Source organism: Eumetopias jubatus, unplaced genomic scaffold (genome assembly GCF_037043125.1).
Source record: "Eumetopias jubatus isolate StellerSeaLion01/CBP00866 unplaced genomic scaffold, mEumJub1_p1.0 scaffold_4, whole genome shotgun sequence".
NCBI lineage: Eukaryota > Metazoa > Chordata > Mammalia > Carnivora > Otariidae > Eumetopias > Eumetopias jubatus.
The window spans coordinates 124442399-124586577 of NW_028274810.1; the positions used below are offsets into that span (position 1 = coordinate 124442399).

The 144179-nt window shown below is 44.4% G+C and overlaps 2 protein-coding genes and 1 pseudogene across 2 annotated transcripts; all 3 read left to right on the forward strand.

The window, feature by feature from the left end:
* The first annotated feature begins 2410 nt into the window (after nt 1-2410).
* On the forward strand, nt 2411-3162 carry LOC114211136 (tetraspanin-3 pseudogene; annotated as a pseudogene).
* A 13126-nt stretch (nt 3163-16288) lies between these two features.
* On the forward strand, nt 16289-72327 carry ANXA13 (annexin A13). Its single transcript, XM_028105696.2, has 12 exons — nt 16289-16303; nt 17377-17499; nt 44626-44701; nt 53671-53765; nt 56971-57141; nt 59509-59542; nt 59894-59973; nt 60555-60623; nt 61048-61149; nt 65867-65942; nt 69094-69206; nt 72208-72327. Exons 1-12 carry the CDS (start codon nt 16289-16291, stop codon nt 72325-72327), a joined length of 1074 nt encoding a protein of 357 aa, XP_027961497.1.
* Nucleotides 72328-95076: 22749 nt separating this feature from the next.
* KLHL38 (kelch like family member 38) lies at nt 95077-101538 on the forward strand. The gene is made up of 3 exons (XM_028105532.2): nt 95077-96501; nt 100251-100356; nt 101249-101538. The coding sequence occupies exons 1-3, from the start codon at nt 95113-95115 to the stop codon at nt 101536-101538; spliced, it is 1785 nt and encodes a 594-aa protein (XP_027961333.1). The 5' UTR covers nt 95077-95112.
* Nucleotides 101539-144179: the final 42641 nt, after the last annotated feature.

Below are 144179 nucleotides of genomic sequence, written 5' to 3' on the forward strand. Positions count from 1 at the left end.
CTTATTTATTTGACAGAGAGAGAGAAAGACAGCACAAGCTGGGGGTGGGGGCAGGCAGAGGGAGAGGGAGAAGCAGCCTTGAGCAGGGACCCCGATGTGAGGCTCAATCCTAGGACCCCCGGGATCATGACCTGAGAGCTGAAGGCAGATGCTTCACCGCCTGAGCCACCCAGGTGCCCCTAAATAAATGTATTTTTGTATTATTATTATTAATACTTGGCACAAAGAGAAATTTAAAATTTGTGTTTACCTAGACCAATTTCCAAAAGTTTGGTCATTTAAATAATAACCTTATTATTTCCAAGTATCATCAAAACTACTACTTTCTTGAGATTTTTTTTCTAAATTGTCATGCTTCACATAATAAACTTTTTCTGTCATTCACAGGTTTCGTGTCTTCATCGTATTGTCCTAATACACATAAAATAATGCAAGGCTATCAAAGCAAAGTTTTGTGTGTGTGTTCCACATAAGATCATCTGGGGTGCTCCGCTGGTAGACATACCCACAATTAGAGGGCCGCCCCCTTTCTAGTAGATTGTCCCATTCATTTGGCTCCTGAATGTCTAAACATCTATGGATCTTACTAAGAGGCAGGGCTCTCCTCCCTTCAGCGAAACTATACATGCCAAATATTCTCCTTCTCAGCTGCCTTTGCAGTTAAGGCCGGAGCATGTGCCTTCAGCTTTAATAATCAGACTTGCTCGTGCCTGGGTCTGGATCAACAGCTGGTGACCAAAAGAAGCAGGCACAGTGTGTCCATGTTCTCAGTCTCAACAAGATGCGCTCGCACGGCTATGGGCGCATCCGGCCCTAGGAGGCTAAGGTGGCAAAAATGGTCTCACTGGTTCAAGATGACCCAGTATCCCGGGAATGCCCAGAATTGCAAACTCAGATGCTAGAGAAACTACACAAGTAATGTTGACGAGACACAGGAACCCAGTCAGGGGGTGGTGGGGACTGTGCCAGCCTGAACACCCATGCCTCACCTAACATGGGCACCTGCTGCTCAGATCCATGGCGGGATGTGAGCCCGGTGCTACCTGGTCTGATTTTTCAAGAGAAATGGGAATTCAAAATTTTGTGTGAATCTGATGGGCAACCCATTCAGAGTACATGAAAACCCATGGTAGGGGGGCAACACTGAGGGGCACATGCCTGTGAGTCAGCTTCAATTGTCAGGCCGCCATCTGCCAAGTCCAGGGTCTTCCTAAACACTCTCACCTCTTACTGGCTCCTCAGTGGAAGGTTTATTGGGGGGGAAGTGAAAGTAGCTTCTCTCTACCCCTGCAATATTAGTAAGACTTCAAGTAGCTAATAAGATTAAATAATAATATCATTCTTATTAGTATTATTACTTAATAATTAAGTATTAATAATAGTATTATTAGGTATTACATATTACTTAATAACATTATTACTTAAAATGATTACTTTTAAACATTATTAAGTAGTAGTAATAATAATAAGTAACCAATATTAGGAAGACTTCAAAACTTCTAGATTTTCTACCAGCCTTCCAAGGAGAAAAATCCAGTCCCTGAATATAACATAATTCCATTTCTCTATACTTTTTTTTTAATTTTATTTATTTATTCATGAGAGAGAGAGAGAGAGAATGGCAGAGGGAGAAGCAGGCTCCCAAGGAGCAGGGAGCCCGACGCGGGACTCGATCCCAGGACCCTGGGATCATGACCTGAGCCGAAGGCAGACGCTTAACCATCTGAGCCACCCAGGCGCCCTCCATTTCTCTATACTTTTGCTTGTGTTGTTTTATCTTCCTTTATGAACCCCACTTTGCCTGATGAGCCCCTACTTTTCCTTCTAAGCTTTGTTCAAGGGTCACCTCCTTCTGGAAGCCTTTCCTGATTCCCTCTCCCTTTCCTTCTTCCCTTACTCATTCACCTTAGATTAGGTCCCCCAGAGCAACAAGAGGTAATATTCCAGAACTTTCAAAGACAGTGTCTTCGCCCCGATTCTCTAGCAAACAAATGGATAAAGCACATGCTAGCACTCTACTGGGGGTATAATCCCAGGACACTAAGAGTGAAGGGGAAACAACATAAGGCAGGAAAGGCCCAAAAGCAAATACAAAGTACTGTGGTCCTGAATGGCCTACAGCTTCTCAAGAAAACAGTGAGTTGCTTAGTCCTGTGTGATGCCTCTCAAGAGGCAGTATGAACCGACTGCACCTCCAAACAGGTACTGGGGGGCAAAGGGGTGAAGCATCTGTTGGCTCCTGCCTGTCTTCAGCCTCCCATTGGCCAAAATCAGAGCTATGAGACAGTGACTCCCCCAAATGAGGAGTGTTGGTGCTCGCCAGGGCTGAGGCTGCCCGAGGGCACGGGGGAGGGGTGCCTGCAGTGAGTGCCCCGCAGGCTGTTGCAGTTCCCAGCAGGCTGCGGGCACCATGGGCCTGTGTGCCATCACCTCCTCCAGGTCCGTGCTGGTGTTCCCCCACCTCATCTTCTGGGGGTCAGCCGGCATCTTATGCCACGTGGGAGGCCACACCTTTATCATTTATGATGAAGATGCATACACTTTCATCCCCACTGTCCTGATCACCCTGTAGGAGCCCTGCTTTTCCTTATTGGGCTAATGGGTAGCTGTGCCACAATCCCAGAAAGTCGCTGCAGACTTGCCACATTTGTCATCATGCTGCTCTTGGTTTTTGTCACAGAAGTTGTTGTCGTGGGTTGGGGATACGTTTACAGAGCAAAGGTGGAACATGAGGGTGATGGCGGCATTCAGACAGTATGGGAGACCTGCCATGGGACGGACACAGATGCTGCTAGCCGGGCGGGGAATTAGGTACAGAGACAGCGGCACTGTTGTGGAGCTCACAGCTACTCCAAACACCAGAGTGTCCCTCTTTAGCTGTGCAGAGGGACCGTCAGCAGCTGTCCTGGCAGTCTGGCCCAGCCCCCTGACCTCTCTGCCGAGGGATACGAGGCTCTAGTTGTAAAGAAGCTACAGGAATTCCTGGTGCATCTTGTCTGAGCGGCGCTGGCATTGGCAGCTATCCAGCTGCTGGGTGTGCTGTGTGCACGCATCCGATTATGCCGGAGGAGTCGAGATCCCCCTTAGGAGCTCCTCATCAACCAGTGGAACCTCTGCATAGTCGAAAACGCAAGCCTGAGCTTTTTAGTCTTGTTGTTCTGATTTGAAAGGTGAATTGAGCAGGCCCACTGCTGTTGGTGGCCTCCTGAGTTCATTCAGTTAAAGCACACATACCCAGGTGTTGGACAGAGCAGGTGGCTCTTCATGTGCCCACCTACTTCCCCGCCCACCTATGACTTTCTTTTCCCCTATTCTAGCTGACTCTCCATGTCCCCTAAGATTTTAAGTATGGCAGTCTATGTTCTGGTTTTGGAACCACTTACAGGTAGCATAGTGTGGGAGAATCAAAGGAGGGCTGGAGCCTGCTTCTGTTACCTCCGTGGTGCTGGAGTATCACTGGGTCCTTTCAGTCTTTATGATGGAGAACTCTTGGCCAAAGTTTTCCGGGGGGAGAAGGAGGAAACTAGGTATGGTTAAAGTTAACACCAGATGGTGCCCCTCATCAGTGTCCTTTTAAAAAACATACACTATAGTCCAGTAAGATAACAACTGTACAAAAGCTAAAATAGATTTTAGAATCATACGGTGTGTATCTTGGTTCACCTTCAAAAATCAGGCCAGTCTTTGAAAGTAGTGGTTTTTAATCAAAGTTGGCTTTAGAGTAAGAATATAATGCATGCACTACTGTTTTAAGAAACTTAGTGGGAGTGTGTATATGTTTCTGTGTGATTGAGCCCCTTTAGGTTTAGACTTTTAGGTTTAAGGTAGCCACGAAGACTAGCAAAATAGTATGTAGATGTGATCTCTGTTGTAAAGAGAAAAATCGAAATCCATAAACTCTGTATCACCCTGCAAAAAGAAAAAGATTGAGTGTCCAGGTACACATAAACCTCACAGCAGGACAGCCTCCACATAGCACTTTCCTCACTGTATAAAATGATGCTTACATGTCTCTTCCACAATTGTGCACTCAGTGACACCAGTAACATCTTCATCACCTTCATCTTTAGCATTTGCACAGTGCTCAGCACCTAGTAGGGAGGGAGGCAAGTTTGCTTTGGTTCAGCAGACATTTATAAAACATCTAGTGCTGTCCAGTGGAATGAAACATAGGGGTGGCTGATGATACCTTTAAATACCAAAACCATGATTCAACTCAGTTACTGTAGCTTTAACAAAAACTTTACATCTTAGTCAGAGTTCTCCAGGAAAACAGAGCTCATAGAAGATATACAGATCACTGACTATTTAATAGAGTTATTGATTGATTGATTGAGTGTATTAATTGGCTCACACAGGTGGCCAAGATGTCCCACAATCTTCCCTCTACAAGCTGGAGACTCAAGAAAGCCAGTGGTATAATTCAGTCCAAATCCAAAGGCCTGAGAAGTGGGAGCACCCCTGTTCAAGGGCAGGAGAAGACGGACATCCCAGCTCAGGAAGAGAGAGCAGAAATTGCCCTTCCTTTGCCCTTCCTATTCTGCGCTCGACAGATTGGATGATGCCCCCTCACATCAACGAGGGCAGATCTTTCCTCAAGTCTAATGAATCAAACGCTCATCTCTTCTGGAAACACCCTCCCAGACACACCCAGAAATAATGTTTTGCTAGCCATCCGGGCATCCCTTAGCCCAGTCCAGCTGACATGTCAAATTAATCAGAACTTTCCAACCCAAGGTGTGCTGACTTCCGGTCTTCCTCTCCATTGCAGTCCCTGCGGGCCTCTCAAGCACCTAGATTCTCTTCAGGTAGTACGGTACAATCTCACCTTGGTTGCTTGCTTGTAGACAAAATTCTACCAGAAAAAAATCTGCAGCGTGTACAATATCTAGAATTAGGCACCTGGGGTTTCACTGTTGTCAACGCTGAGTGATGTCCACATGCCTACACAATGCAGTTGACTTTTCTACAAGAAGGTTTTTGTGTATGTTTTCAGAAAAATAAAAATCTTTTTAATAGTCTTTATTGTAGTAATTAGTTTTAAATCCTTGCCTCAGGAGGGCTCCCTCCAACCCCCAGAATTTCCCAGATGACACTGAATTAAGGACAAAAGAATATTATTATATAGAAAAAGATTAGAAAAAAAACCCATATGGGATTTTTATATTTGCTAGCCGGGGGAAAAAGTGTCTTTTTCAATTCTTACCACTGTTCATTTTGTGCATCTACTTAGCACATAATTATTTTGTCTGTGCGTTTGTTTTCTCAGCTAGCTATTAAACATCTCTCGGGTATATGACACCCAGCTAGATATCTTCACTCACTGGTCACTTAAAAGATTTCATGTTTTCTAAACACTTAACACATACCCCAGAAGTGAAATGCAAAATTCCAACTTGCTCTTTTCAGGGGGCTGATAAATATGAGTAGAATGAAAAGGAATGTTGAAAACTAAATTATGGTAAATAAAATAAGTCTCTGTGCCTAGTTACTAATTAAATTCCTCGTAATGCTTGACTCCCTTGTTACCTTGAGAATTCTATCTCTAAAAGTAGTCTTGACTCTGAGGAAGGGTTAGGAAGCCTTAGTTATCCATTAAAAAGTGATGTATAACCTTTATCACTTCACCGTTTGGCAATGACGTTTTCTATGGCCTATTGGTCAGCAGGTGAGTTATTAGCTTCCTGTTCTATTAATTATTTATCCATTATTGTTATGCATGGCTTACATCGCAATTTTCTACAGCCTTTATTTAAAGATAGTTCAGGAATATTCAGGAGATCTGAAATACAGGCTAAAAAAACGATTTTTTATGGAACTGAAGTAGTCTGCCTTTTGCCATGTGTATATCATCAAGGAAAGCTTATAAAGCTCCTGAGGGGAGCCCACATATGTTGTGGTCCTTGAGAGAGTAAAGGGCCTCAGAACAAATAACTATCAATATGTACCTTCTTTCTAAAAAGTTCAGGTCTTGAAGTCAGCCAGCAAAATAGAGCCAAAATGGGGGCGAGGGGTGAGGTGTAGAAGGCAAAGAATGCTTATCTAAGGTCTCTTAGTCATTGCGTACCCTTATAAAGTAAAATTTGATTTCTAACATGGAACAGGCTTTAAGATGCCATAAAAGTAATAGGAGTCTGAAAATGCGGATCTTGCATCTTGCTACTGACACGGCTTTGCTCAGAATCATGAAATGAAAAGTCAGAAATAAGAATACTCTTTTGCACATTAACACTGGCAATGCTAACAAATTAGCAAATTTTTGGAACAGCAACAAAACAGTTTTTACTGAGGTTCATTCATTTTATGTCAGAAAGGACTAAATAAATGGTCCTACCTGAAATCTCAGAATCAAAGTAGTCTTAAGATGGAGGGGACTTTACAAGGTCCTGGTCTAACCCCCTCGCTTTACAGCTATAAAAATTTGGAAGCCCAGGAAGACAAAAGGACTTTCCAGTCGTCAGTGTTATTACAGAGAAGCCGGAGAGCGCCCAGTGCCTTGTGGATAAGGTAGCCAAGGAGACCTCGGTGTCCCTGGAGTGACCCTGTGAGCGACTACCTGCTCTACCTCAACCCAACCAGGCCGACTCTGATTGGAATCAAATCTCTTTACACAAATCAAATTAAATTTACTAATCTTTAAACATTTAATTAAATACGAATGTATTATTTATTTTTTCAAGAATTTACTTATTATTAATTCGTCATTAAAAAATAAAACTCTCTGAGAAAAGATTGCTTCTGTTCATGTGATATGTATATTCCTGAAAACCTGTAAGGTTAATTTGTACAAATAAAGTATATTTTAGAGACTTTGTTTGCTTCATATTTCTCAGGTGCAGTCAGCATAGTTAACTACTTTCCTTCTCGAAATACCCTCTTGCCTTTCTAGACATCACGTTCTTCTGACTTTGCTCTGCTCTCACTCCCTGCTCCTTCTGTCTCCTTCGCTGTCTCCCCTCCCTTCCTCCGCCCAGAAGGTAAGCGTCGGCACACCTCGGACTCGGTCTTGGGCCTTCTCCCCTCTTCTCCTTCCTTCTCTGCACTTCCCTTCTTTATCCTCACGCTCTCTCTCAGGAATCTCCACCTGGCTCACCACTTACATGTGTGCTCGTGACTCCAAAGGCGTCTCTAACCCAGGCATCATGCATACATTCCGTACTGCTGGTCTGATATCTCCATGTGGGTGGCTAACAAACATCTCACACTAAAAAGATCCAAGCCAAAAGTCCTGCTCCCCTGGCCCCAGACCTCTTCCCACTACTTCCGTCGATTGGCACCACCTCCACCCAAGAGCTGGAGCCTCAAATCTGAAAGAGGCACCCCTGGTTCTCCTTTGCACTCCATCCACAAGTCAACCCACCGACAAGTCCTCTTGGCCCTACTTCCAAATCTCTCAACCCCACACCTGCGTCCAAGCCACCTGCCCCTCTCACCTGCTCCACTGTGAAAGACCCTCAACCTGTTTCTTTTCTTCCACTCTGTCCGCTCAAGTCCACCCCAGGCCACACGGGGAGAGTGATCTTGGAAACGTTAACTCAGATCCTGCCATGCCGTCATCTAAAACTCCTTAGTGACTTTACAGTTCTCTACAAATGTCCTGTGAACCCGCTGCCCCCCCCCCCCGAGAGCCTACAAGGCTTAGCTGGGTCTGCTGAGATCCAGCCTCCCCCCCACCAGCATCCCACGCTCCCCCACTCTCCAGCCACCATCTTTTCTGCCATTCAAATGTACTAAAGGCTTTCCACCTGGGGGCCTCCTTTCTCTCCCTAAACTGCCTCCCCTAGTTCTTCAAATGCTTCGTCCAGGTCCCCTCCCCACGCAGACTGCCCCTTCCTGCCCCACCGCCACTGGCCTCCCCACTTGCTCACCTTCCTATCACCCCGCTTATTGCCGTCACAGCATCACACTCCTGGCAACCTGTCACCCTGTGGTTTGTGTCTTTGTGGACTTGTTTATGTTTCTCCAGGAGAAGGTAAGTTCCACCAGGGCCCAAACTCGTCCGGTCACCACCAAACCCCAGTGTCCAGCAGAGCACCTGGCACATTAAATACGCAATATATAAGCAAGTCATGGGCCAAAAGGTGCTAATGAATCTCCCTTAAAAGAATGGTAATGGGAAACAATTTAAGAATTGCAGCATCAGTCCCATGCACATCCTTGTTCATCTTTGGATGTGAATCTCGGTTTTCCTGCCCCAAATTGACTGAAAATGAGAAAAACCTGTGTACATACACATAGACACACACACACACACGCACACACACACACACACACACACACTTTCCAGCCAGATTATTTATTTATGGAAAAGTCACATGAACTAAATTCCTCCTCAAGCAATTTTTATATCCCTTGGAGATGGTCACCACAAAACGTGCTCTATGACAGGCAGCTTTCTAAAGAATTCATTGCTCTTGGCCACTCACTCAACAAAGACACGTTGTAAGTCAGCTGCCATGATTCCCATGGGACCAGTGCCACACAAGACTCAGAGGGACAGAGGTGAAGAGGAGGAGGAAGTCGCTGTCCATAGGAGGTCCTGTCCTGGGGTGAGAAGGTGTAAGCAGAGAAACAGGGTGAGGGCTGACCTGGGGGAGGCAACCTGTATCCAGCGATGCTGCACGCTCCTTTGTTGTAACTCGTGTGTGTTTTATCACTTTCTCTAACGAACCTTTTGACTTCTTTGATGGTCTTTTTCTGCTCTCTTTTCCTGCACACATCTCAAGACTCTACCTTCCCTCTGTGTGGATGGATCCCCAGACGCCTCCATCCCTGACTTCTCAGTGAAGCCCAGCGGCTCTTTCTCCTCCTGCCCCTTAAACTCTTCCCTTTGCAGGCGGTCTGGCACCTCAGCATCCATATTTCCTCCTAGAGTAGCTCCTTCCTAGACTGCCCCATAGCTGAAGATGCCAGCACCGAATGCTAGCCACTCCCACTTGAAACCCTGGGTTCTCTTCCATGGCTTTGCAGCTATTCAAGAGCAGGCATTCCCATCCCATCTAGGTTAACTTTCCAAGTCTCCTCAGCTCGCTCTCACTCCTCAACACAGCATATTCTCCCCTGCTCTTTCCCTAAAGGCATTCACCATTTCCAATGCCAACCCCTCCATGCCCTTCCCCTAACCACCCTTCCAATTCTTGCCAGAGTAAGGCACAGGCCCTCATGAAGCCTTCCTCATTCTTTTGGGCCACCATTTCTTCTTCCCCAACTTCTGTAACATTCTAATTACAGAATAGCCTATCATAGTCTGTATTCGTCTGTAATAGTCCATAATATAGTTTACAGTAGCCATTTCATACACCAGTTATATCCTGGCTGACAACTGTTCTTTTTAATATCTTATTCCCTACAAAGAAACATTATGCTCTTGGAGGGCAAGCACCCTATTTTTGACCTTCCTTCCTTTTGCCCCATGGTGCTCAGCACTGAGTTATAACACTCCAATTATAGCAAATGATACATGTGTTAATGAATGAAGGCAGGGATCTGTAGTGTAGGCCAAAAGTGGTGGTTCATCTTCACAAGGGAAGGACAGTGGAGCCCTGTCCACCAACCGGCACCGAAGCAAAGCTCCCGGGACAAAGCCCACAGGAAGGAGCCTTTGGAAAGGGGCCACTGCACGGAAATCCAGTCCTCACTATGTCCCCTGAGCTATGGTGGCCGCTTCAGACAAAATATGAGTCCCAATTGCCACCAGAGATTCAGATCAGGATGTATATTTGGATTTGGAGGAAAGGAAAACTCTCATTTTCTTTTCACTAGTTTTGGAATTGTGAGGATGAAAATGTGGAATCACCAGCAGACATCTTGCCCTTGAGAAGGGGGATCCCTTTGAGAAGGGAGAAAGCAGAACTAAGAAGTAGAGAGGGAACATGGATTCTGGTGATATATTTAGAGTAGCTAGATCCTGCTATGCCCAAAGCTAACTATCTTTTCCAATTATGTGAGCCAATAAATTCCTTGTTTGCTTAAGTGATTATGAGTCAGGTTGTTAGAGTCCCAATATGTCTTCCTAAATCCAAATTATTCATGATATTTTAGGTCTGGAAGTAAATATAGAGATGAAGTTAACTCTTACGTTTTTATAATAGAAACCCAAGAACTAGAGAGAATGTGACTCTAATATGAGCATACTCCTAAGTTGTAGCAGAGACCAGCCTAAAACCCAGGTCTTTGCTCTCCCAGTGCTATGGTTTTTCTGCCACAAAATGTTATATTAAATCAAAGTGTTTTTTCTTATATGGATGTTTTATTTCCCCAACTGGAGCATTAAAAACCTAACAGAGCAGGGGTAGGAGCTATGTCCTAAATTTTTCATATGGCCTGAGCCTAGCATGGTATCTTGCATGTGGCAAACATACAAGTACTAGTTAACCAATCACTGAGTTAAGAAAGCTTTTTGTACCATGAGATTTTTGTTTTTGTTTGCATGATGATGTGTTACTTTCAGGATTTTTACTATTGGAAAAGTATAGGAGTATAGAAATATAGTTGTTGTTAGCAACTGTAATCATTTCCTATAGATGTCAGTCTTTTTGTCTTAGTGAAGTAACAATTTTTATTAAGTAGCCGTTATATGGAGACACTGTGGGGATGTGTCAAGCAATAGGCCTGTTTCTGCCCTTGAAAAGTTATTAACCTCCATCATCACGTGGCCTTCTCCCTATGAGCCTATGTCTTCACATGCTGTTTTCCTCTTCTTAGAAGGACACCAGTTATAATGGGTTTGGGCTCATCCTAATGACCTCAACTTAACTTGGTTACATCAGCTGAGACTCTATTTCCAAATGAAGTTACAGGTACTAAGGATTAGGACCTCACCATGTCCTTTGGAGGATACAATTTAACCCATAAGGATGTATAAATGACATTTTTAAGAAGTTAGAAACTTAATCTTGATGGGTGGCATAGAAGGAAAAGACATCTCTCTGGCAAGATCAATTTATGACTTGCTATTGAGACTCCTAAGGTTAGAAGGAGATTAGAACTCTGGCTGGCATCACCACTTTGAGAACCACCAAGTCCAAGAGATGTAAAAAAAACAGGCCCAGTCTAGTAGAGAAAAATATGAGGGCTATAATAAGTTAGAATCACTAAATATTTTAAGATGATAACAAAACCCCTCCCCTCCTCACTGTTCTGTGCCCTCCCTCCCCTAAAATGTCTGCTTACTCTTCTTTCCTCTCCTCCTCCCCCAACCATGATAGCCTCCCAGAGATGACCTAGAGTCACAGGAATTCCCCTTTCTTCCTCCTACTGCTATTGCTTGGAATTATTGTAGCCACCTTCTTATGGATCCATCCGGCTGGGGAAGCAGAAAAGAGGAGGTGACACTCGAAACAGCTCTGTTCCAGTCAGATCCAAACTTGACCACGTGCAAAGTGAAATGACCAAGAGGTGGTTACAGTGGCGGTGATCTAGAAAAATAAAAAGGTGTGTCCACTTCTCACGTGGCTTCTAAGCTCTCTATCTCACCTCCCTGGAGCCACAAATTACATCTCTTTTGTAGGCATTTCCTGTGAGCCTTTGAACAGAACTTATCTCTACTTTTATCACCACACCTCAAATTGCCCTGCTCCTCCTGAACTTTGAGCTTCAACAACCTGGGGTGGGAGAGGAAGAGAGGGAGGAAAACCTCCCTGATCAAGCCTTCTAGGAAGGTTTGGGGACACAAAGGGTGGTTCCAAACCAGCACAGATGTGGGGTAGGAGAACTTGGCCCTGAGAAGTCTGGGGCTGGGAAAAGGTGGCAGAGACCTAGAGAGCCCAAAGGTCAAAGGTCATTTGCATGAATGACTACTACTACTGTCTTGTTCACCTCCTGCACCCGTCCTCCCACCTGGCTCACGGTGTATTCTGGTCTCTTTGATCATCTTTCTTTTCCTTCAGTTAGCAAAGTCATTTCCAACTTCTGAGCCTCAGCACAAACTAAGAGCACTGGATTTGGAACACTTTATTTTTTCAAATGATGGGCTCCTTCTCATCCTTCAGTCCACAGCTTAAATGTTATCTCCTTGAAGAGGTTTACCACTGCTTAAAGTAAATTCACACACACACACACACACACACACACACACACACGCATGCATGTACATGCACATTTGCCTCTATCATAGCATCCGGCTGGTTTTCTTCACAGGCTGTACAACAATTTGTAATGGTTTGTTTCTTGTACACTTGACTACATTCTAGGAAGAGAAAATTTGAATCTATCTTATTCATTGTTGTAGTCCTAGCAATGAGCACATCCAAGGCACTCAACAGATAAAGGTTAAAGAACAAAAGAATGATAGCTCTATTTTCAACTTTTTGAGGAACCTCCATGCTGTTTTCCAGAGTGGTTGCACCAGCTTGCATTCCCACCAACAGTGTAGGAGGGTTCCCCTTTCTCCGCATCCCCGCCAACATCTGTCATTTCCTGACTTGTTAATTTTAGCCATTCTGACTGGTGTGAGGTGGTATCTCACTGAGGTTTTGATTTGGATTTCCCTGATGACGAGCGAAGTTGAGCACTTTTTCATGTGTCTGTTGGCCATTTGGATGTCTTCTTTGGAAAAATGTCTGTTCATGTCTTCTGCCTGTTTCTTGATTGGATTATTTGTTCTTCGGGTGTTGAGTTTAAGAAGTTCTTTATAGATTTTGGAGACTAGCCCTTTATCTGATATGTCATTTGCAAATATCTTCTCCCATTCTGTCAGTTGTCTTTTGGTTTTGTGGACTGTTTCTTTGGCTGTGCAAAAGCTTTTTATCTTGATGAAATCCCAATAGTTCATTTTTGCCCTTGCTTCCCTTGCCTTTGGCGATGTGTCTAGGAAGAAGTTGCTGCAGCTGAGGTCAAAGAAGTTGCTGCCTGTGTTCTCCTCTAGGATTTTGATGGACTCCTATCTCACATTTAGGTCTTTCAACCATTTTGAGTCTACTTTTGTGTGTGGTGTAAGGAAATGGTCCAGTTTCATTCTTCTGCATGTGGCTGTCCAATTTTTCCAACACCATTTGTTGAAGAGACTGTCTTTTTTCCATTGGACATTCTTTCCCGCTTTGTCGAAGATGAGTTGACCATAGAGTTGAGGGTCCATTTCTGGGCTCTCTATTCTGTTCCATTGATCTATGTGTCTGTTTTTGTGCCAGTACCATACTGTCTTGATGATTACAGCTTTGTAATAGAGCTGGAAGTCTGGAATTGTGATGCCACCAGCTTTTTCTTTTTCAGCAGCAATGGCCACAATAGCCAAACTATGGAAAGAGTCAAGATGTCCATCAACAGAGGAATGGATAAAGAAGATGTGGTGTATATATACAATGGAATATCATGCAGTCATCAAAAAAAAAAAACGAAATCTTGCCATTTGCAATGACATGGATGGAACTAGACGGTATCATGCTAAGCGAAATAAGTCAATCAGAGAAAGACATGTATCATATGATCTCACTGATATGAGGAATTCTTAATCTCGGGAAACAAACTGAGGGTTGCTGGAGTGGTGGGGGGTGGGAGGGATGGGGTGGCTGGGTGATAGACATTGGGGAGGGTATGTGCTATGGTGAGCACTGTGAATTGTGTAAGACTGATGAATCACAGACCTGTACCTCTGAAACAAATAATATGTTATATGTTTAAAAAGAAGAAGAAGAAGAAGAAGATAGCAGGAAGGGAAAAATGAAGGGGGGGATATCGGAGTGGAAGACGAACCATGAGAGACTGTGGACTCTGAGAAACAAACTGAGGGTTCTAGGGGGAGGGGGTGGGGGGATGGGTTAGCCTGGTGATGGGTATTACAGAGGGCACGTATTGAATGGAGCACTGGGTGTTATACGCAAACAATGAATCATGGAACACTACATCAAAAACTAATGATGTAATGCATGGTGATTAACATAACATAATAAGATAAAATTTAAAAAAGAACAAAAGAACTAATATATACAATCAGAATTTAATAAACCCACGAGAATTTTAATGCTACATTGCATGGGAATTGGGGTAAATAAAGATGGACTCTTGGACCAGATGAGGAAAGCTGAATTATTTACTAACTATCTAGGATCTATGGAATAAGCAAAATTAAAGCTGAAACCATTGCTTCCTTACCTACATCATACCAATTCCAAATGGATCAAAGAGGTATGCCTTTAAAAATGAAGCCATTATGGGGCACCTGGGTGGCTCAGTCAGTCAAGCATCCAACTCTTGTTCTCAGCTCAGGTCTAGATCTCAGGCTCGTGAGTTTAAGCCTTGAGTAGGGCTCCACACTGGGCATAGAGCACTTAAAAAATAATGAAAATAAAAAATATGTAAATAAAAAAGAAGCCATTAAAAAACTTGAAAAAATGTACAAGAAGTCTTAATCATCTTAATATAGAGATGTTTTTCTAGATAAGCCAATATATCCATAAAAACTAACACTTTCTGTACCCACACATACGTGCTCAGAACACATTCAAACAGAAACAAAAGACAAACAACAAATTGGGAGGAAATAATCATTACATTTGACAAAGGCCTAGATCTTATTATAAAGTGTTGTTACAAAGAAACAGGGAAGAAATTAATAACGCAAAATAAAAATAAAGGACATAAGCAGACCACAGAAAAATTCATGCAAATGACCTTTAAGAGATGTGATATATAATTTGAAGAATATCAAAAGAATGTAAATTAAACACGGAGGTAATCATTTTTCATCTTTGAAATTGGCAGAGATGAAAAACCCTCATAGTGTTTAGTGTGGCCACTATGTAGAAAAAAATGAGCCCTGGCATATTATTGTAGGGAGATATACGTCCCACCTTTTGAAAGTCAGGCTCAAAAATAAATCAATCAATAAATAAATAGGAAAAGAAAAACAGGCTCATGGGTCAGCTGGACTTCGACTAGTTCAGCATTTTGATGTCTGTGCAGAGGACACCTGGGCAAGATCTATCAGAATTTTTTTTAAGATTTTATTTATTTATTTGAGAGAGAGAGAGTGAGCACAAGGAGGGTGAGGGACAGAGGGAGAGGAAGAAGCAGGCTCCCTGGAGCCTGACCTGGGGGCTCAATCCCAGGGTTCTGGGACCATGACCTGAGCCAAAGCTTAACGGACTGAGCCACCCAGGTGGTGCCCCTCACAGAATTTTAAATGCATATACTCTTTTTCTTAATGTTTTTAATTTAAATTCAGTTAATTAACATATAATGTATTATTTGTTTCAGGGGTACAGGTCTGTGATTCATTAGTCTTATAGAATATCCAGTGCTCATTACAACACATACCATGTACTCTTTGATCAGCAATTACATGCTGAGATTTTATTCTACAAATAAACATGCACACACAGGCAAAGATGTATAAATGAAGATGGTTACACAAAAGACCAAAAAACAAAAAACAAAAACAAAACCCAAAATGACCTTGAACAGTGGACTGACGACATAAGGTTTGGTTCATATTCATAGATTACTATGTGGCCACTGGAAATAAAATGTGCCAGTGTCATATATCTCTTTAGTCTATGAGACATAAAAGCATAGAAAAGAATGTATTGCACAAACCCGTTTGTTGACAATAAAACAAAACAAAATACAAACAAAAACTGCAGGCCAGGGAAGGAAGAAAGGAAGGGAGGGAGGGAGGGAGAGAGGAAGGAAGGAAGGGAGGGAGGGAGGGAGGAAGAAAGAGAGATAAATAGACAGGCAGACATGGCTAAGTATGCAAACCATCAAGAAATCCCTGGGAAAAGGGCCTGGGAGGTGAGTGGGCTCACTTTTCACAGTACCCTTTCACACTATTAGGGAAAAAAATTACCATCTGCACATATTACTTTTTCAATTTAAAAACTAGCTAGATTATACAGATGATGTTGGCATCACCCTCAAAAGGATTCTGTGTAATAGTAATAGTGACGTTAGTAAAACAGTAAGATTTTTTCAGTCTTGTTTGGTTAATGCTTTTATTACAAGGTATAAAATTTTAAATAAATACCCCAAAGAAAAAAATAGCGACTCAATAATCCAGAAGTGAGACAGGTTTAGTTGAGAATAAGCTACTCAACCTAAAAAGCCTATACTTGATGTACTAATAAGTATTTTATTTTGGAAAGATGGCCTAGAAAGACAGCTTGGGAAGGTTAAGCTCATTTGTGGCTATCACCACTCCCTACCCATCCCCAACAATGTATTCAAATTCAATGCCAAAAGTTACTTATTAAACTCAAGAGATATTACGCCCTGGGAAAACTATTATAAACTTGGCCTGTAGGAGAGCAGGTCTCTTAATGAAATACAGAACAACTGTCTTAGAAAAACGAAAATGGGCAATCGTCATGTAAGTATTGCCTTTGGGAGTCAAACAAAGTTTTCGTTTTAGTTAGCATGTGGAGAAGTTTAAGCTAAACTATGAAATAATGATTGATACCTTTATGTTTGATCATTGTGATTACTCCTTATTGTTGGTTTTCACAACAGCATGCCAGGCTTTTAAAATGCACTTGCAATATACTTTTTCTCTATTACTCAGAAATCTCTTAGGAGGGGCTAAAGAGAAGTATTTAAAATGAGACAGTAAACAGTGCCCGGCACAGAGCAAGTGGTTAATACGGATTTGTGGAACATATGACTGAAGCTGTTAGTTGTGGCTAAGTCCCACAAAACCTCACAGATTATGCTCATTTGAGTTTTGTGGGGAACATAGGTTCGTGTTGCAAATACCCGTAGGCCAAGGTAAAAGTGTCCCTACAGGGCTGTATATACCTTGGGCTGAAGGTGAAAATATTCCGGTATTATTTCTAAGCAGCATCAAACATTCAGATATTTGCAGATATCCAGGGAATGGACTTAATGCTTGGGGTTTTTGTGGGGTTTTTTTCTGAAATGTCTAGGCCCATGTGAATACTGTGTCTATAAACTATGAATGACTAAAAACTGACTACAATACTCTACCATTTGGAACCAACTCTGCCCAAGGCAGGGCACAGTTAAATCTTGATTTTGTTTATATTGAAAAATATATAGCTAAAGCTGTTGCAATAAAGCATTTTAATAAGGTCTTACTGCAACTACTATAGCTCCCCACAGCAAGAATGACTGATTCTATGTCAACTAGGACCAAAGAGAATAAAACTCCAAAATGTTCTATAAACTGTAACTTTGTTTATAAGCTTTTCTCCTTTGTTACAAATTAAACTCGCACTCAGTGGTCGCAAGCCTACAAATAACTTCTTCAGAGAGGTTCATTTAAAATCTTTTGTAGATTACATTTTTTTTTTTTTTTTTTTTTTTTTTTTTGCTAGCCAAGAGCCTGCCATTCAGTATATCTTTCAGAGATACTACTTTTGATAGCTGCAGAGGGCCCCTGTGAGTGGTCTAGCATCTTTATGTATTTCTTTTTTGAATCCTCAGAGCCAGTGTTACTCCCTCTCAGAAGGCAGTCAACAGTTGCCCAAAGGGGACGTCCAACCCTCGGCAGCCGTGCAGCCTCTCAGCCACCCATCAGGGAGTGGACAGCCAGAGGCCCAACAGCCTGTAAGCATTTGGTTTTCCCTCCAAATCATAAGTATGAGTGGGCTCTGTCATGGGCCCAGTATTACTCACCAATGACTTGTCCAGTTGGACCCTCCACAATCCTCCAGCCTGCAAATGTCATCAGCAGGCATGACTTCCAAGCAGAGAAATCTTTCCCTGGAAAATGTCTGTTACAAGGTTTGCAGCTAATGTAAAAAGGTGATCTAGGAGCTCTGCTTCCCTTCCTTACAGTATCCCCTTAATCATGCCTTATAATGGACAGCATGATGCTACCATATGGCCACTATGATATTTTAGAAAATGCGAATGGAATTTAACGGCGCAAGGAACGAATGTGTTCTAAGACTGTGTTTCCAAGTAAGCAAAGGCAAAACCTTCTTTAAGGACAGAAAATCATCCTGGTAATGACTTCAACTATTTGTATTAGAAAGCACCGTGAATATGTACAAACTTCAAACTATAATGCTTCTGGTTCTGAAGCAACTGCACAACCAAAACAAATATATAAAACTAAATACTAGTAAAATCCAAGTTGAGACGGTGCAAGCAAATGCATGTTATTGATTTAGTGTAATAGATAATGTTATTTTGCTGGAATTAAATGGCCAGTCAATGTAAAAAAAAAAAATGGTCCTGATTACTGTAATGTGGTTTCTTTTGTGTTACAGCATGTCTAAAATATGATGTGGTGTGTAACTTTTTAGGTCTACTATAATGTTTCTCTAGTCCAAAACTGAGAAACTTTTGTTTGTATGACTCCCTATAAAACAGTCAGGACTTCTCTTGGCTAACATGCATGATTTTTGCATTAAACTTACCTCCCTCTGTTCTTTATTCTTTTATCATTGGCTTGCACCAATTAAAACATGGCTATCTGGCATATATACAGTCATAAATAGAAACACAAATGTAGGTGTTCAAACTGTGTGCCAGCCCTTGGTCATCCTGATGATTTAATATGCTTTACATTAGTTTTTAAGTTATTACCAGCAAGCGGTAAACACAGATTAGGAAAGTTACAAATTCCCAAGGATATGTCCACGGACCCGGATCCACAGACAACGGCTTGACAAACAATACTCCAAAGCCAGTAGGATATTGGCCAGGAATTTACATTTTCCAAGGAACTGTGATATAGAGGGCTTCCTAGCCAATTCTGAAAACTGAAAATTGCTTTTTTATTTTGTGCTTTCCCTCAGTTCTTTTGCTATCATTAATGATTTCTTTCACCTGAAGACATAGTGCTTGTGACTAACCTATTTGGAGCAGTCATAACCAAGATAAGGGGTTACTATCATTTGCTAAATGACACAATGTTCAGAGTTTGCTTAGCCTAGAGGACATGTCCTTATGCTCAATGTAGCTTTGTGCATCAACAGAAAAATAAGATCCACAGGAAAATCTGCTTCGGTTTAGCAAGATGACTTTTCTGTTCTCTTGTGTGGGTTGTTTTCAGGAGAATTGATTTCTGGAGGAAAACACAGAATTGAGATCAATAGTGAAATCCCTTTGCCATTAGAGTAGGGCTGCAGGGTATGGGCAGAGCAATAGGGAGGGAGCAAGATTTAGGGGAGCCGTGGCCAAATGTTGAAATAATCACAAACTCAAGAGGACTTATGATTTCTGGAAAATTCTTTGTAAGGCTGATGAACAGGCACTAGGAATGACTTGCCTTGCCCTTCAAAGTGTGGTCTCTGGGTCAGTAGCAGCATCTACATTACCTGGGTGTTTGTTAGAAATGCAGAATCCCAGGCCCATGGAGCCCTCTTGAATCAGATCTGCATTTTAGCAAGGTCCTGCAGTGATTCTTAGGCGCTTGACAGTCTGAGAAGCACTAGACTAGGGAACAAGTTCTCACACTTGGCTGCACATTGGAATCACCAGCAGTTTTAAAAACCACTGAAGCATGAGCCCCATGGCCAAAGAGTCTGAATTAACTGGTCTGGTGGTTGGCCTGGGCACTGGGACTTGCAAATGCTCACCAGGTGCTGCTAAATGTGCAGCTGAGTTTGGGAAACGCTGAACTGGAGCATAACACTATTCTTCCAAGAACAGATCAGCATACCACCAAAGAAAGCAGGTGTCGTTGTAAGTGCCCGTAAGTGAAAACCAACTTGTCAATGTTAGAACATCTGCTCGGCGATCTGCCACGGTGTTTGAGAATATGCCACATTTATGACTTGCTTGTGCCAATATTTAACCAACATAAATCTTGTCTAAAATGGAAAACAGTTTGGGACTTACAGGAGGGGAACAGGCAAGCTCAGATGCAGGTGGATTAGGAACACCCAGGAGCCAAACAACAGGTGGGAATCGGTCCAGACGCCTGAGAAAAGAAGGGAGGCTCTGGAGGCAAGTAAAAATGTGAACTGGGAATTTGGGATAAAGTAAGTATGGCTTTAACCGAGAGTGTGCCTTAAAGTGTGATCCCAAACCCCAAGGAATTAGTGAAAGAAACCAAGCAGAAACCAGCCTAGACCATGCAGTCCTACCTCTCCTACCAGGAAATCATTTATCCCAGAAAATTAGTCCTTCAGAACACCACCATGGCTATAGGAGGAAACAAAAAGTGCCTCCGATGTCAAAACATGACATGCACTAAAGCATTCCTTCTTCATTTAAAAACAAGCCTCCCACTCAAAGTTGGCTGTATTTTATTTTATTTTTTATTTAAATTCAATTAGCTAACATATAATACATCATTAATTTCAGATGTAGAGCTCAGGGATTCATCAGTTATATATCATACCCAGTGCTCATGACATCACGTGCCCTCCTTAATGCCCATCACCCAGTTACCCCATCCCTCCACCCACCTCCCCTCCAGCAACCCTCAGTTTGTTTCCTAGAGTTAAGAGTCTCTCATGGTTGGTCTCCCTCTCTGATGACTTCCCATTCAGTTTTCCCTTCCTTTCCCTATGATCCTCTGCACTGTTTCTTATATTCCACCTATGAGTGAAACCATATGATAATTGTCTCTCTCTGATTGACTTATTTCGCTCAGCATAATACCTTCCAGTTCCATCCATGTCAATATAAATGGTAAGATTTCATCCTTTTTGATGGCTGAGTAATATTCCATTATATATATATAAACCACATCTTCTTTATCTATTCATCTGTCAATGGACATCTCAGCTCTTTCCACAGTTTGGCTCTTGTGGACATTGCTGGGTGCATGTGCCCCTTCGGATCACTACATTTGTATCTTTGGGGTAAATACCCAGTAGTACAATTGCTGGGTCATAGGGTAGCTCTATCGTTAGCTTCTTGAGGAAACTCCATACTGTTTTCCAGAGCGGCTGCACCACCTTGCATTCCCACCAACAGTGTAAGAGGGTTCCCGTTTCTCTGCATCCTCACCAACATTTGCTGTTTCCTGACTTACTCGGTTTTTGCCATTCTGACTGGTGTGAGGTGGTATCTCATTGTGGTTTTGATTTGTATTTCCCTGTTGCCGAGTGATGCTGAGCATTTTTTCATGTGTCTGTTGGCCATTTGTAGGTCTTTGGAGAAATGTCTGTTCATGTCTTCTGCCCATTTCTTGACTGGATTATTTGTTTTTTGGGGTGTTGAGTTTGATCAATTCTTTATAGATCTTGGATACTAGCCCTTTATCTGGTATGTCATTTGCAAATACCTTCTTCCATTCCATAGGTTTCCTTTTAGTTTTGTTGACTGTTTCCTTTGCTGTGCAAAAGCTTTTTAATCTTGATGAAGTCCCAATGGTTCATTTTTGCTTTTGTTTCCCTTGCCTTTGGAGGTATGTCTAGCAAGAAGTTGCTGTGGCCGAGGTCAAAGAGTTTGTGTGTTCTCCTCTGGAATTTTGATGGATTCCTATCTCACATTTAGGTCTTCCATCCATTTTGAGTTTATCTTTGTGTACGGTGTAAGTAAATGGTCCAATTTCATTCTTCTACATGTGACTGTCCAATTTTCCCAACACCATTTGTTGAAGAGACTGTCTTTTTTCCATTGGATATTCCTTTTTTTTGGATTTCATTTATTTATTTGGCAGAGAGATAGTGAGAGAGAGAGAGAGCACAAGCAGGGGTGAGAAGTAGGGGGAAAGGGAGAAGCAGGCTCCCCACTGAGCAATAAGCCCAACGCGGGGCTCGATCCCAGGACCCTGCAATCATGACCTGAGCCAAAGGCAGATGCTTAACCGACTCAGGCACCCAGGCACCCCTCCATTGGATATTGTTTCCCGTTTTGTTGAAGATTGGTTGACCATAGAGTTGTGGGTCCATTTCTGGGTTCTCTATTCTGTTCCATTGATCTGTGTGTCTGTTTTTGTGCCAGTACTATACTGTCTTGATGATTACAGCTTTGTAATATAGCTTGAAGTCCAGAATTGTGATGTCACAAGCTTTGGTTTTCTTTTTCAATATTCCTCTGGCTATTTGGGGTCTTTTCTGGTTCCACACAAATGTTACGATTATTTGTTCCAGCACTGTGAAAAATGTCAATCGTATTTTGATAGGGATTGCATTGAATGCGTAGATTACTCTGGGTAGCATAGACGTTTTAACAATATTTGTCCTTCCAATCCATGAGCATAGAATATTTTTCCATTTCTTTGTGTCTTCCTCAATTTCTTCCAAAAGTGTTCTGTAGTTTTTAGAGTACAGATCCTTTACCTCTTTGGTTAGGTTTATTTCCACCAATAAAGTATCATGTCATCTGCGAAGAGCAAGAGTTTGACTTCTTCTTTGCTAATGTGAATGCCTTTTATTTCTGTTTGTTGTCCGATTGCTGAGGCTAGGACTTCTAGTACTATGTTGAATAGCAGTGGTGAGAGTGGACATCCCTGCCGTGTTCCTGACCTTAGGGGAAAAGCTCTCAGTTTTTCCCCATTGAGAATGATATTCACTGTGGGCTTTTTGTAGATGGCTTTTATGATATTGAGGTATGTTCCCTCTATGCCTACACTGTTGAGAGTTTTAATCAAGAAAGGATGCTGTATTTTGTCAAATGCTTTTTCTGCATCAATTGAGAGGATCATATGGTCCTTGTCCTTTCTTTTATTAATGTGTTTTATCATGTTGATTGATTTGTAGATGTTGAACCACCCTTGCAGCCCAGGAATAAATCCCACTTGGTCGTGGTGAATAATCCTTTTAATGTACTGTTGGATCCTATTGGCTAGTATGTTGGTGAGAATTTTGGCATCCATGTTCATCAGCAATATTGATCTGTCCTTCTCCTTTTTGGTGGGGTCTTTGTTCGGTTTTGGGATCAAGGTGATGCTGACCTCATAGAATGAGTTTGGAAGTTTTCCTTCCATTTCTGTTTTTTGAAACAGCTTCAGAAGAATAGGTATTACTTCTTCTTTAAATGTTTGGTAGAATTCCCCTGGGAAGCCATCCGGCCCAGGAGCCTGAAAGAATTAAGATCAACAAACCCCTAGCCACACTTCCCAAAAAGAAAAGAGAAAGGACCCAAATTAATAAAACATGAATGAAAGAGGAGAGATCACAACCAACAACAAGGAAATACAATTATAAGAACATATTATGAGCAACTATACTGGCTCATAGGCATTGACAAATTAAGCAATCTGGAAAAAATGGATACATTCCTAGAAACATATAAACTACCAAACCTGAAACAGGAAGAAATCGAAAACCTGAGCAGACCCATAATCAGCAAGGAAACTGAAGCAGTAATCAAAAATCTTCCCAAAAATAAGTTGGCTGTATTTTAAACACAACCACGCAGTCTTGGCTTTGGAGGGTTTCTCATCTATGGTAGACAAAAAGCAGTCATTTTAAAGAGGTGGGAAAAAAAGACTCTCAAAGGCAAATACACTGACAAAAGGAAGAACATACAAACCAAAAAACTGACACAAGAGCTTTAAAGCTGTAGGAGCCTGGGGCCTCTTGGTATAGGGGATGGAACCCAATGTATATCCACTCTGCTGCACAGCAGCAAGAACCAAGACTCCCAGTGATGGTGGACATAATTAGAGGTTTCAAAGTGGCCACTGATGACCACTGACATTTCTCAGGTGCTTGCTAGACCATGAGCTGCTCCAGGGGCACGGGCCGTGTGTGTGAAGTTTGAGTCCTTCACCCTACCAAGCACTCCATGTACGTGTGTCCTTCAGCCCTCACACAACTCTGTGAGGGAGGTAGTATTATTATTCCCGTTTGAGATCTGGGGAAAGTGAAGCAAGGAAGGATTAAATAATGTCTAGTGAGGGGTGAAGAACAGATTGGGATTTAGGTAGAAGTTCTTCACACAGTGCCTTGGGCTCACATTATACCAACCAGAAGCTAACCTACTAGTATTTCTACAACTCTTGGAACTGGATCATTATCTTCACTTTACCCCCAACCCTGAGCTTCCTTCCTCTCCCCTAACTCCCCAGCTGGATTCAATGCTCTTCCTTAGTGCTTTCATGCTACTCTGCGTATAATGCCGTCGCTCCCCTCCCATGTGATTTTAGAACTATCTGTTCACACATCTCCCCCACACTGGACTGATAACTCACTTGTTCATCTTTGTCTCCCCATTACAAAATCCCATTACATTGTCCCCATTACAATGACACAAAACCTGGCACATAGCGAATGCTCAATAAAAGTTTGATGAATTCATTACATTTTATAGATAAGCCTTACTCAAACCAATGTTTTGCTCAGTTGGAGTCCAAATCCCTATGACCAGGTACGCCCCCAGACCAGTGTGTGAGTAAGGTCCTTGTATCTGTATTTTTAGAAACTCCCCAAGTGATTCTAATGTACCCAAAGTTGAGAGCCATGGGTCTAATATCAGGTGTTCCTCTAGTGCAGGAATGTGCCTAAATGCGGCCCCCAGACCATCATCGCACTAACCATCAGAATAACCTAGGATCTTGTTAGGAATGCTTGTTAGGAATCATCAGGCCCCACTCCAGATCTACAGAATCAGAAATTCTGAGGCTAGGGCCCAGCAATGCAGCTGAACAAGCCCCTTCAGGTGATTCTGATGTTTGTGCAAGTGTGAGAATCAATGTTGAAGCAAAAGTATCTCCCGGGCCTAGTCTGGAGCTATGGTCCACCTTTCACTATGAACCATTCCTATCACTCAGCTTGCAGAGATGCCCGGATGACGGCCTTTAAAGCTGACTTAGCCCCACACCCTCCTCCAAGGCCTCGCACATAAAATGCAACCCAGGGACTGCCCCATTCTGCTGGTCCACCTGACCCCAGGCGGCACTCTCCCACCACTCACCTTAGCACTGCACAGAGGAAAGGCAGCTCAAGAGTCCCTCCACCAGCAGAGGAAGGAAGCCACTCTTCATCCTTCCCATTAGTTCAACATATTCTTTTAAAGAAACTCCTATGGGGGCGCCTGGGTGACTCAGTTGGTTAAACATCTGCCTTCAGCTCAGGTCATGATCCCAGGGTCCTAGGATCAAGCACCCATGTCAGGGTCTCTGTTCAGTGGGAAGTCTGTTTCTCCCTCTCCCACTGCTCATTCTCTCTCTCTCTTTCTCCCCCCCTCAAATAAATAAAATCTGAAAGAAAGAAAGAAAGAAAGAAAGAAAGAAAGAAAGAAAGAAAGAAAGAAAGAAAGAAAGAAAGAAAAGAAAGAAAGAAAAAGAAAGAAAGGAAGAAAGAAAAAGAAAGAAGCTCCTATGAGCCAGGTACTGTTTGAGGTTCTATAGATAAAAAGAGGAATAAAAGACCACAGTCTGTGCCCTTAAAAATAGCTCACAGTCTACCAAGGGAGGCAAATAAATAAATAATTATAACGATGTATGATGGATGCACAAATAGAAACATGTCCAAAACTTGGATGCAGGAGGAGCTGATGCTGTGTGGGAGGAAAGAGTAGAAGAGGCTTCCTGACGTGGAGAAGGGCATTCTTTACAGTGCTGGAGTACACACAGAAAGGTACAAGAAGGGTGGTGCTCTGGGAAGAGAAGCTGTAGCTCTTCACTTGCCAAAGCACTTAAGCCATCAAGCATCACCTGCCTGTGCAGCTGCTAGCCCCTCCCCCTCAGCGGGGAGCTTCTGCAGGGCAGACACTGCATCTTACTCAAGGCTCTATCTCTGGGGCTTGACACCTAACAGGTGTGCCATACATATTTTTAATAGAAAGATCAATGGACAAGGGGTGGTGACACAGATGCACAGGGGTGAGACCCAAAGGCCCTTGTTTGCTATGCAAAATTAGTACCCTAGGGCTAATATGCAAAGTATCCCAAACTGGGTGGCTTTTTTTTTTTTTAAGATTTTATTTATTTATCTGAGAGAGAGAGCATAAGCAGGAGGAGGGGCAGAGAGAGAGGGACAAGCAGACTCCCTGCTGAGTGGAGAGCCCGACGTGGGGCTCACTCCCAGGACCCTGGGATCATGACCTGAGCTGAAGGCAGACTCTTAACTGACTGAGCCACCCTGGCACCCCACAAATTGGATGGCTTAAAACAATGGAAATACATTCTCTCAAAGTTCTAGAGTCTAGGGATTTGAAATCAAGGTGTTAGCAGGGCCACTGTTCCCCCTGAAGGCTGTAGGGAAGAATTCTTTCTTGCCTCCTTCAGCCTCTGGTGGCCCCAGGCATTGCATTCCTTGGCTCAGGGCAGAAGAAACCCAGTCTCTGCCTCCCTGTTTACACGGCTTTCTCCTCTGTGTGTGTCTCTGTTTCTCTTCGTCTTAAAAGGACCCCTGCCACTGGATTTAGGACCCATTCTAAATCCAGGATGATCTCATCCATGATCCTTTACCAATTACTTAAGCAAAGACTCTATTTCCAAGTAAGGTCACATTCTGAGGTTCCAAGTAGACAAGAATCTGGGGGATACTATTCAACCTCCTACACCAAGGAAATTGGGTTTTTTTTGCTATAGGCCAGTAGTGGTTTCTAAACTCTGTACATCAGATTCCTTTGGAAGGCTTGTTTAAACAGAGAGCTGGGCCCTATCCCCAGAGTATCTGATTCAGTAGATACTCTAGAGTGGGACCCAAGAATTTGTATCTCTCACAAGTCACCTGATGATGCCGATGCTGCTGGTCCAGGGACCACACTTTAAGAACCAGTATCTTAGGCAACAGAGAAGCCCTAACTGATCTCAGATAAGGCAATGACAAGGTCAGAGCTGCACTTTGGATGGACCATGCTAGAAGCTGGTAGAAAAAGTTTTGGAGAGAAACATAACCAAAGGCAAGTAAAACACTTGGGAGGCAGTGGCCCTGGAGAAAGATGATGAACCCCTGCTCCCAGCTAAAACAGCAGCAATGGGATTGGAGAGAAGAGAACAGATTGGAAGGTCAAATAGCTGTAACTGGCTGACTAACTGGACAGGTAGGTGAGGGACAAGGAAGACTATAGAGTGACTCTCGGGTACCTGGCTTGTGTACCCAGGTGAATGGGGAGCATCCTGGGGACAGGGAAAAGTGGAGGTTTGCGCAATGCGAGGATGAGTTTGGTTTTGGGATCTGTTGAGTTTGAGGTATCCATGGGACACCTGGGCGTAATGCCTAGCAGGGTAGCTGGATCTGAAACTCGAGAGAAGTCTGGCCTTGGGGTAATTTGAGGAGTAGGAACTCATAGTTGTTCTGTTTGTTTTTTTCTTGCTTTCAAGTCAGTATGTGTTTGATCACAAGTAGCACACTACAGGATTAACAGTGGCTTAAATAACAGAGACATTTGATTATTAGCCCTCACATGAAGCTGAAAGGAGGGGACTCCAGTGTTGGTTCAGCAGTTCAGTCACATCATTAAGGACCCATGCCATGTCTGCCCTTCTATTCTGCCACCCTCAGTGTGCTGGCAGCAACTCCCCTCATGGGTACAAGATAATGGTCTGGGTTTAAGTTCATGATCTCACACGATAGGATCACAAGTAAGAAGGAAGGGGGTAGAGAAAAAAGTGCCTTTCTTCTTAGGTACCACTCCCCTATCACCGAGAAGAATCTTTTTGGAAAGCCCCAAGCAGGCATCCCCTTTCTGATCTCACTGGCCAGAGTTGGTCAAAAGCCCATCCCTAGACCAATCACTGGCCAAGGCGAAGAGGACAGCCATGAGTCATGATTCATTCCAGGGCTGGGGAAATCATCTTGTCAACTAGCACGCTTCTCTCTCAGTCTCGCTCTCTCGCTCTCTCTCCTTCTTTCCCCATAAGTTAGCCTCATTCCCTCCTACCGAAAATGAACATTTTCTATTTCCCAGTGGTGTGGGAAGCAAAAGTTTTTGGTGAGAGGGAGGCATGGCCACAGATAGCTCAGGCACCACAGAGAGGGCCATGGCCTCACGTAGCTCCAGATTAACAACATCGAGGAAAAGAGTTTCTTTTGCTAAGCATCTATAACGTGTCAGGGAAAAAATTCTGGTTGGCTTGGGTCATGTACCTACTCCTTGGACTGTCACTGCAGCAGAGGTTGGCCTTACCAATCCTTGGGGGCTTGGGGATATTGCTTTATCATTATTTCTTTCTTATAACTATTATTTTTATTAATATTACTATGGCTGCTGCTGCTATTGGGTGGACTGAAATAGAGAATGAAGACTCAAAGGTCAGGTAGAAAGGCAGCCAAATAATTCACCCTTCCTATAATGGGGGTTTGGATGGTTGTGGTGTGAATGAAAAAGAAGATAAAAATGTTAAAAAGAATTTTAAAGAAATAATTAATAGGCTTGGATCCAATGCATATTTAAACTCTTACCGGGGGAAAGAATAGCATCCATTGTTTTGATTCTGATGGAGAAAGAAATTTGCTCAAAGCAAATTTAGCTATTTCACCTTGTTTCCTTTTTAGCAAATCAAGACTTGTTCGCATACTGTTGGTTATGCCCTCTACACAGCACCATTCAGTGCTGTAATGGCCCAGCTCAGCCCCCAGCATTTGCTCTTTTCAATTCCATCTTCTACCCACTTACCACTGACTCTTGAGGATCCCAGAGTACACTTGCTTCTTTTTTCCCTGCCAGTAATGAATCCCAAGTTTATACTCTCATTGAATTGGCAAAAAAATAGCCTTTGGCAATAGAAGAAGGAAATGGATAATTATTTTCTAATGAGAAAAGTGCTTCATTTTTCATAACTCTCGAAGGCATGGTTCTTTTCACGGTTGAGGAATGGCCATCATCTCCCCACAACTCCCTTATCCTCCAAGTTCACTTTTGTTGATGCAATACAGCAGTAATTGGATATCTGGAGGTTTAACACTCTTCAGAGGTTTCTGACTCCCAAAACAATCTGTGGACAACCTCAAGGCACTTTCCCCAGGACACAATCTTGTTTCCAGACAATGCATATAATTCCACCCCTAGGAGAAACTCCGAGTTGTCTAGCCCAGCACAGTACTTAAGGGCCCCCAAGAATGAGTCAGCTGAGGCTGCCAGTTGAGGCTCCTGCCAGCTGAGGCCATGATGCCTACAATTGTGATGCAGACAAAGAAGCAGAGGGGGGTGACAGGCTTCTCACTATGGACGGACTTTAACTCAGATTTTTCCTCCTAGTTGCATTGTCCCAGTACTAATCTTTCAGATTGGTCATCTGGGTTTCTTTGAAATAAAACTAAGGGAAAAAAGACATCATGCTCCACTTCTAATCCTCCCTTTTATATAACTACAGCAATTCACTCTTCGCCACTGGAGACCATGCCTGAGTCATTTACTTATATGCCATTTGCACCAGCAGCCCAGCCTTCTCAACACCTTGTAAAGGAACATGTTTATAGAATTGTTACAACTGATAGGCCAGGGTGGTAGACCCTCATCATGTTAGCTCTTGGCATGAATGACATTGGAACCAGGTAATTCTTTGTTGTGAGGGGCTGTTCTGTGCCTTGTAGGATGTATAGCAGAATCCCTGATCTCTATGACCAGATTCTAGTAGCACCCCCCTATTTATGACAATGTCAATGTCCCAAATGTCCCCAGAGAGGCAAGGTTGCTCCTGGTTGGTTGAGAACCACTTCATGAGACACCGACCCTAGCAAAAGCAAGGTTATAGGGCAGGAGATGCCCCCATAATGTCTTTATCCGACCGAATTTCTATCAGTAAACCTGCATTCCTGTCTCTCTGGCCTAGATGTCCCTCACGCTGATCGCCTTTCTTATCACAGGGTGGAGCCAACTCTTCTTCAAGATTGACCCTAGTCCTCCTGGTGGTGACAACAGCAGCTGAGAGGCAGCGGTTTCCCCTGAAAGGCTGTTAGCCCATTAGTAACTTCTGATGGCCAGAGTGAGAAGGGCTTCCCTACAGAAATACTCAGTACTGAGGCTGCTCAGAGCTGCTGGTTTTCCTGCTTAGATGAGCAGAGCTCAGCTGGAAAGTCACCAATTGAAACAATCATCAGTCCATTTGCTCACCTCCCTGCTGTTTGGGTGTAGCCCCCAAAAGGACTGCCTCATTTAGTCTCCCTATACCAAAACTCAGTGCATAGCGGGTCAGTCACGTTGTTTGTATTTCTGATTATATTGTCAGTATCTTCAGAAATGATGGTGTCCGCCACCTTAGGGCACTAGATATTGGAGGGTCTTAAAGTCAGATATCCTTAAGGTCAGGTCCCAACCCTGTAGTCACCTTTGATAGGTAAATACCACACCAACTTAATGTGTAACCCAGAGGGTATAGCCTGAGAAAGTTTGTCTTTCTGGAAAATGACCTAATTGTATCAGTCTTCATTAAAAGGTATTCTCAAAATGCCAACATACAAATAATCCCAAATTTAGAAGAAAGGTCATTTTTTTTAATCTAAGAAGTTTCACTCATTTTTTAAGAACACATATGAAGATCTGATTCAAATGGATGTTTTTTCTCTTTTCAGCCTTTTTTGCCAAATGATGCAAATATTCCTACCCATTTAGAGTGATGGCCAAACACATATTTCATATATGTCACCTTAAAATTGCATCTCTGAAAGGATAGATAGATCAATAGCCAAACAGTTCTATGTGTTCTCAGCACCCTTCTAAGGTTAGCTAGAACTCAGGCATCCTGACACACTGCCTAGCTATCTGGTCGACGTCCTTGATTAACAGACTCTGGAAGGGTCCAAGTGGGAAGAAGATCTAAGAATGGAGCAATCAGCTTTGCTGTTAGTCAGTGTGACCATGGAGAATCCTGATGGAACAATAACTACATGGTGAAATACCAAATACTCTTATAACATTGAAACTGTGTTTAAATAGACCCAACAAGTACAATGCGATATATGTTTTTTTTCCAATTAGTAGTTTTACTTCTTGCTCTGACAAGCATCTAAGCAGATTTTGATTTAAAACCAAAAAAGCAAGACTTAAAAAAAAATGTGTTGTTCCAAGGAAACCATGCCCAAGAAAACAATCAACTTAATGAAATAATATGCCACTAATCACCCAAGATTCATGTTTAAAGATATGAGTGGCCACTCTGTAGTGTTTCATATTGTCCATCAATGTCTACTAAACACGTCTGTGGAAATGTTGCCAGGATATTTCTGGCCCTGAATTCATGAACTTTAATAGTACAATACTTTGCATTCACACTAACTGGTTTCAAAGTACAAATGAGTAACCACTTAGAGGTAAAAGAGCATTGTCCTCAGGGAGGGGTTCAGATTTTTCCAAAGCAAGTAAGTGACCCTGGGCAAATGACTTAATAACTAAAAAAAAAAAAAAAGACTTAATAACTAGGCCTCAGTTTACCTGTAAAATGAGGGGACTGAATACATTCAATGTTTCCCAAACTTCAGACTTAAGTATGACCTTCATGAATGTTGCCAAATACATGTGCCACCTGTTCTACTAATAGTTCTATTAATTATTTTCTTTAAACTCACTCATCTTTTTGACACACAAAATATTTATCTTAAAAAGAAAATTTATATCAGTACCATAAATGGAAAATCATTATCAGTTGAAATATAGATAATTAAATGAAAGCAAAAAAGACTATATTAAATTCTAACTAAATACCATTGCCAGCTGAAGGCTCAGATTCTGTCATCTGTTTTCTGATAAAAAGATCTATTTGCATAAAGTAGAGAAAAGGTTGGCAAAATAATTATTTCAGGCTTTGTGGGCCACACAACCTCTGTTACAACTATTCAACTCTGCCAGTGAAGTGTGAAAGCACCCACTGAATAAATGTCCAGTAAAACTTTATTTATGTGTTCCAATAAAACTTTATTTATAAAAACAGTGGACAGGCCAGATTTTGACCATAGTCTGTAGTTTGCCAATCACTGGATTGAAAGAGCGTGAAAGACATACCATCACCAGGCAAAGAATGACTCAATCAGAAGACTAGAGAGACAATTTAAAAATGAATTCCTTTTTTTAGTTGAAAGTCCAAAAGGCTTTAATATATTCAGTGTTCCATGTCACCCGTTTTGAAAACCCTAGGTTGAATTTCTACCCTAGGAATCTTCGATAAACCTCTTCCCTCTATCTTTTGCTCCTTGAATAAAGTCTGTGATTTCTTACTTGTGTCAAGCCTCAGCACATTTTTAAGTTGTCTTTCTGATTCATTAGGATGTAAATGGGAAAGTTTCTAATCTTTGTCAGACCAGCACCTGGCTGCACACTGGAATTATCTGGTAAGTTTTGAAAATCTATATCAGAGATTCTGATTTAATAGGACCAGGATGGGACTCAGTCATTTGTTTATTTTAAAACATCTCAAATGATTCTAATGTGCATCCAGGGTCAAAAAGCTATTCATCTATGTTTTGCTCAGAGCATCTTCCTCAGAGTCCACAATTTCCTCCATAGGTTTTAATTCTAAGAGCCCCCAAACTATGGTTTGCTCAAACTATTCCAGACTGAAAGTCTTATGTATTCACTTTCACTTGCATTTCCTGTTGAGCCTCCAGGTGGGGTCTGAATGAGCTCTCTAAGGTGTCCTGGTTAAGTTTATTATTCCTTTATTCATTCTCTCTGCTTCATTAGCCTAGAAGGCTTGACATCATTATCAGCTCAAGATGTCTAACTAGATAACTTTGCTCTTCCCTTCCTCTGTCCCCACTATTGCCCCTGACCCTTGATATTGATACAAAGTGGAGTAAGGCCAGGATGCAAAGGAAAAGAGATGTGGTATATTCTGTCACATACAAAGGAAGAAGATTCTTCCTCCTCTAGAAGGGAAGAGAAATGCCTCATGCCTACAGAGAATTCAAATGAGGTTCCATTAAGATGTAAACATTTACCAAGTGCCTATAATGTGCCAGGCATTGTGCTAGGTGCTGGAGATACAACAAGGAACAGGACATGATTCTTGGTCCCAAGAGGTTTATAGTCTAGGGAGGGAGATAAACTAGTGAATAAGTATAATAATGTATCTTAAGGAGATCTGGTAGAAATCTCTAGAGTGGAGTGTAAGCACAAAGGAGAAACTGGTGTGCTAGAACATGTCTCACAGCCAGCTCTTGGTGGGGGTAGGAGACAAAAACCCAATTTGTGCCAGAGGCCAATTTCCATAGCATAAATATGAAATCACAGCTGATTTCAAGTTACTAACATGACCTCCCTGAACACAGAGTTGGGAAGACAACAAGGGAAGTTGCACCCAATTGGCTCTTGAAAGCTTGCAAAGTGAGCTCCAGCTTGGGTGGCAATCAGCCTGGTTTACTCAAGATGTTTTAGCACTGAGTTGAGGGTCCATATCTGCACTCTCTATTCTGTTCCATTGGTCTGTATGTCTGTTTTTGTGCCAGTACCATGCTGTCTTGGTGATCACTGCTTTGTAATATAGCTTGAAATCGGGCAACATGATGCCCCCAGCTTTGTTTTTCTTTTTCAACATTTCCTTGATGATTCAGGGTCTTTTCTGATTCCATACAAATTTTAGGATTGTTTGTTCCAGCACTTTGAAAAATGTCATTGGAATTTTGATCGGGATGGCACTGAAGGTGTAGATTGCTCTGGGTAGCATAGACATTTTAACAATGTTTATTCTTCTGATCCATGAGCATGGAATGTTTTTCCATCTTTTTGTGTCTTCTTCAATTTCTTTCATGAGTGTTTTGTAGTTCCTAGAGTATAGATTCTTTACCTCTTTGGTTAGGTTTATTCCGAGGTATCTTATGGGTTTTGGTGTTACTGTAAATGGAATCGTTTCTCTAATTGCTCTTTCTACAGATGCATCGTTAGTGTATAAGAAAGCAACTGATTTCTGTGCATTGATTTTGTATCCTGCCACATTACTGAATTGCTGTATGAGTTCTAGTAATTTGGGGGTGGAGTCTTTTGGGTTTTCCACATAAAGTATCATGTCATCTGCGAAGAGAGAGTGTTTGACTTCTTCTTTGCCAATTTGAATACCTTTTATTTCTTTTTGTTGTCTGATTGCTGTTGCTAAGACTTCAAGTACTATGTTGAACAACAGTGGCGAGAGTGGGCATCCTTGACGTGTTCCTGATCTTAAGGGAAAGGGTCTCATCTTTTCCCCATTGAGGATGATATTCACTGTGGGTTTTTCATAGGTGGATTTTATGAACTTGAGGAATGTCCCCTCTATCCCTATACTCTGAAGAGTTTTGATCAGGAAAGGATGCTGTGTTTTGTCAAATGCTTTTTCTGTATCAATTGAGAGGACCATATGGTTCTTCTCTCTCCTCTTATTAATGTGTTCTATCACACTGATTGATTTGCGAATGGTGAACCACCCTTGCATCCCGGGGATAAATCCCACTTGGTCGTGGTGGATGATCCTTTTAATGTACTGTTGGATCCTATTAGCTAGGATTTTGTTGAGGATTTTGGAATCCATACGCATCAGGGATATCGGTCTGAAATTCTCCTTTTTGATGGGGTCTTTGCCTGGTTTGGGGATTAAGGTAATGCTGGCCTCACAGAATGAGTCTGAAAGCTTTCCTTCTGTTTCTATTTTTTTGGGAAACAGCTTCAGGAGAATAGATATTATTTCTTCTTTGAATGTTTGGTAGAATTCCCCAGGGAATCCCTCAGGCCCTGGACTCTTTTTGGGGGGAGGTTTTTGATCACTGCTTCAATCTCATTACTGGTTATTGGCCTGTTCAGGGTGTCAATTTCTTCCTGTTTCAGTCTTGGGAGTTTATAGGTTTCCAGGAAGACATCCATTTCATCCAGGTTGCTCAGCTTATTGGCATATAGTTGTTGATAATAATTTCTAATAATTGTTTCTATTTCCTTGGTGTTGTGATCTCTCCCCTTTCATTCATAATTTTATTAATTTGGGTCCTTTCTCTTTTCTTTTGGGTAAGTCTGGCCAGTGGTTTATCGATCTTATTAATTCTTTCAAAGAGCCAGCTTCTAGTTTCGTTGATCTGATCTGTGTTTCTGGTTTCTAATTCATTGATCTCTGCTCTAATCTTAATTATTTCTCTTCTAATGCATGGCTTAGACTAACATAACATAATAAAATTAAATTTAAAAAAGATGTTTTAGCACTGAAAATCTCACATCCTAGGAAACCCTCAGTCTTGGGCAATCAAACAGTTGGCCACCTTAGGTCCCACACTCAATTGGCAGAAAGTCCTCAGTCTTTCCCAAGAGGGTCAGGAATGGTTCCAGAGAGGAGATGAGGCTTCAGCAAATTCCCTTAAGTAGATAGATTCTCCACCATTTCCAGTGGACTCAATGGTGGGCAACCAGGTGTTTAAGAAATGGAGGAGCAAGAGGCCAGTGCTGTCAACCCCAAACCCCTTGGCCCTCTGAGGACTCGGGAAGTTACAGTGAGGGATTGGCTTGCAGTATCTCCCCTCTTTCCCCACTGAACACTGATGGACCCTTCCTAATAAGACAAATCAGCCTAGATCCTGGCAGGTAGGGAGGAAGGAGATTTTACCCATGAAAATGTTTGACAGTTTATCAGGCTGGAAAGCTGTCACCCAGAAGAATAAACATATTGGAAACCTTGGTCATCCTGCTGGCCTTCTGCTTTTCAGCTTTCAAACTGCCTCTGCAGTCCCTTAGCTAGGATCCCTCCACTACTCAGAGGGCAAGGTGTTTTAGTAAAGAGGGAACAGGAAGGTTTGGGGTGAGATGGGGAAAGAGGAGATGGAGGAAGTGCCCTGACAGCCTGTTGGAGAAAGGCAATAAAAAAAAAAAGCCAATTTCTCCCCTGCCAGCTCTGGATCATCACAATGAAATCTCTTTGCCCAGAACTCTCACATTATCTTTTTACATGGCTTTGTTGAGTTATATTTGACATATTACATTATGTAAGTATAAGGTGGACAATGTGTTGATGTGATACACTTGCATATTGCAAAGTGATTGCCACTATAACCTTAGCCAACACCTGCATTATGTATAATTACCATTTCTCTTTGTGGTAAGAACATTTAAGAGCTACTCTCTTAGGAACTTTCAAGTATATAATACAGTATTATTAACTATAATCATAGTAGATCCCCAGAACTTACTCATCTTATAACTAGAAGTTTATATCCTTTATCAACATCTCCCCTTTCTCCCCACCCTCATTCCAGTCTCTGTTACTATTAGGTTTGGCTTTTTTTAGATTCCACCTATAGGTGATATCATACAGTATTTGTATTTCTCTATCTGACTTATTTCACTTAGCATTAAGCCCTCAAAGTCCATCCATGTTCTTGGAAATGACAGGATTTCCTTCTTTTTTTTTTTTTTTTTTTGAGAGGGAGAGAGGAGGTGGAGGGGCAGAGGGAGAGAAAGAATCTTAAGCAGACTCCATGCTCAGCGTGGAGCCCCATGTGGGGCTCTGTCTTACGACCCTGAGATCATGACCTGAACTGAAATCAAGAGTCGGACGCTGAATTGACTGAACCACCCAGGCACCCTGACAGCATTTCCTTCTTTCTCGTGGCTAAGTAATATTTCGTGTGTGTGTGTGTGTGTGTGTGTGTGTGTGTGTGTGTGTGTGTGTACCACATCTTTTTTATCCATTCATCTGTTGATGGACACTTAGGTTGTTTCCCTATACTGGTTATTGTGAATCATGCTGTAATGAATCACATTGTCTTACTTCATCTTCCCAAGATTCTGCTATGTAGGGCGGGTATTAGTCCTAGTTCACAGATGAGAAGCAGAAAACATGATTCCATTTGACTCAAAAGGATACTGACAACAGAATTGACAACAATGCCTTTCCTGAACATATACTTTGCCCACAGGGAGAGGCTGTCCATTTTGCCTTGCAAATAGTGGTAGCTGGCCTTCATTTTCATTTCACTTCCTACTGGCTCATCGTCAAGAACATCTCTTGATCTCACACTATGCAAGGGAGCCTTGGCTTCCCTGGTCAGCAGACAAATCACAGGTCTCATCTGGTGTTTCTGTAAAATATTAGCATTCTAAGAGCTGGACTGAGAATATCTACCATCAAATTAAAAAATAATAATTCTTAAAGGGACAAAAATGTGGTTAATGGGAAGTCAATGGTAGAGATTCTGGATCCAGACTGTGTAGGTTTGAATTCCATCACTTAGTAGCTATGTGACTTCAGACAACTTATTGACCTTTCTGTTTCTTGGTTTTCTCAACTTATCTCATAAGGTTTTTGTGAGGATTAAATGAGTATTACTTGTAAATTATTTGGGCCAGTGCCTGGCACACAGTAAGTGCTTTGTGTTTTGCCATCATCCTCAATTTTAAGTGGTAATCCCTTAAATTTCTCTTCAACTCTTAGCCCGGCTTACTACTTATCTGTAAGTAAAAAATGGTTTCTGATTTAGGACAAAATTATGTAATCAGTTATTTTAAAGGTGCCACACAAAGCAACATGTCAGGGGCTCATTTGACACTCCATAGGAAGCAGGTCAAGATGGAAGGAAGTAATAAAAATAACACTGAGCACTCACCACGGGCCAAGCTTCCTGCCAAGCGTGTTTGATGCATATCCTTGTAACAACCCACAAGACATTGTTATCTTTCAGATGGAAAACAGAGACTTAGAAAGCACAAGGAGAGAAAAATAGGGTAGGTATCTTTGGGAGAATGGATACCTATGTGACCACAAAGAAGTCTCTTTCCCAAACTGGATCTCAGTTTCCCCAAGTCTATAATGACTTTAAAATCTATACAAAGCAAGGTTGGCCCAAATCGCCAGCATTGGCTCAAGGTACCATTAACTAGCAGTGGCAATGGCCATTGCTTACAATGGGGAGAATTCAGCCATGTCCGAGGCTCTCCCCAGCCCAACCCTTGCCTGCCTCTACCTTCCTCCCTGCTTAAAAAGCCAAGGCCACTACCTGATTCTAATCCTGGTCCTCATTTTTAATCTCTCCTCAGCCTGCTCCCGATTTCATGTTGGCTCAAAGAGCAGCCCCATTTCGATCCGTGTACAATGAGCCCTCTGCCTTCTGCTCTCCAGTACTTCCTCGGAGCCCTCCTGTCTCAGTGCCTGGACACCAGGCAACCACTTTCAAATATTTACCGAGGAAATTGCAGCAAGCCGGGCCTTCTGGGGAACTGCACTGGAAAGAGCAAACAATCAAAATGCCACTCCTATTACATTTTGATAAAGCTTCAGGGTTTACAAGTGACCCCTACATCCTTATGTCACTGAGCACCTCCTATGTGCCACCAACCAAGGGCTCACTGTGTAATCTGGCACTGCTTCCCACACACGACTGCATCCAAACCTCAAGCTACCCATGAGCAGGTGCACCTCCACTTTAAAACCGAGACAACAAAGGCTCAGAGAGATGGGTCAGCTTGCCCAGGGGGGTCGTACAACTGGCAAGGGTCAAAGCATAACTGAATACAGTAGGTCCTACTCCCATGTCCATGTGATGTCATGATGTCTTGGTTAAATCAGTCAGGTCTGTTCTGCAGTAGTTCAATGGCAGGTCATAGGTAAGCATACATGTACACAGACCCAGAAAGCATCATGCTGCAGTCTCTCCCCGCAGCGTCCTTCCCCCACCTTCATCCCTCCGTATGTATATATGTATGTCTGTATTTTGCCTGCCTAACTCCTAGTCATCTTTCAAGAACCAGAACAAATGTCAGCCTCTCCCTAAAAATTCCTTTTCCTCCTCCCAGCTGTTTGCACCCACAGTGTGCATCCTCTCATAAATGCACTTGTCATTGATCTGCATCCCTGTTAATTTCCCTGGGGGAAGGATGACACTTCTTCAATCAAGTCCCCCTCACCTGGGGCAGCTCTTGCCACATGGCAGATCTTCACTACGTGTCTGCTGACGGAAGGGGAGAGAGGAATAGGGGAGGATGGAAAAAAGAAGGGAGAGAAAAAAAAGGGAAGGAAGCAGGGAGAGAGGAGGAACCCTCCCGAGGAGAGTCTAATTTGCCTGCTGCGTATTGCTCTTTAATTAAATTCACATGTCTCTCATGAGAAGTATATACTTATCTGCCAGGTTTGATGCTCTCCCAAATAGATCAGGTCACCAGGACTGATGAATGGGAATCTCGTTAAATAGAAGTACACTTAAGGCTGGGTCCTGGAACATCCTGGTTACCATATAATACATAACAACTGTCTGCCAATCATATCCTTCAGCCAACTTCTTCACAAACTCTATCCCCAGAGTTTGCGGCAAGCTGGGGGAAGATTTTATCAAATGTTCTCTTCGATCCTAGGGGTCAAGCTTTCCTTGAACTGCGCTGGGGCAGAAACCTTTGGTCAGGTGTCTGTTTCTCCACTCGGACACTTCTGGCTGGTGGGGCTATGGGCAGGGGGTGGTATTGGAACTTGAGACAAGAGCCAACCTCTCTCCTGGGCAATCGATGTGCTGAAGCTGGCTGGTGTCTGAGTCATTGCAAAGAGTGGGTGTTTTCAGCATTCTTTCTGCCCAGGTGACAGTGCCTCTAGGCTCGTAGTATCTCAGTTTATTTTGTATGCCTACTTCTTCCAGAAAAATGGATCATTCATTTCCTTATTTAAGATGCAGGAACATGGGGATACCTGGGTGGCTCAGTCTGTTAAGTCTGCCTTCAGCTCAGGTCATGATCCTGGAGTCCCAGAATCACGTCCGGCATCGGGTTCCCTGCTCAGCAGGGAGTCTGCTTCTCCCTCTGCTCCTCACCCCACTTGTGCTCTCTCTCTCTCTCTCTCCCTCTCCAATAAATACATAAAATCTTTAAAAAAAAATAAGATGCAGGAACATGGAGACACAGAGAAGTGCCATGTAGACATACTGGAAGGAAGCAAAAACAAGACTGAAAGATACCAGTTTATCCATGCACCAGGCAGTGCTTTTTGTCAAGTTAATGGTATTTGCTTCCACTGTGAGCCTGACTGCACTGGCACGTTGGCAAGCACCCCACAAGGGCTGTATCTCAGTGAGCTTCTCACACTCCATGAAGTGCTAATTATCACACTAGTCAAATGAGGCAGTTAACAAAATGTGGTGTTGGGGTGTCCTCCCGGGTCGCCTGAACTCCACACAGCCTGAATTATGAGCCAATTTACTGCCTGGTGTGGAAAAAATGTGTCTGGGACTCTAGATCCAAACTGCAGGTGATCAATGAAAAACTGATCCTTGGCGTGCCATTTACAAAGTGAAAACCCCACAAGCAGGAGAGGATTTAAAATAGTCTAGAAGTTTCATTGCCGATCTGCCTTTAGTAAATATTAATCGTTTACATTTTTTAAGCACACGCTCTCTGCTAGGCTTCATGTTAGACGCTTTGTATGAAGGATTTCATCTCGATTCTCATAAGAGACCTATGAGTAGACACTATTATTATCCACATTTGCCATGAGGAAACCACAACACAGAGGGCTTCCCAAACTTGCCCAAGGTCACATGAGTAATGAGCAGCTATGCTGGGATTCAAATCCAGTCTGGGGCACTGGAGATATATCTATATCTCACAATATCGAGTTTGGAAGATATCTCCCGATAGATTGACAGACAGATAGATGATAGATAGATAGATAGATAGATAGATAGATAGATAGATAATCTTCCAAATGTGTCCAATCAAAATATGCAGAATTGAAAACCTAGTATCACTATGAGACCAAAAACCAAGAGCTGACCCAGAGAAGCCGAGGAAATCCTAGCAGTTCTGTGGCTCCCTATCTAGCCTTTAAAATGTTATCTCGCGTAAGCCTCAGATCTTATAAGGGAGACATTGCCCCCATTTTACAGTTGAGAAAATGAGGGCTTAGAGGTTAATGGCCCAAGTTCACATGGCTGCTAAGGGACAGAACCACATTCAAAATTGGATTCACGTGGGCTCAAAGCCCAGACTTCTGTAATCATTTTAATTAACATCTAACATGTTATCCTTTTAATGTGTCTCGAGTGTCAGGCAAATGCTGTGAAGAGAGAAACTGAAAGAAAACAAAAAAGGAATGTTGCTCTGCTTCAATGTTGTCTAGAAAGCAGGTGGAATGTCGTGTATTTGCCTAAATCCTCACGGTGGTGTCTGTCCTCATGCTGGAGTCCCCTGAACGGCCATTTTGTGTCTGACGTGCGCATACCTGCAGATCCTTGCGTGGAAGTTCTGCTCGGTGGCCTCAGGTTTCAAAAATGAAATCTGATGGGAAACCGAGCCTGAGGACCCAAAGTCAGCTGCCTGGCTTGCCAACAATGAACAATGGAGGTGGAATGTCCGCTCCATATACATTCCAGGGAAGGTGGTTACCCAGCTCCTCAGAACAAGCCAAGGCCACCCCTTGCATCAACACTGGGCGGCACTGATGAATGCATCCATTGTGGAGGCAGTCCCAGCCACGCAGAGGGGGAAATTCCTAACAGACTGGTTTCTCGCCTCCCTCCCCACTTTTAAATAAGTCCCATCACATGATTCCTTCACTCCGACACCAAATAGCCTGCTGTTATGAGGAACAAGACTGAATTCTCTTCGAATTAGGAAAGATAACCAGCATGGCTTAAGAGCGGTTCTTAGAAGGAACTTGGGAACGGTTGATTTCCACCTGTGGTTGTGCGTCTGACAGAGAATTTTACACTGCATTTTTTAAAGACAACGTACATTTATCATCCTACGGTTCTATGAGTCAGAAGTCCAACAGGGGTCTCACTAACTAAATACTGCATTTTCAATTAAGCAAAAAGGAAAAAGTTATCTCAATATCATCTTTATTCCTAACATGTGGTTCAACATTGTCCCACTGCCCCCCTCCCCCATCTCACTTATTTTGGACCAAATGACAAATACATCTTTGTTTTTTAGCCTTGAATAAACTAGACGTTCAGAGGGTTTTTTCCCTTTTTTCTGTTTTTTTAATAGAAACTTACATTAATTTCTTTAATTTCAAACAACACTTGGTGTTGACTGAGTCGGCCTCTGAGCTACAGTTTCCCCTTCTTTGTGCTCCCACAACTCTGTGACAGGTGCATCATGGAACCACCTTACTAAACCACTAAGGGGATGAAGGATGGGAATGCCCTTTCATACCTGACAGAGCCAGGCTGGCCCAGTCATCTCAAGCAAGTCTCCACATGGCTTCTGCAAGTCCTGGCCACATCTTTGCGCAAATGAGGAAAAAATGTGTCCCTCTGGCCCTGCCCTGCCGGGCCGGGCCTGAGCAAACGTAACCCCAGCTGAACTCCAGCCCCCCTGCCCTCAGCCGGGGCACCACCTGCAGAGTTGTTCACAGAGCCCAGCATCTCTGTCTCCATTTATGGGAAGCGGGGCAGAGAGTAAGTGTCCCACCACATTCTCAGCACTGAGGAGGCTAAAAGAGCAGTTTATGAATCAGCCTGTTAAGAGGAGATGTCGGCTGCTCTGGTTCAATTCTAACTACTGGAACCCTCCACAAAATACTTCTAATGAAAAGCCAAGACACCATGCGCTCTTCTGAGATTGCTATTCCCATGCTCCCACACTCAGAGAATTTGATCAACAGGCAGGATGGGCTGTATAGTGTGCAGCCCATGCAGTCACACAGGCCCCATGCCCAGAAAGGCCTCGCATTGGCTTTAATGCTCCGATGTCACCATCTTTAAAGTTCTAAATCCATTTCAAACACGGATCCTACATTTTCATTTTGCACTGAGCCCTGCAAATTATGGCGCTGATCCTGCCAACAAGCCTTCAGCAGCACCAGATAGTTTTCTCACACCACACAAGACATTTGGAAAGAAAAATGGGATATGTCATCCCCCTGCTGAACAAAAAGGCCCAAGTCATACTTGGAGCACGAGGCAGGATGGTGCACGGGACTAAGCGTGGGTGTGAGGAGGCAATCCAAGCCGGGTGCAGCCCTACGTCCCATGAGGCTTCAGACACATTCCCTAACCGGCCTGAACCCAGATGTCCTGAACCCAGATAATGAAGAAAGGTCTGTAAACAAAGAAATTGTCAGGCATGAGGCAGGTGCTCAACAAATATGAGTCCCCTTGCCTGCATGCTTCAGAAATAGATACTTCAAGATGGGCCCTGCCATGGAGTGATTCCATAAAGCAGAGAGGTGACCGGTGGCCCTAAAAGATCCCTTTGGCTCTAGGATTACATGACTGTCCATTAACCAAGGTCTCGAAGCCAGCCCTCCTCTAGTCCACGGATATGAGTCAGAACACTTGGTTGCAAGGGCAGAAATCCAACTCATTAACTTCAAGAAAGTGGTGGTTCATTAACAAAACTGGGAAGTGCTAGGAAACAAGCATTTCTGTGTCTCAGGGTTTATACAGTGGTATTCAATCTCTCTTTCTCTCTCCATATTTCCACTCTTTTTGTCTCTGCCTTGCTTCACTCTAGACTCACTGTTTCAGTTGAACAAGCCCAGTCAGAAGATCTCTCTCTCTCTCTCTCTCTCTCTTTTTCAATATCTCAATATCAACCAAAGAAAAGACTCTGATCCTACTTGGATTATACTCCCACTTCTGAGTCATTCACGACAGTTGCCAGACTGACAGGGTCTGTGTCCACCCAAGGGCAGGACAACGGGGCTTAACCCTCATGACTGACAGCCCCAATGAAAACACATAAAATGGGGGATAGGGAGGCCCCCCAAAGGAATAGCGATGCCAGACAAACACAACATGTCTACTGGGCCTACTGGTTTCCTATTTCTTCCCTATGGGGGCCAAAGGAAATGAACGGCAAGACAGGGGAATTGGGTACATGGTATAGACAGTAGCACTTACACCAGAAATAAGGGACACATGTCATCCAAGAGAATCTGTGAGGGAAGGCCAAGAGCTCAGAAAACACAGGGTCTTTTCAAAGCTATTAGTAGTGTCATTGCAATTAACCTCACATCTTTACATTCTTAATAGCAACACATCTATTTTTATGTTGACCTTTTCTTTAGGCAACTAATACTGTTTTTCCATTTTATTTTTTATTTTTATTTTTTTAAAGGTTTTATTTATTTATTATTTTGAGAGAGAGAGAATGAGAGAGAGAGAGAGAGAGCACATGATAGGGGGGAGGGTCAGAGGGAGAAGCAGGCTTCCCACTGAGCGGGGAGCCCAATGCGGGACTCTATCCTGGGACTCCAGGATCATGACCTGAGCTGAAGGCAGTCACTTAACCCACTGAGCCACCCAGGTGCCCCTGTTTTTCCATTTTAGTGCTAATAGATTTCCTTTTTAAAATAACTTTAAGTAAAAACCAAGTAGGTCAGCTGGAAGAAAAATAATAAGCAAATAATAATAATGTAGACTTTAATAGCAAATTGGTGCATGTACTATACCAATGACCAAAGTCTGAGAAACACTAGCTTAGTGTATAAACAGAATATTCTCTCCCCAAGGAACAGTAAAAACCAGTAACTCTGCTATTGCTCTTCCATAGGTATCTCTGGCAAACTAAATATTGTATCTCTCATTGTGTGGATGGCAAAGCTTTAGTCCAGGTCACCAAATTTTTCTGTGATAAGGTCCTAGAACCTTCATTTTCTGCCTGGCAACACCTTTTCCTTAGACATACTTGTGTCTCGTGGCAAAAGGGGAGAATGAGCATTCCAGGACATGGGCCCACTGTATTATTCTCTGTCTCAGAGGCAGTCACACAAAGGTAGCATTGATGTCAAAACATCTCATCTCAGAGATGGCCAGGCTGATTGTCCTTATGAACAGAGGGGCCCATTTTCAGTGGTCATCCAAGGCCAGCTGGCTCCAAGGAGTACCAGTCATCTCTCTGGGGCCAGAGTTTCCTCAGCTGATTTCCACATGTACCCACGTATAAAGTGGCAGCTGGTCCCTCACTTGGATGACTTCTTCATCTTCCAAATAACTACCAATGTCAGCCAGAGATAATTCAAGAATGCCTATGTTGTCCACTCACCTTTTCAACTATTTTCTCCAGGCCAAAGCGAGAAGTCATCAGGGTTTTGATGTGGATCAGGATGCCAAAAAGCTGAACAAAGCCTGCAAAGGAATGGGTATGTTTTGTATTTTAACTTACTTTTGAAGTTGGTTAAATTTGATCTCATGTCCAACTTTCCCATGATCTTAGGAAGATGACCTTGTGCATTCCACGCTAACCCAAGTTAATTACTTCTAGGGTTCTCTTTGTAAAAGATCCCCAAACTATAATCGGATCCTAATGCATTTCAAGATTCAAAAGGATAGTTAAAAACTGGATACCATGACATTGAATTTGACCTTGAGGTCGAAGAAACTTCATGAGAAGTGTAGTCATGCAATCCTAATGTCATCCAAGCCCCTCTGATCCCTTTCATGAGAGGTGGTGGGAAATAGGGTGTGATGAAAGCTGGATTAGGGATCTGGGAACTGCATCTAGAAGCAGATCAAGTAAACATAAAACTGTGGCCAAGGTCAAGAATCAAGGGTCAGACCAGAGAAGCCATTTACATCGATGCCTAAGGTAAGTGCATGACTAAGAATAAGAGACTAAGAAAGAGATCAGGAATAAGGTAACCCCAATAACAAGGTGAGATGAAGGGGAGAGCATCTAGAAATAAGGCCACGAGGAGAGGCTCTGAGACCCAAGGAGGTCTCTGATGAAACAACTTTCTAGTCCCAGAAACCCAGGTTTTAGTATATTCACAGGATTGGTAACCGTCATTATTAATTCCAGAACATTTTCACTGCCCCAAAAGAAACCCCATTCCTATTAGCAGCCACTCCCCACTCCCCCTTCCCTTCAGGTCCAGGCAATCATAATCCACTTTCTGTCTCTATGGATTTGCCTATTCTGGACATTTCATACAAATGGAATCATGCAATATGTGACCTTTTGCATCTGGCTTCTTTCGCTTTGCATATTGTTTTGCAAAAACAGGTGCTAGATTTTTACTTAGGAGTAAATCAGTGAAGATTTACTTTCCTAGGAATGGGTATTGTGGTACAACAAGTACGGCCATAAATTCTTTGTGTGACTCCAGAGAAAGAACTGGAATCCATAGTGGAAGTTCTAAGAAGAGATATTTTGCTTCAATATAAGGAATGATCTGAATATAAAATAGTCTGTCTTGCCCAAGAAATGTTGGAGAAGTTCCAAGGGAGTTGGGGTTGGAGAAGATCTGGTAAGAAAGTGGTAAAAGTAAGTGAACGCTTACTTAGTAAGTGTTCTTGAATGAATCAGAGGGAGAGGGAGCTGGAAATGAAGGATGACAACTAGCTTGCTTGGTTTGGGTGCGGGGGAAGGGGGGCATCAGTGGAAAGCTCAGCAGAAAGGAGTTGCTTCTTGCTCATATCCTGACCTGGCTCATGTTGTATTTGGACAACAGCTGTCAGGAGCCATGTTTGCCTGGAAGTGGTAGGATGTTTATAGTTCTGAGTCTTGCTGAGTGGCTGAGCCAGCCTCACAGGTGCTTCCCTGCTGCTTCTCAAGTGAGGTCCTGACACCTGGATGTGGGTTGGAGACAGGAGCAAAGTGGGTGTGGGAACAACTCAGCTGCATCAATGATAAATCTCCACATTCTTAGCCACTTAGTGAGTTAAGTTCAGAAAGAACAGATGGAACACCTACTGAATGCCAAAAATCAGTGTTTTCTTCTCCCTTTTGGATGTGGTTTCAAGGTGGTACCACTGTTGTGCTGATTACTGTTGTAGAGCACCTTCTATGTGCCAAGTGCTAAGCTGGGCACTGCACACAGGTCGTCTTGTATAACCCTCTCAACAACCCTATAAAGCTGTATTCTAACGATTTAACAGATGAGAATACTGAGGCTCAGAGGTTAAAGATCTTGCCACGGTCAAAAAGTTAGGAAATGAGAATGGGGGGGATTGGAAACTAGGGCCATCTTGGAAAGCTATGATTTGGTTGAAGGTCTAGAATTCTAGAATTCCAACCTCTATTAAAAAATGCAAGGCAGGGACACCTGTGTGGCTCAGTCAGTTGAGCATCCAACTCTTGGTTTTGGCTCAGGTCATGATCTCAGGGTCGTGAGATCGTGAGATCAAGCCCCACGTTGGGCTCTGCGCTCAGCAGGGAGTCTGCTTGAGATTCTCTCTCTTCCTCTGCCCCTCCACTCTCTCTCTCTCGCAAATAAATAATCTTTTTTTTTTAAAAAGTGCAAGCCAAAGCAAAATTGCATCTGGCAAAATTTGTCTGCCAGACCATGTACCCGTCTCATTGATATCCCAGCCCTGCCAGGGCTGGCTTTACATAACTAGGGCCATGTTGTCCCATAGCCACAAAGGTGAGTGATAAGGTCATTTTAAGTTTTTGAAAAGCCAAATTTAAAAAAAGCGGGTGAAATTAATTTGAATAATATACATTAGCTAAGTCAATACCGTATCAAAAATATCTCAACAGACAATATAAAAATTATTAATGAGATATTTGACACCTTTTTTTTTTCACATTAAGTCCTCAAAAGACTTATAGTGTGTTCTACACTTACAGAACATTTCAACTTGATCCAGCCACACATCACGTCCTGCATAGCCACACGTATCCACTCTATGGGGCACGGTGGGTGTAGGGGCCCTACTCATCAAAAAGATTATGTGCACTCCCCACCCACTCATCCTCCTACAGGATTCAAAATAAGAATGCTCTATCCTCAAATAATATTTGATTTTTCCAAATCACATAAAACTTACAGATTTCCTTGTTTCTTTGGTGCCCCTGCTTTCCTAGGTCCTAACAATGTGTGTGGTCTGGGTCTTGGTTAATCCAGAACAGCCTTTTATCCTCCTCACTACACTGACACTCTTTGTCAGGCCTTCCTCTTAGAACTCCATGCCCCTCTGCTGGCCCTTCTAAGGAAAAGGCCTTAAACCTGAGAGTGCATGGACCCAATACCTATTATCCTTCCTGAAATGTAAAAGGATGCTTGTCATTCTCCCTCAAAGAAACACAGAAAGAGGCTCCAGAAAGAAAAGCTGCCATGGAGATTACCCTAGTTCTAGTTCATGACTTCTCACCAGGGTGTTAATACACAGATTCAGACTGGTAGTTCAACGTAGTTTCTGAGATCCAGCATTTCTAGTAAGTTCCCAGGTGATGCTGATGGTACGAGTCCTAGAACTGCGCTTTGGGGAGCAAGGTCTAATCCATCTGAGATCCACCAAGGTTAATGCTGTTCAAGGCACACTGGAGGGGAACCAGGTCTAGAACTCAGATCTTGTGACCCCGAGCCCAATTCTCTTTCCCCTCGCTAGGCATGGGAATGAATTTTGGACCTGGCTTTGAGCCCCTGCTCTGGTACCTACTGGTGCTGTGACCTTCGTTTTCTCAACTGCAAAATGGAGCCAATAAGGCCTCGTTACAGAGAGGGGCTGAGGTTAAGGAGGCATCACAGTGCTCAGCACTTCATTGGCCCTCATTAATGCTAGTCGGTTCCTTTTGAATGATAAGCTCGGATCCAAAATCCCCACAAAGCCCATTAGATCAGTATGAGCAGCGAAGAGGCCCGCCCTTGAGTGGCCTTTGTTCTTCATCACTGCGGGTGTACCAGGTGGAATGGTGCTCCCCCCAAAGATACGTCCACCCAGAACCTGTGAATGTGACCTTAATTGGCTAAAGGGTCTTTGCAGATGTAATTAAGTTAAGGACCTCGAGAAGGGATCAACCTGGATTACCTGGGTGGGCCCTAAATCCGTTGACAAGTATCTTTAGAAGAGAAAAGGGGCGGGGGCACCTGGGTGGCTCAGTTGTTAAGCATCTGTCTTCAGCTCAGGCCATGGTCCCAGGGTCCTGGGATCGAGCCCTACGTTGGGTTCCCTGCTCAGCGGGAAGCCTGCTTCTCCCTCTCCCACTCCCCCTGCTTCTGTTCCCTCTCTCACTGTGTCTCTCTCTGTCAAATAAATAAATAAATCGTTAAAAAAAAAGAGAGAGAGAGAGAAGAGGGGCGCCTGGCTGGCTCAGTCAGTGGAGCATGCAACCCTTGATCTTAGGGTCGTGAGTTCGAGTCCCACGTTGCGTGCAAAGATTACTTAAATAAATAAATATTTTTTTAAAAAGAAGAGAGAGAGTGGCAGGAGAGAAGCAGACACGCAGGGAGAGACCGTGTGGAGCCGAAGCAGAGCGTGGAGTAATGTTCCAGAAGCTGAGCTAAGGATTGCTGGCAGCCTCCGGAAGTTGGAAGAGGCGAGGAACAGATTTGACCCCAAAGCCTCTGGTGGGAGCGTGGCCTTGCTCACATCATGATTTCAGCCTTCTGGTCTCTGACTCGCGAGGGAATATATTGCTGTCTCGAGCCATTGAGCTTGTGGTCATTGTTACAGGAGCCTCAGGAAACGAACACAGTGGGCAAGTGAAAAGCAATGACCCTCCCTGGCAGGCAAGGTTCTCCCCACTCGTGGCTTCCTCTAATCTTCCCTGCACCCCCATTTGCAAAGGAGACACCAAGGGATTGGGAAGCCCACAGCCCCCCGCTCAGCCAGGCTGCTGGGGCTGACGTGTGGAGCCTGCGGGGGAAGCCGAACCGCAGCCCCCAGCGCACTGCCCAGATCCCTTATGTGGCACACGGGCCCCGGGTGTGAAGAGGAGGGCACTTCAAACCCAGCGGCCTCCCTCCTGCTGGAACTCAGCTCAGTGTCCTCCCAGAAAATTGCTGGGAGAGCAAAAGCGAGGAGGCTGATCACCCTGGGCCTGACCTCTACTGTATAATTACCCTGCAGTGTCCGATGCACAGGCAGGGCTGAGGTTCCTTCTTGTTTTTTAAGAAGTCTTTCCCAGAACCACTGGGGACTGGCCCCAGTGCCTCAAACCATTGTAAATGTTTACAGGAAATCGTTCAGCAGCACAGACTGCTTATATGACACACGTATTGTGAAATGTAAAATGAGGTCATTGTTCAGTAAATCACTTCTTGGTCGGGTAGTGGGAAAGCCTCCCAGGATAAACCTGAAACCCAGATTCAAAGGGCTTGAGGGAAATCTGGTCACTTCCATGCTGTCCCCCAGCCTCCAGGCTATTGCTGAGCCATCCCAGAACTGCTTTGGTCCCTGGTCTCACTTTCTAAAGCATTCCAGGAAGGAAAATCTAAAAAACATTAATTTTAAAATGTTGACTTTCCTGAATTATCCAGATATGGGTTGACTCTGGCATCAGAGGAGATTTCCAATTGGTCCCTGCTACATAGAGCCCACCCAAGTGGTACATGCAGCTTACACCAATGCAGAGACAAGATCTCTCATGATGCTATGCAGAAGTCTTTATTCACTCACTCATTCAGTCAGTCAGTCATTCACCCATATATGCATGCATTTAAATATCCATGCATTCAGCAAGTTGATGAATATTGAGAGGCTTCTTCTGTGTGGCTACAGCAGTAAGTGAACCCCCCTGTCCCATGGGACGTGCAATGTGGCATGGCAGAGATGGGACAGAGAACAGGCCATGTGAGGCACACAGAAGGCAGAATGCCTCATCTGTTCCAAAAAAGTACATTGAGTTGAGTCCTAAAGGAGGAGTGGGAGCGAAGGTGAGGATCAAAGGAAAGATGTTCCAGGTAGAGGGAAGAGCCCATGCCAAGACCCAGAGGTGAGAAAGAAAGTGTTGCTTGTTCTCGGAGCTGCCCATGGGTTAGGGAGAAGCTGGGAGAGGATGGGTAGGAGGCACATGACTTTGAAAGGCAAGTAGAAGGGACTCCAAAAGGCCTCATATGCCCCACTGAAGAGTCGAGACTATTCTGGATTTGAAGGGCCCAATGTTATAAGCTTTTATACGGAAGAATGAGCAGGTGAGCTGCTCATATGCAAGCGTGTTCTGGGGATGGTGAATGCTTGTTGGAAAAGGTGTGTTTGACGCAGGAACCCCGTTGGGTATCCGTGGTTCTGCTGAGCAATGTGACAAAGGTGAGGGTGAAGAGAAGTGAGTGGTTCTGAGAGATACCAAGGAAGTGGAATAGTGAGGTCTTCGTGGTAACTAACTGGGTGTGGAGTGCGGGGAGAGAGCGAAGGATGAGCCCCAGATTCCTGGCTGGCACAATCCAGTGAATGGGCCACCTGGGAGGCAGGAAGGCTCCATCCAGGGATGACACCAGCAGGGATCCAGGCCTGAGATGCGGAGGCCCTTGACCTGGGCAGAAGCAGCCCTCACAGAAAGAAAGGGGCCGAATCAGTAGAGTTTTATGAGAAAAAGAAATCCCTTCTGAAATGAGATTTCTGGCACTCAGAAATTAAAAAAAAAAAAAAGTCACAGAGGAAGTAATTGGATACCCATGACAGAGGTAATGCAGGAAAAAATTTGGAGGAACAACATAAATAACAGCACTCGAAATGAACCAGAGCTAGGTGGCGATTAACCACCACTCTTCTTGTAGGTGAGCTCATCCTAGAATTTTCTGTTTCTCCAGCTGGAATCAAACAGCTAGGTCTTCCCAGAATCGTACAGCTGGAGCTAATCCCTGAGACTATGTGAACAGTCTGAGGACACATAGCTTGCCAGGACCCGCACACAGCTCTCCTATGCCCGTCTCCCTGGGTACCGCTGTGAGGACCGGCGGTGCCAGAGTCGAGACATGGGTAAACAGGTCGGCCTCCGCCAGCACAAACAGAAGGAGAGTCTTTTTATTCCCTTCCCCCTCTCTACAGTCATGCCCCCCCCTTCCGTCCACACCTCCCCTGTACCTACCACCCAGATTTGTCTTCCCCCAATCCTTCCACCAAAAGGCATCAAACGCATCTACCACCTCTTGTTCCTTGCAGATCCTGATCGCTCAGCTGGGTGGGAGCGATGGCACAAGTTCAACTAATTCAGTTCCCTTCCAAAGTGACCAAGCCCGTGCTAGTCACAGGGAGCGGCCACTGGGAGTAGGGGTGGGAACGGGCCAAGGCAGGACTCTGCAGACTCTGGCTGTGAAGAGAGGGTTTGGGGCTCCTTTCTGGAAATCTTGACATACAGCTGAGAGTAGTGGGTGTATGAGTTTCCTAGAGCTGCCATAACAAAGTACCACAAACCATGTGGCTTAAAACAGCAGAGACCCATTGTCTCCCAGTCCTGGAAGCCAGAGCCTGAAGTTAAGGAGTCGGCAGGCCATACTCCCCACTGAAGGCAGTAGGAAGTTCCTGTCCCAGGCTTCTGCCCTGCTTCTGGTGGCCTCAGATGTTCCTGGGTTTATAGATGCATCTCTCCAATCCTCCATCCTCACGTGGAGCTCTCACTGGGTCTCTGTGGCCAGAGTCCACATTCTGTAATAGGCTTTCAAACCTCAATCATTTGGCTACCACCTCCCACAATTTTGGGCAATCTGAGTACTAGTGACATAATATTCTTCTTTTAATCAACTCCTTCAGGCCCTGTCCTTTACAAAACGTCAGCAAAATCACACATTTAATACCTTAGTGAGATTTTATATATGGTTGACCCTTGAGCAACACAGGTTGGAACTGAATGGGTCCACTTATATGTAGATTTTTTACAGTACTGTAAATGTATGTTCTCTTCCTTATGATTTTCTCAGTAACGTTTACTTTTCTCTAGTTTATTATAAGACTACAATATATGATACACAAAACATACAAAAATGTGTGAATTGACTGTTTATGTTATCAGTGAGGCTTCTGGTCAATAGTAGACTATTACATAAGTCCTTAGGTTTTTGGAGACTCACAAGTTATACATGAATTTTCTACTGCAAGGGGAATTGGTACCCCTAACCCCTGTATTATTCAAGGGTCAATGGTGTGTGTGTCTGTGTGTGTGTCTGTGTGTGTGTGTATGCATATATACAATATATATATCATACAGCCAGTAAAGGAAGAGGCATTATTTGAATCCAAGCTGAAGAATCTAATTCAGGGTTTGCTGTTTAAGTAGTCTTTCTCATTCCCACACCTTCAATACATGGATCCTCTTTCCAATCCAGTCTCCATGGACATTCTACAGGATATTCTAAAAAGGATATTCTCCTCTTCTTTCTTATTCATTATAGTTTTTGATACTGATTAAATATCCCACAATGAGCATGTATTACTTTGAGCACAGAGGAAAACAACTTTTTAGAAAGAATGTGATTTAAAGATGTAATAGAAGTTTAAAGAGGCAACTACCCATCGTGGTCCCCATTAGGACTTCTTTCTTGAGATTGACACGGTTATGGGTGGGCTTGATATTGTAGCAGTTTGGGCCCATATGTTAATCTCTTCCACTCAGTTTTAAGTACTTGGAGGCCAAAGAACAGACCATACTTTGTTTTGTTTTTTTTTCTTGAGATTGTTCAGTTTTATTGAGGTGTAAATTCACATACCATGCAATTCACCCATTTAAAGTGTACAATTCAATGTTTTTCAATATATTCACAGATATATGAAAGCATCATCGCAGTCAATTTCAAACATTTTCATCACCTCAGAAGGAAACCTCCTTCCCTATTAGCTATTACCCCCCTACCCACCACATCCCCACACACTACCTTCTGTCTCTATAGATTTCCCTATTCTGCACTTTCATGGGAATGGAACAACATAATATGTGGTCTTCTGTGACTGGCTTCTTTCACTTAGCATGATGCTTCAAGGTTCATTCAAACTGTAGCATGTATCAGTACTTCATTCCTTTTTCTGGCCAAATAATACTCCGTTGCATGGATATACCACCTTTGTTCATCCATTTGTCCATTGATGGGCATTCAGGAAATTTCCACCTTTTAGCCATTATGAATGATGTGGCAATGAACATTCGTGTGCAAGTTTTGTGTGGACATTTGTTTTCATTTCTCTGGAGTATATAGGAGTAAAATTAAGGCCATACTCATTCCTCTTTCTGCTACAATGCCTAGCACCGTGCTTCATGCAATGTGAGGCCTCTGTGGATATTTGTTGAGTGAGTGAGAAGAACACAATTCTCCACAAGACTTTAAAAGCGAAAGTGTCCATCTAGGTTCCACCAAAACCTCTGACCATGGCCCTAGCTTCCTGAGAATTGACTAAAATCAACCTCCATCTTCTTTCTTGTTCACTCTTGGCCTCGTTTCTTTCTCCTGCTCTTTAGGAACTGATGAAGCAGCCATCATTGAGATGTTATCAAGCAGGACATCGGATGAGAGGCAACAAATCAAGCAAAAGTACAAGGCATTGTATGGCAAGGTGATCCAAAGGGTCCTCGCTAGCAGGCACACAGACTTGGCCTAGGCGTTCTCTGCTTTCTCTATACTCCCAAGGCAGCGGAGAAGATCTTTAAAGCTTTACTGAGTTAGCTCAAGAGAAAACAAGATGAAACTACTCTTCGCAATTTTAATTGATTACAGAGAAACTGAAATTGCCTTGTTAACTCAATAGCCTACAAAATCAATATTCCTTAACTCCTTTTGAAAATTGACTTCCTTTTTCTATTAATCCCTCTGTCATTTTTCCACTCATTTGGACCAAGTCTACATATTAACGTACAGATAGGCCAGTGACTTGAGAACCAGTTTTCACAGGTGGGTCTTTCTTCATACAAAAATTCTTCATCTATTCACTGGCCCTCAAGAATGATACACTCTTCATAAGTGATTGTGACAGAAAACTACCAAAAAAAAAAAAAAAACAAGCAAACAAAACACAAACCTCCATTTCTTTAAGCATGAACACTTGGTTTTCTTTCTTTAGATGTGTCTTTTCTTTCCTTTTTGTTGTTGCTGATGGTGTTATGTATAGAAATCTTTAAGTATGCATTAAGCTTTTTATTTTCTTTATTAATATATGATGAACACAATTTAACCTTTTCTTAATGTCATGAGAATTATTAGCATGCAAAATGAATATGAATTGTTATGCTGTATTCGAATCCATATTTACAAAACCTTTACAGTTTCAGTCCCTCTATGTATAAATAGATACAGACATGGGTTTTCTTACTTATTTGACACTGGGCAGGCAACAATCTCTTTAGGCCCTGGTGTCCTCACACACAGAATGAAAATGGTAATTTACCTCCCTTCCCAGGTTGCTGAGAGAATCAAGCAGGCTAATGACAGCACCTATCAGTAAAGGGAAGCTATCCTAGGTTTGACTCTTTCCATTTTACAGAGAGGAAACCTGGAGCTCCTCTCTGTACATGACTCATGCAAAATCACACACTTAGTAAGAAAAAGAACCAACACTTCAATTCTAGTCTTTTGACTCCAGGGCCAGCATCCACTCCTGAAGAACCCATTGCCATGAGAGGAGCTATTTCTTTTCACACTACAAGGCCCAGATAGCTGTGCTTTTATAGTTTCCCTGCAACTCTCCTCACAGTCAGGCTTGTCAGTGTCGTTCCTTGATGACATTGATGAAAGTAAGTGAATCTTCAGTTCACCTACATGGAACTGAGTTGAATGACATTGAACTTTCATCCTTGTCAGCGTGCCTAACTATAGCAGCCCCTCAAGAGCTATGTCTACCCCCACCCTACCCACGTGGAAAGTCAGAGCAGGCTTCTCAAGCCTGAGGGTAAAGCCGAGTAAATGAGCTCGAGGTGAAGACTTGGGGGCTCTGCTAAAGGTCAAGTGGGCATTTCCAGCACCAAACTTTGCAACACCAGCACATGCCCATCCTTTGCTTATACACCAGTTCACAGCTGTTTCAGACAGCCGGGACTGCCAAGGAGACATTGGCAAGGGACAAATCTAGGTCCCCATATCAACCAAGCTCCAGAGAAAACACACACCCTAAGGTGACACAGCTAGTGAACAGGAAAACCAGGATTGGGGCTGAGATCTCCTGAGCCGGCTTCTGTGTCCAAACAGAATGAAAACACACAGGGATTTGTTTTCATGCTTGTGGCCTGGAAGAGTAGGCAGCTGGGAGTTCTCTTTCCTACAGTTCTATACAGTGCCCATCCGACCTGAAAAAACATGTCCAATCTTTGGGTGGATCCACACTGTGGGGCACTGACCACCGGCCTGCCTTCACTGGATGCAGCATTCAATGGAGAAGCTGCCTTAAGATGGAGGCAGTAATAGCACAGCCCCCTCATGAGACTGCAGATCCCCCCTCGTAAGGCAAAATCTTCCGGGTTTTTCTCCCAGGCTCAGAGCTCAGAGGTTCATGTGAGAAAGAGTTGGTGATTAGACCATTCTACACAAGTTCCTTTCAGTATGAATGATAATAATACTCACTTACTGAACATTTAAAGTGTGCCAGGCACTGTGCTTGGGCTTTATACGGATTGTCTCTGCTATTTCTCCCAAAAACCCTAAGAGGGGAGTCTTATTATCTCCCCAGTTTTCAGAGCAGGAAACTGACAGTTGGTGAAAGTACATTTCCAAGGTCACACAGCTGCTGTGACCATGTCGTTAGCCACATTGCCACGTCGCCAAGGGGCCAGAGTCACTCTGTGCTGTGATTTGGGTTCCCAAGATGCTTGCTGCTCCAGGGGGTCCCTCCCTGCCCCCGTCTGACCCACAGGGGGCCGTCTGGACATGAAGGGCCTGCTTGGAGGTCCTTCACTGAAGTTGGGGACATTGGCGACTCTAGTTAGACGGAACACCAATTCTTGTCCCTTTCGTCATTAACCCATCGTGTCAGAGAGACACAGGTAGGAGAAGGCAGTGTACCTATAATAAGAGGCACTTGCCAGAAAACATCCATGATGATGGACACTTGCTAAAAACAGGTGCCAGTGGGCATTTCCCATATGCATTTCTTCTCCCTACCTGAGTGCTTTCCCATGTGTCTCCCTTTCCAGACTGAACAAGTTAACCAAAGCGATTGCACATCTGGTGTGCCCAGGATGGTCCCCGTTTATTCCTGTTTTGCCCTGAAATGATTGCTACTTTATTATTGCCCCTTTCATTCTCAAACCCATTCCCATTCCCATTCCCATTTGGATGACAAATGATCTGATCCCCCTAGAGACAACAAACCCATAGTTCAGTCCTTTCTCGTCGAGCAGGTGTTTGGGGGCGAGTCCTTCATTTTTCTGAGGTCAATAAATGGGAATAATGCCAATCTTTCTCCTGCCGGGGCTGTTCTGAAGATCGGTGAGAAGGCTCTCTGAACCCCAAAATATCCGGCAAATGCTGGTTGTTACTGTAATTCATTTTGGGGGGTTTTCAGCCCTGAGCAAGGGATCTTCTCTGCCCCTCTGCCAGTCTAGGGAGACGATGGATAGGAAGTCTCTGGCCAGGAAGGTGACTACCACCAGTGTCCTCCAGAGCAGGTCACTCAGGCCAGTAGAGCTCTGTCCCCTCACCCCGCTCCCCCAAGTTGTCCATGGCGGTTTTCCTGTTGACCCCAAGGCCATGCAGTGGGGAGAGCAACACTTGTCCCTCTGCTTTGGGCCATTCCCCAAGCAACAGTCAGGGCTCTTGCTATCTTCCTACAGGACCTGGAGGAGGTGTTCAAGAGTGAACTGAGTGGGAACTTTGAGAAGACAGCCTTGGCCCTCCTGGACCGCCCCAGCGAGTACGATGCCCGGCAGCTGCAGAAGGCCATGAAAGGTCTGGGCACAGATGAGGCAGTGCTCATCGAGGTCCTGTGCACAAGAACCAATGAGGTTAGTTCCAGCCAAACCCCCAGCCCCAGGCCCTGAGGGAGCATCCATCCATATGCCCATCAGAGACGGTTACAGCAACCAGAAGGAAAACTGTTCCCCACATTCCACTAAGGGGGTGAGCAAGCCTCTGGACAGAAACGTATCTGCTTGGCCCCATGCAGGAGAGATCCCTCTCCCAATCTTCTGGCTGTCAATTCTGGTGTTGCTGCTCTTGGCTTGACAGAACAGACCCTTCCTGAACAGCTGTGTCAACGCAGCTTTTGTTTTTCTAAAAGGAATGCACAGTTTTATATGCAGGAGGCAAGACTCTACTTTCCCCTTCCCAGCCTGACTTTGCGGGTCTTCTGCACGAATAAGGCAATGCATGGTCTGCGCATGTTTGTGCAGCTGCCTTGTCCACGGCTGTCATCTGGCATAAAGTACAGGAAGGGCTGCAAAGAGGCATGGAGGTGGGTGGTGTCCCTGGGGATCCCAGGGACACCCCTCCCGGCTGCTGGCGCCTTCCTGGAGGTTTCCCTCTGCTTCTCTCAGCAGACCTCTACCCTTGTCCCTTGGGCGCACGCTGCCATTTCAGGAGCTGAAAAGAGCCTTTGTTAAGGCTTTAGTAGGAGCCCATTCGTCTTTGGTTCCAGAAGTCTCGAGGCCCAAGGAATTCATCAAGAGTAGAGGGGGTCCACGAAGCATTATTCGGAGACCCCTTCCCTCTTCCAAAACCACTCATCATGTAGGATGGGGAAGTCCAGCAAGGAAAGTCCCAGAAAGTCCCAACATTCTTGAAGCCTCCAGGTAGGACACAGAAGCAGTGTTTGGAGCAGACAGCAAGGAAAAGCTTCGACAGGACTCTGATGCCAAACTACTGTTTAAAAAGCCTCGCGTGCAGACGACCCTGGGTGGTTTCTGCTCAGCCTGTGCTGTCCAGCGTATTTCTTGAAGCACTGCCATGCTCCAAGCTGCAGCCTAAACCCCAAAGACCCTTTCCTAAGCATCCCAGGACTTCTCTTCTTTCCCCAAGAGAATAAAAACCCTCCATTTCAAGGAGTTTCCATTCAGGACTGGGCCGTAGGGAAGGGTCAGCAAAGGAGGTTGGCATCAGTTTGGTCCAGCAGGTATACAGTGTTCCTGACACAACATCCCCCACCTTCCAGAAACACTGCAGTCCCAGCCAGGAGGCGTCCAATATGGGGGCAGTTGGCAGCCGGCCTTGGCAAGAAGGTTCTGGTCATTATTTTTCTCTTATTTGACCACATATGGCTCCTCCTCAGTCTGGTTTCCTTCAAGTCCTGCTCCCAAACAACAAACAAGCTCTTTTTTCTCCCCCCAATCAAATAGATCTGACAGTAGAGAGAAGAAAATTAGGGAGAGAGCAGCCCTCAGGTTCAGGCAGATCCTGGTGGTGGGTTGAAAGGAGGAGAGCGGAAGTAGCTGCATGGCCACAGGTGGTCAGCCCCCACCAGTTCCCACGTCCCCCCACACCCCCCCCAGGCTCTTCACCTTCCCCTGTGCCCCCCGCCCCCCCACCTGCCCACTGACTCTCTTAAACAGCTTGACGCTCTGGGGAAACGCCTGCTCTCAGATACTGCTTGTTTAAATGTAAACTGAGGCAGGTCCTGAGGGGGCCACTCAGCGCAAGTCATCGAAATACAAAGCCCTTCTTCCCACTACACACCCTAGAGAGAAGCCTGCACTCCTGCACACAGCATACTGTTTACTGAATGAAGCCTGTTTCAAGTAGAGAAAAATTGGGAACAACCTAAATGTCCATCCATCGGGAGGCTGGCTGAATACACGGTGGCTTACTGGGGGATGGAACATTTTGTATCCCCTTAAAAAACACTGTGACAAGGTATACACAGAGCTGGATCTCCAAGGCATCTTAGTGAGTAAAAAAATAAGTCAAAGAACAACATATACAGTATTCCACTTTTCTGACAATTGTTTTCTAATTGTTATAGAAAACAATTCTATGTATTTTCCGTAGCACGTCTATCTGTATACAAAGGTGAAGACGAATATTTAGGCAGATACTTACTGAACCTGTGGCACGGGCCACCTGAGTGAGGATGGGGATGAGGGATGGCGTGAGGTGGCGGTCAGATGGTAGCTTGGCACTAGTAGTTTTGCTTTTAACGAAGGACAATGTCTGCACGTGTTACTTCTGTGGCCCGGAATGTTTGAATGGAGGGGCTTTTTCACACCTCCAGGGACCTGCTTGAGGCCCAGGCCCCGAGCCAGAGGGTGGCCCTCTCTGGGGGAAGTTACGGAGCCATCCTGTGTCCAGAGACAGGCTCCGGCTGCTTCTCTCTCCGTGGTTCCTACTGATCAACCCCACCTGGGAGTAATGGTTTTTCTTTTTATCACCCTTCCTAGGAGATCATTGCCATTAAGGAAGCCTACCAAAGGTGTAAGTGACTTTTTAATGTTCCTTTTCGGGGCATCTGGGTGGCTCAGTCTTTGGGCGTCTGCCTTCAGCTCAGGTCATGATCTCTCAGGGTCCTGGGATCGAGCCCCGCGTTGGGCTCCTTGCTCAGCGGGCAGCCTGCTTCTCCCTCTCCCTCTGCTGCTCCCCCTGCTTGTGCTCTCCCTCCCTCCCTCTCTCTCTCTCTCTCTCTCTCTCAAATAAATAAATAAATGCTTTACAAATTAAAAAAATATTTTAAAGAATGTTCCTTTCAAAATACGTCTGGGAAACGAAATCATCTGCTTTCTCCACCCCCCCGCCCCCCCCCCCCGGCCCCTTTTTCTCCTTCGAAAGTATTTGACAGGAGCCTTGAATCAGATGTCAAAGCTGATACCAGTGGAAACCTAAAAAAAATCCTGGTGTCCCTGCTACAGGTAAGATCAGCCCCACCAAGGGGAACATCTCTTTTGATCAACTCAACTAATTATAGACCTTAATTACATCTGTAAAACCTTCTTTGTATCTTAACATAACACCATCATGGGAGTGACAGCTTATATTCACAGGTCTTACCTCCACTCAAGGGAAGGGGATCATGCAAGGGCTGGGGCTGCTCGGGGTCATCCTAGAACTCTGCCTGCCACAAAGGGCTTAGGCTAGACTTACTTCCAGAACTTTCCAGGACCAAGTCTCAGGGTTCTTCAATACCGGGAAGCTCCGAGAGGTGAAATGTGGAATTTTGAAAGGAAGATTATTAGCTTTCCAACGGAGTCACTCTAGGGGACATCAGGGGGTTGCTCTCAGCCTGCTTCGAGGTCCCTGGGGTTTGTGAGTGACCCTGGTTTGTACAAGAAAGAAGGCCCAAGTGCTGTCTCAGAAGCTACTCTGTTTCTCAGTTGTGCCCTAAAGATGGCAGCAAAGAGCAGCCCCTCTGAGATCAGCCCCAGCTTTCCAGGACTTTCTCTTTTTGTTTTCTGTGGTCAAGCAGTTAATAACAATGTGTCAATTTTTCAAGGCTAATCGTGATGCAGAAGAGGACGTGGACAAAGACCTAGCTGGTCAGGATGCCAAAGATCTGTATGAAGTAAGTGCACAGACCTGCCAGTCTCAGCAAATTCTTTTTCTCTCTTTAAATTTATTAGTGCTACTTCCAACAAACGTTTCTTTATTTCATGACAATGGGAGTGACTTGAGAAATAAGTATGATCTTTAGAAGATTTCTTCATATATGCGGTCTTCGTGAACCTCTAAGAATTGTTCCTACTCTTGCATTCTAGAGCTGACCACTTCAGATCCATTTTGGAACAAGGGAGGGCATAAATGATATAAATAAATGTGGGAAGTTTACTCGCGGGTGGAAGCTTAAAGTGGTCAGTGGATCAATTTGACTTCTATTCAGTGCATATTTTGTAATTTCCTGCCTGCCAGTAGGCCTGGTCACAGAACAAAATATTCAGTCTTTTTGCAAAAGGCTTTTTTTTTTTAAATGTTTGCATTTGGCCCACAAGGCAGGGGAGGGCCGCTGGGGCACGGACGAGCTTGCCTTCAATGAAGTCCTGGCCAAGAGAAGCCACAAGCAATTACATGCCACCTTTCAAGCCTACCAGATTGTAAGTAAACCAGTACTAGGGTAATGGAGTTCACACTAAAACTGTGTATTTCCAAAAGAAGTCAAGATCAGGGATCAGGAACTACGGGTGTCTTTGACAACAGTTGTGCTTAATCAGAAGTGACTTAGCTTCTCCTCTACCTCAAGGGATATTCGATAACGTCTGGAAACACTTGGGGTTGTCACTTGGGTGTTGGGGAGGCCGTGCTAATAGCATCTAGTAGATTGAGGCCAGGGATACTGCTAAACATCCTACAATGCACCACAACAAAGAATTATCCAACCCCAAATGGAGTGCCAAGGTTAGGAAACCCCGCTTTCCAACCGAGACTGGGAAAGCCGAGGAGAGCCAAGGTGAGGAGCAAAGCCCTAGAGTCAGCGTCCAGGTTGAAATCCTGGTCTGTCCCTGGCAGGTGACCCAACCTCTCTGTCCTCATTTGTAAAACAGGGACCATAATCCTTATCATCACACCCTCCCAGGGTTCTTTCAAGAGTTAAATAAGATACATGTACGAGGCTCGGAATAGTACCTGGCATGCGGTAAGCACACAAAGGTTCTCTCTCATTATTATTCCAATTTACAGCTGGGCTAACAATGTGCCTATCACTCCCACAACAGATGTCATCTACCTCAGAGACAGACTCCTGAAAAGACGTGTATAAATTACTTTTATACAATTATTTTTTATGTAATGATAATTTTAAGCCAAGAAGATGAGTCCGTTATTTCAAGGCATTTAGTGGTGAGCCCTGCCTTGAAAATCAGTCTTTAATTGCAAGAAACCTTTTGGGGAGTATCTGATTTTTTTTTACTTTAAATTTTTTTATTGTTATGTTAATCACCAGACATTACATCATTAGTTTTTGATGTAGTGTTCCATGATTCATTGTTTGCGTATAACACCCACTGCCCCATTCAATACGTGCCCTCCTTAATACCCATCAGCAGGCTAACCCATCCCCCCACGCCCCTCCCCTCTAGAACCCTCAGTTTGTTTTTCAGAGTCCATCGTCTCTCATGGTTCCTCTCCCCCTCCGATTTACTCCCCTTCATTCTAGGGAGTATCCGATTTTTTGTCTCCCATTGTTTATTTGTAGAGTGCTTTTAACTAGTCAAAGCACTTCTGTGCCCTGTATCTCATTTCAGTGCTCCAACAATACAGTAACGATAATGTAGGCTGAGCCGCTGTTGTTACCTACGACTGCCGGACGAGGAAGTCTGTTATGAGTAAGGCGCCATCTGTAACTTATCAGGACCACACAGCAAGCCGGTAGCGGAGAGTGGATGAGAATTGCAAGATTCCCCAGCTCCAGCCTCTCCCTCGGCTGGAGCTGGCCGATCCTCACTCGAAATAGTGTTTCCTCTGTATTGCCAGCAGATGAAAAGACAATAAAGCTTAGGAATTTTATCATTACTGTATATAAGCCTTGAGGGCCCTCTGCTTTCAAATCGTGCCCAGAGTCATGATCAAAGCCAGCGGACTCTGCACTCCCTTGGCCTCTGCTCCTAGAGCTGTGTAGACTCTGAGCTGGAAGACTTCTCCATGACCTACACCCTCTTCCCACATGGCTGGGGCCATGGGTGGAGTTTCAGGGGATGGCTGCCGTTGGTGATCACTACGGAAACACATACATGTGAACGTGTGTGTGTGTGTGTGTGTGTGTGTGTGTGTGTGTACCGGCCCCCTGCAAGGATACTCTCCAGGCCAACTGTTCCCCAAAATTAATCCCCAAACAGCAGCATCAGTATCACTTGAGAACATGTTAAAAACGAAAATTCTCTTATTTAAAGAGAGAGAGAGAGAGAGAATTCTCAGCCCCCACCCTCGACCTACTGAATCAGATTCTCCGGCGTTTGGGTCCCACAATGTATGTTTTAACAAGTCTTCCAGGTGATTCTCCTGCATGTTAAAATTTAAAAGGTCTGCACTAGACTACTAGCCATATGACCTTGGGCAAATTATTAAGGATTCTGCGCCTCAGTTTCCCCAACCGTAAAACAGGGATAATAATGGTACCTGCTTCATAGGGTTAGTAATTAATTAATGAGTTAATAGAAGTAAAGGGCTTAGTACCCGGCATGCAGCAGGTGCTCAGTAAACACTAACGACTGTCAGTTGTCTCCCTATGTGAACCAACAGTGTCCAATAAAGCTCAAGTGGACAATAAGATAATTTATTGATTTAATGATTCTTTACATGAAACTAGCTCTAAAATACTACCTAGTCATCATTCCAAAAGCTTTCCCCGAACATCATTCGTCTTGATCTTTATCACTGATTTTTGTGAGTTTACCCTGGTCTTAAGACCCTGGTTCATAAGTTTTCACATGGGTCTCTGGCTAAAAGCAATAAACTGCCAGCATGAGATCACAGGAGTATATTATGTGGCATAGGTTGTCCTGGCATAGAGTTGAATTTTTATTTGGGCATGAAAACTTAGGGTTTTGCCCTTTATTTGCCCTCCAAGCCTGAGCCTTATCTACTGATGCTCTCAGAAATCCCTGCCAAGCAATAGAACTTTCCCCTCTCTGCTACACCACACAAGAATATCACAGTCCCAAAGTTGACCAAACATGAAAGGCTCGTATAGTTAGAAAGGTGAAGTAATGGGCACCTGGGTGGCTCAGTCGATTGAGCGTCTGCCTTTGGCCCAGGTCATGATCCCAGGTCCTGGGATCAAATCCCACATCATCGGGCTCCCTGCTGAGCAGGAGTCTGCTTCTCCCTCTACCTCTGCCCTCCTCCCCTGCTTGGGCTCTCGCTCTCTCTCATGCTCTCTCTCAAATAAATAAATAAAATCCTTTAAAAAAAAAAAAAGCTGAAGTGAGTTCCCTACACAGGGCTCAGTACAAATCGTAAGCACACTTCCCACAGCCTAGGCACATTGTGTCCCCACCACACCTGTCACCACCTCTCCCCTCACCTTTATGTCTTCCTAAGCTTGTTCCAGAGCCTTTAGCCCTGTAACCACTGAGGCCAAAGTCAGAGGGCACAGGGTTCTGCTGTGGGAATCCTGTCTCTTTGGGTGAATCGGTTTTAAAAGAAAGAAATGTCTTCCCTATTCTTCTAGTAATCTCCCTACAGGCAGCACTACCTGGTAACTCTATAGAGGCCTTGGAGGCTTATCTGGAATCCACCCCGGCAATGGGTTTTGTACTAAGATCGGAAAACCTGATCTGTCTCAAGAGACTCCTAAGAATTAAGTGTTCCGGTAACTGCAGTGAAAAGCCTGCCATTTGCAGAGGAGATTCACAATAGCTTGGGCCAGTCCATTGTTTTCCGTTTGTGTTCCTGAAGGTGCCTTGGTAGCTCCCAGGAGGGGGATGTGGGCAGGAGAGAGGTAGAGAAGAGGGGGCAATGTGAACAGTGCCCCCTGGAGTTGTGTGATGAGAAGACTGGGAGAAAGCAGAAACCCGGCAAAACAGCTTAGGGTTGGGGTACCGAAGCCCTCTCCCACGTCCCCGGAATAGCTGCTTTCCTGCCTTGATCTGTTGTACGACTGAGATTCAACAGAAAATCTAACGCACTGTTCTGGCCCAGCATTAACAATGGAAACAGAAAGCAGTTTAACGTGAGGATTATTTTTTTAGTAAACGCAGACCTGTGTGAACAAGATGTCCTCTTGAAATGCAATCTCAGTCTACAGAACAAGAACCCCGTTCATGGGAAAGTGAGGCCAGTTCTCCCTTTTGAAATACCAGCTCCCACGGCAAACCCAAGAGAGGCTGGGAATAGGGACAGGACTGAAAGCCCCCCAGCCAATCCCCATCGTCTAGGTCCATTTACCCACAGCGGACCTCTAGATGTCAAACCATGACAAGGCGATTAAGCACCAGGGCCTCATTCAATCTCGAACCTCCTACCCTCTCCCACACGACTGTGCTTGCATTGCAAAGAATATTTTGTCCACTTATGTTTTCGGGAATAAACATATGCACTCCACTGGTGTGTCCCCAAAGGCCCCAATTATTTATGGAACCACAATTGTGTCATACCCTCAAAAAACAATTTCTAAGAAAGAAGTTTCAGTATTCTTAATGCTTAACTGCATTTCCCTAAACCCGACAAAGAGCCCTCTTCGCTCTTTATATGCCTGCCCTGAGTTTGGCCCAGGTGGTCCTTGCATGAAACACAGTCACCATCTCCTCTGAACTTCAACTTCTGTAAATATTTGGAAAGAAACCTAACGCGGAATGCTGTGCAGAGTGATATGTGAGCCGGTGGTGAACACAGGATCATATGGAATCACCCTCGAGTGAAGGAAAGTGACATTTTGACGTGGTCAGCCCCTGGCTCCCAGCCCATGCAGCCCCAGTCTATCAGAAACATTAGACCAAATCCTTGGCATGAACTTCACAGTCTCTACTTCTTATTTCACCCAAACTATTATATAGATGTAAAGAATTGTTGTTACAGTATAGATTCATTGTTCTCCCACTCCCAATTTTACAGATGAGCATACCAGGCCAAGGGAGTGGTTCTCACTGGCGTCGAATCCGACCCCCTAGAGGTCAAAAGTCATCAGCCATGAGAGCCCCCAGTCAAAGGGGGGGCCATCACCCCCAGCCATGTAAGGCATGGGGCAGGAGAGGCTCCTTAAAGCCACATGACCAAATCTGCAAGAATTCCGTACTTTTTGTAGAGAAATGACCCCAAGAGTACCAAAGCCAAAAGCAAAGCCTGGAATAACGGCTGGCCTTCGGTTTCTCTCTCCAGCTCATCGACAAAGACATTGAAGAGGCCATTGAAGCAGAAACGTCAGGAGATCTGCAGAAGGCCTACTTAACTCTCGGTAAAGTAGACCGTGGAGAGTCCCTGCCTTAGGTCGGGCTCCCTGCAACCACGCTTGGAGTCAGAGGCTGGCGTGTGGGAAGATTTTAGGGAGTAGTTTGGGAATGGCACCTGGAAGCAGCGTTGGGTAAGGGAGAGAGTGAGCGTGATGCAGCTGCAGTGGGAGACTTGCTGGTCCCCCACGGAGCCCTGGAGCCGGGAGGCCAGGGGGCCAGGTCTTTGCACCCCACAGCAAGCAACAAGTGGACACTGACTGTACCCTGGGAGTATGTGCAACCCTGGGGAAGGCAGCTCCTGGGGCGGGGGGGCATTCCTGGGGAGGGACTCAGCTGTGAGCAGCCAGGAGGCAACAGTTGGAATGAGTGCCTTGGTCCTGAAGAGGGCATCTGGGGACCACCTTGGCATCCATGACAGTCGCATTCAGATGGTGGGTCCTCAAGAGCATCTGTGAACAGCCTGGGACCATTGTCTAGTCTCAGGGAGCACGATGTGGTTCAGCTAGGTTTCCAATCCGTGAACAAGTTTTTGCACATGCCTGATGGCTCGAGGGTGTTCTTTTCCATTTGGTTCCCTTCAACATTTAGAATGAATGAGGTCTCTTTAGCAAGAGTGGGGAGGGAGATCAGATCTTTCCTGTGCCAAGCAAACACCACAACCTTCTCTCCAGGTATTGCCCATAGGCAGGAAATAGCAGAATGATGGGCATGGCGCTATGTCTGGCAGGCTCCTTTTTCCTTTCTACAAGGCCTGGAATGAAGGTATTGTCCATTGTCCATGCTCCTGTGGCGAGGAGTCGAGGGCACCATCCCAAATAGCACGAGAAATGGAAAGACAGATCCCCAGCAGAGGAAGAACTGAAAAAGCAGCCCTGGAAGTTAAAAAATGTGCTCTATCTGCCAAACTTCTTGTTTTGGTTTTTTGTGGGGCTTTTAAAAAAATTTTTTTGAACAATGTCAGCAATTGATTTTTTTTAATCCATCCTCATTTTGCATTCAAATTAGCAGGACCTCTGATGTAGAGAGGCCTAAACATCCCTAGGGTCACTTCTGACCCACACTGGACCCACATGGATGACTGTCCTTAGGGCTTCAAAGATGAGTCTCTTAAGTGGATGGAGAGGTCCACTCACGGCCTGACTCAGAGGCTCCAAATCCTCTCTGTGCTTGAACCAGAGTTCTGTCAGGAGATTATATTAATCTTCATTAATATTAATTATTAATGGCAATAAGCCACTATCCAAATTATTAATAATAATAAAGCCATTCCATTTTTAACATTTAGTTAGCACCTAACCCAGGCTGGAGGTCGTGCTAGGTGTGGCGATCAGAGGTAAATAGGCCCAGTTCCTGCTCTTAAGAAGCTCAAAGTCCATGGTAGATACTCACAAACCAACAGATCAGGTAACAGTAAAGATAAAAACAAAAACAACCAGCGTGAAGAGGGCACAGGGGAAGGAAAGGCCGCATTCCTGGAGATGGGGACCATGAAATGCCAGCCTCTGGGGCAGCACTCCTCCAGCGGGCCCCACGGACCGCCTGCTTCAGAATCTTCTATGGGGAGGTGCGGGAAAATACAGTTTCCTGGGCCCCATTCCAGGTTACCTATTAGAATCTCCAAGAGTGGGGCCCAGAGGCCACACTTCTACAAGCTCCCTCAAGGGACTGTCTTCTCCTCGCAATGGCTGGCTACCCTGCCTTCTACATGGCATGGCTCTAGCCCCACGGTTTCCTTGGCTAGCCCCATCCACACTCCTGAGCGACTCCTGCTGCTGCTAACAACAGTCGTTGTTCACCAGGTGTCGACGGTATACAGTAGAAACGTTGAGGATTCTCTTCGCAGAACATCAGGAAGAGTAAATGTCAGGGTAGAAGACACCTATGAAGGGTTGGAACACCCTGACGTTAGGCAGACAATCGACACGCATCAATGAGTCCTGCACCGGGAAAGGTCTTAAGTGAGGCTCAAGTATGCTACTCCCCAAATTGACAGGTTCTCCCCACAACTGCCACCAATCCAACAACTTTTGGATTGTTTTCAGGATAAGGAGGTCAGACACCTGAGGCTGGGCTTTTCTTTTCCACTGAAACTCTGGCGGATTCCACACGGCCTATAAAAGAAAGAAACAGACCCCCTCCTCCCCCAACCTAGGCACTGCTTCCCTAACCCTGTTCCTCTCCAGTGCTCATAAGCATCAGTCATAGAGGCAATTACCTAGACAACAAGAGTTCTCATTACAGGACATATTAAAGACGCACATTTCACACTTATGCTCAATGGATTACCTGTTATTGATCACTAACATCAAAAAATGTGAGGTGTTCTAGGTAAATGTCATCGCCTAAAGAGTATTTGGTTCATTCCCCCAAAATGTTTGCCACGATGGGCCACCTGGGAAGTGGGGAGAGGAGCAATGATTTCTCCCCAGGAGTAGTCCGGCACTCTACAGCCTGTCAGGTGAATCAGAACTATTCTTCACGAATCTGTGGATTAGATCAAAGCTGGCACGCAAGGAAGGGGACAGAAAAGAGCAACGAGCAGGAACACAGGAAGGTGGTCCGTAGACGGCATTAAACATTCCATCTGCCGCCTCCCAGATGGAGAATCAAGAAGAATATGGGGCACTTAGAAAAGATTCTGAGATGAGGCTCACAAAGCAAACCCAGCGAGGAAAAACAAAGGACGGGGAGGTGGTTTAGCACGGGAAAGTAGGCCACGGTCCAGGGGAGTGAGTCTTCAAGATTATGAAGTTTTATTATAGCAGCATCGCCAGCCAACCCGTGTTTCCCCTCTGAGTCCAACGCCAGCATCAGAGATTTCATTTAGATAAGAAAAGTTACTTCTGCTGGTGAGAATCATGAACTCGGCAGGGAAAGCCTTCTTCCTCCTCTGAAGGGTCTTCAGGGACCAGCAGAGGGGCTGCTGAAGGGGTTTTGACTCAGTTCTTGGTTGAGGAGCCCAGAAGCCCTGAGCCAGGGGAATCTTCCAGATCCCATTAGAGTGTGAGGTCGGCCCCTTTCAAACATCTGTCTCACCAGTGAGTCAGCACCAAGGGCAACCAGGTGACACTCTGGGTCAGCTCTGTGCCTTCAGAGGGTCTGCATGTTATGCAACATATAAAAGCTTCACCTTTTCTTGTCCCTCGTCCCGGCCAGTGAGGTGCGCCCGGGACCAGGAGGGCTATTTCGCTGACCGTCTGTACAAGTCCATGAAGGGTGCAGGCACTGATGAGGAGACACTCATTCACATCATCGTGACCAGGGCTGAGGTAAGACACCCTCGACTCTGAGGACGCGGGCGGCCGCTTCTCTGCTGGCCACAGCTGATGTCATCCACAAGTAGTCTTTCTTCAGGGTCTATTTACAGAAAAAGTAACACAGAGACAGCCCTTGCCTTCCCAGACTTTGTGGAAGACACTGTGCCATGCTTCAATCTGTTTCTTTTTATAAAAATACAATAATGATAGTTGCTTCTATTTTTGCTGTCTGTGGCTCCGGAGAGCTGGTGGCCCATGCAGAGGGGACCTGGCGGAGCCGTTCTGGGTGGCGCAGCCATGCTAGGCTCCATTTTAAGGGAGACAAAACAGAGACAAACGAGGTCACCCAGCAGCGGGGTCGATGAGCAAATGACGGCCTAACTCCCCAGCTGGGCCTGTCACAGGAGCTACCTCAGTACAAGACAGTATTTCTCAAACTTTTTTTTTTTTAATTACCATTCGTACAATACATCATTAGTTTTTGATACAAGAAGCATGGGTCACTACATCAAAAACTAATGATGTATTGTATGGTGACTAACATAATAAAATAAAATTTAAAGAACAATAATAATTATCACTCATCCTACTAAGAAGCCTTTGGGACCCAGTTTCTTCCTCATTACCACCCCCCCCCAAACCATGAACATCACAGTAGACTGTGTATCTGTTTCGGTTCTATATATACATATTCTGCAATGTTCTGTATGTATATATTGTGTTCTGTAAATACACATATATTCTGTTATGTTCTTTTTTAAATTTAAAATCAATTAATCAACATAAAATCAATTAATCAATTAATCAACTGATTAATACAACAATGAATCAACATAATTTAAAATCAATTAATCAACAATCTTTTTTTAATTTAAAATCAATTAATCAACATAGAAACTAGTATTACTAGTTTCAGAGGGAGAGCTCAGTGATTCGTCAGTTGCATATCACACCCGGTGCTCATCACATCACGTGCGCTCCTTTATTCCGTTATGTTCTATGTATGCGTGTGTGTGTATACGCACTTTTACATAAAAGGATCAAGGTTCTTCTCGCCCTCTTAAGAACGCACTTCTGCCATGTTGGGAGTAGCGAGCGATATCACCCCACCTTGAGAATGCCTGAGTGTAAGAAAGAGAGAGATGAGTAGCCCAAAGCTTGAGGGCAACTGTCAGGATTCCCGGTGGAGGCTTTGGAACAAGGGGCCACAGAGTGAAGGCGGGACAAAATGAAGGGGACATGGCACTGCGTCCGCGGTAGGAGAAGCCCTTACAGAATGAAGTGTAACTGAGCCCTTGAAAAACCACAGACATCTTCCCTCAAAAAATTGTTAATTGAAGGGGGATAAATCCCAACCCAAACCCTGGCCCATGGCTTTTGACAAATAATACTTAACATCTGACACCGTTTTAAAATATAACTTAGCAACAAGATCGTTCTTTCGTTTTTATTTCTATTCCTGGAATTTCTCCTCCTCCTCCACTATTCAGTTTTCTTCTAGCTTCCAGTCCATTTGTCTTGCTCCCCCCTCCTTCCCTTCCCTAGTCTCTCTGCCACTCTCCTGAGTCTCTCTTTCTCCTCCCCTCTCTCTCCAAATCTCCATGGTCTCTGTCTCTCTGTCCCCAAGCAACTCACCCTCCAACCCACCCCACAAAGTCTCTGAGATCCCGAGGCTCAAAGGAGGGGCGCAATGGAGCAGAGCGGGGATTCTGAAAGACCCCGGGGGATTGGATCACTCCGGAGGGCTCACGGGGGCTCCACATTCACTGCAACGTGAGCCATGGAATGATTATTCCAAGATGCTCTGTCCCATCTTAGGATTGGCCACATATCCTGGATCATTTCCACATATGGATCATTCCTTCAGAATGCTTCAGGCCCAGTGAGACATACTGGCTGGATCCCCTAATCCCCTAAAGCTGCTTGGTACTAGAATGGAGCCCCAGTGTCCCCCACCCCACCCAACCCCTCCCCCGACTCCCACCATCCTGCCGCTCCCCCAGCCCAGTAGAGGGGCCGGGGCGGGGGGTGGGGGGTGGGCAGGGGACACACAGCGTCATGCTTGAGTCTCCCTCCTGCTCAGCATCCACTTCACACAATCCCTCATTCTCCTGCCTTCTGCTCTCATCTTCTTTCTCTGTTAGTTCATCCCTCCAATTGAGGCAGGAGGAAAAAGAACCAGAAACCTAAGTGATGGTTTGTGAATCTGTCTAGAATGCACGGTTGAGTCTAAATTTTTAAAAATTAAAAAAAGAACAAAACTCCCTGTTAAGGAAAGCTCTGTGCTGCTTTTATGAGACACGCTGTGTTCTCTCTGTACTTCCATCTTTTCTGGTGCAAGTATTGTCTCCCTTACTAGGTTCTAAGAGTGTTTGGAGCAGAACAATCTTTTTATTTGTTTTTCTTCTGAGTCCTCATGCCCATCTCCAGCGCCCAGGTTTTTCAAGCTATCAATGAGTTAGATTCAAAATAAGTCCTACAAATTGATATTGATTTGAATTTTGTTGATTGGCACTAATAGCCTTACTGATCAGGGTACAAGAGAAAACAAAAAGCTTCATCTCAAATTCAAATCTCTGTGTTGATAATTTTCTTAACCCTTTACCATGGGTCAGCAAATTGTGGCCTGCAGACCGACCTGTTTTTGTACAGGCTCGCTACCTAAGAATGATTGGTTTTTAAATGACTGTAAAAAACTCAAAGGAAAAATATTTTGTAATACATAAAAATCAATGAAATTCAAGTTTTGATATTCATAAATAAATTTGTATTGGGATATATATATATATATATCCCTAAAGGTTGCAGAGGTGAATATATTCCAGCAGACTGGACTCTGCTCTCCGTTTCCCATTCATGAAACAAAAATAATAATAGCCCCTATTGCAAAGGGTTGTTTTGAAGCATAAGTGAGCGAATGAGTACAATTTATTCAGAACAGTACCTGCCTGCATTCACAGTGAACACGCTACAAATGTTCTTGTCCTCATTGCTGTTGCCATTTCTCCTACAGGTGGACCTTCAGGGGATAAAAGCAAAGTTCCAAGAGAAGTATCAGAAGTCTCTCTCTGACATGGTTCGCTCAGACACCTCTGGGGCCTTCCAGAAGCTGCTGGTGGCCCTCTTGCACTGAACCGAGCCAGGAGAGTGGGAGCCCAGGGAGGAGCCATCTTTGTCAAGAGCCCATTTCAAACCAGATTTGTAAATGTGACTCCAGCACATAAAGTACTGAAAAGTCCTGGCTTATTTTCTTGGCAGCTTGAATACTGTAGCCGGGCCAAGCTGTTTAGGCGAAGGGCAACAACCTCAAAACACTTGGGCAGCTCACGCTGAATGCTGGCTTAGCAGGTACCTGAGCTGCCTTTCGTCTTTCCTTTAGCATGGAGAACTGAATGCTTTCTGAACACAAATGAAACCAGCCGTTGATGAAAGAAACTACACTTGTAATAAAACATTCAGAAGAATATGTATCACATAGAGGTGGGTAAAGATTGAATTGTTAAGGTACAGGGAAGACAAAATTAACCAGTTGATCAATTTTCCTTCTGTGGGGGCACCCGGGTGGTTCAGCCAGTGAAGCGTCTGTCTTGGGCTTAGGTCATGATCTTGGGGTCCTGGGATCTCACCCCATGTCGGGCTCCCTGCTCAGCGGGGAGTCTGTGTCTCCCTCTCCCTCTGCCCCTCCCACCCCCCGCTTGTGCACACATGCACTCTCTCTCTCTCTCTCTCTCAAATAAATAAATAAAATCTTAAATTTTTTTTTCCCTCTGTGTGTTCAATTTCAAATCCTCAGTGGTAATTAAAGTGGGTTATGCCCCCATCAGCTGTTTTTCCAAAGACTGGGTTGATTAGTTTTGGCTCTTGTCCTGGAAATATAAGACTTGTGAAATTCAAACATATGTGGGAAATGCAAGTAATAACCCTTATTCATAATCACCAAAGACAGCAATCAAGGATAGCAGCAAGGAAACAACTGAGGTGCCCATGTGCAATGTAAGGGGTAAAACTCACTAACCTGCTACCTGGTATAAATGGTTCTTCTTGCTGCCCTAGACTTTTAACCCACTTGATTCTTAATTCTGATCTCAGATACAATTAGGCTGGGCATAGTGCCAACAAGATCAAGGTCAGTGGGCTGACTCTCAAATGGATTGGTCTCACACCAATAGAATCTCTGTTCAAAATGTTTGTCTCCTAGCCATATGTTACTAGACATAGAGGGGTCTGTCAAGAGAACATGGACAATTTGATCCAATCATTCCAGTTATCATTCACTGGGTGATTATTTTTGTCTGGCGCTGCTCAGTAGCACACTTTCATGTTTAATCCTCTCAACAGCCCCATGAGGTTAATATTACTCCCATTTATCAGTTGAGGAAACTGAAGAGTTCACTCCCAGGCCAGTCATGTAGACTTAGGCGTCTGTATTCAACAGAACGCTGTAAGTAAATTAATACAGGCACATTAACATAGGCACGGCTCTCTGCCCGTGAGCAGAAAGAAGCTCTGCTTGAAGGAATTGGGGAATGCTTCACAGAGATGCCTGTGTGCTGGGTTTTGAAGAATGTATGAAAGTTCTCCAGAGAAACAAAGTAAGAAGGGCAGACAAGAGGCTCAGAAGCATGAGGGAGCAAGATCTGTTCAGAAAGTGGTGAAATCCATTCTCCTGCACATGGATGCGGTGAAGGGAAGGAGAGGGTTGGGGACGCAGGCCACGAAGCCGTTGAAAAGTATGTTTGGATCACATTCGCAATGGTTTTTGCCTGCCAAGCATGGGCTCAGTCCTCTGGGCAATGGGCGGGGGGGGAGGCGGGGGAGTCACTGGAGATGTTTAAGTGAGTAAGAAACATGATCAGATCTGGGCCTTGGCAATTGACTTGGTGGTGTAATCGACATACAGCAAATAGGCCAAACTCACAGTATCACGGCATAGGTCATGGCGTGTCTTTCTAGGGGCTATAAAACGGTGACTGACATATTGAGATGCTAACATCTGCGTCCTCCACGCACAGGTTTATCTAACAGTCATTGTTGTCATTATGAGCTTCAACACATAAAAAGGTTTTCTAGAGCCAAGTTCAGTGACTGATCATACTCACGTTCACTTAGGTGTTGCCAAAGCTGGCCTTTGCTTTTAACAACAGAAACAAGACGACCAGTTCTTGGGATCTGAGCTCACAGTAAGCACAGAGAAACAAACCAACAGAATGAAAGGAGATCTATTAACAACAGCCACTGTTTGAGATTGTTGAGGGCCATCCCTCACACAGAGAAGAGCAAGAAAGTTATTCCACAGGCTAGGAAACAGGCTGAGCCAGACCCAGAAGCAAAGTCATTTATTTGGTCAAGGTCTCACATGGGAAATGCTGGAATTCAAGCCCACATTCTTCCGACTCTAATGCCTGAGCGCTTTGCCGTGCCAGCTCAGCTCCATGAGTGCTTTCCTCAAAACTTTACTGAGTAAGGCGGCAGGTACCTCTCTCTCACCACTCACAAGCAGAGACCTGTTTTTGTGTGCTTGAGTGAGGGCTGCCTCCGGAGAGCTCTAGTCTGGTCTGTCCCAGGGGTGTTCCACCCCATGGCAGGCAAGGAATTTCCTCCTTTTCCTCTCTACATACCTCTACCCTGCACAGGTCCCACCTCACCATTCCCCAAGTCCCCTGGTCCCCAAGCCGTCAGGGGGCAGGACCTATCTATGGAGGGGGCCCAGGGGAGAAAGAGAAGACAAAGAAGGAAGAGAGAGGGGAGAGCACCACTACCCTGCCACCGAGCAGCCCTGTCCCCCACGCCTCCTCCCTTCTCCCTAGCCACAGCTCCTCCCCAGATGTTTGGATAGATGGGGAGGGGTCTGAACCCCACCTGCAGGGCTGCATCAGAAGGAGCATGTCCCATGGGTGCATGTGGTTTCCCCATGAAATTCAGTGCCAGTCCCTGATTGGGTTCCATAACACTGCTCACCCAGCCTGCATCACCTGGACAGGTGGGTAACATAGACCTTGGGGCGCTCGCCCAAGTGAACCACAACAGAAGCTGATGTTCCCCTGAGGAGCAGAGGGAGTACCCGGCCAACTGTGGGAGCTCCAGCCTGCTCCTAGTTCCTCTCAGGAGCTCTGGGAGTCCCAACTGGTTCTCTTTATGCAGGCCCAGACTGAACATTGGTGGGTCCCAGCCCATCTGCCCTGCTTTTCCCTTTTCTGGGGGAGTGGGAGCTGATCTGTAGCATTTGCTGATTTCCATGGCATAAATACTCTCACCATGGTTAATTTCAAGCTGTTGACATGATGTCACTGAACACGGAGTCGGGAAAAGGTGAGCAGTAGTACACCAGTATGTGGTATCTCCACCATACAGATACAATAGATGTAAATAATTTCAAGAGCATAGACAAAAGGAAAGCATAACAAATAGTTAGGAAGTAATGAATTTGGAGTTTTCACTACATTTGTGTCAATATAATTTAATTGTAAGTTTGTATACTTTAATTTTTAATAACTACTATGTTTAATAAAACTCATAAAATTCTTGAAAAAGTAATAATTGAATCTCATGAACCAATGGGATCCAAGTCCAGCACTCCACTTGGGGCAGGTGTTAACTCATTTCTTCCAGAGGACTCCCAGGACAATTTGCACCCTGTCTCCAGGTACTCACATAAGAAGTGATTATCCTGAACACTCTTCCCCACAATGGGTTACTATATAGAGTACGTTTCAGGGTCACACTGAATAGTTGTGTATATTGTCTACTGCACAAGGCTCCCTGGCTGAAGGTATGTTTGGGACCTCAAATCCAGCCCTAATTTCCCCATCAGATTTTGCCTGCAGGATTGTAGCTAGAGAGGCAGCTAGCGGCTGCCTAGAAAGGGCACCTTCTGCTAATCTGCACAGAGCTACCATAGGGGCTGGTCCTGGAACTCTACGTAACCTCTTTTACCTATGAAGGGCCATTCAAGAGACTCTTCCTGGGACAAAATGCCTTGTTACCAGCTTCTTATTCTAAACATTTTAAGTGCTGCTTCTCTAGGCACCCCATAGAGCCATATAATCAATCCTTGCAAATCTATCCTCAGGAGAGTATTTGAAAGTAAAAATTAGAGGAAAAAAGAGATGGGAATCATGGTCCAGAAGATGAGACAGAGGTTTTACCACATTCAAGGAGATAACTGGTGAAGAAGCACAAGGAAGCAGAGGAGGGCTACCCAGGATGCCTTCAGGAAGACGTAAGCCCCTTCAGAATTGCGTGTGGCAGCCCCTGGAAGACTCGGCCATCCTCACACAGAGGGCAATGTGTTCCTGCCCCAGCAGTGCAGAGTCTGACTCCTCCAGCGGCAAGACACCAATGCACAAGACTCCTCCGGGCTGCAAACGAACTATTTCTCAGACACATTACAGCCAATAAAAATGCCTCAGATAAGCCCCCAGAAACTAGATAAGCCAAGAAACAAGGGCGCCAGAAAACCAGAAATGGTATTCAACTCTTCATGCCAACAAGCAAGATCCACCACATTGAATTCAGAGAGAGCTGTCCAGGCTGCCTGTTTGTACCACCACAATGTCTCGCGTGACCAGGGTGGTGTAGACCAGCATGTTGGGAGACATTGGGTCAGGAGACAGAAAAGAAGTGGCCGGGGGTGGGGGGTAGGGGTGGGGGTGGCTATTTTTCAAAAATAAACTTTCCAATTTTATTTTACTTGATGTTCTGTAAATTTTAGACTTGCAGAAAAAGTTGTGACCCTATTACAGAGTTCCCGTATGCCCAGTTCCTGGTGTCTCACATTGCTAACATTAGTATGGAAGATTTGTCATGACTTATGAACTGATATTGATACATTATGATTGAGTAAAGTCCATACTTTATTCACATTTCTGTAGTAATTACCTAATGTATAGTATCAGATTAGTTATCCAGAGTACAAAATAAATATTCCTAAGTCTATACTGATATAATAAATTATTGAATAAATAAATAAATGGGGAGAACAGACAACCTCCTGAACAGAAGAACCCCAAACAATTTATGGGGTCCCATGAGACTATCACGTTGCATTTAGCCTTCATGTCTCTTTAGGATCCTCTAGACTGTGACAGTTCCTCAGACTTGCCTTGTTTTTGTTGAGCTTGACAGTTTTGAGGAGTCCCGGGTGGGTAGACAGTCCCTCAGTTTGGATTCGTCTGATGTTTTTCTCATGATTAGACTAGGAGTTTGGGGAGGAAGATTACAGAGGGAAAGTGCCATTTCCACCACATCATATCAAAGGTACGTGCTATCAACATGACTTACCACTGTTGATGTTGACACTGACCATCTAGCTTGGGTAGTGTTTCAGGTATCTTCACTGGGGTCATTAAAAGAAAGTCACTGTGCATGGCCCACACTTAATGGGCAGGAAATTACACTCCATCTCCTTGAGCAGGGGAGTATCTACCTAAGTTATTTGGGATCTTCTGTTCAGGAGGTTTGTCTGTTCTCCCTATTTATTTATTTAATAATTTATTTATATCACTATAGAGTTAGGAATATTTATTTTGTACTTTGGGTACAAACCCAATACTATATCATTTATTTTGTTGCTCAAATTGTTCCAGCTTTTTCTATGGGGAGTTCTTTCAGTTGGTTCCTGTGTCCCATTGACATACCCCCTCACTTTGCTTTTTGAGTACTTCTTTAATTTCTGGCACTACTAGATGCTCCAGGTTCTTCTTGCATAGTTCCTTCCCTAGCCCTAGAATCTGCCATTTCTCCAAGGAGCTCTGGATCCTTTTGTGGGAAAATGGTATTAGAAACCAAGATCTGAGTACTAGGTGTGCTCATTGCTACTGGGGTGTCACTGCTTCTAGGCCCACTCAGTGGACAGAGCTAGGAAATATATGTGTGTATATTAAGCCGTATATACATACATATCTATATTTATACATACATGTAAATAGATGACATCGATGTAGATGTAGACACAGACATAGATCCATCTGTATCTATATTAAGTTAGACACAAGTTCACACCATGTCAACTTTCATCCAGTACCATGTGGTTCATGCAGGAAGGGGAATTTTGACATCTTAAAAACAGCAAAGGAGGCAAGATGGGGGAGGGGAGCTCCTAGAGAAAGGATCCATGGGAAGAATCAAAGCAAACCACACAGTTCCCTACATGTTCTACTGGTTGTATTTCCATTCTGAATGGCCAAGTTTGTGCCCAGGTCTGGGGAGAAAGGACAGGCCATGGCTGAGTGGTCCTCTCACATCCTCCAATACCAGGTACCCAAGGAATTGTCCTTAGGTTTTGAAGAGGATGCTCCATGGCTCTTTTGTGACTAAGCCAGAAACACTGACATCTTCTGTTCCTAAGGTAACCAACTTTCAATGAGTTCAAAAGGTGTTCAACCAACATTGATACCACACGGGGAAAGGGAAAGCAAGACTGTCTTCAGTGTCAGAATCAAGAGACAGTGGGTTCTTATGCCAGTCTCTTCCTGGAAATGATTTTGGGCCCCCAATAAGTGTCACTTCAGGATTGCTTAGAATAAGGGTGTCTTAGGGCAAAAGAGGCCTGAGGCATTTTTAGATTCTGAGCTAGAAGACAAAAAGCACTGGTTTTGAATCATTCCTCACTGTGAGTAATATGGGCCAGGATAATATGACTCAGAAACCAAAATGGACACACTAATTGGCTGAACTCTGAATTCAATCCAAGTATTGATGTTTTGTTTTGTTTTTTTTATTGCACTGAAAACAAAAGCAAAGTTATTGTTTTTAAAATCCTACTGGATCAGTTCATATTAGAACCAGTCTTTGAAATAGGTTGAACCAGAAGAAAAAAAGAATCAGAAAAGCAAAATCATTTCCATAAAAGTATTTCATTCGCACAGATATGCACTGTATATGTATTTCTATCAGCTGCAGCTCTTTGAACTGAATCTCACTTAACCCATTTGCGAGATTAGCCACCATGATCTGTGCTCTCTATGGAGTCTATTGGTGGATGTCCTAGAGACTCACTCTGAAGTCTGGTGGCTCATGCGGGACTAGGTAGGAAGTCCTCTGTCTTCTGGTGGATCATGCATTTTGCAAGAGTGCCTTGTATTTGTTCCCAAGTCTGTTTATATCTATTGCTCTTGCTATTCTAATTACATAATTTAATTAGATAGTAAAGAAGCTGATAAACTGTAATTGTAAAAAGAAGGACCTTTGCTTTCTATAAACACTAAATTGAATGCTTTGGAAAGACTAGGTAAAGGTGTGTGGCATTTAAAATGAAAAGAATGAGTGGCTCATTTGCAAAGAAAAGTTCTCAGTAAATCAATGTACATTTGAATGCTTTATATGAAAAATGAAATTAAGTTAGATGTTTTATTGTAACAATTCTCTGCTTTTAGCTTAAACATAAATGACCAACTGCCCTTCGCTGGTGTGTCAAATGAGAGGGTTTTCACTGTATATACATCTTTTCTTCCTTCTGAAACACTGATTTGTCTATGATGATCATACGGGCTTTTTTCCTGGTCAAGGACCTCCAAGACACTGCCATCACCTCCCACAAATCCCAATTCCTAACCCTCTGCACAGTGATTAATAGGAGAAGGAAAGACCAGGGAGAGGCTTAAGGCAGCTCAGCTCCACTCACAGGCTGTGTCCCTTTGGGAAGTCACTTTGCTCTCCTGAGACCCAGCTTCTTCATCTGTAAAATGGGGGTGGTGAGAGTTCAGAAGCTCCCCTACTTAAGGACCAAAAGCAAAGGGGCCTTCATATATGAGAACGACACCATCTCCAGGTCAATCAGGGCAACTCTGCCTGCTAACAAGAGGTGTTTTTAGAGGTCACTTACGCAGTCATTTTGAGCTTACCCAAAACAACAAAAACAATAACTATATTTACAAATAGGTGGAGGATCCATGCCTACCTCATAAGATCTTGGTGCAGATTAAATGAAATAAAGTATCAGAAGCACTTAGCACAAAGATGGACCCATGCCAAGAGCTCCCTACACTCCGGCTGTTTGGTTGTCTAACCAAGTCACCCCATCTGTGCTGGGGTAGCCAACCCTGAAATGGAATCACGAAGCAGTCTCTTGCACGATGAGGCAAATCCAAGGTGTGGATGCCAAATGGATTCATGCCTCCCACACTTTCCCACCTGGACTAACATGACAGACACCCTCCCCCCACCTCCGGTCACATCCTCCTCCAGACTATTTCCCACCCCGCAGCTGGCACGACCTTCCCTAACTGCAGCTCTCTCCCACACGGTCCCCAGGCCAAGGGTTTGCCCCTCGGACCACAAGCCTTTCTCAGGGCCGCTTCCCCTCCCCTGGGATATCCAATTAGCATCTCATATTAAATGCATCCAAAGAAAAACCTTCATTTCCCACACAAAACCAGTTCCTTTCTTGGTCTTCCCTCAGGAACCACCCCCAGTAAGACAGCTGGTCAGGCCACAGTCATCTTTGGTTCCTTCTATCCCTCAATCCTCAAAGACCATGTATCAGAAGTCCTGCTAGCTCTCTTCCTCCAAACATCTTGGATTTTCCATGATTCACCACCCCCATAGCTGTCGACCCAGGTCGAGCCTCCATCCTCTCCGGCCTGGACCCCTACAATATAGCTTCAGAACCGGGTTCCTCCTTCCCCAGCTGCTTCACCTGAGTCCTTCTCGCACACACACCCCTCCCCACTTACCGGGCACTGACCATGCTGGGCTTTTTTCTGTTCCTCACACTTGTCATGCTTATTCCAGCCTCAAGACTTCTGCACTGTAGTTCCCTCTGCCTAGAACCTTCTTCCAGACTGCCCCATGATCCAATGTCATCACACAGGTCACCCCCTCCAAAGGCTTATGCTGGCCAACCTATCAAGTCCCATCCCCGACACAGTCCTCAGAACACGCCCAAACTCTCCCTTTAACATTATCCTGTAGCATCCGCACAGCAGTTGTCACCATCTGAAAGTATCTTCTTTATCTATTCATTGTCTACCCCACCACCTCCACCACTAGAAGATAAATTCTAGGAGTTCAGGGACTGTTTCTCTATTGCTCACCATGTAACCCCAGCACCTAGAGCAATGCCTGACACATAGTAGATGCTCAGTAAAAGTGGTTGAATAGATGAACACCCAACACAGTTTCCTTCCTCCCCTCGTCCAGCCACCTTTAGGCCTTGACTTCCACTTTCTCTTTCAGCTACAGCTCAGGCATCACACCTCACCTGCCTGCCCCTCCCCTGGGCAGTTAGCCATTCTCTCTGTGCTCTCCCTTTCACAAAGTTCCATCAGAGCACTTACTACATTATTCTTCTTCATTCTCTTTACCATATGCCCAACTAGACCAGGAGCTCTGAGACCAGGGACCACATATTACCCGATCCTCCAATGCAACACACAGAGCAATTCTCTATACCTCCAACCACCTTGCATGCCCTGAGGGCTAGATATGACATAGTCTTTCCCTCTAGCCCATTCTCAATCATGGTGCCACCTTTATAGCATATATTGTTATCTCAAATCATCTCATCTCTACTTACTGATTTATTTGTTCTGCATATCTATTATCGGTCTTCCACCTATATCCCTAGTGACCAGAACAGTGGTTGACACATTGTAGGTGCTCGATTAAAGATTTGTTTACAAAGGACTCATTCAACGTGTTTTTTAAATGAAGGCCCAGTTAATTGGTTAGCCACCACGAGCACTATAAATCTCAGGGTACTCAAAGGTAGGGAGATGCAATGCTATGTTTACAGCAGTTACTCACAGTTTCCAAAACAAGACACATGGACGTGATTCATGAAAATTAAATCACATTAGGAAGCACATGTTGAAGGGGAGAGGGGAAAGAGGGCAATAGCGATTTGGCTAATGAGCGAAACGGGTCTTGAACTGCCCGGGGCATCCACCGCCTGAATTACTACTGGGTTGCTTCTTTTGTTTGGCGTTGAGAGCCCAGATGGGAGCAGCAAATCTCTCTAGTAATTCTCTTCCAGTTAGTCCAATTAGAGACCAGTCCAGAGATAATTGCCCAGATGTTTGATTTCATCAGAGGTCGCATTGAATATGCAGCCCACGAAGATTATCATAGATATTGGCATACAGAGGATGGGGGGAAGGGATGGCACTCAGCAAAATAGGTCTCAAACACAAGTTCCAAGAGTAAAGGAGTTTCAGCAGTCCCTTTCCAAGGAGAAGACCTCAGGTCATCTGCCTTCTACAGGCCCTTGACCTGGGCCAGCGGGGGAGCAGGAGCATGAGATTTGCTGGTGACGTCAGCTTGGCATCTTTGGTGTGACATGTAAATAATACCAACCATGTTAAGTCACTGTAGGTCCACAGGATGGCTGAGGACATGGGCAACGTGACAGCCACAAGGGCAGCGAAAGTGGAGGCTGGGACTAAGCCCACTGATTGGGGCCAGCAGAACAGAGGCCAGCTCAGGGCTGCCAGCGACCAGCCCCAAAATAATGTTTCGTCAGGATGGCACGGAGACCTGGCCAGAACGTGTCCACCTCAGTGGAGGGAAAGGTCTGGCTAATTCCAAACAGGTTATCAAATATAGAAATGCACCCAAGAACTAGATGCACTTCACCTTGGGCCAGGGTGTCTGTGAGGGAGAAAAGTCATTGATTTCTACTTTATTCTTCCTAGGAATAAGATAGGCCAGTTAATCATGTCTGAAGCCCAGAGGAGCCAGGAAAAGCGTCTAGCACAGTGGTTCCCACCCTTGGCACAGTGGAGTCTGGCAAGCTTACAGAATACCAATGCCTGGACTCCATTCCCGAAGATTTGGATTTTATTGGACTTAGACCAGGGTGCAGCCTGCAAATTGGGCAGGGACTTTAATGTGAAGCCAGGTGAGCCCCATGGCTTAACACAGGACGAGGAGGCTCGGAAGACCATGGACACTCCCAGAAACTCCCATCACCTCCTGGACTCATTTTAAGCAAAGAGGAAAGAAAAGGACCACTCTTGTCACAAAAGGGTCCTTCTGGGACACACAGAATACTGTCATAGGTTTTATTGAACCTCATCATTTTCTATAAAATCCTAATTCCTGAGGCTAGCTAGCACTCTGGGCCCTCTACCTACCTGCTCATAGAGTCCTCCAACAAATCCTTATGGCGCACCTGCTATGGGACCAAGGTTCTTGTTCTCATCAGGCTTTTGTTCTGTTAAGGGAGACAGAGAATAAATAATGAAACATCACAAATAGAGTAACTTCATACAACAAAAAGTACAATAAAATAAATAAGACAGGTGACGTGACCTAGAGAGACAGGTAAGGAAATGAAAGCTACTTTCAATGGTCAGAGAAGGTATGCTTGATGAAATAATATCTGAGCCGAGTCCTGAGCATCGAGGAGCCAGCACGCGAGTGCCTGAGGGAAAAGCATTCCAGCAGAGGGAACGGCAAGTGCAAAGGTCCCAGCCTCAGTCTCCTGGTGGCTCCACCTCAGCTCCTCTGCTGTCCTCCGGGGTGTCACCACCTCCCCTGATCAGAGCTGTTTATACGAGGAGCCGACTAGGTTGTCAAATAAGAGTTTGTGTGAATGGAAGAATTCATCGGTAACCATGCAGCCTTCGCTCTATTTTGCACTAGCATTATCTCCAATTTATAGATGAGGAAACCGAGGCAGAGTGAGACCAGGCTGCTTGTCCCAGGTCACACAGCTGGTAAGTGGCAGAGCTGGGATTTGAACCCAGGCCATCTGGTATTCAATGCTGTACCACGCGCTGCATAATGTGTCACAAAGAGTGAAGGTCAATAGTCCCATTCTCAAATTTTTCTTTTTTTTAAGATTTTATTTATTTATTTGAGAGAGAGAGAATAAGAGATAGAGAGCATGAGAGGGAAGAGGGGCAGAGGGAGAAGAAGACTCCCCGCTGAGCAGGGAGCCCGACGCGGGACTCGATCCCGGGACTCCAGGATCATGACCTGAGCCGAAGGCAGTCGCCTAACCAACTGAGCCACCCAGGCGCCCCCATTCTCAAATTTTTCAATAGAGAAACTAAAACTTACAAAAGAATTAACAGAGGTGGCCTGGTTTATAGACTGAGTTGGTGCCAAAGCCAGGGTGGGTATTCACGGCCTTGGATGCCAAGGCCTCTGGGCTCTCTGCTTTGCTATGGTCCCTTTCAAAAAGGTCAAAATTCTGGGTTGGATTCAGCCAAAGTATCAGATCATCACTGTGTCCTCTACTGAATTTAGTGCTGCCAGGGAGCTCCTGACAATAGGTGAACATGTCTAATGAAATGACAAATGGTCAGCAGGCCGGAGCATATTCATTCACTTTAAATTTTTTTTTTCTTTCTCTCTCTTTCTTTCTTTCCTTCCTTTTTCTTTCTTTCTTTCTTTCTTTCTTTCTTTCTTTCTTTCTTTCTTTCTTTCTTCCTTCCTTCCTTCCTTCCTTCCTTCCTTCCTTCCTTCCTTCCTTCCTCCCTCCCTTCCTTCCTCTCTCTCTCTTTCAATTGTTTGAAATGGTGGAGATGGGGAAGGATAGGAGAATGAAGTTAACACTTATCAAGCACCCTGAGCAAGTCACATAACCTATCTGTAGTACATAATGGAGGGTTACCAGCTTTCAAAAATAAAAAATACGGGATACCTTAAAAACCAAAAAAAAAAAAGCAATTAAAAAATACAGGATACATACTTAAATTTGAATTTCAGATAACAAGAAAATATTTTAGCACAAGTATGTCTTATGACTATTTGAGACATACTTACACTACAACCTTGGCTTAATGAAATCTGCCTCAAAGGACTATCCTGAGGATTAACCACACACCAAATGAAAAGTGCTCATAGGTACCTAACTAGCAAGTTGGCAACTCTTGGCTGAAGTTGCAGCTCTAGGTCTGATCAAAGACTGCTTTTCTCCCTTTATCTTACAGTTGAGAATAAATAACTCTGCACCTTTACACATATTAGAAAAATGGTCATTCTGGATTACTGACTCACAGTTTCCCAAGAAAACTTACCTCCAGAAGCCATGCCCCACTCTCAGCATGTGAGGCTCTCTGCTCTCTCCTTGCCCCAAGGAAAGAAAGGGGACAGGCTGGACTCTGGTGGCTAAACCAGTGAGGCCCTGAAAAGTTCCTCGTGAGGCATTGTAATAGAAGCGATAGTGGTTTTGCAAACAAGCATAACTGCGCTGAGCAAGAGGGGAACGTGAGATGGGGAGGTAGTGGGGGAGGAGGGGGTGGTGGGAGGGAGATAGAGCCTAGGGAGGCCATAGCAAGAAAGCTTACGGGGACATGTCAAGTGGGGAAGGTCCGTTCCTCCTAAATGAGAACATCTGAGCACCTTGCCTGATGCACTGACAGGAGGGAAACTTGCGTCAAGGGTTCTCAGACAACCTCAGGCACAGCTGGGAAGCTAACAAGTTCCCTCTGCCCTTTCAGTGGTTAACGCCGAGCCTGAGCAGCTCCCCGTCAAGCAAACCCCCAACCTCTCAGAAGCACTGTCCCAAGAAAAGCACCAACATAATTCACCACCCCCATCCCAGGCTCGGCACAGCTCTGTTTTGCTGTCCAAGGTGCCCCCCTCTAAGGCCCCAACCAGCTTATCTGACAAACTAATCACAGGGCTGGAACGTTCTCTCTAGGGAGAATACACATTTTGATAACACCTTCTGGAATGACCTTTCACGCTTCTCTCCTGCATTTTACTTCTTATTGTTGTCTAATTAGTTATCTGCTCTCAGTGGGACAGGGAGTGCTTTTCAAGTAGGAGAGAGGGTAAAAATGAGATCTTTGGGTGTCTCTCCAAATGCATTCCAGGAGCAGGGAATACAGTAGGTGTGTAGGAGGCATCCAGAAATTTTGTGCTGGGATGAAAGAATCAATTAATACGCGCTGGTGGCTCTCCTGATTTCCGAAAAGGTCATCCTCAGTACTGTTCTTAGCAAGCATGGCTGGGGGCACATCCATAGCAATTGTGAGCCTCAGTCCCGCCATCGGTTACCATCACAACAGCCATTGTATAACGGTCTGCTTTGGGAGCTACAAGAAGAGAAAGTCCCCCTTCAGGCACGTGTGTGGAAGAGAATTCTGGAGATGACAATAGGAATAATGTACACATCTCCCAGGTGGAATGGCAGGTTTCTGATTGCTATTATTACTACCAATATTGTGCAATGCTTTTGGGCAACTGACAATGCACTAGGTGTTGTGAGGAGTTTAAATAACAGGCTCCCCAACCTCCAACTCATGTCTGAGACTCCATGGCCTGTGCTGGCCTGCCCGTTGGAATGGAAAACACAAGATACTCTCTACTTCCTTACTCAAAGCCTTGGGGACATGGGCAAGCTTTCCTGGTAATGGGGGTTGCCAAATCAACCATGTTTGTCTTTGCCCACTCTTTTTTCTACCTTTTGATTACTCAGCTGTAGAAGAAAGTAAAGAGGTGACAGGGAAGCCTCTACCGCAGGGGCTCGTGAATCTCTAGTAGGTTCTGAGGACTGAACCTCAAGAACAATGTGTGAAGCTAATACAAATACAGTGTCTCTCTTATATATAGCCTCTCTCGCTCACCAAAAATTATTTACAAGGAATGGTGAACATTTACCACATCTCAGAAAACTAGGACTGCTTACAACCCAATATCAGAATCAATCTGATATCAGAAGCAGATGCAGTTGGCTTGAGAGAAATACTGATTGACCTATTCAGGCTTTACCTTGTGGACAAGAGATCCAATTCTCTCTAAGTCAGTGAGAAGAGAGTTTGTTTCTTCCACACACCTGCTCCTTGACTCAGAGAATGGATCAATCTTAAAACTCTAGTGTTTGGGTGATAATTTTTTGCAGCAGCCAGAGTATAGTTTTATACACACGTGTGTGTGTGTATGTGCATGTACACACACACACACACACACACACACACACACACACACACACACACCACAAAATCCTTCCATATCCTTACAGAGATGGCCACTCTCAAGCAAGCAACAGGGTAAGAGGTGGAAAATGGTGGGGAGTGTCCCTGCCAGGAGCCCCTGTCGATCCTGAAGGTGGAATGGAGTCGGCATAAATAAAGTTTTGGAATCTGTAGGGATAATAGGAAGAGCCTACCGGAGACATTTGTTGGACAGTCGGGGGTTACAATTTCTCATGCATTAGAGATAGAAAATCACACATCAATCCAGCAGTGTCAAACTACATGGATGGCACTAGACCCACTAGAAGGAGTGAGAAGAACAATCAGCCATCCCCCCAACTGTTGGCATAAGAAGGATATTCAAGGGGTATTTGGGTGGCTCAATCAGCCAAGTCCTGATTTCAGCTCAGGTCATGAGATCAAGCCCCACCTCAGGCTCTGTGCTCAGTGGGGGAATCCGCTTAAGATTGTCTCTCTCCCTGTCCCTCTGCGCCTCCCCCGTGCACTCTCTCTCTCTCTCTCCAAAATAAGTAAATAGATCTTTTAAAAAAGAAGGAGGAGGAGGAGGGGCACCCGAGTGGCTCAGTTGGTTAAGCGTCTGCCTTCTGCTCAGATCATGATCCCAAGACCCTGGGATAGAGCCCCATGTCGGGCTCCCTGCTCAGCAGAGAACCTGCTTCTCCCTCTCCCTCTGCCACTCCCCTTGCTTGTGCTTTTTCGTGCTCGCGCTCTCTCAAATAAATAAATAAAATCTTTAAAAAAAAAAAAAGAAGAATATTCAAGTAGCATCCAAAAGGATTGTGGTTCCCAGGGCAATCTACACAGTCTGTTGGTTAGCCATCACTGCATCTGGATAAATCCTCTCATTCAAAGATAAATAAGCGGGTGAAACTACTTACTTCTGAACATCCAGTAATTTCAACCGATTTGTACTTTTCCATAGTACATGAAAGTAATATTTAACACTTATTTTTTGAAGTAAAACTTAATCTTTGGGGATATACAATGTAAATAGGACTTAAGAGTAATAGTTCCATTCATTTCCAGGTCTGCTTAATGTATGATTAAGTAAAACAAGGCACAATAGCCATCCTTTCCCTTATGTTACAACACTGATCATGTGCCTTGATAAAATGGCTGATTAGATAAGATGTTAATTTGCCTATAAAACACAGCCATTGGTTTGTATACTTTGGCTTTTTCTCAGCCCAGGAAATTTTTGTCAATTTTTCTTCAAGGGGAATTCTTCAATTGCCCTTTCTAGTCTTCTGTGTCTGTGATGTTAATTTCTTTTATTGCAGAAAAGACCTGATCTTTATTACTCAGAATCCTTATTCTTTTTTAAATTAACATATACTATATTATTAGTTTCAGAGATAGATTTTAGTGGCTCATCAGTTGCATACAACACTCAGTGCTCATGACATCAAGTGCCCTCCTTCATGCCCATCATCCAGTCACCCCATCCTCCCATCCACCTCCCCTCCAGCCACCCTCACTTTGTTTCCTATACTCAAGAGTGTCTTATGGTTTGTTCCCTCTCTTTTTTCATCTTACTTTATTCTTCCTTCCCTTCCCTTATGTTCATCTATTTTGTTTCTTAAATGCCACATATGAGTGAAATCATGTGGTATTTGTCTTTCTCTGACTTATTTCACTTAGCGTAAAACCCTCTAGTTCCATCCACACCCTTGCAAATGGCAAGATTTCATTCTTTTTGATGGCTAATATTTCACTATATATATAAATATATATATCACATCTTCTTTATCCATTCATCTGTCAATGGACATCTGGGCTCTTTCATATTTTGGCTATTGTGTATGGCTTTTATGGCAATATAAAATAAAAGGATTATGTATTTTTAACTAAGATGAATAAATAAAGATAAGAGACAAACTATGCAAAAATGTAGAAGAACAAGGAAAAAACACCATTCTGAAGACTCAAGAGTATGTCCAGAAGAAATTATTTCAAAAACTTCAGCATCAATAGAAAAAAAAATGACATTCCTTCTGTAAAATAGACAGAAATCCACAGAGATCAAATTGAGCCTCATAGAAAACTAGATGAGCTACGGGATTATTTCAGAGCCGTAAAAATGCAATAACATATTTCAACTCTGCATTAGAAGGAATATAGAGAAAAACCAACCCTATGAAGAGTATGCCAATAGTGCAAAGGGTAAATTTGGAGTGGTGTTCTAGAATGTAGGGGAAAAGAACAAGCAAGTAAATATTCAAAAAGAGATACAAATTTAGATGAGGAGGCCAAGGTAAAAATATATATATATAAGTGTTGTACATGAAGAAACAAAATTGCAGTTGAAGTGATAATCAAAGATATAATTGAAGAAAATTTTCCTGTGCTGAATAAAGGCCAAAGTATACAAGCCAATGGCCGTGTTTCATAGGCAAGTCAACACCTATGTTTTATGTGTTTTAAAAAAGAACATACCCCTGGACACATCCTGGCAGTTTTTTAATTAAAAGGATAAAGAAAAAAGAAGTTTAAAAAATAGAAAAGGATATAAATTAGTCAGTTATGACGTTTCTTCTCTGTAGCTCTACAGTCTTCCCAGAATAAAATGAGTGGTTTTCGGAAAATGTTGAAGAAAAAATGTTGGATCCTAAACTATGATATACCTAGCCAAGTTGTTGTTTGCGGATGATAGGAAACAAAAAGAGAATCTTTGATTAGGAAGGATTTGGAAAAATACACCTCTCTCATACTGTCCCTAAAAAATATTGCAAGTCAATGAAATCCAGTTGGTCAAAAGATGAGTCAGAATTAAGTATTTAAAAATGAAGAAACTATGGCATAAAAGAACTAGCAGTGAAAATGTAAATCAGCCAAGCACCGACCTTAGTCTATAAGTAGGATTCAAAGGCAAATAACAAAGCCATTCATAAAAGATAAGATATAGAATAAAAAATAATTTGGTGATAACAATCAGGGCCTTAAATTCCAGGTCATCTTTACAAAGGCCAGGAGAAAATAAGTAAACAGGTTTCAGATTCTTTTTCTTACCTAGCAGGGAGTCCAAAAGTATTATTTTATTTTTACCTATGATCCTTAGAAAAACATAGGTTAAAATTTTTTTTGGAAAAACTTAAAAGAAAGCCACTAGTAAAAATATAAACAGTCTGAAAAAGGCAAAAGTAAACAGTCCAGTGTCAGTCTCTGTCAACCCGTTCCATTTTACTTCTCTACCTTTCCTAATAAGCGGGTGGGGAGTAAGACTTATTCCTGCCGCCAAGGAGCTATACGACAGGAAAGAGATGGAAACACATTCTGTCTGATGTGAGAGCCTTTCAAAGATGTATGTTTAATTTCTCCATTTATGGGGTCCTGGGATTCATGGTGGGTGGGGTGGGAAGTGGGAAGGAAGAAAGTTGGGGAAGGCTTCCCATCAGAACATTTAGAACACTTAAATGATTTATTTGTCTGTCTTCCCTATAGACTCTAAGCACCACAAAGGCAGGGACCTTTTCTGTCTCTCTGTCTTACTGGATAGACTGTTGGGTGGATGGCTGGATGGCTGGATGATGGATAGGTGGATGATGGATGGATGGGTGGATGATGGATGGATGGGTGGATGATGGATGGATAGGTGGATGATGGATGGAAGGATGGATAGATGGAAGGATGGATGGATGGATGGATGATGGATGGATGGATATATGGACAAACAGATAGGTAAATGGACCATTGGTTAATTAGACCCTTACCTTGCTCAATTTGCATTTCCGCTAGGGATCCTAATTAATCCTACCTCTAAAGGAATAAAGTTCACGCTCTCTCTGTAGGTCATCCACCTTCTATACCACAGCAGCAAATTGAAACCATGGCTGGGGGGCCTGGAGGGAGTGTTGTTCCTGCCTAAATGCCTGTCTCACCATCAGGGAGTGCCTGCCCTGGGGAGCAGAGAGGCCAAGGCAGTGTATTATTCTTTGTGACTCACAGTGCTAAAACGGGAGAGTAAGAATGCATCCTTGATCACATTATTTCTTTCTTCTCGATTTGACTTAGAGCCCAGAAAGCTGATCTGTGGCATAAATGAAGTGTGAGGTCAGACTTGAGCTTGTGGGGAGAAGGCAGGGCAGACAGCTGGATTATATACCAATAATCCACCAACAGTCCTAACCTTGTCTCTGTCAGCCCTTTTTTCCCCCTTGCCCTCCCAAGGGGGGAAAAAGATATTTTCTGGTGTGGGGGGCAGGGTGGAGGAAGCGTTGGGGATGCAGTCATTTGCACTACTAGCCTAGTAAAAGTAGCGCCAGACTTTTAGCTCCCAGAGGACAGTCGTCATGGCAACCTTGGGATCAAGGAGCAGACCCTCTTTCGGCCATTGTCTGGAGTACAAAGTCCCTGTTCAGCTTTCGACAAGCTGGTTTAAAAAAACACATCCAGCCAAATAGATACAGACACCGATAGACTGGCATTCACATACATAGAAAAGTTTTTAATCATATAGCAGGAGTCAAGTTCCTTCCTTTAGCTTTTAATGATCCAATTCACCGAAACCTCATTTTTCTCTTAGACTGGTAGACAGCCTACCAGTCACCAAGAAGCTGTCACAAAGCCTTGCACGTCCCTGCATTCTGGAAACCCAGCTCCTGGGCACCACCACAGCCCTGGTTTGCTGCTGAAAGTAAGGCCTGCCCCCGAGGGGTGTTAGGGGGACACGGCATAATGGAGGACATTTTGTGACTTCCTAGGCTGTAGCTGTCAGATCTGCTGCTGACCTGAACCAGTCTGCCTTTCCTCGGGTGCCCAAGCCCAGGGCACCCAGACAGGAAAGAGGCCTCTTGAGACTTAAGTGCCCTGTAATGTCAATGCAAAACTCTATGAGGAAACTTATGGCTTTATGAACTTACTTGAAATAGCAAAATATAAAGAACACCAGTTGGCAGCTTGACTGGTGTTGAGGCCGGAGCTTCTGGCTTCAGGCCAGAGATGTATGTATAGAAGCTCAGAGGAGGTCCCTTTGCTGAGGCTCAGCCTCTCACTGTTCCTTCTCTGGCCACCTCAGGACACAAACCATAGTATAATACTAACCATAATTTACTGTGAACCTACACTGTGCCGGCCACTTGACTGGATGCTTCACATACATTATTTCTTTGTGACAAGGTTGGTTATCCCCATTTAACAGATGGACAAAGTAAGGCTAGAAGAATATAAATTACTTGCCCAAGACCATCTGGATGCCGGGAAGAAATGTCGATTCTCCAGAGTCTTCCTGCCATCAAAGCCTGAGTCTTGACTCGTTATGCTACTGACTTTCACTGAAAGGAGGGGCAAGGAGCTGAAGTCCTCATTTATTTTGGGTTCCCATATGTTCAGACCCTAAACTAAGACATCTCCCAGAGAAAGTCAGGACACAATGTTAAGACGAAAAGTATAGAACTCTCAAAGACAAATAGATTCATGAATTGAAAGTAGGTTGGTTGGGGTTACATGTGGGTGGTAGATAATGGTTTTTGGATTGGGCTTGGGTTATTTGTGTGTGTTTGCTTTGAGGTAAACACCAAGACGCGATTTGTCTCTTCCGGACATTTAATGTAGAGCCAGAATTCTCCTAGCAGGCCAGGCCAAAGGAATGGGCCTGTTTTTTCTAAACCTTAGAAGCCAGAGGATTTATTAAAGTTGGTCAGACACTGATACTGCACACCAGGGCTCCTCTGAATACTTGACAGGACTGGATTCCAGAAGGTCTAATTAGTTAGAGAACATAGGGGAAGCTCCAAGATGCCTGCCAGTGGAGAGTGCCATATTAGCTCACTCCCAGAAATCCCTACCTATTGTCCTCACAACAAATCCTTGGTTGGCCCACTAGCTGGAGGAGAAATAAGACAGGCATTTCCGAGCAATACGGAAGTTATTTTTCCCTTGTGTTGACTCTGAGGCTAAGGACTAAAGCACTAGCACTGGGGCTGGGAAGACTTCAGCTCAGTTCTCAACCTTGAACTCAATAACTCTTGCTCTGTGGTGTAAAGCAGTTGTTTTACTGTTCTCTTTATCATGTTATTGGATTTGATTGAAAGGAGGGACCTCCAGAGTAGTCTGGAGCACCATTTACAGTGCAGTCTAATGGACATGTACCAAGCGGTACATGACTGCCCTGCTAAACCTCTACGGGGGTGGCGGTGGGGGTGGGGGGATAGGAAGTCAACCTAACAGTGCTCCCTCTCTTTTCCTAATCTCCGTTCTGTTATGCTCAGTTCAAGAACTACACATAATTTGCCCACTCTGTGTCAGCCACTGGGCCAGGCCCTAGGGCTAGAGAACCAACTGCGACGAGGTTCTTCCTGTCCAGACGCTTCCATTCTAATAGGAGGGACACAGACAGGTAAATATAATTGCAGTGAGGGTATGAGGCATATAATATTAGAAGTATGCAGAAGGGGGGCGCGTGGGTAGCTCAGTCGGTGAAGTGTCTTGACTCTTGATTTCGGCTCAGGTCATGATCCCAGGGTCCTGGGATCGAGCCCCGTGCCCCCTGCTCAGTAGGGAGCCTGCTTCTCCCTCTTGCTCTGCCCCTCCCCCACCCACTCATTTTCTCTCTCTCTATCAAATAAATAAATTCTTTAAAAAAAAAAAACTGAAGAGCAATCAGCATGTGTCTGTGAGAGGCAGGGATGACCTGGAAGAGTAGGCCCCTTGCCACTTTACAACAGAAGCCCCTGGCAATAGGGGGACCAACAAAGGTTTGATCTTTCCTGCGTCTGGAAATTCTGGGGTGCTCCACAAATATTAAAAACAACTTTTGTTATAGACTTCATCCCCTCAGAGGTTGCAGGCAGAAATCACAACCCTCTCCAACGATCCTGCCCCCAGACAGTGAGAAATAAGAGACCCACCAAACAGAACCCTCGGGCCCATGTCCCAGCCTCCCTAAGACCATCCATCACCTTCAACTTGCCCAGAATGGTCTTCAGTGACGGTCCCAGGTCACAGCAACCTGTTTACAAACATCTAGAATTCCCAGGCACTTTTAGGACAAGGGACCCGAGATGTGTCCAAGTGGGCAGCAAAGTCTTCTCAAAGAGAAGCTGTTCCTCCAGATCTATTTATGCCGATGTAAACACTTGCCAAGGAAACAAGGCATGTGGGCATGCGCTGGCCCCGCAGGCCCTAGGGTTGCTGCAAAAGGCAACTGGAGAGTCACATGTCATAACAGTGGAAAGTACATATGCAACTATTCTTAGCCCTGGAATGTATACACTGTCTCCCTGCCCAGTGCTTCTTTCCCGAAGTTCTAGAAAACTGCGAAAGCACCGTTCGCATAAACAAATCCAGAATTCTCCCAAGACAAATCATTTGCCAACTGAAGGAAAGGCCTGGGTTTATGGTTTTACTTGGAGCCAGAGGTGGAGGCTCTCCGGAGGGACCAGCTGGACCAGGCATCGGTGGATGTCACTGCGGCAAACCAAGGTAAAGATCTCTAATGCTTAATTCTTCTACAGGTAGACTGCCAGGTGTCATCCAAGAAACCCTGCCCAGAGTATTGTTTGGTCTCTGCTTTCTCTTTGTCACATCTCTAAAACAAAACCCCAAAGACTCTGTGAAATTGTGTTTTAAAAAATAAACTGCAAAGGCCCATTTTCATCCTTCAGTACTGTCTGCTTACCAGAGGGCCACGCCCCCAGAATGACTCCTGGGGGAATGACTAACACCCAGAAAGATGCTTACATGAGTTTACTAAATAACAGATGCTGAGAAGCTGGAGCAAGGCTCACGGATTTGGGCTGGTCAAATGCATGGACTGTCACTTTGCTTCAGCCCGTGACCATCAGGTAACTTCCAACAATGTTGGTGGTTCTTTTTTTTTCTTCTTCTCAGATTATCTGAAGATGCTTTTTGCCTATTACCTCTGGGAGTAATCATAACCAAAAAGAGAGGTGTTGGCTGTGAGGTCTGGGCTATAGGTGGACTCTCTTTCCAATCTTCACTAAGCAACATTCTTGGCAATATCCACAAGCATCTTAGTGAATGGACATAGGTGCTCTGAGTCTTGGAGACACCACAGCTAAACCCTTCAGCACATGCTTCCCCTTGGGACCTCTCCCCCTCCTTGCAGGATGGACGAGGAGTTGCCAGATGGGCTGCTCTTCAAAGACCACGACTTCTCCTCTGACTTATTGAGGCAGCTCAATGGCCTGAGGCAAAACAGGATGCTGACTGATGTGAGCATTTGTACCGGGACCTGCGAGGTCCCCTGCCACCGAAGTGTGCTGGCCTCCAGCAGCCCCTACTTCCGGGCCATGTTCTGCAGCAACTTCCGGGAGAGAAGCGAGGCCAAAGTCCAGCTGAAAGGCATCGATTCCACGACTCTGGACCAGATCATCTCGTATGTGTACACTGGGGAGGTGCACGTCACAGCTGAGAATGCCCTGCCTTTGATGGAGGCAGCCTCCATGCTGCAGTACCCCAAGCTGCTGGAGGCCTGCTCCTCCTACCTCCAGAGCCAGCTGACCCCCAGCAACTGCCTGGGCATGATGCGACTCTCTGAAATCTTAAGTTGTGAGACCCTCAAGAAGAAAGCCAGGGAGGTGGCCCTGACGTGCTTCCCAGAGGTGGCTGCCTCGGCCGACCTGAAGGAGCTCTGTGCCTTGGAATTGAGAGACTACCTGGGAGATGATGGGCTCTGTGGGGAGGAGGAAAAGGTGTTTGAGGCCCTCATGGTTTGGATCAAGCATGACCTCCAGGCCCGGAAACGACACGTGCAGGAGCTGTTCAAGCAGGTCAGGCTTCAGTACATCCACCCGGCCTTCTTCCACCATTTCATCGCCAACGATGCCCTCCTGCAGTCCTCGCCCTCATGCCAGACCATCCTGGAAATGGCCAAGAGGCAGATGTTTGCCACGTACAGCACCGCCAGTGCCCCAGACCTCCAGCCTCCATGGCATGTCCCCCCAAGAACCTCTTACCAAGATTTCCTCATCCTCTTGGGTGGGAGGAAGGACAACCAGCAGACCACCAGGGATGTTCTGCTGTACAACAGACAGACCAGCCAGTGGCAGAACCTTGCCAAACTCCCGACCCGGCTGTACAAGGCCTCGGCCATCACCTTGCACCGCAGCATCTACGTGCTGGGAGGCATGGCTGTCGGCGCAGGGAAGAACGTGCCCAGCCACAATGTCTACATCTACTCCCTAAAGCTTAACCAGTGGAGGCTGGGGCAGCCCATGCTGGTGGCCCGCTACTCCCACAGAAGCACTGCCCATAAGAACTTCATCTTCTCCATTGGGGGCATTGGAGAAGGGCAAGAGGTCATGGGCTCCATGGAGAGATATAACAGCATCTTCAACATCTGGGAGAGTATGGCCAGCATGCCAGTGGGGGTTCTCCACCCTGCTGTCGCTGTGAAAGACCAAAGACTCTACCTCTTTGGGGGAGAGGACATCATGCAGAATCCTGTACGCCTTATCCAGGTAAATGGCTGGTCCCTCCCATCATGAAAGTGCATGAGGGTACACCCATGCATGCACACATGTGCATGTGTGCACACACATATACATGTGTGCCTGTGCACATACATGGATACATGCATGCATGAGTGCATGCACTCATACATATAATACACATTATCATTTGCAGAGGAAACATAAAGGAGGGAGGAAAGATGGAAGGGAGGAAGGAAGGAAGGAAGTTTAAATTCAGCAAGACTTTATCCATCTATGAATTCTTGTTGTGTAAGATTAACACATACAAAGGAATGTCAGATACAACTCCTGTCCACAAAGAGTTTATCTTTATTTGAGGAATAAAATTAGTATGTCTAAAACTTCAAAAAAAAAATAAAAGTTCAAGCTAAAACACATTGAATGTCAGATAGTGAAGTTCTATAGGAATTTTGCAGATGCCTCTAACCCAAATCAGCAAGACCTTAGAAGAAGATTCCCAAGCTTTGGTCCACAGTCTGTTACCAAGTTCCTGGGAACCCAACCTCAGATCAGCTGAATCAAAATCTCTTTGTTTGGGGTCCTGACATATACCTGTTACAGACGTCTCCAGGACATTCTAAGGAGCAGCCAGGTTGGGGAGCCCTGACCTTAAATGACAGGTAGATGTTAATATCACTAGCAAGCTCTCTGAGAAGTGTTCTTAATAGAGACCAAAATTTCAGAATATTAAGCATTTTATGCAAGTTCCAATCTCTGCAGCTCATGTAATGATATGACAAACTTGAACAATGAGCCTGTCTTTAAAGATGATCCAGGAGATCCCTGGTCGTTGCTTTGTTCATTGATGAGAGCTATCTTGAGCCCCAGCCCCGATAAGAGCCCTGGGGACACAAGCATGAGCAGGAACACGCACTTACCCTCCAGGAGCTTCAGGACAATTGCAATTCAGGTGCTGACTGGAGCGGGGCTTCAAGAGCACGGAGCGTGCCCTAAACCAGTCTAGAGGGAATCGGGGATGGTGTGAACTTTCGAGGTTGGTTTGTGCTGACGTGAACAGGGAGGCAAGAGAAGAGAGAAGGTGGGTAAATGAAGAGGGAGAATCACTGGGAAGATAGAAGGACATGACTTGGATGGAGACAGGGGCAGGAAGCTTCTCTGAGCAGAGGCAGAGTCCTCTGTTGAGGTGGTTGTTCCGGAGTAAGGGAATAGCTGGACTGAAGGCTCTGGAGCAGAAAGGGGCATAGCCCGTCACCTGGAGGGACTGACAGCCTGAGCATGTAGCTGCGACACAAAGCGGGGAGGCATAAAGGTGGTATGCCTAAGCCGAGCTGGGGAGGAGGGGTTAGTCCCCACGTGATCTCCATCAGCCCCCTCCTCAAGCTGCCCTGAGTGACCCCTCCACCCAGACGGCTGCCCCTGAGCCCCTACTACAGAAATTCTGGAACGTTCTCGGGGGGTGGGTGTTTGTGGAGTTGAGGCTGACCTGGCAGGTTTTCTGGACCTTGTCAAGGAATTGGGGTTATAGCCTGAGAGTAACAGGGTAGCTGAAGTCATCAAATTTGCATTTTTAGGAGTTCCTCGGGATGCCTTATGGAGAAGGGATTGGTGGGGCCTGAGTGGACAAAGGGAGGAGAGTTGGGGGACTGTTCTAGAGGTCCAGCCAGGTGGCTTGGGCTAAGTTGGTGCCAGTGGAGATGGAGAAAAGTAACAAGCTTCAATTTAATCCTTGTTTGTTCTTGCCTTCGCTTCCTCAGCCCATATTTTCAGCTCTTCTCTGACCATCTAGGCAGATTTGGATTCTATTCCAAATCCCGCTCATTTATTTGAGCCGAGAGAGACGTGTTCTGCTCCCCACCAAGCTCTGGCCACACAATGCAGATGTAACAAATGGCTGCTATGTAAAGCTAGAACCCCTCCCTCCTTAAAAAAAAAAAAATACTTTTCAAAATGAAGTCAACAAATATGCTAACGACTTCACATTGCAAAATTGTTATTGATTTCCTAAGAATAAATACAAAGCTCAGAAAATCTTTCAAGCTGGCATATGAAAAAATGCATAGTACCATCAAACAAGATGCTTGCAAAGGCAGAAAAAAACCCACTAACGTGAGTAATCCTTTTACACTGCAGTGGTGAGAAGGGGAAAAGGGGGAAAGCATTCATGTAAGCTTTTCTTGTCTACTTAGCCTTAGCTTTGAAACGGTAATTTTACTCATTCAACTATAGCATGAGATCAAAGCTTGGGGGTTGCTTGATGGAGTAGGTTGGATTTTCTGGCACAGATTCAGTTTTCTTTACAGGATGGTTCTTCTGCACGCATGCATTCTTTTCGGGACTATTGAACAGTGGTGTCACTGTGCAATTTATGTGTGTATGTGTACCTTTCTCCCTGGCCTTTTTTCTCCCTCTGTTTCTGGATGGCATCGAGCAAATCCTTCACCATAACAAAGCATCACTTCCTCCCCTGGTCAAGCCCCATCTTTGTTATCCTTGCCCCAGCCTCTCTGGGGGTGTTATGAGGATTGTGTGCAGATGTTTACTCTATCTTTAAAACCATACTCCAAGCTTGCTGACAAAGAACAGAAAGCCAGGAGGCAATTACTCACTCAGTGTTTACTTTTACCCCAAGGATCCCACTTTCCAGTGTCCTCTATGTATTTTCAGATGAAACGGTGAGGCTTAACAGCCATTGAGATTGCCCCCATCTCTGGCACATGGCCTCGGCTAGGCTTCACCAACTTCAAGAATGGAGAGACCACAAGAGGTCTCGAGTCTCAAACCGCTCCATCAAAAAAGGCCACCCCTATACGGCCCCAGGCAGAGTCATGAGTGCAGTGGTTAAGAACTTGGACTCTGGGCTCAACCAGACCATATCTTCCATTCCATCTAGCTGTGTGACTTTGGGCATGTCACTTCACCTCTCTGAGCCTCAATGATCTAATGTGAAAGATGGGGGCAAGTAATGGTACCTACTTCATAGGATGGTTGTGAAGATCAAATTTGGTAAAATTATAAAAAATACAGTCTTTCATATAGTAGCAATTAAATTTTATATAGAAAGAATTGCCATGTTCTTTGGTAAATAAATGTTTTACCCCTTCTTTTCTTATATGAAGTCCATCCTAAATCTCTCATGCTAAATTTTGCTAGTAAGGAACTAATTTATATTTGATATTTGAACTTTATTTAAACTGAAGGGGACATGTTCTAGGAATCATGCTTTGTGACTCTATTTCAGACCATGGCCAAGGAGCCCTGCCCCCCCTCTTTGCTCGTTCTCTTTTCTCGTGCTTCCTCTATGATTCTAATGACTTTCAGGCATGAACTGTTCAAAAGCCTTCCTCACTTAGCCCCAAATGTATTCTTGGCTCTAGGGCCCTCTCCGATACACTGGAACATTTAGAAATTTAAACATGAGCCGGAAATAGAAATGATTGAAAAATCATTGGTCTTATGAATACCCAAGTTGCTCCATTTCCCATTAAAAGAAAAAAATGTTCCAAGCAAGGTAAGCAAACACATACCACAATGCGTAACTCTTGGTCCATTCTATAGAGACAGAGCCAAGGATCTCATGGGGGTCGCATAAAGACCAATTTCTAGTAATATATGTTTTCTGTTATTTAATTACATTTTATTGATAATAATACACCTGCCTACATTTTAAAAAGTGAAAAGAAAAAGAATCCTATTTCAATCTCTTAAATACTACTCCTATCTTTTAAAAATTATTTATCACTTTAAAATGCAGCACCATGATCATATTTCTCCCTCAGGTTTATCACATTTCCAGAAACACATGGTTCAAAATGGAGACGAGAATGATCAAGAATGTGTGCGCCCCTGCAGTGGTGCTTGGGGAGCGGATTGTTATCGTAGGAGGTGAGTTTGAACAGAGGATGGCTAGGCTGGACACAAACTTGGCATCTCCCATGGAAAAAGGGTCACTAATAGACAGATGTTCTATAAAACAGTGTTTTTAAAAGCACATCCATCCAACTAGGGGAGTGTGGATGACTTGACAAAGTTCTTTTCTCATCCAGAAGTTTCTCCCAGTCTTCATCTGTAAACAAGGAATGAAATAATACCTATTTCACGGACTTGTTGTGATAAGAAAATGTGCTCGCATATCTAAAGCACTTAGCACTATCCCAGATACCTGGCAAATACTCAAAAAATGTTTGCTACTGTTAGTAATATTAGCCACTAATGGATCATTTCTCTGCGATTGCAGTATAGTGTCTTGGTTAAGAGGACTGATTTTAGGATCAGACCTAGGTTCAAATCCTGACTCTGTCACTGGCTGTATACTCTTTGGCAAGTTATGAATCTTTTTCTGTGCCTCTGTTTGCACATCTGTAAAATGTAAAAGTGGGAAGTGGTGGGGACCAGATAGGGCTGTCGTGGGAATGGTTCCTGAATTCCCAAGGTTCCTTCTCTGGACTGTTAAGGTTCTGGCGGGGAGAGGGGCATATGAGAGAGATGAAAAAGCCAACGAGACAGAGAAAGCTGCTAGAATCAGGAGGCTGCTCCCAATCTAATGCTGCCTTAACTTGAGGTTAAGGATTCAGGGGTCAGAATCAGACAGATCTGAGTCTAAACCCCAGCTCTGCCACACACTGGACCTTGGGCAGGTTACCAAAACATTCTACACCTTAGTTCAGAGTCCAGCCTTGGTACTGGGCAATGGCAAAGATCAGACATGTTTCCAGACCACAGGCTTCCAGTTCCAAATGAGCAATGCTGAGCTTGCTGATATGCCATTGGTTTTCAGGTTACACAAGGAGGATTCTTGCTTATGACCCTCAATCCAACAAATTTGTCAAGTGTGCGGACATGAAAGACCGGAGGATGCACCATGGGGCCACGGTGATGGGGAACAAGCTCTATGTGACGGGCGGGCGGCGGCTGACCACAGACTGCAGCATCGAGGACTTGGCCTCCTTTGACTGCTACGACCCCGAGACAGACACCTGGACATCCCAGGGACAGCTGCCTCACAAACTCTTTGACCACGCCTTCCTCACTCTCCAGTGCATACCCCACACCCCCACCTTCCCATGAAGTTGTCGAGAAACCGTGGGTCTTAGTCAAGATGCTTTCTGTTGTAAGAGACAGAAACCCAACTCAAAGGAGCATAACCCCAAAAGTATTCAGGGAGTACCCACAGGACCGAAAGTTCCAGAGCCTGGAGGCCTGGAGCCAGGCATATTGTTGACAGAACTCCCCGTCTCTCTCTGGCTCTCCACACTCCCACCCTGTCTCCCTCTCTCTCTCCCCTTCTCCCCCCACTTACCCTCCTTCTCTACCTCATCTCTGTTAGACTTCATGCTACAAACAAGCTTCTTTATCCACACAGTATGAAGACAATGGCAACTGATAAACTCAGACTCAACGTTTTCTAAAGTTGCATCTTCAAGACAGAACTTCACCATTATCTATATATTAACCCTGAAAATAATCCTAATTGGCTGTTTCTTAATTCCATGCCTTCCTCTTGAGCCAATCACTATTTCTGGGGCTTGAGCTACTACAACTGTATAATCCTGGAGCACGTCCCTACAGGCAGAGGTCAGGTTGACTATTATCATTGACAGCTCATCCAAACTGCACATCATGAGATAGAAGCAGTTTCCCAAAGAAAGAACTGCTGGGCTGACCAAAATCACGTCTGCCCAGGGCATCATGGAAATCCAGAACAAAAGGGGTCCCTGGAAGCACAGGGTCTAGGTGGCAGTGTGGGAAATTGGCCATGACTGTGTTTCTTTGCCTTCTATGGATGTAGTAAATTGGAATTCCAGGATAATGTGTGCAATGCAGTATCTAGTGTTTGCAAAATTATCTATGCAGCCAGAATAAAGTTTGTTTCTTGTGCCAAATGATGTTTTTCTCCAGCCTCTGGGGAGCTATAAACCTGCAGAATTAATCAGGATTTTCATTTTGGTAAATGTTATGAGAATCGCTCTTCTGATGAAAGCCAACAAATTCCTTCAGAGATCCCAGCAATCACTGCCCTCTCCGTGCCAGGGCTGAATACCCCCACAGCCCTCTCGGTCTCAAAGCGCCTCCCAAGCTGGCTCAGTCCCACACCCAGGAATAAACTGGAGATGGTGGCACATTATAATCACCTGGCAGTCTTCTCTCCAGCAATGGAAGCATCTGGAATGGGTCTCACTACCCTGAGCCTGGCACCAGAGTGCCCTCAAGCTGGAGCCTTCCTCCCCACCCAGCTCTCTAGGTTCATGTTCCGGATTTTTCCTTTCTTCCCAATTTATATTCTTTGCACTTCAGTTTCTCCTGCGGGGGTCCAAAGCTCTGCCCTCCTCCCCAGACCACGTGGCTGTGGTCTAGACCCCCTGCCCAGATTGTCTGCCCCTGCTCCTCATTCTGGATGCTGTCACCTTAGCGGTTGGCTGGCCTCTTACCAAAACCTATTCTCTTTGACCCTCTCTGTTCAGGCCCTCGATCCCACCTCTCCCTGCACAAGGTAACCAGTGACACCTCCAGTGCCTAAAAGGCAGTGCATTTTGATTTCTCATCTGACTTGACCAGTCAGCAGCCTACCACACAGAGGACCCTCCCTCCATCAAAATGCCTTCCTCACTCTGCCTCTGGGATACCGCTCACCCTCTCTTCCTACTCCCTGCACTTCATTCTTGTCTCTTTCTTTCCCAACTAGTAAAGGGTGGTGCCCCCCCACCCCGCCCCAGTGCTCAGCCCTTACGCCTTTTGCACATCTACCCTCACGCCCCTGGGGGGGGGGGGGCAGGTAGCGAGTCCCCTCGTGCATGGCTTTTCGTTCCTGCCGCGCTGCCGACTTCCCACTGTTCTCCACTTCCAGACTCCACTGCTCACTCCATGTTTCCACTTGGATGTTAAATACTTCCAAGTCGATATGTTCCCGATCACTGTTTCCTCACCAAACCAATTCCTCCCGTAGTAGGCTTCCCCAGCCTGGCAAAGGGAAACACCTGTGTCCCAGCTTCTCGGGCCCGAAGCCTCGGACACTGCTCTTGGCTCTTCTCCCTCACCGCCCCCCTCGGTTCGGTTTGGGCGGCACCCCCCCCCAGCCACCCCACCAGCCACGGCTCTTACTCTGGTCCAAGCCGCCATTGTGCATCATCTGCACCCATCTCGGCTTCCACCACCGATCGCCCCCAGATCTCTCTCCACCCAGAGGCTTGGGACGTCTTTCACAAACATATAAGTCAGAAGAGGTCACTCCCCTGTTGAAAACTCTCCAGAGCTTATACTGGGATTAAAGTAAAAAAAAAAAAGGTAATAAAACATTTTTTTAATTAAAAAACAGAACAAAACCCTCTCCAAAGCCTTCCCAGCTTTCTCCAATGCCTTCCAGAGACCCGCAAGATTGCTCCCCCCTTCATGCTGTTCCCCTTCTGCTCTCACCTCCCACCGAGTGCCCCCACTCAGCGTCGGCCACACTGGCCTCTGGGCTTGCACATCCGTGTCACACGCACATCTGTGTCACACGCACCGTACCCTGCAGCGGAACACGCTTGGCCCAGATGCCTCACCCGCGGGCTTCTCTCCCTCCCCTCCCTCAGGTCTCTGCTCAGAGATGCCTCTCCTCACTGCATCCATGTCAGGGACTGCAGACACCTCGGTCCCCCCGTCTTCACTGCATTGTCATCGCTGGCCAGCCTCCTAAGTGGCCCTTGCTGCTTCTACTCCTGCCCACCTCTGATCCTTCCTTGAACAACAGCCAGGCTAATCTTTTTAAAACACAGCCCGGCTCATATTCCTCTCCTGCTTAAAATGACTTTACAGCTTCCCAGAGACCTTTGCATAGAGCCCCCAATCCCTTCTCCAGCCTCCAGGGCCTTTGCCACCAGCACCCGCCTGTCTCTGGCCCTGCCTTTTCTGCTCCCCCCTCCATCTCAAACTCCCACGTCCCTGTGGATAGCCCCTGGTGTAAGCGCCTCAGATCCTCTGCTCAGGGACCCCTGTCTCCTTTCCCCCTTTCCCTCTCCCACCCTGGGGAAGAAGTAGCACAGCCCACCGAGGTCAAGCCTGAAGGGTGAGAGCTGATCCCAGAGGGTCCCATTCGCCTGGAATTGGAAGTGGGAGTCTTGCCATCCATAAACTCCTTCTGTGGCCTCCAAAATTCCTTCTGTCAGAGACTTGCTAATGTCTCCACTTTCCTTCCCCTTCGTCTAAATCCAAAATGTTATAAGCCGCCCGAGTCTGTGGCTACTCGGAGCTTGTCCAAGTCTTGCTGGGGCACAGAAGAACTAAGTAAATTGTCCCCTGGAGTTTATAAAGATGGCACCAGGGCCGGACACATTCGGACACACGTGGCGGGCCAGCTTCGTGCGTCAGGTAAGACACCTCCGTGGCAGGTGCATTCACACACCTGGGCATCCCCCCGGCCAAACCCCGTATCTGAACTGGGTTGCAAAACGCCCCTCGGCCCATAATGGATGCTTTCCAATCTGCTGAGGATAATCTCAGTCCAAAAAGAAAGAGAGAGAAAGTTTTGGCACGAGGCTTCCTTCATCTCTTCATCTCACTGTTTGAGTAGAGAATCAGTCCAGAGCTGAGGTCAAAGTATATTTAGCCGGCGGCGGTTAAACTGAAACATTTTAAGTAAAAAATGTCAGATAGCCTGACTAATCATCTCAACAGGCAACAAGGGCAGGGGCAAAAATGAAGTGGAGTAAGAGCTAAGCAAGAAAACACTAACAAAAACGTCAAACACCCTGTCCCAACATAAACCAGTGAGCAGGAGAGGAGCCAGAAGAGAAAACAGCGTCTGCAAGAAGAAAGTGGCTGAATTTACCTTCGCCGCCTATAACAAAAATCTGCAGGGTCCCAGAGGACAACGACTGTGACGGGTCTTACTCAGACACTTGGTCCTTCCCAGGATGTCTGACGCAACCCTGCCTCACTCCAACCCGCCGTGCGTGTCCTCTGTGCCTCCGCACATGCTATTCCCTCGGCCATGATGCCTTTCCCTGCCCTGCCTACTGAACTCTTACTTGGCCTTCACCTCTTCCGAGGAGGCTTCTCCAACCTTTCTACACCCTCCCCCCCTCCCTTCCTTTATTCCCCCTCCTTCCACTTTGTTGCACTGTAGAGACTCATTACCGGAACTGGAAGGGGAGCTCTTCATGGGAGCCCACAGAGTCTTGGTCCCTATGAACCTCTAGGCCAAGTTCAGTCAGTACTTGGCACACAAATGGTGCTGACGCATTTGCAGGATGAATGAGCAGAAGCACAAGTGAATGGGCCCTAAACATCACGGGAGCATATGGGCTGCTCTGGGTGCAAAGAAGGGCTTCATTATCAGACAAACTGTCATTCTTTACCTTGGAGCTCCATCACCCCAGAATCTGCCTTCAGGATCACATGGCCTTCGTCCGAGTGTGTCCTCTTCTGTCTCTTACCCAACTTAGGGCCCACCCGAAACTAGCAGGATCTCATCTTGATCCTCACCTTAATTACATCTTGAAAGACCCTATTTCCAAATAAGGTCACATTCTGGGTTCCAGGTGGCCATGCATTTGTGGGGAGGCATTATTCGGCCCATCGCGGATGCCATCTCCCACAAGAAGGCAACCCCCTGCCCCAGGCGGAGCCGCATGGCATGGACTCCACCTCCTCTCCCCATTTCATCAGGGCATCTCTTGGGCGGGGACTGTGTCTTTCATCTCTGTGTCCCCACCCCAGCCCCGCAGGGCCTGGCACTGCAAAGATACTCAGTAAATGTGCACTAAACTCAGCTCAACCATTTCTCAGGGGCTAGCAAACACCAAATGGACCCCAAGGCCTATGTATACAAGACGCAGCTTCCGAGCAGCTTCCCGAGAGGCCAGGGTGAGCAGTATCTGCCAAATGCCCATCAAGAAGGAATTAGGGTCAGGCATAATAAATTATGCAAGAGAACTAATCTGTTAACACAATGTCACCGGTTATGTCCTATTCTCGATCTTGCCAACATAAGCCTTTGGGGTGACGTCATGAGAGTGAATCCAATGCAGAGGATTCTGGGGGGGGGGGGGGCGGGGAAGGGAGTCTGGCTTCTGAAATGTCAGCTTCCACGCAGTCTTATAGGAATTCTAGGCTCCTGTTCAAATGCCACGTTATTCTCTTCATGTGGGGAATTTGGTCTTTGTTTTCCCTAAAGATACCCGTGAGTCTCTCTTCCTCCTGATTTCACTGATTTGATTTAATTAGCATTCCAGGGCCTGCAATCCAGAATTCCCCGGTAACGCTCCCATAACAAGCCAGCGGTCCAGAAAAATGGTGCTTGGAGGACACAGACAGGGATTCAGGAGCCCGAGGTGTTTCTAAGTTGGGAAGATGCAGACGGAAGGTCTGTCCTATTCCCACTCAGAGGCTGTCTTTGCAGTGTCCCCAACAGTCCCATCGGCCCTGCACACATTCAGAGACAAGAGGGCCACCTCAGGACAACTGTAATAATCAGAACCTTCCAAAAGGGGTTGGAAGGGAAGCAATGTGGAGACATCTACGCTCACGATAAGACCAAGGAGAAAAATAGCAGAATTCATTAGCAGAGTCTCTGAGACGTTTATCTTTTCTCAAGTATTTGAGAAAAAAAGGGAATTCATCCCTACTTGGAGTATAGATTTATTTGACTTACTTCTCTGAAGAGCAAAACTGAGACTGCCAATGGATTTGCTCGTTTATTAGGCACTGAATTACCTAGCTCAGTAAACACAAGAACCTTCTGGTACCTCCTCAGCACCCTTCCTGACCACCCGAATGGACCCCCCACCCCACCTACTATGTTGTTCTCTCTCGCTCCTTGTTTCTTCCCTTCATACCTTTTATCATAATTATTTATCGTTTTATTTGCTTTCCTGAGTTCATTTAGTTGACACTCCCACCCAAATGGAAGTTCCCCGAGAATAGAGAACACGGCTGCCCTGTTCACATCTGTTTCCCTGGCACCTGACACAGAGAAGGCAATCAACAAAGATTTGTTGAATGAATGAATGAATGAATGAATGAATGAATGAATGAATGAATGAATAGCAGTCCAGGCATTTAGGATGAGCACAAAGGAGAGAGAAGGTAAGTTTTTGGAATGGCCTGGGAGAGGAGGAGAATAATGGGGAAGGGGTTTACTGGCATGGGAGCGCACAGTGGTCTTTATCCAGGTGAGTGTTGTAGGAAGATCACTCTGCAGGCAGCCAGAGGAAGCACGGAGTACTCTGGAGAGTTCAGATGGGAGGCTATTCCCATCCCTAGGAGGGATAATGAGGTATGACCACTAACATAAGAGTGAGGTATAACGGGAAGGGAGGACACAGGAAACAAGGAGGCGAATCCACAGGCACTAACTGGACATGGGAAAAGGTGAGGAGGGGAGCAAGGAAGAGAGAGAGAACAGTTGCTGGCCTGGCTGACCCCCCAGGGCACCTGGACCATCAGCAGAGAAGTACAAAACCAAAGGAAGGGGAGGTTTGCCCCAGAGTTCCCACCCTCCGGAGTCATAGAAGAATGCTCCTTGCCTGGGGGTTTGTACAAGTCCCAGGGATCTATGATCTTGCTTAATAGTCTGTCTCACCCACTAGATCTTAGGGGTCCATATTTCAGAGGCCCTCTTAAAACTCCCGGGCCATCATTGAAAACATGTCTAACAATGGCTGTACCGTGACCTTGCATGTCGGTGGAGGAAGCTGTGAGGCAGATGTGAGTGGATGAGAACAGAGACTGAGCCAACATGTCTGGGTTCCAGCCTGGTTCGGCAAGTCACTGGCTGTGTCGCCCAGGGAAATTTAACCAACCTCTCTGTTCCTCAGTTTCCTCATCTCTAAAATGCAGATTATGGTAACACCTGCCTCTTCATACGGTTTTTGAGAGAACTGAATTAATGTACATAAGTGCTATTTGTGAGTTTGCCATCATTAGTATTGTTATGAAATATAGTGCACTGCAAAGAGCAATGGCTCTGGAGCCCACCTCTGCCATTCACAGGCTGTGTGGCCTTGGGAAGTTCTCTCAACCTCTCTGAGCACTGATGCTCCTTATTGGTAAACTAGAGATGATGATTCTATTACTCTGTAGTGGGTTGAATAGCGGCCCCCTCCCTAAAGATATAGCCTTACTTGGAAAAAGGGTCATTGCAAATGTAGCTACGCAGGGGATCTCAAGATGAGAGAATCCTTGATTATCTGGGCAGATCTTAAATCCAAGGACAAGTGTCTGTATCAGCAAAAGGCTGAAGGAGATCTGAGATGCATAGGAGAAGGCCATGTGAAGACCAGGGCAAAGTGTGCAATTCAGCAGCCCCACAAGCCAAGGAAGAGGCAGGGAAGGGATTCTCCCCTACAGCCTCTGGAGGGTGGGAAGCCCTGCCAACACCTTGGCTTCCAGAACTATGAGGGAATAAATTCCTGGTGTTTTAGGCCACCAAGTTGGTGTTAATTTGTTACAGTGGCCCCAGGAAATTAATACATTCCTTCATAGGATTGCCACAAGGACTGAAAGAGGGCATGTTCATGAAGTAGCCAGCACTCAACAATCTATAACAGTTACTATTATCACGTACTTCCTGTCTCTGGTCCTTCATGGTCCCACCCATAAAATGAGAATGTTAGAATAAAGGTGTCCAAGGTTTTGCTACCCGTGCCAGTTCCTCCACCACCCAACTCTTTCACAAGGCAGATTGGGACCAGGTTAATCCCTCATCTCCCCTTTGTCCCTCACTCTAGGGATCCATGATGGACAGTGTCCCCAGTTTCCCGGTCTTCACATCTCTGTCCAACACAGAGGATGTGGGGCACTTGCCCTTAACCCATCTCCTCAGTGGACATGATGATGAGACACAGAATCCTGAGCAGTCACTCTCCAGATCTTCCCACATGAAAGAAAATCCTAGGCGAGTCACTCAACCCCACTAGGACATGGTTGCCAAATTATATTTTAGGCATTAAGATATTTTCCTCCTTCTCAGGGCTTGATGAGGGGGAAGCACCCAAGACAACCATATAAATGTCTAAAGCAAAAGTAGCAACTAAGAATGGTGGGGGTTATAACAGATGTAGAAGTAAAATGTACAATGACATTTTAAATGTCAATGACACTTAAAATTTAAATTTACAATAGCATTGTAAATGACAATGATAGAAGGAAAGATGGAAGGGAGGAGGTGATAAAGCTTCATGGGTGTGTTGCACTCTTCCTGGCTCCCAAGTCTCCTCTTCTAACTAACTGTCTCCCCGCTAGGGGCAATCCCAGCAGGGATTGGGGAAGCAATAGATCCATGTATCTTTCTAAAAGATAATCCTGGCCAGATCTCTTCCTTGCTTAAATCCTTTCAATGGTTTCCCACCTGAAAAAACTTAAAGTTTCACTTCCATATTTATGAGGTCCTTACATGTGGAAGAATAAACAGCCTCCACTTGACTAGGTAACAAATAAAATGGTAGCAGAGGGCCCACCCAGCAGGGACTCAGTAAATGCTATTCTCCTTGCTGCCCCACACTCCCTGTCCAGCTGGCCAAAAAGAAAACTCTCTTACTTGCCTATTAACAAACAATGTTCAGCTATTGGCTATAGCTATAGAAAGAAAACAAGACTAAATAGATCTCAGATACGTGGCCACTAGTTTTTCATCCTATGTGGACACCATGACACGCTCCCATGACATGCTCTCCCATACCAAAGGCATAGGACACTTACCACAGAAATGCTCCGTTCCAGTGAATGTGGTCAAGGCCTTAGTTTCTCAAAATGTCTTCAGGGAAATACTTTGCCCTCAAAATTGCCTCCTTTCCATCTAGAATGATGATTCATTTCATTATTCAGTGACTGAAAATTCATGAAATTTTGTGGTTAAAGCAAAAATGTGTCACACACAATTCCATATGTCCAGGCAGTGGGACTGAGAAAAATCTAACAATGAAAACCATCATTTCTTCCCTCAGAGTTTAACAGATATCTCCACCTTTTTTTTTCACTTATAATATTTTTATCCCCTTAATCAAAAACATTGCTTTAAAAAAATTTAGATATAAGGCTCTATAAATAAACATAATGGCCGAAGCACTGTACTTTCTTAGATTAGTTTCAAGATTCAAATTCTCAAATGCAAATGTAACATTTCTGAGTCACGGAGTTGGAAGGAGGCCTGAGAGACCAGTTGGTCCAATCCAGACAGGCAACATGGAGAACCGGAAACAGCAGTGGGCCTCATGAAAAGCATCTACGGATCTGGATTTGAGGTTCAGCTCTCCCTATAGAAAGAGGGATCTTGAGTAGGTCACTAAGCTACCATGTCCTTGCCTATAAAATGGATGAATCTCATTTGCCCAACACGCTTGAGAAAACTGCAACTGTAAATGGAAAAGCAGACATTGCTCTATGGTGGCCATCGATAAATATCCTCCCACATTCTTCATTCCACCCCTCTGGGCTCAAGATCCATTTCACCTCGGGGAGCAAGCGTAAAGGGATGACTGGAGAAAGACACCGAATACACTCATATAACCAGCATCCAGGTCAGGAAACAAGACATTACAGCACCCCAAAGGCCCCTTCACACCTCTACCAGTCATTAGACTCTCCAAAAGAACCACAACTTGAACTCCCAACACCTCAGATTAGTTGTGCCTGTTTATGAAGTTCATATAAATGGGACTGGATAGTTTGAACTGTTCAGTACAGCTTCTTTTGCTCAACGTTAACTTTGTGAAATTCATCCATGTGGTTATGGGTAGTTACAGTTTGCCCATTCTTGATGTTTATAGTATTCAACTCTACAACAATACCACAATTCACATTTCTGTTCTACTCTTCATGGGCATTTGTATAGTTTCCCATTTGAAGCTATTATGAACTTGTTGTGTGCATATCTTTTGGTGAATATATGTACACTTATCTGTTGAGATTTATAGCTAGGAATGAAATTGCTGAGTCACAGGGTGTGCATACGTATGTGCAGCTTTATAGGTATGGCCAATCAGTTTCCAAACTTCTTGTACCAATCTCTGCTCCCACCAGCAGTGTATGAGAATTTCAGCTGCTGCACGTCTTCAACAACACTCAGTATTGTCTGTCTTTTTCACGTTTGCCATTCTGGTGGGTGGAAAGTTGTATCACATTGCAGAATGATATTTTTAAAGTGTAAATCAGGTTATGTTACTCTGCCAATGGTTCCCTTTGCACTCAGAATAAAATCCAACTCTTTAACCTGACCTACAAGACCCGGTTACCTTGGCTTTCTTGCTGACCACTCATTCTACTCACTGTGCTTTCTCTAGTCTTCAAATATGCCAAGGTCATTGTCAACTGAGGATCTTTACATTGGCTGTTTCCTCTGCCTAGAATGTTCCTCCTCCAAATATTCCCATGACTATCTCCCTCTTGTTCATTCATACATTCAACAAATATTAACGAGTGATTATCAGGTTTCTTCTCAAGTGCCACCTCCCTCAAGAATCCTTCCCTGACCACTGTCTAGTATAGTCATGGATACTCTCCCACACCACCCCACATTCACTCTCTAGTCCCTTATCTTGCTTTATTTTACTCATAGCATGTATCACTACATCCACTTCCTCTTTTAAGAATTACGTTTTCTGCCTTATCATATTAGGATGGGGCAGTGTATCTTCAAGGCCTAGTAAGTATTCAACAAATATTTGTTGGATGAATGGAGAGTTAATGGAAGGAATCCACAGGTAGCTTTTCAAAGATAACTGTAGAATATTAAAGCTAACGGAGCCCCTTCCTTTTTATCCCCCCACTTGATTGATAAAAATGAAGCTCAGGGCGCCGGGGTGGCTCAGTTGGTTAAGTGACTGCCTTCGGCTCGGGTCATGATCCTGGAGTCCCAGGATCGAGTCCCGCAACAGGCTCCCTGCTCAGCAGGGAGTCTGCTTCTCCCTCTGACCCTCCCTCCTCTCATGTGCTCTCTCTCTCTCTCATTCTCTCTCTCAAATAAATAAATAAAATCTTTGAAAAAAAAATGAAGCTCAGAAAGATAAAATGACTTGGCCAGGTTCATGGTCAACAGCAGAAATGGTGTTTGAATCCAAGCTCAAGCTCATGACTTCTAATTTTAGTACATTATTCTACCTACAAGAACGGGGGTGGGGGGGAGTCTTATTGCATTTGAATGAGTCCCTAATTATTGAATGTTGGACATTAGGAATTGATTCAGCACAGAAAAGTACCCCCCTTATACCATGAAGGTAGACAATACTTTAAGAAGATACGACAAGGGAATTATTTCTGACTCTCCCAAATCACCCCTGACCTTGCTTCAGAGGAAGATATTGAGAGGGTTAAAAATGCACAGAGCTGGCCCTCAGTCCATCTTCTATTGTCTGCAGACAGGAAAGAGACCCATCTTGGCAGGAACAACTTCCCTGAACTTCCAGGGCCTGAGACCTCCCAGGGCAGGAGATCATGCCCTACCAGGTGAAGGCCCTGTTTTATGCTTAGTTTGGGTGAGAATCAGGTTGTACCACAATGCGAGCCTCAGGACTAGTTGCATAATTGGATGTGTAATCAGTACCTTCCAGATCTTCAGCCAAAAGCACTCTTGATACCACTTCAATCTTGCTGAATCATCTCTAAACCCCATGACTGGATGATTCACTGGTCTCCTCTGGGGTCATAACTATCAGGTGTTCACCCAGAAATGAGAACTAAATTCATAAGGGGAAAGATCCTTTTGTTGGAACTCTGGTTTTTTCAGTGCATCAACCTTTGGGTTTCCAACGAGTAACGGAGGCCACATTGCTCTCTTCCTCATTAATCTAAATAAATGGAGAAAGATAACCAGACTAACTAGATAAGATAAGGAGCTAGCGTTTGGAAAGAAATCAAGCTGGGATGATAAAAACCATACAAATCCACAATCTCTGACCACAATTCTGAAATCCAAAAAGCTCTGAAAACCAATTTTGCTGCTTTGCTCCTTTTGTATATTGGCAGCAAATTTATTTGGCAGCAAATCCTGACAGCAAAAACTGACGTGAGACTATTTTTAGTCTTTATTTATCCATTTCAGGTGCATACTCATACATTTTCATGCCAGAATGTTATTGTTTGATTATGAGGTTCTGAATTAGACCCTAATGGGGTGTTTCAAAATATACAGTATATTATGCATCTTATTACTTTAATAAAAGCTAAAAAATTCTTAATACCCAAACATACCTTGCACCTAAGATTTCAGATAAGGATGGTAGACCTGTAATTTTTCACTAATCATATTTGTTCTGTACAAAATGCTGGGGCAGGAAGTATTGTCCCCATTCATCAAATGAATAAACTGAGACGCAGTGAAGTTAACTGTTATTTATTGCTGCATAACAATTACCCCAAAACTTAGTGGCTTAAAACAACAATAAACATCTGCTATTTCACAGAGTTTCTGTGGGCCAGGGATTTGAGAGTAACTCAGTTGAGTGGTTCTGGCTAGAAGTCTCTCATGAAATTGCAGTCAAGATGTCAGCCAGTTATCCAACACGTTTTATCTGAAGGTTTGACCAAGGCTGAAGCATCCACTTCAAAGACAGCTCACTCACCTGGATGTTGGCAGGAGGCCTCAGATCCTTGTCACATGGACCTTTCCATAGGGTTGCTTAAGTGCTCCCCCAATATGGTGACTGAATTTCCCCAGAGCAGGTAAACCAAAAGAGAGCAAGATGGAAGCCACATATCTTTTATGGCCCGGACTCAGACATAACATTCTATCATTTTCACAATATCTTGTTGTGACCTAAAGCCAGGTTGACCAACTCCAGAGCCCATACTTTTTAACTATGACATAATACCATCTCCTTCATTTACTTGACCATCCTCCTAATATATTGAATATTTAAGTAAATTCCTATTTCTTGTTACTATATATAACACTGAACACTTTCTACATAAATCTGTATCTCCATCTCTTTTTCTTTTGTTGGCACAAATGCCTAGAGGCAGAACTGCTAGGTCAAAAGTTATAAACTTTTTTAATCCTCTTGACACATATTATAAAAAAATAACTGCCAAAAAGGAAACACCAATTAACAATCTCAGAGAAATTTGTGTGAATGCCTATCTCACTACATCCTTGATACAACTGGATATCATCATTGTTTGAATCTCTTTTAATTTTATAGGCTATAAATTTTTATTTTGACTTGCATTTCTTGGAACATTTTTTTTTCATATGCTTATTATTATTATTTATTTGTATCATTTAGGGTCTTTGGTTGTAAGAAATAGAATTCGACTAATTTTAATTAGAGAGGGAAGTAGTAAAAGAATACAGGTGGCTCACAGAATTAAAGGAAAGCTTAGTAAATCTGGCAGGGACCAGAGCATCTCCAGGACTTTAGGCAACAGGGAGAGAAGAATAGTAATGCAGGCCACCATTACTAGGATGAGTCGATTTCAACATTCTGTCCATCTTTCGGTTAAAGAACCCTAGTTGGAGTCATATGTCTAACCTTAGGTAGGCAGGGCAAGGTACCGTGAGTCAACCAAGACAACACTTAGTGGGGAGGTAATTACCCAGAAGTCAGTAAATTGCTATTACCAAAAGAAAGGAGGAATGCAACCTAGATAAAGAACAATAAACGTCTACTACAGGGTTTAATTTGATGGGTCCCAAACCCATTCTCTTAAGTTAAAAGTCTTCTGCTCCTTTTGCTGGTTTATGATCTATTCTTATTAATTGCTCAAGTAAAGGACCCTTACTTTTTTTTTACCTAAAAGTTCAGCATCGCTGGAGACCCCACCATGGAGAAGCTGGGGAAGAGTTCTTTCTGGTTGGGAAAAAAGTCTAGAAATGTAGAAATGTGGTGATAAAATTCCTTCAACCTTTCCAAGTAAAATAACCAAGATCCAAGATCAAGGCGATCACGAAGAGATCTACAATGGTCTGAATGTTCATGCCCCTGCCCCCACCTCCAAAATTCACATGTTGAAATCCTAATACCCAATGTGATAATATTAAACGGTGAGGCCTTTGGGAGGTGATGAGGTCCTGAGGGTGGAGCCCTCATGAATGGGATTGTCTTATAAAAGAGACCCCACATCACTGCCTAGCCCAATTTCCATCTTCCGTAGATACAATGAAAATCTGTAACCTGGAAAGACAGCCCTAACTTAAACCATGCTGGCATCCTAATATCAGACTTCCAGCCTCCAGAACTGTGAGAAATAAATGTTTGTTGCTTATTAGTCACCCAGTTTATGGTATTTTCTCATGACACCAAATGGAGTAAGACAAGGCCTTTACCGGAGGTTGGTAAACTTTTTCTGTGAAAGGCCAGATAGTAAATATTTTAGGCTTGGAGAGGATACATAGTCTGCCACAACTACCCAACTCTGCAGTTGGAGCACAAAAGTAGTCGTAGACAATAAAGAAACAAACGGGCATGGCTGTATTTCAATAACACTTTACTTACAAAAACAGGTGGCAGGCAGGATTTGGCCGGGACATTGGAGGGCACAGTTTGCTGACTTTTTCTTTAAACTAAACAACAAAGCACATAATGCTTTTGTTTATGGTCATTTCAATCCTGACTCCAAAATGGTAACATTTCTCCCATGATTTTAAAGAATTTAGCTTCAGCTGCTAATATTTAGGACAGTGTTCACTTGATTTATCACCTGCATTTTAACCATAACTTACTTCAGGTGGTTTTTGCTTGGAGAAAATATGAGAGCAATGATGAACTATTAGATAGAAACTGAAGATCCACATCAAAGTCAACTTAGCTATCTGTGTAGATGGGGAAAAGTAAATGTGTTTATTCATTAAAGAACATTCAACATGCATTTACTTAGCACTTACTGTATGCCAGGGACTGAGACTGGATACACAAAATACACAGGCCCAGGCCTTAAAGAGTTTAAGCCTGGTGGGGAAACTTGCAGTCTAGAAAAACAATCCATAGTTGAGTGTTATTCTAATGGATAATTGATGGGTATTACAGAGAATCAGAATCCAGTTTACATAGCTATAACTGAAAAGGGAACAGGATGCCTCACAGAAAGGTCAGAAGAGCTTTAGCTCTTCTGGATAGCCAATGCCCAAGGGCAGCTCCTAATTTGAGTAAATGCTCAAGCTAGATGATCTGTAAGATTCCATAATCATCAGACATCCCTTAGAGAGCCTGCAAGATTTATAACAATTCCCCCTTCAATGGGTGCCCTCCTCAATATGCCAGGTTGAGCCCCCAGCGACTAAATTTGTATTATGTCCCCCATCCATGTGTCCATGACTGATGGGTACAGGAGTCGATAACTGACCCAAGCAAGGTACAGTAGAAAGTCTTCAAAGATATCCACCCTTGATTCCTTTCCTCTCTCTATGCACATACTGCTCCTCACATCGAGGTGGGTAAGTGTATTTTGTCTATGCTTGAATCTGGGTTGGTAGTTATGAATTTCTTGACTAACAATATATGGTGGAGTGATGCTGTCTGACATCTAAGGCTATGTCAAAAGAAGCTTGCAGCTTCTATCTTAGTCCCTCAGAGCGTTTGCTCACAGAATTCAGCTACCATGTTGTGGGGAAGCCAAACAGTCCCATGGAGAGACCCATATGAAAGAGACTGAGCTCTCTCCATTGATGATCTGGCTACACTCCTAGTTGACAACTAGGAACAACCTGCTAGTCATGGGAATGCACCGTCTGGAAGTAGATCCTTCAGTCCCATATCAGCCCCACCAGCTGAGCCCTGACTAAATTCCTAACTCATAATCATGAGATAGAATTGTTGTTTAAGCCATAAGGTTTGGGGAAATTTGTTATTCAGCAACATTCATTGGAACATGAAGCCAATCAGTCTTTCTCTCCCAAGAATTTGAAATTTAGGTTGAAGATAAACAGGTAATGGAGATTTTAGGAGCTGAGTCTCATTAAAAGCAACCTTTGGCATGCATTAGATTGACATGAAGAAATTGTGTAAAATGTAAAGTTCTAGGCTGCCACATTTCCCACAGATTTCTGAACCAGTCAGATTGGATAGAGCCTAGTAATATTTTAAGCAAACATTTTAAGCAAGCATCCCAGATGATTCTGATATCATGGACTAAAATGATGATTTGGATACACAAGTTAGAGAACCAAAACACACATATACTTAGACTTTCCCTCATCCTGTGTCCCCAAACTGGCCTTGACTTGAGCCCCGGACAATCCAGTGTTAGCTATTTGTAGCCTGAAATCTGATTGGACCTCAAAGTTAAGAACAGTCCATGTCAGTAAAAAATTCAGTAGAAAAGATGGTGCTTGAATCCTCATTAACCTGCAGTTCACTTCTAAATTGAACTTGAAGACAATCATCTTCCTAGTTTTAAAATCCTGAAATATCTAGGGTTGCAAGATTAAAGACCTCTTTAAACTACAATGTTAAATGTGATATAGTCCTCGTTATATTTTTTCCTCCAAAAGGCAAATCTCATTAGCCACCTTGGGAATTCTTCTGGATTAGATCGCAGCCAACGGGATTCTCTCAATAAGACAGGCGGGCTGTGACTGCCATTATCTGCAGACAGAATTTCAAAGGGCTGGTCAGTGTGTGTGAACTCTGGCTGAGGCAACTGCCTTGGGGAAGATTTTCTTTGAGGCATTCAGAGAGGAAAGCTGATTTATAGGCACTGGACTCCCACAGTCCTGCTTTGGTTAGACATGAATCGGGTCAAGGTCTGTGTGTTCTTTCTTGCTTGAAGGTTTATTTGGGAACAAGAAAAAGAGAGGGGAAAATATCTCTGCAAGTTACGTTGGTGGACTCTTCACCTCTTCCCACAGCCAGCCCAAAAAGGCAAATACTGTGTAAGGAGGCATCTGAAAGTTCTCAGAGTGACAACCCTGGAGCTTTCAACTATGGAGACAATGCCAGCCAACTCAAAAGGAAGTGAAATTCACTTCAGCAACTTCTCTCAACTCTGTTCTTAGTAATACCTCTCTCCTTCCTTTGCCTTCACCCTTCATATTGGCCTTCTGTTCCTCCGTTGTTCCCCAAACTAAGGTTCCCCGCCCAGAGGTGGCTCATTCAGGAAATAACTTAAGCTCTAGAAGTGTTTTCTCCTCTTTCTTCAGTCTTTTTTTTTTAACCAACCCACCGTCTCCATCAAAACATACCCTTCCCAACCTCCATTCCCTCTGGGCCCTTCCCATGCCTCACCACCACACTGATACATGATGATTTTATAACCAGCCTCTGGGTTTCAGGTTTGTACTTCAGAGGGCCCTCAAAGAAGCAGTCCCTCAGGGGACCTAGCAGTTGAGGCTTCAGGCTCACTGGCAGTGAGTTGAGAGGGTTTAAAGCAATGCATGTTCCCTTCTGTCTGCCAGGCACGCTTAGAGGACCAGAGGAGTCCCAGGCACCCCGTTGGGGCCCCTGAGAAAAACTCAGTTGCTGGAGAGAGGAGATTTCTTTCTTAATGAGGGTGTAATTGAATATGTTTGGATTTTGGAATAAAACTGACCTTTCCTGTAACTTAGAATCTATTTATTTTTCCCCGTGCAAATGAAGAAAAGTTTTTTTTTAATCTAGAAAATAAAACCACCTCAAAAATTAAATTAAAAAATGGAAATCTGAAACTCATCCTTCCTCTGCCCTCCCCCCTCCAAGCTATTACTAGCTGATTCTGTAGCACATTTTGGTCGGTGGTTCACATTCGAGGCACATCACAACCTTTGGCCCTGGCTCATCATGGAGAAGGAGTCACTGCGTCAGTCCAGCTAACCAAAGCTCCTTTCCCAGCTCAGCTACCTGGAAGCCCAAGTTTCTCATCGTGACTCTGTTCCCAAAGGAAGAAATCTGGACTAGAAATCAGAAGACCTGACTTCTGCCCCAGGTTCTGCTATTAACTATGGGGTCTTTACCTTCACAGGAAAATGAGGAGTACAAACCCGGAAAATTCTCTTATCCTAAAATGGATAGGATTCCAAGATTAAAGGCCTTGGTTTAAAATACAACTAAATTCCCTGGGAAAAAATCGACACATTAATCCACTATTAGCCACTTACCCCTTAGCTCAAATGAGCCTCCTGGCTTAGCCTGCCCATTTTCTCACAGGTCCTAGAGGATGTCACAAAAGACCAGTAATTTAAGTAGGGTGATAAGAAGCGAATGATCTAGAAGACGGGGGTTTCTCAGGGAAGGAGAGGAATGTGGCGGGAGGCCCCTGCTGGACCAGGGGAAGGCATAAGACTCTGGACCCTCCATTCCAGAGGCACCACAAGAAAAGCGAGTCACGGACAAAGCACAAAAAATCTAATTTTTCCCATGTCCCATGTTTTTCCTCGGCTGGCATCCACTCTGCACTAGGCACTGCACTCGGTTCTCTTGTTAGACATGTTAGACACGATCGTGTCATGAAGACACTGTTCCCATTCCATATGGGAGACACTGAACCTCAAAGATATTTCACTTGCTCAACATTACCCAGCCAGTGACGGGCACAGCCAGGATCTAAATCCACACCTGAGTGACAGCGAAACTGTCTCTCCATAACAGCCATGGAAAATGAGTTCTAGCAAATGCGTTTTAACTTTTTCCACTTAAGCGACAAGCAAAGGCATGGTGATGATGATTAACATTCGAGGAGTGCCTATTATTTTGCCAACCACTGTGCTAAATGCCATCACTTATCATGACATTTAATCCTTACTATGACACTGCAAAACAACTTCTTCCACCGCTTTCACCGCTGAGGAACCTGAAGCTAAGCACTTTGCCCAGGGACACACGGCTAGGTGGCAAAGAAAGGGGTTAAGCCGAACAATCAAACACCAAAGACCACGGTCTTACTGCTACACAGAGTACACTTATTTTAGTCCAATTCCCCATAAATAAAAGCTTGTTATTGCTCAATGTATTAGTTGGGGTGAAGAGAGAGGGAATTTTAACTACGATCCAGCCTGTTGACAGATCCAGAAATCACTCTTTGACAGTAGTTTGGAGTGACTGAGGGGTGAATGTTTTCAGAGTGGCAGGCCTGCCCCCAAAGCTATTCAGGCTCCAGACAAAACCTTCTCTGTGTCCCTGATGTTCTTAAAAAACACAGGCCAATTTCAACGGTCCTGGGACAAATGGCTGTCACTGTCCCGCCATCCTGCAAGGAACAGCAACCCTGACCTTCTCCCCGCGGGGCCTGGAAAATGTTTCTGGCATCTTTGCCAAGATAGGAAACTGGAGGAGGGAGGAGACAGAGGGCAGAGGTAAGGAGGAAAACCCAGTGCCTACGTATGCAAATGCAGGGTAAGGCTGAGCTAATGAAAGAACATATTCCCGCAAATGGAACCCAAACATGCTTCACAAACACTCTTGGCCTTGCAAAGGATTAGCTGCTAAAGGACATGACCGTGGGTACCACTCTCTGTTTACAAGCTTCTCCTCTGCCCTGCATGGGGACATGACTTTCCATGTCCTCGCTCAAGGGCTGATGATCCAGGTACCTGCGCTGAATCCACCCAAACAATTCCCAGAGTCTCTAGGACAGGCCTGAGGAGCAAGAGTCAGAGGGGCCCTGGCTGTGGACACATTTTCACAGTCAGCTGGGATATATGTGTGTCTTCAGGGGTTCCCCCACCTAAACAACTGGCCTGGGTACTTCCCAGAAGTCAGTGTCGTGAAAGATCAAAAAGAGCTGAGGAGCCGTTCCAGATTAAAAAGGATTAAAGAGGCATGACCACTAAAGGCAGGGCATCATCTTCTGCTGCATTTTGGATCAGGAGGGGAAATTGCCATAAAGGATATGATGAGGGCAACTGACAAAATGTGAATATGGAGTGCATTCTAGATAACAGTGTTTTACCCCCAAGTTAAATCTGAAGTTGATCATTATATTGTGAGACTGAATATACAGACAGTGGCCAAACTGTATATAAAAACAGAACTCTGACCGACAACCTGCAGGAACCTGCCCAGGAAATCAACCCCTTATCTACAATAATCAGCCCCATAAGTCAGACATGCAGGAAGCCAGATTGGTATCTACAGTGACAATCCAGGAAACCTAACAATAACTTCTGTAACAGTTGGCCCAGAGTGGCTAGGACTCGATTCCTAACTGACAGCTTCCCTGATTTTTGTCCCTGCTTCCAACTTAGGACCAATCAGGGAAAGCCAAACACACACCCTTGACCAAGGACATGGATCCCCCACGTCTAGTTAGCCCACTTCCAGCTTCCTCGTGCCAACAGCCTCCAGGCAGGCCACCCTGGAAGCCTTCCCTTTCCTCCACTATAGCGCTTTCCCATGTCTCTGCCTGCCTTTGAGTCTCTGCCAAGATTCAAGTGATGGTGGTCGATTCTCTTGCTGTAGCCGGCTCAGAATAAATAGACTTTGCTTTTCTCATTTGGTGGGTCTTCATTTATTTCCACAGTTCTGTGGTTATGTGAGAAAATATCCTCATTCATAGGAAATACGTGCTAAAGTGTTTAGGGGCAAAGGTTCTGAAAAATATGTATACATCTAGACAAAGAGGGGGAGTGATAATGTAAATGTGGTTACAAGTTAACAATTAGTGAATCCGAGCTAATGGTGTGGGAGTTCTTTGTAGGGGAATCTTGCAACTCTTCTGTACCTTCGAAATTATCTCAAAATAAAATATCTTTTAAAAGTGTCCCTGGGCCGTTGCTTACAAACAGACCGAACAGACCACACCTGTTCACTAGGACCTTGGATGATGGATTTGTGTCTTGTCTGTGTCCCTTGATCCCTCTGCCAGGGCTCTGTCAGCCATACCCCCAAAGAGCGTCTCCCCCTGCACTTTCCTAACCCTCTTTGGCCGTTATCCGTTGGGATGATTGGCTGCTTAGAGAATCAGAGCGACCTTGAAGTCCCCTCACCCCTCCTCCATGGGCCAAGGGGCACAGAAAATGTGTGGTGTTGCTCTCATCATTAGCCCTCACATGGACCCTGAGCCTCGTGATGCAAATGGCTCATGAACTGGGGATTGCAAGGATGTTTGGAGATTGGCCATCAGTTTCTTAAGGCTAAGCTGAGTTCTTGGAGCTGGCTGGACTTAACTATTACATTCCAAAGCTGCTGTATGTGACTTGTCTCTAACCTTGACTTCTTACTCTCCTTTCTTCCTCGCAGCTTACTGGGTCACCCTCTTATTTATTAAGCCTCTCTTATCCCCTCACAATGGTTCTTAACCTTGGCTGCACATCGAAATCATCTGAGGCTTTAAAAAATACTGATGTCAGGTCCCATGTCCCAGAGACTCTTATTCAATGATTCCAGGGTACAGCCCGAGATGTAGGGTTTTTGTTGTCCTTGTTTTTGACCTTTAAGTTCCCTAGACGATTCTAGTGTGCAGCCAAGATTGAAGACCATCGCCTTTATGCATTGTCAAATACATCGACAAAGCTCTTCTCTCCCAGACTTTCCAACTTTCTAACTGCTCCGGGGGGATTTCTGACCATTCCCTCTGACCTCACTGAAGTCCCCACATAGGGGAACTTCTCTAAAGCAGTTAGAATTTGCTGGGCCTTTACAAAAGTGATTTATTTGAATGTCTTTCCCCAACAACAAATGAAGGACAGATGAGACATGTGAAGACCTGCTCTGGTCAATACCAATGAAAGGTAATCATCATAATTTCCTATAAATAAACTCACCCAGCCTACACTTACAGGGCAAAAGCCCCAGCAGTTCCGCAGCACACATCCCCTTGTGATTGCACAAGCTGCTACAAAGCAGAAAACAACAGATTACCCATTCAGATGTACTAGAAATACATGGGGCAAAGAGATGATGAAACTGCACCAGATTTACAGCAACAGGTGGTGGCCTCTCCTTGTAGGCCTATACGTGGTCATCTGACCCCTCAGTCACACGAAAGGGAGAGCAAGGAGGCCCAGCACCGAGAAGTCTGTTGAAAGATATGTGGCTTGGATTCAAAACAGGGGAGAGCCCAGGAGATGCTGGAAAAGCATGTGTTTGCCCACTTCTCAGTTCAGATGTTCATTAGAATCACAAAGGAGACTTCTAAAAACAACTTGTCCATCTCCAATCCCCTGCTTGCCGCAACTGAATCCATCTCTTTACGCAGGGCCCAGGCACTGGTATTTTTAAAAGCTCCCCGGATATTCTAATGTGCTGCCACTTGACTTTGAACATCACCTCCACACACAGAATCCTCTTATCTCACCAGCCAGGCAGGACCTTGAATTCCCTATGCCCTCTGAACCAGGTCCTAGAGCCACATCACTTCCCTTCCCCCCATAGTGCTGCCTTCGTCTCTTCTCATGCCTTTTCTCCCATTACACACACACACACACACACACACGCACACCACACACACACACACACCTCACACACACGGGCTCACAGAGCAAAACTCCCAGCCAGCCCATTTGAGTTATTACAGTTTCTTGCAAACGAGTTGTTTTCTTAATTACACCGTGGGTATCTGGGAGAAAGTAATTCTTCTTACCCTGTGGAGGCCCCACAGCACATAACAGAGCCTCAGGCTCAACAAAATATAAGTGCCAAATAGCTGAACATTCAGTTGATCCATTGAGCCAGAACCATCAGGAGACAGTTGACCTCAGTGAGCCCAAGACTTGGTATCCTGAAGCAGAGTCAAACATACTACACATTCTGCACCATGGGCTGGATTTGAATTCAGATTCCAATACCTATGAGTTATGTGACCTTAAACAAGTGACTCAATTTTTTTCTCCAAACCGCAGTTTCTGTATCAACCCAATGAGAAAATATTAATATGTACCTCATGGCATTGTGAGGTAATACATGTGAAGCACTTTGCACCTGCCTCATGGCTGAGAGAGAGAAAACAATAAATGGCCACAGTTGATTTCAATAGCCACATCTGTGGACCAAAGTTTGCTCTGAAAGAATCCCCAAGGCTCGTGTCACATCTTCTCTAAACAGTGACGATGGTTATCAGGTTAGCAGATCTGGTCTCTAGATGGCACAGAAGCCGTCACTCCGTGGACCAGGGGCTTGTCTGGGTGACCCTGCAGTTCCCGTTCTGCATGTTCTCACATAGGGCCACCCCCTGAGTGCCGACCCATAGCTCATCTGTTTCATTCTTCCCTTAAAACAGGATACAGAGCACATGGCAAAAATTTTGAAATCAATCCTAGAAATCGAACCAGACTCAGAAATGGACACTGGCCACAGGAGGGGGAACATAAGCATGAACGACATCGGAATCACCTGCAAAACTTGCTACATAGGCAAAGCATGAGCTCAGCTTCCAGAGACTGATTCCATGGGTCTGGACTCTTGTCAGCAATCCTTCCTAACAGTAGCCTAGGTGATTCTGAGGCACATAACTAGGGACTGTTCTGGAGAAACATTGATCTCATAGGATGAAGAAGACAGCAAACACTAAAATGCAGCACAGGGGTTGTGGAAAGAATGTGAGTTCTGATGTTGGACATAATAGTTTTAAGATCAAATCAGCTACCTAATCTGTTAGCATTAGTTTCATCATTTGTAAAATAAGAGTAATAATACCCATCTCACCAGATTGTTATGAGGAATAATACAAAAATACCTGTAAAGCATCCAGAACAGTGCACAGCAGATTTGGCCCTCAGTACAAATTTGTTCATTTTGTACTGAAGGGCACAAAGAACTCAGTTTTCCAGTCCATGATACCAGGAGATGGTGATGCCCTTGACCAAGATGGCATAACTAATCAGAATGAATAGGCTGGGAACAGAGATTAGGGCTCCGACTCTGAGTTGCTACAGATCAACATAGCTATTCTCCTGCAAAGAAGGAAGAGCCTCAAGGTCAGTTCTTTGCCTGACCCAGCATTTTCTGCTTTCTTTCACACTGCTGCTCCACAGCTAACCCTACAGGTTCTCTTTCTCCTGAGAATGGGTTTGTGTCCCAACCCCTTGCTGCTCCCAAAGACAAATCTTCACTGCTTCACTAAGCAACAGACAACAATACAGATAATTTCTAAAATATACAGAATTCCACCAAGTTCTTAGGCTCCTATCCTGACTCGTCTCTGGGATAGTCCTTGAAAGTCCCTGGAAGCTCTGGATCTCTGTTTTCATTCCTGAGGGTGGTGTTCATCAAACCTCCCCACATCCCGAGCTCCTCCTTTGGGTGGGCCTCATGTTCCCTTCACGCATGAAAGCCCCTCTTCTCAGCCAGAGAGCCTTGGAGTCAGACCATTGGTGTCTACTATTGGTCTTCAGGTGCCCAACTGTCTCAAGGGGGTGACTTACATCTTTAAGGGGCCCAGGCTAAGAAAATGCTCATCTCTTTGGGCCTCGACCTCTAGGGACTTTCCCTTACTTGAGATGGAGATGGGCAATGAGTCAACAATATTTAACAAGTATCCAGAGGCCAACACACATGTCACTCATATTTGCCCAGTCAACCTGCCTTGAGAGTACAAGAGGGTCTCAATGACAACAACAACACAGAATATTGGGGGGGGGAGGATTTTGTGACTCCTTAAACCTACCACCTCCACCCAGCTCTGTCCCAGACTGTCCTCAAGAACATGCTCACGTGAACTAGAGAACGTTGTCTTCTGAGCTCTCATATAGGGTCTGTCTCTTGCCAAAGCAAATGGCCCTGGAACTCCTGCTCCATCCAGATGCAGGCTGGTCTGGCCCTCTGCTCAGGCCACCCCCTCCTGTTGCATCTCGGATGCCTAATGTCCTCTCACCCACATGGCTTCCACGTCCCACTGAGTTCTGCTTCACAGAGGACTACAGCCTTTGTGCTCACTGTTCTTCACAGGGTCAGATTCTGACTGTCTTAGAACCATCCCCCTCCCCCTGGTCAAAGAGCCAGAAAGAAACAGCTCTTGAACCACACACTTCCTGCTGAGCTCAGAAGCCTCCTTCCTTCCAACACCAACCCGTGGCCTTTAAACCAACGGTTTGGCCACCTCCACCTCCCTCTCTCTCATTCCCAAAGGACCCCTCAATCCCTCCTCCTCACAGACCTATGGTAGACTGGCCTTCCTGGTCTCTGGACAAGCCCAGACATGTCTGCAATCAACAGAAAACACACTTAAGCCTTCAAGCCAGAACCACCACTAGCCACAGTTCTCTGAGAAACACCAGTGAAATACTAGGTCAGGCAGGATGTAGTCCTCAAGGGGTTTAAAACCTAAAACCTAAAGAAGTATCACAGAATTGGAAGATGAGAGGTGCCTGGGTGGCTCAGATGGTTAAGTGTCTTCCTTTGGCTCCGGTCATGATCCCAGGGTCCTGGGATCGAGCCCCACATTGGGCTCCCTGCTCAGCGGGGAGTCTGCTTCTCCCCCTGCTCATGCTCGCTCACTCTCTCTCTCTCTCTCTCTCTGTATCTCTGTGTCTCAAATGAATAAATTAAAAAAAAACCTAACAAAAAAAAGAATTGGAAGATGACATAAGGGGAAACTGAAACTGGGTGAAGGGTATACAGGAATTCTCTGTACTATCTTTGCAACTTTCCTGTAAATCTAAAATTATTCCAACATAAAGGTTTGTTTGAATAAATAATGGAAGGAAGGAAGAAAGGTGGGGAGAGGGAAGAAGGAAGGGAGGGAAAATATTGTGAAAGCTCAGATGAGGAAAGGCCATGATGAGGAAAACCAAGTCAGGTGTATTGGTTAGCTATTTGTACAAAAATATAACATAATAAGGAACTATAAAATCTTTAAAAATTAAAAATTAAGAAAAGAGAGAAGTGCCCCTTCCCCCCACATATACTTGTTCGCTATACCCCCTTGACACACACAAACCTGCCACCGTTACCACCACCCCACCAACAGGCCATGATCCTACCCTCTCGATCTTGCCATCTGGGGTAAACATTAGTGCTGCTCACCAGATATTTCTGGCTCTCCACCTTCTGGGTTCATGGCAGGAATGTACTTCCTGGCTCCCTTGTGGGCGGTAGAGTCATGTGGCCAGTTCCAGACAATCAGTTGTAACCAGAAGCGATGTGTTCCAGCAGATGTTACCAGATGAGACTCTCCAGAGTTCACTTTTCTTCTGCCTTATTGATTTCCTATGCTCAAATTGGTGATTTCTCTGTTATCCTGAGATGCAGGATGCCAAGCCTCCAGGTGATCCACAGTAGATATGTAACATGGCTGAGAAATAAACCTGGGGCACCTGGGTGGTTCAGTCGGTTAAGCATCTGCCTTCAGTTCAGGTCATGATCCTGGGTCCTGGAATCGAGCCCAGCATCAGGCTCCCTGCTCAGTGGGGAGTCTGCTTCTCCCTCTCTCTATGCTCCTCTCCCCCGCTCGTGCTCTCTCTCACAAGTTCTCTCTCTCTCTCAAGTAAATAAAGTTAAAAAAGAAAGAAAGAAAGAAGCCTTTGTTATTATAAGCCATTAAGACTTGGGGTTGTTTGTTACTGCAGCATAACTTAGCCTATCTTGAATCATACACCCTCTTTTTCTGACAGATATTCTAGTCTTTCTCCCAACCAGTCTATTAGGGAGCCAGCAATAGCGTTCTGCCACCTGCTTTTCATCCTTCACTTAATTTTTTTTACGATTTTATTTATTTATTTGAGAGAGAGTGAGCGAGAGAGAGCACAAGCTGGGGGGAGAGGCAGAGGGAGAGGGAGAAGCAGACTCCCCACTGAGCAGAGAGCCCAATGAGGGGCTCAATCCCAGGACTCTGGGATCATGACCTGAGCTGAAGTCAGACACTTAACTGACTGAGCCACCCAGGCGCCCCTCATCCTCACTTTAAATACTTCTGAATAATAATATCTTTATGCCTTTGCTTGGCTATTTGCTTGCCTGAAATGCCCTTTATCCCCACATTTTGAAATTACGTTCATCCTATAATGCCCTGATCAAAATAACCCTGGAAGCTTCCATAAGTCCCTGCTGTATTCCATAATACTTCATTTGATTTGTTACAATAGGTCTTATCATACTTCAATAGGGAAAATCTGTGTCGACAAGAACTAGCGCTGGTTCACCTCTATATTCTCTGTAGGACCTACAAGTACCTGGCACACAGGTGGTGCATTCCTATGTTATCATCCCCAGCATTAAAATACACTGGCTTTAAATCTGCAAAAATCAAGCTAACCATTTATTAATTAATCTCAGGCCTACAAACATTGATTTAGTGCCTATTAAGGGGCAAGCACCACACTGGGTGCTGGGATTCAGAGATGTAAACGGCATGATTCCTGCCTTCCCAAACTCTTAGCCTAGTGGAGGAAAAAGACACAGAAGCAGGTAATTATAAATATGTACATCTCATTCAGTATACCTTGCTTCATCAACTTAGGGTCAAATGCCCTCATTTGCTTTTATTTTTCCAATTAGCAACTCAGGCCCCTACGTTCCAGTATCAGCAGAAAGTCTGTTATCTCCTTCTTCAGGACATGACTCTAGTGATGTCGTCCAAAGGAGTTGGGGAGGAAGAGGCAGAATCTTGCTGGCAGGATCCATCCTTTTTCCATATCAAGCAGAGAACTGAAGCTGGTCCCTCCACTTCCCACTCCTTCCGGTGTTGCTGTGGACCATGGGGCCCACACAGCTGAACAGATGGTGCTTGTGTGCTGTCACAGGACTGCACTCACGGATGCTGCCCACCCCACAGGGCTGCCCTCTCAGCAGGTGCCTCTCTGTGGTTTCCATACTTCTGCAAAGCCACTGTTCTCCAAAGCCTAAGCCCGGGCCAGCCCAGTTTGCTTGGTTTAGAGAAACGCCCAGCATCAGCCACAGACAGTGTTAGTCCAGTCCACCCCCACCAATCCTCAGATCCCGTGTGTAGCTGGAAGCCCATCCTGGTGCCCCCTTGCTTGAGGTAATTTAATTTCAAAGGCCACATTGCCCTTTCCCTTCCCTGTCACAAGCTTTGATCAGAGTCATCCCAGTCTACTCTGAAAGAGCTCCCTAACTTCCAGTCTCAAGACTTCAGAAGTTGGGGTATCAGCCCCTTCCCTCACTGAGGGCCCCACTCATTCCTCAAATAGGTCTCTCACCTCTTCCCCCAGATGTTTGTGTCCTAGGGGAATGATGGCTTTTGCTAAAGTGTCTTGCTACACTCTGCTCTTTGGACCAAGGGTGTCCACTAGTTTTGCATTCATATAAATAAGAGGACAACCCTTGTAATCCTTCATGAGACAGAAAAGGGTGGCAGTCTCTCCAAATTTAAAGCATAAATAAATAAATCATGGAGCTGTAACTTAAAGCATGGTGACTATAGTTAATACTGCACTGGATAGTTGAAAGTTGCTAACAGAGTAGACCTTAAAAGTTCTCATCACAAGAAAAAAAAAAAACTGTGTAACTATGTAAGGTGATGAATGTTAACTACATTTATTGTGGTGATCATTTCGCAATGTATACAAATATTGAATCATTATGCTGTATACCCGAAACTAATACAATATTATAGATCAGTTACTATTTCAATAAAAAAAGTCTGTGCCTATTACTTATATGATTGTAAAACACTATAATAAATAAGCACCAGGTCCTATGGAGGCCAGGAGAAAAATATCTGATTCAGACTTGTTTCATGGAAGACAACGGGGAGGGAAGCCAGGGAAGGCTTCCTGTATCATTTATCTGCATTATGACGTCCCAGGTCATGCTCATTCTCTATCCTGAGTGACTGCAGGCCAAGGGGCTGGTCCAGTCAAGTCCTTAGGTTAACATCAGCTTAAGAACAGAGTCTCCACAGAACTGAAGCATACCAGAGTAGAGGAAGAAGGGGAAGAAGGATCACAGTCAGACCGAGGTATAACAAGATGGGAATTTGAAGAGTCAGGGATCTGAGTCCCAGCTTCAGCAATGAGATATGCAGACAATGGTTTCAAATATGAAACAAACTCTTACTGTCCAGGCCACATTTTAGGAGCTGGGTATGCTATGATGAATAAGACAGACACAGGGATATAGACCAAATCATTCAGCTTGCTAAGGACTCCAATCCAGGAATGAGCAAATGATATAGAAGCACAGAAGTGAAGCGTCCTCTGCCTGACAGTTAGGGAAGGCTCAGTGCAGGGGGACCACGTTGGAGGTCAATCTATAGGGCCTCAGCTGGTCTAGGTAATGCCTTTGAACAAACTTGAGAAAGGTGCCTCTTTGGGGAGACAAATTAGAAAAAAGACTCCTACTTCTGGGTTGACACAGAGTCAACGCTTGGTGAGAGGAATATGGGCTGGATTTCAGGTGCCACTCACGCTCTGGGCCAGGTGCCTTGGTAGCGTGTGCAAAGGGCAAATGCATTTGAAGAGACCCTGCCTTGAAGGATGAGTAGAAGAGTACCTCCAAATAGGAGGAAAAGCACTCTAGGCAGAGGAACAACGTGGACAGAAGTCAAGGGCTACAGCAAAGCTTGAGCCTAGAGAATCTTTTAAACTTCCTGTCAAGGCAGGAAGTGGTCCCAGACTACAGGTGATCTGAGATTCAGAGTACAGGTGACCTGGGGTTCAGGGTTCAGGTGACCTAGGGTTCATTTTAAAACAAATGTCCCCAGTCAAAGAACAAAGGAAAAAGCACTGCTACTGGAGATCAGTTCCAAATCTAAGGAAGGTAAGGAAGCCTCTAAACTAAAATGACAGGGTGGCTCTGTTAGTAGCAGAGAAATTATTTAGTGAGTTTCATAAATGTGGAAAACACCTGGGACCACTCCATCTTTAAAAAAAAAAAAAGCCTTTCTCCTCCTTGTAAACTAGGATTCAGAGGCTGGTTCTCCCATAATAATTGTCCTTAACTTTTCATTTCCCTTTGTAAGTTTGGAAAGGAACAAACACATCTTACCTGGCTGGATTTGACCTTCTTTGTGGTAGACGTACCATCCCCCACACACCCACCAACCAAGAATGAATCAGTAAGAAGAACATTTTAATCAGACCACTACCATCCACAGACAATTCAAGGAGATAAAACACATGTGAGTATGGACTGTAAAAGCCAGTTCTTAAATGAAATAAAATGGGCCATTTGCTTATGCTAGCTCTCCAGGAATTAGCCTTATGAAAAGGTGGAGGAGGCCACCCTACCACAATCAATGGTGTGAGCTGAGGTAGACAAAAGGGTATTCCCAACTCTACCTCAAAATAGCTCCTCCCAAGCTTAGCATTGGCTATGAAAATCACTCCCTTGGAACAGGGCACTGACTCCTGAAGGTCCTATCAGGACCTTGAGAGGACCCATCTACACAGCAGCCATGTTCCCTTTCCTCTGCTCATAGTACCCAGATGGCAGGGGAGGCAAGCCCAAGTCAGGAGTCAGGATTTGTCCAACGGTGTCTTATGGCCCTTGCCAATTTCAGGTTAGCCATGGGCACATGTCATAATTCTGACCAATGAGATATAGGGGGGAGTCAGCTGGGGAGGGGGTGGCTTATGGAAAAAAATCTCTTAGCTCTTAAAAAGACACACAAGGAAGAGACACTGCATTTCTGCTTCTGACTATTGGTGAATATGGATGTGTTTTCTGAAATTGGTGTCCATCTTATGATGTGAATGTCAGTTGGACTGAGTGACACGCACTAATGGGAGCAAAGCCAAAAGACAGACAAAATCTGGGTCCACGATAACAACATGGAGCCATCAAATTAACAATCCATAAATGATCCCCTTTTAGGACTTTTGTTATAGGAGTTAATAGGTACCCTTAATTTTTAAAGGCATTTTAAATAAGGTTTTCTATTGTTTATAGCTGAAAACATCCTAACTGATACAGACATTTTGATGCCTTTCTTATTTTGATACCTGTTTACCCCTAAACACACAGCAGTCTGGATTCTGCGTGTCCCAAATGCCACTGGACCCATTTTTTTCTTCAATCTTCCATGTCCTCCTGAATATGAGATCCACTGCCCATTCTTCAGGCCTTAACTGACCCAACCTCCCTCCCATATTTGACAGGTGCCCACTTCCTCCTAGAAACTCCCCATCCCCTTGATTTTCATGACACTAAAATCTCCTGGTTCTCCTCCAACCTGTCTTCTCTGTCTCCTTCTCCCAATTCTTTCAAAGAGGCCCTTGGCCAACAGATATATTTTGTTTGGCCTGGGAGTGTTTCTAAAATTTTGCAAATTCATTGCCATCATTAAAGATTGAGACATTTCACACAAACATAAGGTTTCTAGCTTCCTTGAATAAGTAGAGGAATGGACAACACTAGCCTGGCATTGCCACATGGGGCTTTACAGGTTGGGAATGGGACTTCAGTCCAGCAAACAGGCAAAAGAATCAGCTGGGGTCCAGGTGAGGGATGTGTTTGTGTCAAAAGTTGCTACTAGGTCAAGATGAAGACTCAATTGGCCACTAGATCTGGCAATGTGGAGGCACCTGGTGACCCTGGAGAGAGATTTAAGATCAAAAATACTCTTAAAAGAGCAGTTTTAAGACAGAAAGAGTGGAGGAAAGTTTGCATTACTAGCAAAGCTGTGGATTCACATAGCACATCATCCAGCAGCAATTCCATTTCTAAGATCTACCATAGAGGAAATCTAGCACACATGTACCATAAAACATATACAAGAATGTTCATAATGGCCCCAAACTGAAAACAACCCAATGTCCATCAATAGTAGAATACATAAGAGACCCGGGGTATATTGATAGGATGGGATAATAGGCAGCAATGAAAATGAATAGACTATCAGAGACAACATGGAAAAAGACTGTGAACATAATGCTGAGTGTTTAAATAAGACACAAAAGAATGCAATTCAACTTGTATAAAATTTAAAAATGGTAAAAACTGAACTGATTGTTTTAAAAGTTCATGCCTAAGTGATAAGACTCAGAAAGAAAACCAAGGAAGTTATTATGGGGGGGAGAAAAAACCCAGATAGCAATTAGCCTTAGAAAGGGAGGAGTATATTGCAGGTATATGGGGTGACTCGGGATTGCTGGCAATGTCTTATTTTCTGACCTGGACTTTAGTTACATAAAGGTTTACCTTATAATTATTATTTAAATTATGTGTATGTGTGTGGTGTGTGTGTGTGTGTGTGTGTGTTGTATAGGGATTTTAAGGACTTATGCACACTATATCTTACAATTTAAAAAAGAAATGAGAAAGAACCATTAAACAAAATCCTTTCTCAAGCATGATTATGATTGGCCACATCCTGTGCCATCACTGAATGGGTCACTGCCAGAAGTCACTGACTTGTGGGGCCTCTGGGACCACTCAGGATAAGCTAGCCCAACTCCATCACTTTTATTTCTCCATAGCTCTTCCCACTATATAAAAGCATCATGGTCATTCACCTTTTATTTGGCAATAACCTATCTTCCCCATGGGAGGAGAAAAGAGAATGAGAACTGAAGAAATGGAGGCAGTGAAGGTAAGCAACAATTCCCATGATTTTTGTTCAGGGAAGAATAGAAATGTAGCAGGAGATAGACAAGGAGTCAAGGGAGATATTTTTTTTCTTTTTTAAGATGGTATGTATTATCCTTATATCAGACAAATTAGATTTTAAGCCAAAGACTATATCAAGAGATGAGGAAGGACACAGTTGGATAGACACTGATTGGGTCTACCCAACAAGAAGATCTAACAATTGTAAATATCTATGCCCCTTACATGGGAGCAGCCAATTATATAAGGCAATTAATAACAAAAGCAAAGAAACACATTGACAGCAATACAATAAATAGTAGGGAACTTTAACACCCCCCTCACTGAAATAGACAGATCATTTAAGCAAAAGATCAACAAGGAAATAAAGTCTTTAAATGACACACTGGACCAAATGGACTTCACAGATATATTCAGAACATTCCATCCCAAAGCAACAGAATACACATTCTTCTCTAGTGCCCATGGAACATTCTCCAGAATAGATCACATCCTAGGTCACAAATCAGGTCTCAACCAGTACCAAAAGATTGGGATCATTCCCTGCATGTTTTCAGACCACAATGCTTTGAAACTAGAACTCAATCACAAGAGGAAAGTTGGAAAGAATTCAAATACATGGAGGCTAAAGAGCATCTTACTAAAGAATGAACGAGTCAACCAGGAAATTAAAGAAGAATTAAAAAAAATTCATGGAAACGAATGAAAATGAAAACACAACTGTTCAAAATCTTTGGGATGCAGCAAAGGCAGTCCTAAGAGGAAAGTATATAGCAATACAAGCCTTTCTCAAGAAACAAGAAAGGTCTCAAATACATAACCTAACCCTACACCTAAAGGAGCTGGAGAAAGAACAGTCAATAAAGCCTAAACCCAGCAGGAGAAGAGAAATAACAAAGATCAGAGCAGAAATCAATGAAATAGAAACCAAAAGAAGAGTAGAACAGATCAACGAAACTAGGAGCTGGTTCTTTGAAAGAATTAATAAGAGTGATAAACCCCTGGCCAGACTTACCAAAAAGAAAAGAGAAAGGACCCAATTAAATAAAATCATGGATGAAAGAGGAGAGATCACAACCAAAACCAAAGAAATACAATTATAAGAACATATTATGAGCAACTATATGCCAGCAAATTAGAGAATCTGGAAGAAATGACATGATACATTCCTAGAGATGTATCAACTACCAAAACTGAACCAGGAAGAAATAGAAAACCTGAACAGACCCATAACCACTAAGGCAATTGAAGCAGTCATCAAAAATCTCCCAACAAACAAGAGCCCAGGGCCAGATGGCTTCCCAGGGGAATTCTACCAAACATTTAAAGAAGAATTAATACCTATTCTTCTGAAAATGTTCCAAAAAATAGAAATGGAAGGAAAACTTCCAAACTCATTTTATGAGGCCAGCATTACCTAGATCCCCAAATCAGACAAAGATCCCACCAAAAAGGAGAATTACAGACCAATATCCCTGATGAACATGGATGCAAAAATTCTCACCAAAATACTAGCCAATAGGATCCAACAGTACATTAAAAGGATTATTCACCACGACCAAGTGGGATTTATTCCTGGGCTGCAAGGTTGGTTCAACATCCACAAATCAATCAATGTGATACAATACATTAATAAAAGAAAGAACAAGAACCATCTAATCCTCTCAATAGATGCAGAAAAAGCATTTGACAAAGTACAGCATCCTTTCTTGATTAAAACTCTTCAGAGTCTAGGGATAGAGGGTACGTACCTCAATATCATAAAAGCCATCTATGAAAAACCCACAGCGAATATCATTCTCAATGGGGAAAAACTGAGAGCTTTTCCCCTAAGATCAGGAACACGGCAAGGATGTCCACTATCACCCCTGCTATTCAACATAGTACTAGAAGTCCTAGCCACAGCGATCAGACAACAAAAAGACATAAAAGGCATCCGAATCAGCAAAGAAGTCAAATTCTCACTCTTTGCAGATGATATGATACTTTATGTGGAAAACCCAAAAGACTCCACCCCAAAACCACTAGAACTCATACAGGAATTCAGTAAAGTGGCAGGATATAAATTCAATGCACAGAAATCAGTTGCATTTCTATACACCAGCAACAAGACAGAATAAAGAGAAATTAGGTTGTCGATCCCATTGACAATTGCACCCAAAACCATAAGATACCTAGGAATAAATCTAACCAAAGAGGCAAAGAATCTGTACTCAGAAAACTTTAACACTCATGAAAGAAATTGAGGAAGACATAAAGAAATGGGAAAACGTTCCATGCTCATGGATTGGATGAACAAATATTGTGAAGATGTCAAAGCTACCTAGAGCAATCTACACATTTAATGCAATCCCTATCAAAATACCATCAACTTTTTTCAAAGAAATGGAACAAATAATCTTAAAATTTGTATGGAACCAGAAAAGATCCCAAATAGCCAGAGGAATGTTGGAAAGGAAAAGCAAAGCTGGTGGCATCACAATTCTGGACTTCAAGCTCTATTACAAAGCTGTCATCATCAAGACAGTATGGTTCTGGCACAAAAACAGACACATAGATCAACGGAACACACTAGAGAGCCCAGAAATGGATGCTCAACTCTATGGTCAACTCATCTTCGACAAAGCAGGAAAGAATGTCCAATGGAAAAAAGACAGTCTCTTCAACAAATGGTGTTGGGAAAATTGGACAGCCACATGCAGAAGAATGAAACTGGACCATTTCCTTACACCACACACAAAAATAGACTCAAAATGGATGAAAGACCTAAACGTGAGACAGGAGTCCATCAAAATCCTAGAGGAGAACACAGGCAGCAACCTCTTCGACCTCAGCCACAGCAACTTCTTCCTAGACACATCGTCAAAGGCAAGGGAAGCAAGGGCAAAAATGAACTATTGGGACTTCATCAAGATAAAAAGCTTTTTTACCACAAAGGAAACAGTCAACAAAACCAAAAGACAACTGACAGAATAGTAGAAGATATTTGCAAATGACATATCAGATAAAGGGCTAGTATCCAAAATCAATAAAGAACTTATCAAACTCAACACCCAAAGAACAAATAATCCAATCAAGAAATGGGCAGAAGACATGAACAGACATTTTTCCAAAGAAGACATCCAAATGGCCAATAGACACATGAAAAAGTGCTCAACATCGCTCAGTATCAGGGAAATCCAAATCAAAACCTCAATGAGATACCACCTTACATCAGTCAGAATGGCTAAAATTAACAAGTCAGGAAATGACAGATGTTGGCTAGGATGCAGAGAAAGGGGAACCCTCTTACACTGTTGGTGGGAATGCAAGCTGGTGCAGCCACTCTGGAAAACAGTATGGAGGTTCCTCAAAAAGTTGAAAATAGAGCTACCGAAAGACCCAGCAATGGCACTACTGGGTATTTACCCCAAAGATACAAATGTAGTGATCCGAAGGGGTACATGCACCCCGATGTTTATAGCAGCAATGTCCACAATAACCAAACTATGGAAAGAGCCCAGATGTCCATCAACAGATGAATGGATAAAGAAGATGTGGTGTATATATACAATGGAATACTATGCAGCCATCAGAAAAAAACCCGAAATCTTGCTATTTGCAAAGATGTGGATGGAACTAGAGGGTATTATGCTGAGTGAAATAAGTCAATCAGAGAAAGACATGTATCATATGATCTCACTGATATGAGGAATTCTTAATCTCAGGAAACAAACTGAGGGTTGCTGGAGTGGTGGGGGGTGGGAGGGTTGGGGTGGCTGGGTGATGGACATTGGGGAGGGTATGTGCTACGGTGAGCGCTGTGAATTGTGTAAGACTGATGAATCACAGACCTGTACCTCTGAAACAAATAATATATTATATGTTGAAAAAAAAAGAAGATAGTAGGAAGGGAAAAATGAAGCGGGGGAAATCGGAGGGGGAGACGAACCATGAGAGACTATGGACTCTGAGAAACAAACTGAGGGTTCTAGAGGGGAGGGAGTGGGGGGATGGGTTAGGCTGGTGATGGGTATTAAAGAGGGCACGTACTGAATGGAGCACTGGGTGTTATACGCAAACAATGAATCATGGAACACTACATCAAAAACTAATGATGCAATGTATGGTGATTAACATAACATAATAAAATAAAATTTTAAAAAAAAAGATGGTATGTATTATGGTATGATGAAGGAAATCATCCAAAAGGAAGAGGGAAACATGGTGATCCAGAAGAAAGAGGGAATGGTTGGAAAGGCTAAGTTCTGGAGAAGATGTTGGGAGCAGATGTCAATGCATGAGTGCAAGGCTGCACTTTGGCCAAGAAGCAAGGACCATAGGGAGCAAAGGCAGAGCACATGGGGGCAATGGCCAGGATGTCATAAGTTTGGTAGTGGAAGGAAGACGAAGTTCTCTTGCAATTGTTTCTATTTTCTCAACCAGAGTGAGAGTGAGAAAGGGAGTGTTCGAGATTGGAGGTGAAAGTGGCAAAATAGCCCTCTGGGTGAATGGGACGGAAATTGACCAAAGAAATGCCACAGAATGGCTATGTACAATGGAGGGCCCCTCTTAAAAATTATGGTCCTCAATTTAAGGAGAGGTTGGTCAACACACTGAGGACTTTTTCCAGCCTTGTTCAGCTGCTTGATGCAGGTAAAGAATCAGACGAGAATCGGAGCTTTGTCAACTGGATATAACATGGGAGAAAAGGAAAGGGGGTGGCTGCTGGGCAAGGAGGGAGCACAAACAGTAGCGAACTTCACATTCACTCTTAATACCGTCTTCAACTGCCAACGCAATTTTTCTTTTCATTTGTGTTTTAAAGCTATAGCAATAGAGTTTACTCCAACAGGGCATAGTATTTTATCTGCTTTTAAATGTATTTTTTAATGTCTATAAAGATATGAAAGTCCTTGGGGAAACTGGCCTTTTCCGATCTGTCATGATAGGCTCCGGGTGTTTGACAGAATTAACTGATAAGACATAGGAACGCCTGGGAACCACTATCTCTTGCGATCCTTATCCAAGTAAGGGTCCATTTCAGAGAACCACGTGTGCTGCTGATTAATAACATAGCCACGGCAAGAGACAGATCTGGCCTCAAAAACCCACCTCCATCACCGGCTGACTTTGGCCAGGTTTTTAGCCTCTTAACCTGTCTTCTCATCTATATAATAGGGATAATTACTTTTTGGAATTGTCGTAAAGAATCCAGTAAGAAAGTTCATGTAACCTGCGGCTCAGGTCATGATCGTGGAGTCCCAGGATTGAGTCCCGCATCGGGCTCCCCGCTCAGCAGGGAGTCTGCTTCTCCCTCTGACCCTCCCCCCTCTCATGTGCTCTCTCTCTCTCTCTCTCATTCTCTCTCTCAAATAAATAAATAAAATCTTTTAAAAAAAAAGAAAGTTCGTGTAAAATGCATAGTGCGGTGTCTGGCACAAAATAAACATTCAGTAAAAGACAAGAGTTGCTTAGAATAAGTACTCAATAAATGTTGGCTGATTTGGTTGGTGGTGGCGGCACTGTTGCTCTTATTTAACACTGAATAGTGGGTTAAATGTTTGAGTATTTGGGTAATAAGATCTCAATCTCATTGGTGTTCTATTCTGTACTGGGACAACCTTAATTTGATTCAAGACAGGGAGCATTTATGTTCTCGTGCTGTCCTAAGCACCTTACATGCATTATTTCACTTCATCTTCCCAACAACAAAATCCAAAACCAGATCTTTCTGCTGCCAAACTCTATACTTTTGGCCCAATAAAACACTCTTCTTCTTGAACATTTGGTTCTAATTCTGATTTATTCTAATTCTCTTCTCAGGAAGGACCCAGGGGACGTCAATTCCTCTTCTAAATGACAATTTCCTTCAAATTAAACAGAAACTCTCCAGAGTTGTTGATCACACCTGGAGATTGTCCCCTTACACCATACGGACCATTGGGGAAGTCAGCAGCAGCAAATACAGAAAGGCCTCAGGATCCACTGAGCCTCTCTCAGAGCCTCTGCTTATGGCCAAAAACCCCTTCCTGAGGAAGGTCCTTATCTAGTTATTTCTATGAAGTCCAGGGAAACTTCCTCCAGGGAAACAGCTTCTCTCTCCAGTGAAACAAGTCTGCTGATCCCATATTCCCAGTACAAGATTCCGATTCATGACCCTCTTACCTTAAATAGATATGCCATCATTCCATTATTTAACCAACAAGCTTTTAGTGAATGCTTGCCAAACTTCACAGGCACTAAGAGGAGCATGGAGGAAGTATGAGGGCTAGCCCTTAAGGGCATGAAGACACCCCATAAGGACACCCCAATATCCTATGTGACCTCAGACAAATCACCACCTTTCTAACTCTCAGCTTCCTACTGTGAAATAGGGATAGGAATAATTTCCGATGCAGAGATTATTGTGAGGATTTCATGAGATGATGCTAGCTATTATTATGGAAGATAGCCCCACACAGATGCCCCTCTTCCTTGTTATCAGAACCCGAGTTTTGTTCAAGAAAGCACTGTGCCTGCCCCAGACTATGAATTAAAATTGATCTGATATAGTCATGATGATCCTAATCGTCTCTGCCAGATACTCACTTTCCCAGACTCTCCTGTGCCTGGGAATATTCATTTGACCAATGGACAAATTCTGGCCAATAAGAAATTAAGAGAAGTCATCTGGAAGGCTTCTGGAGAAATTTTTGCTTTCCTATAAAGGGGACAGCCATGAGATAATACACATAAGGGCTCCCACCCCACACATACACACATAGACTCTTTCTCTCATCTTTCTCCTTTGAATTCAGATGTCATGCTTGGAGCTATAGTAGCTGTGCTGTGACCATGAAGTGGTGAGCATGAAGGCAATTTTCAAAAGCTAAAGATAGAGAAGAAAATGTTAAATGACCCTAGATCCTTGATGAGACCCTAGAGCTGAAAACCAACCTCAGAATGCCTTCCTCCAGAGTTCTTAAGGGAGATTATAAATGTCTAAGTATTTAAGTGACTGTTGATTAAATGTCACTCACAGCCCAAAGCATCCCTAATTGATTCAATGATACTATTTATTGTTACATTTACCCCAAGCTCCGATAATTGTTCCTTCCATGACTTGGAGCGGGAAGCCATATCTCTAAGTACTAAAGGGCTTTATGAGTGCTATTACTTTGGACCAGGCCATACACAGTAGAGCCCTCTATTATTTTGCACAGGGTCCTCTTCTACAAAGAATGCCAACACAATCAGCAAATGAAGAACCTTTAGCCCGCATGGCTCAGAAAATTCTTCTCAGAGATTCCTCCAGTACAACACCATATTTACAGCCTCCTTGGCCAACCCCATGCCTTCTATTTCTCATATGTTATATTAACACCATTCTCAGTTGTGTCCTGGGCATTCTGCTCTGCTTCAGTGAAAAACCTTCTCCTGATTCTAAGAACCAGGTTTCACAATTGCCCATGAAGGCAAAGAAGAGGTATGAACCTATGAACAAATGCATGGAAAATGCTCAGCGCAGTGGCTGGTGCCCAGTGGCTTCTCAATGAAAGGTGACTATTATTATCATCATATAACATAGTTGCTCTTGCGTCTATGTTCAGCTCTGCCACAAGGGGATAAATAGACCCCGTACTTCTCAGTCCACTCACCCTCTATGACTTAGAGACTACGATTCCCTCTGACTTGGTATGCTCCCAGGGTGGGAGGAGAATAGCAGGTTCTGGTAGGTTACATGGAGAAAGAGCCAGAACTTAGATTCACCATTCAGAAGATGAGTCAGGACCATGGTAAAGAATCACACCCTGCCATCCCAACCTGGGTTGAAAGTCAAGACTGATTTTACATTATTCCTCACCCAACAAGTATGTATCCAGGTATATGGCTCAAAACTGTACTGTAAAATTCCCCTTGAAAATAAGGTAGGGGCACCTGGGTGGCTCATTCGGTTAAGCAGCTGCCTTCGGCTCAGGTCATGATCCCAGGGTCCTGGGATTGAGCCCCAAGTCAGACTCTCTGCTCAGTGGGGAGTCTGCTTCTCCCTCTGGCTCTCCTCCTTGCTCTTGCTCTCTCTCTCTCTCTCTCTCTAACAAATAAAATTTTCAAAAACTAATGATGTACTATATGGTAACTAACATAACATAAAAAAATTTTTTTTAGTCTTAAAAAAAAAAGAAAAGAAGGTAGACAGTGGGGTATACACCACAGAGGGGATTTATGGTTTGATTAAAGGCATTCATTCCAGAAAAACACTCTCAGGTTTCAGCTGCTTAGTTTCCTGGAATTTGGACTGAGGTATCAAACTGAAGGATCCCAAAAAACACACACTGAACTTCCCAAAGAGCTCTCCTGTAAAATGTATGCTGCAACTCTATAAACAAGCCGATCCAACACATTTCAATGATGCCATAATGAGATTGCTTAATTTTCGCTGCCAAAGCAATGAGCTATCTCCTTGTGTGCTGGGTTCCCCCCCAGCCCCAGTGAGGAGATACGCTGGTGAGTGGTTCAGTGCAAGAGTGCAGGACTGGAGCCAGGAGGCCGGCATCCCCATCTCCCCTCCTCCACTGAATTGCTACATGACTCCAAACACAATCATTGTGCTTCCCTGAACCCCACTTCATCCATCGAGGAGGTTAGACTCAATGACTCCCGTGATGGTTAATTTTATATGTCAACTTGACTGGGCCACAGTTCCCAAGTGTGTGGTGAAACATTATTCTGGATGTTTCTGTGAGGGCATTTTGAACATTTAATCTGTGGACTTTGAATAAAGCAGATTGCTCTCCATCGTGTAGGTGGGCCTCATCCAATCAGTTGAAGGCCTGAATAGACAAAGATCGACTTCCCCTGGGGAAGAGGGAATTCTGCCAGCAGACAGCCTTTGGACTTGAACTACATCTCATCCCTGAAGATTCATTTTGGACTCACCAGGCCTTCACAATTGCAGGAGCCAATTCCTTAAAAAAAAAAAAAAAAAAACTGTGTGTGTGTGTGTGTGTGTGTGTGTGTGTGTGTGTGTGTGTGTACATCCTATTGGTTCTGTTTCTCTAGAGAGCCTTGACTAATACAACCCCCAGACACCTTTCCAGTTTTAAGATGCCAGAAGTCTGAATGGTAGCAGAGGGGGGTTAGGTCCATTTCTCAGTCTGCAGCTCCCTGAGGCAGGAATGTCAAAGCGATCAAGACAATGTCCTCTTTCAGGAGAATTTATGCAATGGGACTCCTCAGGACAGCGATAAATACCAGTAGTTCCAGAACTGGTACACCAAGTACTCTGGGTTATGGAGAGAGATAAGTTGATATGAATGCAGCCAAGAGGAAATCCAAAATGGGAGGTTATAAAGACAGTTTCACATTCCACAAGTTTTGCCATCTTCTGCTGGAACCTCCCCAGCTACTTGTCACATTATAAAACTGTTATTCCTGAGGCAGGAAGCAGGTTTTTTACTGGTGATTGATGGGGTGTTGCTACAGATCAGAGCATCTGCTGCAGAGGAGACGAGGAGCCTGTCTCTGCAAGACACAGTTTGGGGAAGGGAGGAGGGAGAGAGAGTGGGAGCAGGCTGCTATTGAAATCCTTCTGAGGACCACAGTAACTTGAAAGAACCTGATTTCAGAACTAGAGAAGCCACATATGAAAGATGGTAGCTCCTTCTCATATTCCTTTGCTGTCTCTTCTTCCTCTTCAAGTCCTGTGTGTACCACACAGGGTCTTCTTCTCTTCCATTCTACATCCTTCCAGGTTGTCTCATCCATGCCCAAGGCTTCCATTACCACCCCTGTGTGGATGAACCCCAAATCTAGACATCCAGTCATTTTGTTCTCCTGTGCTCTTGACCTGAGCTCCCCTAGAATGTAAGCTCCACGGGAGCAAGGATGGTCACCTCTTGTTCTCCGCTGCATCTCCAGCACCCGGAACAGTACCTGGAACATAACCGGTGATTAATAAATATCTGTTGAATCAATGAATAAACCTGCCTCCAGCAGCCTTTAGACATTTCCACTTGGGCTCTCTTGGACTCAGCAAGTATAAAACCAAATACTCAATCTTCCCTTCAAAACCTGTGTTCTCCATCTTGTTGATTCACTCCACCATCCATTTCCTTGCTTAGTCCCAAAATCTAGGTGTCACGTCTATTCTCCTTTGCTCTCCATTGCTTCCCACTTTCAGTGAATCTCCAAGTCCTGTCTCCTTATTATTTCTTACCCGTTCAGTTTTCTCTCCCCACCTGGACTGAGGAATGTGGCACCTGTCATTCCTGTTGTATTTTAGTCATCTATTTACTTTTCTATTTCTTCAACCAAACAATGAGTCAGGTGATGGCAAAGACCTGAGATATTCACATTTATCCACGTGTGTGTGGAGGGAGAAGAGGGAGGTAATTTCCAGAATCTGAATACTCCCTTCTTATTTGGGGAAAATCCTCCACTGAGTGAGAGATGGTTAGAGGCAGGGCCTTGATTCCCTCTGGAGCC

Bases quoted from the DNA above. Each gene is read 5' to 3' on its own strand.
- ANXA13 (XM_028105696.2), top strand. The intron at 53,766-56,970 runs GTGATCCAAAGG...ATCTTCCTACAG, and splicing joins ACAAGGCATTGTATGGCAAG to GACCTGGAGGAGGTGTTCAA. The intron at 65,943-69,093 runs GTAAAGTAGACC...CGTCCCGGCCAG, and splicing joins GAAGGCCTACTTAACTCTCG to TGAGGTGCGCCCGGGACCAG.
- KLHL38 (XM_028105532.2), top strand. From the start codon at position 95,113: ATGCTTCCCCTTGGGACCTCTCCCCCTCCTTGCAGGATGGACGAGGAG. The intron at 96,502-100,250 runs GTAAATGGCTGG...TTTCTCCCTCAG, and splicing joins ATCCTGTACGCCTTATCCAG to GTTTATCACATTTCCAGAAA. The intron at 100,357-101,248 runs GTGAGTTTGAAC...ATTGGTTTTCAG, and splicing joins GCGGATTGTTATCGTAGGAG to GTTACACAAGGAGGATTCTT.